The 108,067-nt window shown below is 43.4% G+C and overlaps 2 protein-coding genes across 4 annotated transcripts; both read right to left on the reverse strand.

Moving 5' to 3' along the window:
* Positions 1-35,358: 35,358 nt before the first annotated feature.
* On the reverse strand, positions 35,359-61,965 carry cyld (cylindromatosis (turban tumor syndrome)). Of its 3 annotated transcripts, XM_018749732.2 has the most exons (18): positions 61,840-61,861; positions 61,571-61,633; positions 57,541-58,189; positions 55,596-55,883; positions 51,641-51,746; positions 50,979-51,080; positions 47,098-47,214; positions 44,702-45,087; positions 42,843-43,008; positions 42,312-42,453; positions 41,477-41,599; positions 41,126-41,217; positions 40,957-41,023; positions 39,382-39,514; positions 39,173-39,281; positions 38,605-38,723; positions 37,671-37,887; positions 35,359-36,879 (listed from the first exon to the last, which is right to left on the reverse strand). In XM_018749732.2, exons 3-18 carry the CDS (start codon positions 58,030-58,032, stop codon positions 36,695-36,697), a joined length of 2,844 nt encoding a protein of 947 aa, XP_018605248.1. In that variant the 5' UTR covers positions 58,033-58,189; positions 61,571-61,633; positions 61,840-61,861; the 3' UTR covers positions 35,359-36,694. The 3 variants fall into 3 exon arrangements, with proteins under 3 accessions (XP_018605248.1, XP_018605247.1, XP_018605249.1); XM_018749731.2 differs by having other exon boundaries at positions 61,571-61,965; XM_018749733.2 differs by lacking the exon at positions 47,098-47,214 and having other exon boundaries at positions 61,571-61,961.
* A 5,326-nt stretch (positions 61,966-67,291) lies between these two features.
* On the reverse strand, positions 67,292-80,806 carry nod2 (nucleotide-binding oligomerization domain containing 2). The gene is made up of 10 exons (XM_018749670.2): positions 80,142-80,806; positions 79,185-79,308; positions 76,407-78,186; positions 75,132-75,215; positions 74,852-74,935; positions 74,663-74,746; positions 71,637-71,720; positions 70,329-70,412; positions 68,578-68,661; positions 67,292-67,761 (listed from the first exon to the last, which is right to left on the reverse strand). Exons 1-10 carry the CDS (start codon positions 80,628-80,630, stop codon positions 67,689-67,691), a joined length of 2,970 nt encoding a protein of 989 aa, XP_018605186.2. The 5' UTR covers positions 80,631-80,806; the 3' UTR covers positions 67,292-67,688.
* Positions 80,807-108,067: the final 27,261 nt, after the last annotated feature.

The raw sequence follows: 108,067 nt of genomic DNA on the forward strand, positions 1-108,067 counted from the left end.
ATGTGTGTATCCTATTAAGCGCTTAAAGTGCTTTTTGATAATTGTGCTTTGTACTTTTACTTCACTCCAGCCTATTCCCAGTTCAATTTCCTTCTTTATCCGATGCTTGAAATATCGATTTCTGACAGATAAAAGCAAACATTATAATCTCACTTGCGAATGGCGGAGCCATGCATTGGGGAGCCGCCACATTTGCCGGCTTCGTTGTTTTATTGCGTTTTCATCAACAGAATTTACTTACTGCTTTCAGGTATTTATGTAAAGGGCCTGCTTATTGATGAGGTGGTGATATGGGAAATTCCTGCCACCCACCCCCTACCTCACTTTGACACACACGCACCATGTTGTTTTTGAGAGGCGGTGCGGAGTCTCCCACGACGCTTCCAATGATTGCACTTGCTTAAACGGTTGTCAGGGCACTCGGAATAACTGTGATTTATTTCTCCGGCGGTTTACGGAAGTTTAGTGTTTTCTGTTAACCTGGGCACTCGAAAGTATCTGCGAGCCGCCTCGCCGTCACATTAACCTGAATCAATCACGTCTTGATTTTTCCATTAAAAAATAGCGTGCTGTAAATAACACCGCACTCCTGGCCCAGGAAGCGCATAAACGGCATCGTTGTCTTCGCCGCTCTCGCTCCATGTCACCTGCCTCAACGGTTCGAGCGTGGCGCTTCCAGCAGGACAGGAAAGACTGTTGACAAAAACAATAGAAGACCTCACTTCTCCCAGGGTTCAATATTTAGTGTTTCTGACTATGCTGAAAGCTAAACATTTTCTGGGACATTAACCATTTATAAAATGTCATTTGTAATTTGCAGGATGGAGCACTCCATTACTTAATTTATTAGTGCTATGAGAATCTCTAAAGCCTTGGGAAAGGCCTTTGTATATTAGTCAGTGGTGAAGAGCGCTGCAGACACTCGGGTTCGAGTTCCACTGTCGGTATGATGCATAAGCAGTTCACTAGGCGACCTGTCTCTCCTGACGGTGGAAGGGGCAACCAGAAGACATCTGACACCCAGAGCAGATCCATCGGCTGTGCTTTTCATTTCCTTCCTGCTTGTTTTTTGTTTTCTGCCATAGCTGTGTAGACACTATTTACGATTTACTGCAAACATTTGACCGCCCAGCCCACCCATATTGACTTGGTTTGACAAGTGTAATCCTTTTCTCTTTCCCAGTCACTTGTGTTCAGCGATCAATCAAAGCATCAATGACGGCAGACTGCTATGAAGTGAAGGGGAGGTGTTCGATCATCAATAAGAGACCCTGTGGGCTCTTGCTATAATATAGTGATTGATTCATCTTCAAAGAAATCTTAAGTGGCCGTATGCATTTTCCGTAATGTGCTTTTTTTGTTTTGTTGACCACAGCTTTTTCCTTCTGAATCAAGATACCATTTTTATAGCAGTGAAAATAAAGAATTACCTAGACATTCAGTGACTACATTTGTTTGTTTAATCTTCCAGTGAATTTTCCTTCTGGTCTGGGGAATTTTTGAGATTCAAAATAATACCATCTACCAGCAATCTTAAGAGTTGCAACATAAGTCACTGTCACTTTTATTATATTTTTACTATGTATTATTATGCAATGATCTTCAATATCTGACCTGTATGTTTTAATACACTGTATATTGGGATATTACCATGTTGGTGAAGGGAAAATAACTTGGCGAGAAGAAATAACTGATAATGACTTCGTGTATAGCAGTCATTTTGTGTTTAGTTGCTTTGTTCATGCTCAAAGTGACAAATTTGATCATTTTTTGCACTTGATCCACAAACTTTATATAGAAGCCCCAACAAAAATACACACGCACACACACACACACACACACACACACACACACTGACTGAAGGCGCTTGTCCAGAGTGGGGTCATGGCAAGCCGGAGCCTAACCCGGCAACACAGGGCGTGAGGCTGTAAGGGGAGGGGACACCAGTCCGTTACAAGGCACTCCAAGCGGGATCCAAACCCCAGACCCGCCAGAGAGCAGCATCCAGCCAAACCCGCTGCACCACTGCGCCCCCCTACCCAAAAATAACAGTTCCTTTATTGTAGATCATTACTATAGAATAATTCCAGAACTTCTTATTCTTCCATGCAGCAGGACAAAATCTCACACAGAAAGTCAAATATCCTTGTGCCACATAGACGCCTTCCCCAGTAAGATCAAGGACTCGACTATATGTATTTACTCATCAAATTCCTATGCTGTTGCAGCCTACAACTATTTTCCCTTGCTTATAACAAATAGGAAGCATATTATTAATTCTAACATGTTTTATACTTCCATTAATTATAATTAATGTATTTGACTATTATTTTCTGAAAACAGGCCACCTGCAGTCATTTAAAAGTTTATACAGCTTGGTAATCTCACTAGAGCAATTTTAGGAGAAACACCTTGGTCACCGTGTCTCCCTGTAAACTGTACTCGAAACCTGCAAATCAAACTGCAAAAATTTTAAGACATATTCAAAATACTTTTCATCTTCTTGTTCTGGGGGAAGGTATTTTTTAAGGAGCAGGTTGCATTAGGATTGTGCCACAATTTGAATTTTGGCTGAAGATCAGATTTGGTCTCATCTGACTACAAAACCTTTATCCAGATCATACCAGGATCACTCTCTTGCTTTCTGGCAAACTCCAGATTTTAAAATAATAAAATAAAATAATATTATTAACAATAATTCCAAGCAATGTGGGACAGGATGGCGCAGTGGGCTTGGTTGGGTCCTGCTCTCTGGTGGGTCTGGGGTTCAGATCCTGCTTGGGGTGGCTTGCAGCGGACTGGCGTCCTGTCCTGGGTGTATCCCCTCCCCCTCCAGCCTTGCGCCCTGTGTTGCCGGGTTGTGCTCTGGTTTGCCGTGACCCAGCTTGGGATGGGCAGTTTTGAACTGTGTGTGTGTGTAATACCGAGCACACGAGTCTGTTCCTACAGACAACCACAAAACAGCTGATCCATCTGAGTCGGGTTTGTGGTCAAGGGCAGAGCCTCTGTCTAAAGCAGACAACACTATCACTCTAGCGGGACCACAGTGTTACTGCTTTCCCAGTTCTTACTTACTTCTGCTGAACACAGGGGTCGCCCCCCTCGGCCCATGGAGGTGAGTTAGCCCAGTCAGAGGAAATAAATGGCCCACCATCACCTCCTTGTGTGAAAGTCTCTTCTCCTGCTACACAAAACAAGCAGCACCTTCCACAATAGCTATGCTCCCTGTACACCTGTAATGTGTAGAGGTGGATGGGTGGGGGGGGCAGGGGGGTGAGTGAAGAGGAAAGAGCCTTTAAAGATGTATTAAAGGAAGTAAAGTAATTATAGGATTGACAACATCAATGACCTCCACATTGCAATATCTTGTCTCCTTTGTTCATTGCTCTACCACCGTCTCAATGGGTAAAATTGCATCTTTTCACTTTAACTCTCTCAAGGACTCTTGTGCTATTGGAAGTCAGCGAGGTGTGATGTTTTTTCCCCCCTTTCCCCTCTTTCCTCTCTTGTATTGTGCTTTGGGGTCTCGTGTGAAAAGCAAGGTCCTCACAGAGTGGAGGTTGGCCAAAGAGGCGTTTCTTGGGTCATTGAATGACTTTCAGGTGTCTGTCTCCGTCAGTATTGACAGGTGCCAGGTGTCACCTGCTCATCTGCAAGTACTCCAGCATCACACAGTTCCGACACCTGTAAGTGGAGAACACAGGCATATAAAGCCGCGGTACAAAGCCAGTTGGGTGTGTTTAAAGACGTATACTAGAGGCAATATGCCACTCTCAGCTTTCTAGGACTCATGAGATGGTGGCCTAGTGTAGGGCATTTGGAGGGCTACTTAGTTTTTCATTAATACCTGGATTTCAATGCCGTTCTAGTGACCTTATTAAATGAATAGGAAAACAAGGATGCTGTCATTGGACAATATGTGTAATTCACACACATCGTCTGAACAGCTTATCCCATATGGGGTCGCAGGAGGCCGGAACCTAACCCAGCAGCGCAGGACATAAGGCCGGAGGGGGAGGGGACACACCCAGGACAGGATACCAGTCTGTCGCAAGGCACCCCAAGCAGCACTCGAACCCCAGACCCACTGGAGAGCAGGACCCAGTCCAACCCCCTGCGCCACCACGCCCCATATATGTGTAATTCACATATATGTTTAATTGAACAGATAAAAGTAATGAACATGTGATCCACTAGTATGTCACGCTTCCTTCTGCGGTTGAATCTTTGTGTCACAGCCCCACGTTTTATTGTGTCTAGTTCTGACTGTTATGGACGTCTGTACTGTTTTTTTTATAATACCTCCCATTCCCTTGGGGGAAGGTGGTCCGTGTGGATGAAAAGGTAAATCACCAGGTCTCCTGTGTATTGAACCCATCAAACACAGTCAAAATTGCAAATAAGCAGACCCAAATTCATCTGCAGATTTATTGCAATCTGTCGTTGCGTTTATTATCGACCCGCCCGTGTCCATGAATTGAGAGCGTCTGAGTTCTTCCCTGCACCTAACTGCCATTTGTTTAACATATGGCCCTGAAGTGTGCTTGCATGCCACCACCTTTGCATGCTAACTGACTTTGTTCATCTGTTTGGAATGGAAGCAGCGTTCAGACTGAGCGCCGGAGCTCTCGGAGCTGGGATAGCAGGGCAAGCAAAAAAAGATTCTGTGCACAGAGATACGCAGAGCACAAAGTGACACCACAACTTGGGCTTTAGCACCATATGTGACTGCATCTATCCGTCTGTTGGTCTTGAACAATCGAAGCAGCTCATCAACAGCTAAGGGTCACCACTTTACCATTGCAGTCACCCATTTTGCTCCTTCTTAATTGCCACTTCAAAGAAAAATGGAAGGATCTACAGGAAAGTCCAACCTCTTGTCCAGAGCGGGATCGCGGCAAGCCAGAGCCTACCCGGCAACACAAGGCTCAAGGCTGAAGGGACACACCCAGGATGGGACACTAATTCCTCACACGGCACCCAACGCAGGGGTCGAACCTCAGACCCAAGTAGCCGGTACTGCTTGAACCCACTGCACCACCAAGTCCCTCTACAGGAAAGTCCACGGACAAGCTTCATAAATAAAACTAATCATAGATTGTATGGACCATGATTTATAGCAAAGACTGCCTTTAACACAACCAGACCAAGAAAAAAAAATGCAATTTTTTTACTATTTAAAATGTATGTGTTTAGCAGTTACACGGAATGTAGGAGCATAGAGGCCTCACTTCTGTAGTTTCGCAGAGGCAGTGAATCACAAATTATTAGACAAAGTATTAAACCTATAGACTGTGCTTGGGGTTAAAGCTGTGGTCAGAGTCAGGGAATCAGCCTACGGTTTACAGCTATGGAACATGGGGGTGTAGAAAAAACATAGGCACAGAACGTAGTGTTTATAGTGTAAAAATGGCTATGTGGTTAGTAGAGTAAAAATAAGGGTTGATATGGTACGTATAGTGGACCCAGGAGGACATTTGGTGTTGTACTCATGGCCTTAATGCCTCCTATAATAAATCTCTAGTCAATGTGTCTTTTGAAACTTCTGATATCATTTTTACTTGACATATTGACATTTTCCAAGTTATTTATATTTCCCAAAGCTGGACAATAATGATCCTTCAGGAAACAGCTTCGCTGTTGCAATTCGCTAATGTTTTCTCCTTGTTTGTTTTCCCTGAAAGCTTCTGATGTTTATAGTAAGCCATTAAAAAACAACCAAAGCCATTGGAAAAGGTAATTTCAGGGTGGGGGAAATGCTTTCAATCAATGCTGTGGGACTGTGCTTATCTGGTCCGTCCTTCGGTAATGCAGCCCGTATCCCACAATGCTTTGTGACCCCCATTTTGCATCCAATGCAGCCAGATAGCGCTGCAGAGTGTCTGGGAGATACACAGTAATGATTGTAATTATGGCCATTGCCTGGGCTGTCCATGGTAAACAGCAATCACTGTTTTAAGCCACTGCGGGGGATGAGTGTATTACAGCACAGCTTGATATCACACCATGAGCAGCAGATCTGCCCATAACTGTTAAAGGCCGATCTAGTTTGTTTTTAAAAAGTACACAAATAAGTTAAATAAGGAGAAATGTGGGACACAACAGAGGATTCGGTGACCATTGCTGATGGTTCAGTGTAACGCACTTGAGTTAAAGTGTGATGCTTACAACGTTACTTCACCACCTCACCCACTGCACTTATAACCATTTTTACATACAGTATAGAACAAATACAAAATTAGATGTTTGAGACCTTTAAGTCCCCCCAAATGTGTTAATAAGATGAATGTAATTGCAGCTCCTGACAAAATGGTCATTTTCTGTCTCCCAGGGTGACCCACACTGCGCACACAGCACTTACAAAGGCTTTAACTTCTTAATAGAGTCTTTAGTAAAAAGTTATTAGAGCTACACCGAAATTGATGCTTTTGCTGTGTTCCAGCTATTTACTGCATTTTAAATAAGCTTCTTTGATTACTTTGACAAAACATGTGCAAGCCAGTGATTTCACCATGATTAGCATTGAATTATGTATACTGTTGTGCTGGACAGAGGAAACATTATGTAACAGCTGCCTCTGTAAAATAAAAACAATGCAGTTAGAAAAATAGCTTTAAGGCTTGACATATAAGTATAGTTAATTTGTGCATGACTGGAAGATGCTGGAATGGCCAAACGGCCCAGTGCATCGCAGTGTTATTTTTTTATAAATATATTTTACAAAAAAAAAAAAAAAACCTCAAAAAGAGGGTTGGTTAAAGTTAATAAAAATTGAAATTAAACCCAACTCACAGTATAAATGAGCGGTTTTTACGCATACAACTTTTTGTAAATAAAGAACTGAAAGCAATCCTTATATTCTTTGTAGCAGCCTCCTCCATCAAATCAAGGTCATCAGTGATTATTCTCTTTGGTGGTGGAATACCAGGAAAATAAAAAAATTGTTTAAAAAAATACCATTCATTTCAAGTGATTTGTACGAGTACAAGTCTAAATACACAATACAAAAATATTCTGGGAAAATATGTTACTATAGTTTGTTTAAGATTTCTTAAAGGAAAATATATATACATATAAAAAGATTACTATCATGTCAAGATGATTAAGAAAAAAATCACATATATCATACTACTAAAGAGGTGTCTCCCCACAGCTGCAGGGTTGTTCTATTTCCCTGTGAACCCGACCAGCTGAAGGAGCTGTGTGTGAACTTGGTGCTTTCCATTTGCATGGCAGGTGTGTTTTGCACACGTCTGCTGCCACGCCAGCGGCTGGGGGACTGGGTTGGGGGGGTGGAGGGGATGGCAGCTGAAGTCCTGGAGCAACAGCATCCATAAATAATGATAGTGCTAGACAACATAGGCCTGCTCTGTCCTTACTGGTCCGTGTGTCTCAGAGTGTCCCGTTTCTCCGGTTCTGCATCCGGTCCGCTGTGGCCCACTGTGGCCAGCGCGTGAAACAGGGAGGCAGGCGTGGATGCGGTACACTGGAGGACAGTGCCCCACAGTGGTCTAATCGGAGCCTCCCACCGTGCCCTAGGGCTTTGCCTCTTCCTTTGGATCTCCACCAATCACAGCCCTGCAGCGGTGAAGACCCCGCCCCCAAGATCCTCGCAAGTGTTTACAGTGCAATCCCAGTTGATGGATGCTCTGTTAATACAAATTTAACCCTGCATATTTTTATTGCCAAAGGACCAGGGAAAAGGTTCAATTGCAGAGCGGCCTCATTAATTCAAGACCTCGTTACATTAAAAGACGAGCGCGTTCAGGCTCTGGGTTGCAGATGTGCAAAGCACAAAAGCGGCAAATAGGGGTTCTAGCAGTAATCATCTACCAACAGTGAACAAGGGGAGCAGAGTACAGTGCTCACCATTTCCATTTGTGAGTTTTCAACTAAAGTGGACTAAGGTAGAATTTCCTGCCAAGTACAGAGGCTAAGGCCTTATGCACCTTCATATAGCCCTAAGTAAATTACAGGAAGGCGACTTAAAGACGAAGAGTGGGTGTCAGTAGGAATCCAACTGAACGACAGACTGATCTTGAAGAATCTGAGGTCTACGTGGTAGTGAGAACTTCTCAACAGGAAGCTAATCCTCTGTAAAGCAGGAGAACGATGTTACACTATTTGGTTGTAATATTACAATGATATTGTATTGTTTGTAGGGCGAGGGGGTGCGGTGGTGCAGTGGGTTGGACCACAGTCCTGCTCTTCGGTGGGTCTGGGGTTCAAGTCCCGCTTGGGGTGCCTTGCGATGGACTGGCGTCCCGTCCTGGGTGTGTCCCCTCCCCCTCCAGCCTTACGCTCTGAGTTGCCGGGTTGGGCTCCGTGACCCCGTATGGGACAAGCAGTTCTGAAAATGTGTGTGTGTGTGTATTGTTTGTATTCTTATGCATATATAGTGTCTAGATGCATTCTTAAGGAATGGGGCGCTAAATGAAATAGGGCTATATATTCATTTATTTCAAAATGTTCTGCAATTTTTAAAAAAATATGGTAATTACAATAAATTATACAAAGGATTAAAACAAAAGAGCGGCATAGCAAAACAGCACAAAAAGAAGAAGTTTTAACTGAGGTAGTGCTAAGTACTGTATATACCACACTAAATATATATATATATATATATATATATATATATATATATATATCTACACTATGTGTCTGGTTAACAACTACATATAAACCAACTCCCCTAGGCACTGAGGGGCCTATGTCATTGGTGTCACTGGCACGCTGGCCTGAACCCGAGAAAAGTACAGGGCTCTTAGAATGACGCTTCTATTGGACCTTTACCTCAGCCTGTCTCAGGTGCAGAGTAACAGGTGTGCCATGTTCGCCGTCCATTACATAAATCTGTGATGCCAGAAGCTGTGACGAGAACTAAGATCAGGAGTCCCAGGAGGGAACATGCTGGCGGTGATAACACAGAAAACCAGCAAAGTCGCCTAGGAATGGTATTTCAGATGCGTATCCAGACAAAAGGACTTCCCGGCTACAGAACATCAGGGGGCTGTCATGAAACATGCCCAAAGCACGCAGTTTGTCGGCCCGACCACTGTGTGTAGAATTGCTCTGCAGGGGCATCTCAAGGGACGACCAGGACAGCTCTGGGTCTGTTACCCATCACACTATACCTACCACTGCACCGCTTTATACATCTACTTAGCCTGAACACACTCATAAAGGCTCTTTGCAGCATTACTGACTGGGGCTCATCACTGTCAGATTTTGGCCAAACACACAGACAGGGCCTTCCTCCTAGCCTGTTTGCATGGCTGGGCATGGGAACAAGGGCAGGGCCACCCCACTCTGGCCTCCAGCTGTGCCTGTCAGAAGAGAAAAACTCGCCAGCGGAGCTACAATTAGCTCCAGCGCAGGGCCAGGCCTAGGTGGGCATGGGCCCTCTGAAGAGAAGCACAGCCCAAGTTCTTATTGTTGCATATCCATCTGGGGGTAAAATTATTAATGAAATTGGAGGTGTTCCCTGAAATGTATAAATGGATTTGCAAATCATTATTATTATTATTATTATTATTATTATTATTATTATGCTGTGAAAACTACACTGCTGTATAAATGGGCAAATCATTGCAAGTTGTAAGCTTCTATATCATTGTAAGCTGCTTTAGGAGAAAAGTGTCTGGTATACAGAAACATTATATTATATTATATTATATTATATTATACAGCAGCTTTCAGAGTCTCTCCAGGGACAGATGAGGATCTACTGTATTTTTCTTTGCTTTTTAAATGCTTATCATCCTGGGACAGGACCAAAAATGAAATATTGGCCAGTCAGTTTATCATGTATTCTACATAATCATCTTAAAAAGTTTTTCAAATGCCTCACATTTTTTGGCCATTCCGTGTATAATCCACTGAGGTGAATATCTGCTGGTTGGGGGTCTTTTTAATGAGTTTTGGCTGCTCTTGTGTGGCTGGGGGGAGTGTCTCTCTAATGAGATTCTGCTGATCTTGCTTTGGGAAGCTGTTTAAATGACCAGTGTGGTTTTTTTTTCCTTATTTTATATGAAAGGAATGTCAGATACAGTATTATTTTATCAGTACTGATAAACTGGTTTGTTGCTTTGATCAGTATTTTTTATAAGCGTTTTATTCAGTTCTAAAAGTCCTACTATTACAGCTATCTGGGGATTTAAGTCCAAGCAGGGGGAAGAAGTGTGTCTGTGCTCTGTTTGGACAAAAATGAAGGGTGCCATTGTGGTTAAATCCATGGAAAATCAAAGAATATCTTATCAGACTAAATAAAATGGGGAAATGTGTTCATCAAAGTACCCTGAGCTCCATTCCCGTAAACACAAGTTTTTAACAGAATGTGTCATGAATCATCCACTGAGTCACTAAAACTGCAGCTAAACAAATATGTATTGTTTCTCTAACGTGAACACATTGGTCCAGTACAGTCTTTTTCCATATTTGGTCTTAGAGGACAACTTTTGTCTTTCCCTTTACTCAGGACTTGGACAATAAGGTCCATTTCAGCTGGAGTGTTGCATTTTAAAATTTAAATATTAATATTTAAGATCTAAATTAAATGTTTCCCATTTGTGTACTATGCATGTGCAGCAATGCATTTAGTTGCTAAGCAATTATTGAAATAATTCTCAGCCCCCCCTGCGGTCCACAATGTGCAAATTGAACCGTGGTACTTGACAAGGATGTTACTGTGTTACAAATAATGCAGGAGGTTGCAGTACCACCTAAAAATGGATGAGTGAATAAGGTGTGTGGGCTGATAACACTATATAGAGTCTGTTGGAAGTTGCTTTGGAGAAAAGCGTCTGCTAAATAAATAAATGTAAAATATTCTACATTAATCACATAGACTTTTTGTAGATGATATTATTTTTAACCAACACTGACTGATTTATTTTGTAAGCTAACATATGTACACCCGACACTATATAAATCACAATCATCTAAATGAAGTGAGAAAAAGTTTGTAAACTCCTTGGACACTCTCCTTTTTTATCCAGTGTTTTAGAGTCTGCTCCCTATTGATCCTCAGTATATTTTAGTTTTAATGTAAGTTGTTTGGGTGCAACATTCATTTGCAGTCCTTACATCTTTAAATCCTGAAGCAGTACATGGGAGAGACGCTTCGCTCTTTGTGATTTCACCGAATAACCAGCCAGAATATCTTGGCATAAGTACATATCCCTGCCTATCTCTTACCAGCAAAATACCAGTACTCTTTCTCCTTAGCACCACAAAAGAGCTTATTCCAGAAACTGAGGTGCCTACAAAACCTAAAGAAAATATTAACCCCCCCACCCCGGGACTTGCCTGTGTTTTATTGCTTTTCAGGACTACATCACAGTACACCAGTTGGTCCATTGCAGACTCAAGAGTTTTGAGTTTTATATTTGTAATTAATTCAAAATTGATTTGTCAAAATGTGCTTTCACTCTCAAGTTGAAAACTTTCTGTTGAAGTGTCAGCAAAGAATCATTTGCACACATTAATTCATTTGCTGACACTTTTCTCCAAAGCGACTTACAATTATTTACCTACTCATATTGCAAGGTAATTAACTCCATTGTGTTGCAAAGGTGTAAAACAATAAAACATGAAAAGGTTTGGGGGGGATGAATACGTCTTATAGGTGCTGTAGATCCGTTTGGAATAAGAGGAGATCCAGGATACGTCTTCACAACAGAGATTTATAACCCTAAAGAAAGTACAATTAAATTTTGGATATTACTTTACAAGGTCTTATTGCGATCAATAACATCCTGATTTTTGGTGCACTTTCCAGGCATTTCTTTTTTGCCTTTGTTTGGATTTTTAAGTGTAAATAAAAATATGACCTGGAAAAAAAGTGAAATTATTACCAAGTTTTTTGTAAACTGTAGTTTCCAAGAAGGTATTCAAGTAAAGTTCCTTGGTCAAGGTTTATACTTGACTCAGTGATGTAGTACATTCTGGGGTATGGGCTATGAATTCACAGTAAAACTGTGCTGCCTCTACTGTCTGACAGTGATGTGAGTATTGAAATTGTGTCTGAAATCTCTGTGGTACACTGAGAATAACAGGTTAGTATCAGTGGCACAAAGCATAAAATTTTGGCATTTAAGAGCACAAAGGGTAAAATATGCATTTTTAATGAATACTCATATCTCCTAGCAGAGGCAGAAGATATGGGAAATGTGACTCGGTCGATACTATAATTGCCCAACTATTCAAAGATATATCAGTTCTATAAAATTCTCTGAATGCATTATTACTAAAATTAAAACGTTGAACCGCACCAACAGTGTAATATTTGAGAAATTGAATATGAAAGGATAACCACTGACATATGCATGTTCACATGTTGTTGTGCCCAAAAATATTATCACCCTTGCACTTTTTGTAGGTTAAAATAAACCAGAGTACCGTATTCAAACTTTCACGGTGAACTAGGGTTTTCTTAGCACTTCATACTCATATAGAACACACCTATACACAAAAACACAATTGCACAGCACTTTGGACACCATTAACATACAAAAACAGTGCATGTGTGTACACAGAAAGGGTGTTAGCTTTGAGTGTGTTAAAGCAACTGTTTCCCTGGGCTGGCTACGCTTGAGTACTTCATTTGCACATGCAGGGAAGGATTTGGATGTGTCTTCAGCCTCACGGGGGCGAGCTGGGGGTATGCACGACCAGGTGCCACCCCAATCCTCCGAAACATCCGCCCAGCTCCCATGCCCCAGGGCTGCAATACTGGCTGGATGATAGAGGGGTACATGGGAACCCGGTGATCCCAGACACAGGCCTAAGGGTACTGATTCGCACTATTGATCTTCCCACCAAAGTGTCCCTCCTCGCCAGGCAGCTCAAAGCCTCTGGGTTCGCTACATCTACAGGTACTTCCCAGCAGAACGCCCTGCAACGTTCCCACTCGTGCTCTGTGATTAATGGTGGGAGACCCAACGGTTCAGGCTCCCCAGTGAAAGTCAGATGGATTAGCTCTAACACAATTATGACTGATGTTATCTAATTAGAGCTGGCACATCAGGACCGGTCTTGTTGGAGCCGCGGGTGGGGACACACAGCTGTTCACTGCTCCTCCTAGGAGGAGGTAACAGTGGTTAGAGCTGTTGATCTTGTGATTGAAAGACCCAGGTTCGAATCCCACCTCATCCTCTACTGCCTTTAATCAAGGTATTTACCATGAATTGATACAGTAAAAAATTACCCAGCTGTGTACATGGATAAATCACTGTAAGTAGTTTACACTATGAGTTGCTGAAGAAGATCGTTAGTTAAATGAATAAAGAAATAACAAATAAATCAAGTGTTTCTGGGGGGGGGGCAGGTGGTGAAGTTTAGGAACTGTAGCTGTAACAAGGCAGGTGATTCCAGATGCTCAGTAAGCAGACTTGCTGTACTACCCTTCAGAAAAGTACTTAACACAGATTTCTTTAGCGAAATATAGAAATATATATCGTCGGAAAAAAGATGAAAAAATAAAGGGTTTTAACCTTGACTGGATGAAAGCGTATGATATGCAGCTCAATAACAACTTCAATTAAAAGTAATCCGAAAATGCAAAATATGCTAATTTTGCCCATCCACTTTTGTCCCAAAAGAACAAAACCTCCCTGTTTCCAGCCAGAAATTAGTGGGGACCAAGTGACAATGTGTATTAAAAGCTGAAAAGATGAGCCTTTCAACGGTTCCCCACACTGGAGAAGAAAATTGATAACAGCTGCTACAGCATGGCACCAAACTGACACCTCATGCATTGCGACGCATTTTTTACATTTCCCATATGATGCGGGTGATACTGCTGTGAGACATCGGCGTGTGTAAAAGTTCAAGTGATCATACTGGGTTTGTACCCCATAGTTTCTGATTTTGCCCACTGCTGCTTCATTCCCACACACTTTGTGCCATTCAGTGGATGTAATTACAAAACAAAGCATTTCACATCTAACACAAATTTCTTGCACACATTTATTGCTTGGCAAATATTTTGCATTTACACTCTCGCTTTGTGCTCACGCTCAAAGCTATTTCATTGCAAGATGCAAATATAATTATAATATAAAATATTATACATATAATATGATATATTACAGTTTTCTGCAAACTCCCAAAAAACTGCATTCTGTGAAAAACACTTAACCATAAGCACCGTGATCAAAGAAAACCAATTAGATTAATTAAAAATAGCTAAAAATATGACCTGAGTGCAAGAAAATAAGATTTTGTCAAGTGTTTTTTCAAAAGAGTTGTCAAAATTAAATGGATCGGATACACGGATCGGTGTTTCCCATAGAAATACTGCGGTTATGTATGTGATGCTTTAGCTCTGCCCTCTAATGCAAAATGCTGTTAAGTATTTACTCAGCGGCTTCCAGCTCGGTGATGCTCATGCTACTCTCAATCCATCTCTCTGTTTTATTGTGATGTGGCATGTGTTCCCTTTGTAATCCAATTACTCTAGGAAAAACGATAATACAATATATGCACTGTTTATTACAGCCAATTAGGGCAGCATCCCGCCCCAAGACACTGCAAAGGTTAAAAATGTCATGTTGTCATAAAAGGCATCCTTTATGTCACAAAAGGAAAGTTGTAGCATTTTCAGGGTTATGAGTCTGTGGGGAATTCACTTCGTTCACTGGTAGGAGTTGTGTCCCGTGAGTCTTAATTTATCCCGGCAAGCCTTTTAAAATCCATTTTCCCCTCTGATTAAATTAATTCTGTCGCCACTGCTGTACAGGTTGGACCTGTGTTCATTCATGTTTGGAGGAAAAATAAACTTGGTCCAAAAGCTGGCACCTGTTCAGCCGCAGTCCTGGTTTCCTTCTCCTGCATTTCGCCGGTGTATTATTTATTTATATTTTCATCTTATGTACTTAATTTGTGGCCTTTTCTCCACATGGAATGGAGCTTTCAGTGCAGTGCATGAATGGCACACGGATTGCAGAGTAATAATATGCGTAATAATATTTCCACCTTGAAATTAACTTTTCATAAAAAAGACCCACACACAATCCATGTATATCTGGGGTGTGGGACAAATCCTTGAAAATGACTTCCTACCCCCTCCCCTGTGCTATATTGGACCAACCTTCTCTGCTGCCCAGTGTGATTGCTGTAATAACAATGGTACATTAAATTGGGCATAGCAAGGTAGGGTTCCTGTCCAAAATGGAGATGCATAGGGAGCACCAAAAGCTGGATATGCTGACTGTGCAGTAGGACAAACTACAGAATGCCATCGGTTTTTAACCACAGGAAACAGATCCATTCAAACACACTGCATCGGAGTACGTTACAGGCAGTCCCCTGATTACGAACGAGTTCCGTTCCTCAGTCTGTCTTCAAGTTGGGTTTGTACGTAAATTGGAATAGTTAGATATGGTGAGTATCTAATGTCAGGTTGTCAAATGTTTGTCTTAGTATATAATATATCGTGTAGCTTTCTACTGATAAAAACATTAACAAAGCACTTCCAGATACACTAAAACATGTTTAATATAACAATACAGTAATCACAATGCAATGTAACTATGCAATAATAATAATAATAATAATAATAATAATAAATTGTAACTACAGTATTTATAATAGAGAGAGATATAGAAAGAGATAATAATAAATGTTAACTACTCTCATGGTGAACAGAGGACACGGAGGAGGCTGGACCCAAGTGCAAGATCCTTTATTCAGCTCAAAGGACTAGACGTGTTCGCGTGGTCGGGGACAAGCGAATGGTCGATTTGTCAATCGGCGAACTGAACAGAGACGAGGATCCGAAATCGTGGTCGACGGACAAGGCGGGTGATTGTTATCAAAGAGACGTGGAACGGGACTGGGGAAGCATGAGGGACAGGACTTGGAAGAGCAAAGCGAGGTACTAGGTTTAAGAATGCAGAGAAGGAGTTGTCGAGTGAGATTCCGCAACTGGGAAAAGGTTGAGAAGTGTATGCGTGTGACCGTGCAAAACATTAAAGAAACTCTGTTTTCTTTTCCAATGTTTGCTGGCGTTTCGCCTTTCACTTCATTATTGACACTTCAGTTTCAGTCGTGATCATTTCCCTTTCATGCATCACCCTCGCGTGTTTTACCTCTCTCAGACAACGGCGTCTGAGTTGGAATGAACTGAAAAGTAATAAGGAGACCAGACGCAAGTTAGCGTGTAAACGGTTCCGGCGGTGACTTTTATTTCTTTAACTTTTGACCCTTGCCAGAACCAGGGGTTCTTTATCACTGCTACCACCGTCTACAGGATATACCCTGTTGAACAGCATTCACATATTACTCAGTTAGGAACTTTTCTGTAACAACCGAACAAAACACACACACACACATCCCAAGCAGGGCTCCAGCAAGCCACAGCTTAACCCAGCAGCACAGCACATGGGGCTCAGGGGGGGACACAACCAGGGCAGGACACCAGTCCACTGCAGGGCACCCCAAGCAGGACTTGAACCCCAGATGCACCAGAGAGCAGGCACAGGTGAAATCCACTGCACCACCACACCCCCCACACAGAGTGAAACCATTTGCCCCAAGCAGGGTGACAGCAAACCAGAGCCTAACCCAGCAACACAGGGCATAAGGCTGGAGGGAGAGGGGACACACACAGGATGGGATGCCAGTCCATCACAAGGCACCCCAAGTAGGACTTGAACCACAGACCTGCAAGAGGCCAGGACCCAGTCAAATTCACTGCACCACCACATACCTCCCAACCAGAACAAACAAGAAAATGATTTTGGGTGCCCTCTCTTTCTTCTTATATATCCAGTTGTGAGCCCACCACACATGCATTACATTTACATTTTGGTACCATGGCTAGGAGTGTAAAAATAAAATAAGTAAAGCCAAATACAGTAACACACAAGACACTTAACAGCAATGTGGTCCAATTGAAAAGAAGGAAGTCTGTCTTACCTCGGGCTCACGCGCCCGGCCCACAAGCTGACAAACCACTATAGACGTGCAATGTTTTGATGCTCGGCACAAAGTAGATCCCGTTTGTTATTACGAACTATTGTATGTACAGTAACTCAAAATTTTAATATAATAGGCTTAATTATGAAGTTCTCATTTGACTTACTTAAGGGTGACAAAAAATTAACTTGCGATCAGTGAGAGGGTGGTTCGTAACTATGGGCTGTACATAAGTCAGATGTTCATAACCCGGAGACTGCCTGTACATCCTCTACATCTTAACACTGACTGCCCATCTTATTTTTCAGCAGGTAACTGTAACACCTTCACACTTTAAGTTATAGAGAATGTTAGAGGAATTCTCCTAAGAAAAAAAGGGTAGATAGTATAAGTGCAGTGAAGTCGAATTTAACTCATGTCAACTGCTCGAGTAGCTTTCAGGTTAAGGAAAAGTATGGACGTGGTTCAACAGTGCCTGCTCCCTTGCATGTCTTTGGAATCTGAGCATGGTGTTAATTATGTAAATTTTGCACACCCTGAGCTGGATTCAAGTCTATGTCCAAACAGCTCAGGAGCTGTGATTCATAAACTTTACCTACTTTAGCACCACGATGCTTTTAGGGGACTTAAGATCTGTAGACTTTTTGGCTCCTTGACTGTTACCTACTTGCCCTTCTGCAATAATGTGGAACTTACAATAATAATATGGATCAAACCCATCAGCCATTCTTCATCGCTGCCTGCTGCAGTAAAATGGCAAAGTCCAGTCGTTCTTTGCTCAGACAAGTATGAGCCTCAATGCTTGGCCTAATACCAAAAGTCACCCTATCCTCTTCACTCCACTGACTAAGCCCCTGGCTTGTTTCCTGGCAAAGCCTCTTCTGATAGAGAAAGCAGGGAAGTTTGTTGGTCCTCTTCTACTGTAGCTTGAATTCATAGGTCATTTGCTGTGCTGCACTCAGAGGGAATGATTATGGTTGTATCCATCCCCTTCAGCAACCTTTTGGGTTCAACAGCTCAACACCAGGTCTCCTCAGTAAAGTACTATCTGCAGTTCAGGAAGAACACAAGTAGCAGGCCACAAGCCTAGGGTTAGGGTTAGCATGGGTGCAGTAATCAGTGTGTCCCCCCGCTGGGACTCTCTGGCCTCATTGTGACTCATTCTTCCCTCTCTTTTCAACCCTCCCATATGGAAAAGATTTTGAATGAGGGCAAAAAAGCAAATGCTGGAGCATCAGACATCCAGGAAGCATGACAAAGAGCAGCCCTGAGCTCTTGCTTTTGTTCACACTTTTTTCGGAGTTTATTGAAAACATCATTCAAGGGTTTCTGCTATGAAAATCTGGTTGTCTAAGCAAGTTTATAGTGACATTAGGTTGAATGAAATGGCAGAAACTTTCTTTTCCTGATTTAGCCTGCAAAATCTCAACATGTCAGTGGATAAGATGGCTGCACCATTAGTTGCATAGGTAAAACACAAATTGAACTATCTCTCTTAGTTTCTTCTGGAGCAGTTTCAGTTTTAGGCCGTTTCCTATGGAGCAATGTATCTCTAAAGCTGACGCAGTGTGAATAATCGAACGATGTGAGTTCACAGAAGTTAATAAGGTCCAGCTTTGAAGCACACGGTGCTTACAGTGACAAACGGACTGCATTTACCCACTGCTGTGTCGCTTATTATCAGCAACATTGAATATAAATATGCAAATATCCTGCTTGAACTTTGCAGTCTTTAGCCAGGGCTATTTATCTCTTCAGTGCATTCATTTACCTTAGCAAAGAATCCATACATCATTGTATGCCATTTTAAAACAAATATTATACAAATAACTGGGGGTGCGGTGGCGCAGTGGGTTGGACCGCAGTCCTGCTGTCTGGTGGGTCTGGGGTTCGAGTCCCGCTTGGGGTACCTTGCGGCGGACTGGCGTCCCGTCCTGGGTGTGTCCCCTTCCCCCTCAGGCCTTACGCCCTGTGTTGCCGGGTAGGCTCCGGTTCCCCGTGACCCCGTACGGGACAAGCGGTTCTGAAAATGTGTGTGTGTGTGTATTATACAAATATCAATTTTTGGGGGGTACATTGACCTGTAAGATACTTATTATAACAAGTACTTTGTACTTAGTCAGCCAGAATTAATCTATGTCTCCGTCTCATGAAGACGTCACATGATAACTCAGGTGTGGCTTGTGGGTTTATCAAATCCAACTCATAGGGCCTTATCACTGAAGAACACAAGCACACTCTCCTCATATATCTGCACTGTGGATAACACATGAAGCATGTTTCCATACCCCTAGAACCTTAAGAAGTGCAGTCCTATACTGGTAAACAGTTGAAATGTAGTGTACCCCATTCTGGTAAAATGAAGAAGATCAGCCCAATACTGGTATAACTTTTAAGTGTAGCATAGCTCCCATTCACGGAGAACCTTGAAAAGAAGATCAGCCCAGGACTGGTATAGCCTTGAAGTGTAGTGTTGCCCCATTTCTGTGTCAAAAAAGAAGCACAGTCCCATACTGGTAGAAGCTTCAGAAGAAGCAGTCTCATACTAGTATAACACTGAGAAGTACAGTCCATTAGCAGCATAACTTTCAGAAGAAACTCAGTCCCATAGCAGTATACTCTTGAGAAGAAGCTCAGTCCCATAGTGGTATACTCTCGAGAAGAAGCTCAGTCCCACACTGGTAAAACACTGAGAAGAAGTTCAATCCCATAGTGGTACAACTTTGAGAAGAAGCTCAATCCCATAGTGGTATATTCTCAAGAAGAAGCTCAGTCCCAGACTACTAAATTGGTGAGAAGAGCCTCAGTCCCATAGTGGTATACTCTTGAGAAGAAGCTCAGTCCCACACTAGTAAAACACTGAGAAGAAGTTCAATCCCATAGTGGTACAACTTTGAGAAGAAGCTCTGTCCCATAGTGGTATATTCTCGAGAAGAAACTCAGTCCTACACTAGTAAAACATTCAGAAGAAGCTCAGTCCTACAGTAGTATGATTCTGGGAAGAATCTCAGTCCCATACTAGAGAAACCTTGAGAAGAAGCTTGGTCACTTCATGGTACACCCTTGACAAGAGGTGCCTAAAACTACTTTTCCTTTTTGTGGAGTGGTTGACAGAGAAAAATAACAGAAAAATATATTTTACTGAGAACACAGCACTGAACACAAATGTCTGCAGTATACCTGTTACAAAGATCAGGACATCACGTTATACTTTACATTTCTCATGGTGTTATTCATCGTAAAATTGTTGCTTCAGTCAATTATGCCAAGTGAATTAAAAAAAAATTAAAAGCTAATTGCTCATTAATATCACTATGTCAGTGCAGAAGATATTCTAAGTATCCCAGGAACAGTACAAGTTACTTTTTTGAAGTTTCTTGGATTATTTTCGATTTAAGAGACCAAAGAGGTGAAGAGAGTAGTCGTTTTGTGAATTGATTAATTGTGATTGGGAGCGGCACTAAGCTGTATGTGCTGTGGAAGTACTATTTGACCACAGTGCACAAACATACCATTGAATATAAGTCAAATGTGCACTGTGAAGCAGGTGAGGAGGGTGACTAAGGGCACCATTGTTACCTGCTCGTGTCTGATCTTGCCATGACTCACCGTTCCTCAATGTGGGGCATTGACAGCAGCTTGCATCACAGCCAAGGCCTTCATGCAGCACATTAGCATGTTCCACTGGGCTCCAATGGAGGACGGCAAGCCCACTTACTGCCATGCTTAACAGTCCCGCATCCCTCCTGCAGAGGAATGAAGAAAAGTTGCTTCCTGTTAGTTTTTGCAGCCTTTCATCCCAAAGTGACTGCTGACTATTCTCTCCTCTGAATGGTACAACATATCTCCTTTTTAACAGAGATGTCACCACAGTACGAATGGAGCTAATGATCACCTTTATTCATCAAAAAAAGTTTGTCCTTGTTTAAACACAATAATTACATTCCCCTGGACAATAAGTCGAATTCTTATTCGGCTTAATGTAAAACTTTGATAGGATTTTAATGTGACCTCATTAACCCTCGGGTAGTGTTCTGGTCAAATTTGACCCATTTACAACTTTTATTCATCATAAATAGTGCTTTTTTTTTAGTAGGGAGTGCGGTGGCGCAGTGGGCTTGGCCAGGTCCTAATCTCTGGCGGGTCTGGGGTTTGAGTCCTGCCTGGGGTGCCTTACAGTGGACTGGTGTCCTCTCCTGGGTGTGTCCCCACCCCCTTCAGCTTTGCACCTTGTGTTGATGGGTTAGGCTCTGGTTTGCCACGGGACAAGTGGTTTCAGACAGTGTTTATGTTTCTTTCACCTGGTTGCCATGAGGTTTCATGACACCCTCCACGCCAGGTTTCTGAACACATGAAGTGCATGATCAACAGTTTCATCAAATTTTCTGTCTTACTCACATTTTGTACATCTGTGGTTTGTGGTCACTTCTGGTCACTGCAGGAGATGAATGGGTGAGACTATAATATAGAGCAGAGAGTATTAGATACCAGATTCAGGATTTTACCCCTATACACAGCGGTATCATTTCAGGTAAAGTCCTGTAGGCCAACCCGCCCACAACAGAGACGAAGCAAAATATGAAACACAGCCTGGAAATAACACATCATACCAGTGTTCTGCTGAAACTCTCACTGCAAACAAACTGAAAAGGGGCAGTTCACCCAATGAATGGCGAATGCAGAACTCAGAACCCAAGCGGTGACGAAGGCACTGGCGATGAGTCCAGCGAGCAGGCGACTGTTGAGACGCGGAGCCACAGTCACACACAGGCAGCCCCGTTTTGATTGGCCTGTCAGATTTAAGAGCACGTCTGAGCAGCTCGGCCGCGCTTTATTAGTGGCGGCCGCCGCTCGCCTGTCACGTCTGTCAGACCCGCGAGAGGATCGCTTTATCATCGTTTGTCTGCAGGGCAGACAGCACTACGCCGAGCTGCGCAGGCCTGGTCTCTCGAGGGCTCCGGCTGTCATACTGTACACCCCCCAAGTCTGGGAAACTGAACAAGAAGGCGTACTCAGCTCAAGCATTGTGCAAGGTGTCCTTTCTTCAGGAGGTGTGGTCACACTTTTCTGGTAGCCTTGTTAAGAATGCATCAACAGTCCTTTGGGTCACATATCGTGGATCCAACGGCACACAAGTGCTAGGTGGGGAGAGGTTCCTTCATTAAATGGGGGGTTTACATGTTTCCCCTTCTTCTCACCCCATTCCATATTCATGGAAAAACCAGCAAATGTTGACTTCCTGCTCATACTGTAAGCAAGGTTATGTAGACTTTAGGGGGAAATGGGTGGTTACCCAAGGACCAAACCCTAGAGATCATACTTCTTCATGCTGGGGATGTACCACTGGCCAAGATCACCAAGATGTGATAGCTAAGCAAGCCACAGAAGACAATGACCACTATTTGGCTTTCACACACAACCAGTGACACACTCTTCCCCGGTTGTGTCTGAGGTGTCTTTCTAGTTTTGGTGTTACCTTCTGAATCAGTGGCCCATTATAGTAATTTGTAAAGTATTACCAGAAGATAGGCAGTGAATGATCATAAGTTCTACACTTATTTTTCGAATCTGTGGACTATAGACCTCATTTACCTGAAATGAGTCCACTTGTGTGTGTGTGTGTGTGTGTGTGAACTCCCGAATGAACTGAACTCTTTGATACTCTATTACAGCCTCACACACTCATTTCCTACAGTGACCAGATGTGACCACACTCTCCACAGATGTACGAATGTGAACATAAAATTCAAAGAAAACAGCTGATCATTAATTTTATGTGTTCAGATGCCTGGTGCGGAGGATCTCGTCAAAAATAATGGTGATCAGATGAAAGAAACCATATTTGTGATACGTAAAAGTTATAAATGAGTCAAATTCGGAAGGAACGCAACGGGAGAGTTAGGGCAGTGAAATCCCAGCCGATTCTCTGGCTCCCTCAGACGACCGACAGCCACGTGAAACGCGAGGACGTGGAACATCACGGCTACGCAGAAGACATTTTCACGAGATGCCTCTCACATTCGCGCTTCCGAATGCCAGGCGCTACTGTATTTGACGTGAAGGAACAATAAACGGCAGTGGTATCCGCAGCGAGCTGGGGGGCGGGGGGCGCAAAGGTCAAGCATGCAATATCTGAGGAACATCACACTTGGTTACAGCAAACAATAGCACCCAGGAGAAGCGGGCGTCCAGTCCTTTCAACATCAACCAAGCATTTCCTTTGTTAATTATAGTCATATCGCCGTGTCGGGGTCTGGTGTCCCCAAACATATTCTTCTTTATTTTGAGCCCTTTTTCTCCAGTAATGGAATGTCAGCTCTGCGAGATGCCGGCGCGTTGCCTGAGCCGCCAAAAGTGACCTCCGCGTTCCCTGAACCCGCAAATCAATAGGCGCAGCCGGGGGTGCCTGACAGACAGCGGAACAACATGTAATAAATGACAATCACGGATCAGGGTGGCAGGCAAATATGTGACGACTGCTGTTCCCGGCAGTCATTTTCGCACAATGCCGCCTGTTATGTCCCAAGTAGGATTCATTTGTCCGTTTTCCAACACAGGCGGCGATATTACTTTGTTAAAGAAATGCTTCATCTCCCGGTAATAAATTCTCGCAACGCCTGTTGTGCCCAACTGGAGATGGAGGGGACCGTGCTACAGGTGTAGTTTTTATTGTTGCTGTCTCTCAAAGTGACGTTCTATAGAAAGCAATCTTCCTTTTAAGGCCCGAAACTGTTTGTGGGAAATTGTAACTGCCACCCCCTGTATTCCCCTTTGTGCAAACAATTGGACGAGTGTTAATGATAGCAGTGAGGAATAAAAGAATTTCATATGTTGCTGTTGTTTATTTATTTATTTAATTTTATTAATTTTTTTTTTTTTTTTTTTTTTTTTTTTAAGCACAGCACTTATGGAAATGTGCGTTGTGAAAAACGGGTGTGAAATTTCTCGCACTCCGGATGTAAATGGCGGATGTCTGTCAGGGGAGAGGAGTGGGAGTGTAATGAAGCTTGTGGGCTTCGAGGGAGGGGGCAGCAAAGGGAGGGGTGAAGGGAGAGCAGGGTGGGGGGTGTCTGCCTTCTCTCCACTGGCAGAATGGTCCGCGAACTCGGCGGTGGTCTTGCTCAACTCCTGCCTCGTGGGGTTTCTGCTTTTCGAGTGCTGTGAGGGATCAAGAGATTTCACCTTCACGTTTACATTTATTCATTCCACTCAGCAGTTCTGAGGGATAGTGGGGGCTCATTCCAGCACATTGGAGTCAGAATTGAGACCCTTTGGATTTTTCGATTTTGATCCACTTGTGTGTGGGATCACCAAGCAGCCTGAGGGGGAGGAGTACAGCAGTATTCCTAGGGCATAGTGAGCGATCGGATCCTTTAGGTTTCAAGGAGTAGATCCATTAACCGTCATGAACAGAGCTGAATTTGACACAGGCAGCTTATAGGAAGGTGACGGAGAGAGACAACGACAGGATTTTACCTTAACATTTACATTTATTAATTTCGCTGAAACTTTTCTCCAAAGCAATGTTCAACTCAGAGTGAATAAAAGTGCGTTTCACACACAAAGAGATACAGATAGAGACACGGGGTATTCAAAGTACAGTCAGTTTGTCCAATATTACCATTTTTGCTGGAGCACATGACACCATTAATTCCATACAGAACTGATAGGAAATACAGAGGTGATGATGATGGATGATGTCATGCAAGTTTAAGGAGTGGAAATCAGGAGTGAATGGGTCTGAAAGCTAAAAGGGATTCAGCACCTTTGAGGTACACAAGGAGCTTATTGAAGCCATATTGGAGCCAAAGCTGGAGCCAAAAACTTGCCATTCACCAACAAGCCTCCCAGATGTCCAGAAAGTAAGGAAAAGAAGGGTTTGTTTTTAACAGTAGGCTGGTTATCTCCCTGTCAGTGCAAAATGGAAAGTTCACACCACTTCACAGGGTGTGAGCACCTTCAGGCAGCTGGCAATATCCTTTCCATCTCTCTTTTCAAATAGCAAAACAGTACAAATATGTTTTTCTCTGATCGTTATGCATTTCACAAAAGGGTTTACCTTTGCTTTGAGGTTATGTTGACACAACTGCAAACACAAGTCATGCGCAGGTGGCTCTATCCAGGCCAAGGGTACAACAGGAGGCCCCTCTCCATTACCGGGAATGGAAATCCTCCCAGTGGCACCAACAGCTGTGCAACGAAAATTCCTTCTGTGGCAGTCAGACTCTGATGGTAGCGTATTCACAGCTGTCCACGAGCGGGTCTGTGCACCTGAACTGTCACCTATTCCTGGCTGAAGGTCCATGCTCGGAGCAGACAGGCAGGCCCTGAAAGACTGCAGCTCTTCCCCGTGACCGCAGCTAATTGGCTTTGCCGTGACATTTTGCATATCATTCGACGCGCCGTGAATTCCGAGCGTCCCGCTGACATAGGCCATGGACAGACGTGTTTGTTTTGGTGTCGTTGCAGCCTCATCCTTTAGCGATATTGTTTTCTTGAACATTACATTGATTCCGCTCAACTCCAATCAATTTCAAATGGTTCTGACATTCAGATATGACCTTAAAGCAAGGCAATTCCCGGGCTATGATTAGGATTAAACCCTTCCTAATTAGCTAATTTTTCTTCCGCTGGGGGCATCCGGAAAGACCTAACCGGAGCGGTCGGTAAAAATTAGATCAATTATAGTAAATTATACAGGTTTAACTTGATTACCTAGCACGCGCTAATTTGTGTAATTAATAACCTTCTTTGCACAGGAGAAGCAGTTTATTAATAACAATCTATAGCAGCAGTCCGTGCCCCGTTCGTAATGAAATGGCAAGGGTGGGTCATCAGTTAGGCAGGTAATGTCATAATCAATGGTGCCAAACACACATGTTAATTAAAGCGGTTATTAATTGTTACAGTTATACTTGAAAGCTACATGCTGTCTCCTTGCCCGTCCCATTACTTACAGCAGTCTGCAGATTTAAAATGGCAAATCTAATTAGTCATGCAGCGTGTAAACGGGGAATCACAATGAGGCAGCTGGCACCCAGAGGACCGGCACAATGTGCATGGAACAAAACCAGCTTTATCCGCAACACACAATGCATGTATCACTAACTAATAAAGGAATCTGGGGTGCCGGCCTGCCACGTCAGACAATGCGCTGATGAAACGGTGCTTCTCCGTGTCGCTAATCGTGCGGCGAGCCCCTGTTCGAGCATCTCGGCGTGAACGTTTGCACCTGCTTTCGGCGAGCATTTACAGCGTTCAGGGAGGCAGGTCGCATGATCACACTTCTGCCACCACGATGAATTCCGCAACGCTCGGAGAGCACGGACACGGAATTAGCACCTTCCCTTTCGAAAAGGCACTTCAGGCGTGTACTGAAGTGAGCTACTTACTATGAAGTAATATGAATTTCTGCACGAAGCCATACGCAGTGGAAACCTTAGCAAAGTATACTCCATTTTTAACACGCTTTATACTAGGGAAAAAGGAACTTAGGTTAAATTCGGAGTGTGGCAAGGTGGTAGCAGGAAAAGGTGTTAGGGCTGTTGCACTGGGGTCAAATCTAACCTCCTGGTGTCGTACCCTTGAGCAAGGTACTTACTCTGAACTGACAAAATAAAAATATCCAGTTGTAAAAATCAGTGCATTGCAAGCCGTTTTGGGGAAAAGTATCAGCCACATAAATAAACATATTAAAATGGTCCAGATTAGCAATGGGAGACGCAGACACGCACACACACATTGGCTGAAACTGCTTGTCCCAAGTGGGGTCGCGGCAAGCCAGAGCCTAATCTGGCAACACAGGGCACAGGACTGGAGGGGGGAGGGGACACACCCAGGACGAGACTCGAACCCCAGATCAGCCAGAGAGCAGGATCCGGCCAAGCCTGCCACGCCCCCCAATGGGAGACAGAAAAGTTATTTCACTCAAGAAAATTGTGTGACTTTTTGTCATGGAAACCGTAGATCTATCACACCTGCAGCCATTCGGCATGGAGCTCAAACCAGCCTCCTCATTTTATCCTTATCTCAGGGCTGGAATAACCATCCTGCCACTGGTATTCAGTTTCTTGTAAATGAAAGGTGAAGTGGGCTGCATCTCCAAATAATATCCAGGAGTACCTAAATAACCGCTACAGCCACAGCGATTTAGTCTGCTTTTGATAGCACAGTTCTCACTTCTTATGGTGCTCAATGATTTTGACCTGTGAGGTACATCCTGGACGTGGCTCCACAGCACCTGAACTTTCAGCTAATCCTGTCCTCCGTCTGAGCTGCCTGTTGAACCTTGTTCCTTCTTTAGATGTGAAGAACACAACATACCACTGCCGTGCCAATACAACGCCCATTGTCCTGTGTGTGCGTGTGTATGTTGCAGCGTGCTCGGACCTCACGCTCCACTGCAATTTCTGATCACGGGAACCATTGTTCTGATGTGAATTGGCTATATTGAAGTAAGAGGATTTTTTTCCACCCTAATTAGTTCAGCTCGTGTTTATCCTTTAATGCCTGTTGTATTAATGCAAAAAAGGTCAATAATCTAGTTAATTCACTAATTAGAAATGAAAGGTCACCAATTACCTGACACTGTATTATACAACTTTGGAGCAACTAAGAAGAGGGTTAAAGTCTAATAATAATTTATGAAGTGCAGTCTAGCTGCACAACCACAAAGTACATTATAATAAATACATATACAGTATTTGATCAGTTATTTTTTGAAAAAATATATATAGTAGTTTCTAACATACTGCAGTACACTGAGACTCAGTCTGTACTGTTACGATCGCGAAGCTTTATTGCAACAATTTCCTTAGACTATTATTTATGGAAATTGATTAGCTTAAATTTCATTCTCTTTATAAACTGAGTTATAGAAAATATAAAAATATAATGGTGCTATTGATTTGCAGATCAGTGAAACTTTGTGTTTTGTATGATTATATTAACCGTAGGACCCTTCTCTTTTTTCAGTTTTTAAATTTTTTTTTTAGCCTAAAAATTGATCTTGTGCACACTTAGCCGTCATGGACAAAATAAATTCACAAAATAATTCCTTTCTGTAGATATCAAGCAAGTGCAGTTAACTTGGAAGTGGAAACCGTGATAACAATTGATTGTAGATTTATAGTCCCAAAAAATCCCCAAAGTGGTTATACTGGTAAACCATATTAAACTCACCATGCCTTGTAACATCTTTGTTAGGATTTCCTATTATGCCGCACTTACTGTCCAAAAGGACTACAGAACATTTCAGTCTTCTGTGCAGGTCAGCTCTAGGGCTTCTAAACAATAATAATAATAATTCTTCTTCTTCGTCTTATTATTATTATTATTATTATTATTATTATTATTATTATTATTATTCCTCTCTGAAAGACAGTCTTATGAGCCTTTTTTTTTGTTGTTTAATATTTATAATTACTTACACAGAAAATAAAGATGTTACTGTAAGGTATCAGGGTGCAGAGCATCAGTGATCATCAATCATCAAGTCTGCAGATCAAGATTTCCTTTATTTGCTGTGCTTTTCCACTTTCAAATCTCTCCATTCGATTTAAAAGCAGACCAAAAAACTCTTCAAAATAAACTAAGTTATCATAATAAAGATGGGCAAAGGATTTTGTCAACATGTGCATGTTTACTGTGGATTGCATTGACCATCCTTTTCTTTCAGAAGTGAAAAAAAACAGTTGGAAACCAGCGCTTGTGACGCAGGGACGCTGTGCTCACGGTGCAATTGGTGGTTCTACAGCCCCCTCTAGTGGACATGCGGTAAAATGTGCGCTTCTAATTTTCACTCACGGCAAGAAACTAATACTGTAATGCTGATTTAACCATTTGTACGATGAACCACAGCTATTGTGTCATTCGTTTAATTAAACACTGATGTACTTTCCCATAAAACCCTCACTTTACAGCAAACTATGTCATTGCTGGTAAACAGACAAAAAAAATGTATGTGGGAATTAACCTGGAGCCACATGTCTGAGTGATTTTCCTTCCAACAACAGCAATGATGGATGCTAATATTTCAAGACAGAAATTAATAAGCAAATATTGAGAATTTTAAACATGATTTTTTCAATATTATTTATGTAAAAAAAAAAAAAAAATTATTTATATAATATGTAAGGGGGCTCTGCGGCGCAGCAGGTTTGGCCTGTGCCTGCTCTCTGGTGTGTCTGGGGGTTCGATTCCCATTTGGGGTGCCTTGCAGTGGACTGGCGTCCTGTCCTGGATGTGTCCCCTCCCCCTTCAGCCTTACGTCCTGTTTTGCCGCGACCCTGCTCGGGACAAGCAGTTTTAGTCACTGTGTGTGTATATGATATATATTATAGGTATTACATATAGAGACAGGGGCACAGTGGCACAGCGGGTTTGGCTGGGTCCTGCTCTCTGGTGGATCTGGGGTTTGAGACCCGCTTGGGGTGCCTTGCGACAGACTGGTATCCTGTCCTGGGTGTGTCCCCTCCCCCTCCAGCCTTGTGTCCTGCATTGCCAGGTTAGGCTCTGGTTCACTGTGACCCTGCTCAATACAAGTGGTTTCAGCCTGTGTGTGTGTGTGTGTGTGTGTGTGATATATAGAGATATACATGTATAATACGTATTATACTGTATATATTATATACATATAATGCAAATGTAAATACACGCAGCATAAAGACACAGACTGCCACAGATAATTTAAGGAGCCAATATATTTTGCATGTCCTGCCCTTATACCTTGAAATTTTTTTTGATCATAAATATTTATAATGGTAATGCATTTGTGTGATTCATACAGCTGTCACACTGGATTTATATAATGTGTTTTATTAATATATACATGAAGATTACTTCATTCTTCAGTCACCCTATATTTTGAGAATGAATCAAAAGACTTGTTTTGCAAAGAACACAGGCTGTTGGTCACAGGCATAAAACACATCAGCAAGAGTATGGTGTCCCCCAGTATTTCTGTATAACTATATCATATAACTGAAGAGCTCTTGAAACCCACAAGTGACTTGAATCCATGGATGTTGTGGGACAAAACTGTCGTTTATAGGTATAGCATGTCTCAAAACTGTGACTTCAGCTGCAGAAAGCACGGTTGTTATAATATTCTGAGTTGATGTAAAATCCTGAGACCCTGTAACTGAGTGGATGTGCCAGATGTGAACATGGTGAACATGGTAAACATAGTGTGGGCGCAATGGGAGACTGGAGCACGTTGGGCAGGTACTGCAGCATCCCACCTGTAAATCATGTGGCGTTAAAGGTGTCAGTCAAGACCAGGAGGCTGGTGGTGGGGGGTGGGGGGTGGGGGTTGCAGGTGTGCAGTCTACACCCCGGTCCCACACACACTTTCCGCATCACACCTTCATCCGCTATGCTTTAGTAGAAGCCTTAAGTGGAGCCTGGGCCTGCTACTATCAAAGCAAGGCGGGTGACGAGCAGTAAAATCGCCCTATTCACACCCTAAGTGAGAGATACGCCTCTAAATATTACACACACACCTTGCGCATACAGCTTCACAACACCTGGCTCTTAAGAGGACCAACATCTGCTGGCAGCTGTTCCAGGAGCAATTAATTCTCGCCGGTTGTGACTTGCATCCGGCCGTCGAGCGCCACGCAGAGCGTGCTGCCTGCCTGCCAATGAAGGCCCTCGCCTGGAGGGGAGGGTAGGTCTGGGACGCACAGTAGGTAGCGTGGTAAAGACATCACCTTTCCATGGCCAATTGTTAACGCAGCCTCTTTTACAATCAGCAAATAACGCCAACAAATTCAGCACCGTTAAAACGGCACGTGTAATGTAAAACCGTGATATTATGATGTAGGCATATGCAAATTATTTCGCTTTGATACTGTGAGGGGTTATATGATGTCATTACACCCTTGTTGTTTATGGGACGTTGCTTGCTGTAAAACAAAGAAAAAGCCGGTAAACTGGGTAAGTCATATTTTAGCTATCAACTGATACCCAAAATGAGCGGTAAAGAGCCAGTGAATTACCTTGATTAGCACGACGTGCATTGTTCTAATTCCAAACCACGCGATTGGTGGAGAAGCGAATGATAGAAACATTTTTAAGAAGCGTCTAAAAATTCTGGAATAATGTTTTTGAAATGTGCATTAAAGTTCCATCTCACAATTGCATTTTTCCCCCTTATTCTTCCGAACCTCTTCAACTTTCACCCTCTTTAACGCACTGCCAGCCTCGCTCCCTCACCTCACCAGCCAACTCGGCGCACTTCAATTTCTTCCTCTCAAAGGCATCTTCCAATGAGTCTTCGAAGGGTATCGTTAATTCAACGAAGTACGCTATCCGTGCACCCTCGGAGTACAGCGCAATATCGGGTCTCGACGCCGTGATCGCAATGCACTGTATTACAAATTACTTACAAATTACTAACTCTGTTCTTTCTTCTTGTCGAGCATTGTCTCGCTACATAAGACTTGAGGAGGCCGGCCGGTGGCGACGGACGAATCCCATGCTGACTGAAGATGATGACCAACTGCCGTGATGGACGAGACATATTATGCTGAGCTGGGGATTCAAGATACCATATAGCAACAATATCATTATTGCTTGAAAACTGGCTTGCAATTGTTACTTAATCTAGAACACCCAGGAGGGGTGGGCAGCTACTGGCCCTTGGACCCCCAGAGGTTTTTTTCTCCCTCGATTTTCAGTTGGGAGTTTTTTGTTCCTCTCCTCCGTGGCCAGTAGGCGTACTTATAGCTCTATAAAAGTATTATATTATGATATTCCATAGTCAACTGTCTTTGTTTCTTATCTGATGTATTTGTTTTTCTTGCCTTACGCCGGTGTTAAAGTGCTCTGTGTCACCGCATGAGAAGAGCGCTCTATAAAAATAAATTGAATTGAATTGAATTCATGTAATGTAACAGGAGTTTAGCATTAAATGCCTGTCGCTGGAGAGTGGGAGCGCGGTGATGGCTCCAGGTGGGACATGTAGGGTGTTTCTCTCGCTGATGTCTCCCAGAAGCCTGCGAGTACGGCGCCAACAACAGCAGAGCAAACGACAGGGTGTTTATTAGAATTTGTCCACGAGGCCTGGCGCGATGTCATGCAGATGAGCTACTTTGAGGACCATTGAGGACCACGGTAATACCTGTTGCATCACTGGGTTACGCTCACATTAACGTGTGCGTGTTCTCCAAAATGACACACAACTCAGAGCAAAGAAAGTGCATTTCACAACAGGAAAACTTCTTCAGATATTGACAGTCGATCGCTGAAGCACAGTCGGTGTGTCATACCACTGTTTTGGACATTTGGACAGTGAATATACTAGCTGCATATAGAACTGATAGGGAATAGAGAGGTGATGGGGACAGGAGGTGTGATGAAGCTTTATGAAGCAGTTATGATATCAAGAAAGAAGCAGGTCTGAAAGAGATGGGTTTTGAGACCCTTCTTGAAAGTTGAAAAGGATTCAGCAGCTCTGAGGGACAGAGGGAGTTCCCTCTACCGCATCAGGTCCAGAACAGAGAACCTTCAGACTTTTCAAATTAGGACCTCTTGTGAGTGGAACCACCAGGTTGCCAGAGGTGGATGGGCACAGCTCTCTTGCTGACGTGTAGGCAGTGACCAGAACCTGCAGGTATCGGGGTGCAGATGTGCTGATGGTCTTGTAGGCTGTAACCAGAGTGTTGAATTTGATGCAGGCAGCTACAGAGAGCCAGCGAAGAGAGACAAGGACGGGAGATGCATGGGAACACCGAAGGAGGCCAAACAACTCCTGCAGCAGCATGCTGGAGCTGCTGGATTCTGGATCAGTAGAGTTTTGATGGCAAAGGCTAAAAGACCACACAGGAGGGAGATCACAATGGCCTGGACCTGCAGCTGAATACTTTGCTGTGAGATATAGGTGGATCCTGCAGATGTTGTACTGGAGGAGCTGACAGGACCTGTTCACGGCTCCAACGTGCTCCGAGAAGCGGAGACTTCAGGTGATTGTTACTTGAATATTAACTGAGGCCAAAACACACCTAAAGTAGGACTCACAAAGTGTTTTGTTAATATAAACTAGCAACGTCGAATCGGATTCATTCTAGAGGGTTACGCAGTGTTTACACCCCGTCTGGTGTTCCCGCGGGGTCCATAACAAGACGACAAACACCACAAATTTTTATGGGATAAATAAGTATTTTTACGCTCACTAATTTTGAAGTAGACTTGACTTTGTTAAAAAAAAAAATTAAAGATTAAAAAGATTAAATTGTTCAGGATGTATATTTCCTGGATAGGCTCCAGACCACAGGAACCCTGCATAGGATTAGGTTGATAAACACAAAATAAAAATACCTCACTATACTTTAATACATTACAGCATTTTTTTTTAAATAAGCTTGAATAACCAAGTGACCAAGTAGTTTCTCCAGTCATCCTTATTTCCTCCAATTATTGTCATATAACTATGTATATACATTATACATATATATATATATAGAGAGAGAGATTTATGTCTGTGTACGGCTGTTCCACCAAGGTTTCCACACAACCCTATGGACGAAACACATTCCTGTCGTATCATTACTATTGTGTTCACATTACATAAAAGCGTGTGTGTAGTACGGTGTGTGCTGGCCTTATAACACTTTGTCAGTAATGCAGCGGTTAAATTTACAAGCAGTCGAGTTCTAAACAATTTTTCTTGCGTACCCAGTGTTCTGTATACTGTATTTCATTTAGGAACAGGACACGTAAAAGATATTACAAAATTAACATAGTGTTTTGAAAGGATGCCTATTGTGGAGACGTTTCACTGCAGGTTTCCAGGACCCAGGAAAAGCCATCCAGCCTAGTGAGAGCAGGAGCGGGATCCCCACCGGTGCACCCAGGTCAGCCCTGAAGAGAGGCAAGCAGCCACCGGTGCAAGAGCACTAGCTGTTTAGCACGAGCACAGCCCAGCAGTCCCCAGCAGTCCATCTGCCTTGATTTTATTTAGTGGTTCCCCGGGGGATCAGAGCTGGAGTGAGAATAACAATACTTAGACCCATCTGCTCCTCCAGCTCTGGCACGGGCTAAATTATCGCATGCGACGAGCGTCTGGCATATGTTGTGACATAAAGCTACAAGAGGGCATTGTGTGCCAGCTGCTGTGTTGACAAATACTTATCTGGCAGTTACGAAGTTCGCTTCCCAACTTCAACTTTCCCCGAAAGCGAATGGAGGTGCCTTCTGCAAGGTCAACAAGGGCTTTTCCCAACACATGTTCATCGATATGTTTCATACTTGGGGGGGGCGCTGGCAGGAGAGCGGTGAAAAGGGGCTGTATAGTGTTCTTAAGACACTTAAGAGCTGGGATGAGAGGAACAGCTGGACAGGTTCGACCACACGCTCTTCACTGTGCCTTTCCTGAGCCACACTGGAGATGGGCCTGTTCCCTCACACCCATCTGGAGGAGTAACAAGTGAGATGAAAAATGCACAGGTGGTCCTCAACTTAAGGGGCTTCATTCCGACGTCCCCACTCTAAGTCGACTTCATCAAAAAAGTCAAACGCCATCGAAAAAGCCTTTTGCTGTATTATACGAACCATAGCCCCCCTTTTAAACCAAATAAGCAAAATTCCTGACTTCTTTAAACACAAAACGTATAACTCAAAGTCCACAAGACCTCAGCTACACTGCAAAGCTTTAAATCCATGTTCGAAATTGCTTACGCATAACACACCTGTATGCTCCCCTTTCTGTCTCATCATTTATTTTACTACTACTTTCCCTTCCTGTGTCATTTTGTTGTTTCTGGACAGCAGAGTGGCACAGCGGGTTGCACTGGTGCCTCAAAGCTTCCGACACTGTAGAATTTGCACGTTCTCTCCATATTCTTGAGTTTCCTCTCACAGCCCAAAAACATCTTCAGGTGAACTGGTAACACTGCATTGCCCTTGGTGTGGGACTGTCCTGTGATGGACGAGGCTATGCTCATGCACCCATTTACACAACTGGATCATTTTTACTTTATTAATTCATGGTAAGTATCTTGAATTGGGATTTGAACCCGAATCAACCATCACGCAAAAATGTATCGCTTTTCATGACCTCCTTGCTCCATTGGACTTCAGTCTATAGGAGACATATTCCATATACTATAAGTAATAATTATTTATTACTTATTAATTTTAACATCTACAGAGGGTCCATGTATAATCAGTGACTCGGTTCATGTGAACCTCCACATGACACATCCACTGTTCCAAAGGTGGGAGCAAGGAAACTGCAGCCTGGGTTGCATTTTGGGCTCAAGGAAGACATGTATCCCTCACTGCGCTCTGACCCGGTAAACAGACACACCGAGCCCCTGTCTTTCACACAGGTACGGTCAGTCCCCATGGTTACAAACAAAACCACTGGTCCCGCCCCAGACAACACAGCACAGAACAACACAATGCAAACACGGGCACTCTTTCAAAATAGGGTTTGTTTTAATTTAGTTAACATTGTCTTTATATAATTAACATAGAGAGGAACAGCACTGAAAGGCGTAGTAATTAACATTGAGCGTCCAGCTTGTCTTGTTCTTGCAGCTGTACAAGTCGTTCCTTGGTTCTGGTTCAGAAGCTTTAAGGCTACCACAGAGTGCATCCAGTTTCGAATCCACCGAGTCCATGAGCAATGCACTTGGCGCTACGAGAGTTAGCAACCACAGCGGTATCCCCTGGAGAAGCAACCCAGGGCGGAAAGCGAGGGGCAGGAGCAAGGGGGCTGCTTACCTGTACTCAGCACGCACACATCTTTATACACACACCACCTTCAGGACCTTCTACCTCAGTATGTGTACAGCACATACCACCAGAGTCTGTCTTTAAGAGGAGTGACCTTGTTCGCCCCGACAACATCCAGGGTATGGTCTGAGCAAAAGAATGAGGAGACACAGCCAGGACTACAGCATGGTCCAGAGGAGACAGTAAAGGCTGCACTCTCTTACTTTAAAGCAATGCTGTACTCAGGTGAAATGCTGCTACCCTTAATTATCCTGCCATTAATACTTAGCAGAAATACTTTAGCATTTTAGCAAAGACAGACCTGCAAAATAAAAGCTAAAGGTTTGTTAAATGGTAACATGACTCATTCGGTTTGAATGTGTAGGGCTGAAATTTGGATTCGCTCTGATTTCCATGTCCTGCTGAGGCTGACACTGAAGACACTACATGGCTTCTCCAAAAGCAGCCTTACAAACGTACTGGACATTTTTCGTTCATTAGCCTTAGGCCAAGTAAGAGTTCATGCAAGGTTTTATAAAAGGCGGTCGTGGGATTATGGGCTTCAAACTGTCACAGGAAGAGCTGCAGAACAGTCTAGCCTATTTGTGATTCCTTAAAAATAAAAATAAAAAAAAAAAATTAAAAAAAAATTGAAAGAAAAATTAAATTTATAGTTTTTTGGTGTCAATTACACAATAATGTTATGGCTGAAGGACTATTTACAAGCAGACTTTTCTAAACACTTGAAACGCCCCCATCCCCCTGCCCCCTGGCTCTCTTCTGTAGGCCAGGGGGTTTGAGGAGGTAAATGATGGGGCTGCGTGCTGCTCTGGGCATCAGGGGCCAGGGGGTGCCAGCGCAGGGCTGGCAGGGAGAACCTACACAACACTGTCCCCTTCAGCACTGGGAGAGACGCGAGTTCACAACACATGGACGAATGCACAGTGCATTAGGGCTGTCTGCCCCCACCACCTCCTCCTCTCTGAGCTGCATGGAGACACAGCACAAGCAGCGACTCGCACCCCTTTGCTACCTTTCCTTTCCGCCTGCCCGCCTACTTGTACAGGCTCATGGTGGGGCTCTGGTACATGCACATGTAGGCATCGCACAGCAGTCGCCGTGCGAAGCCCTGAATGCTCTTGGGGTCAAGTGCATGCAGCTCCTCGGGGGTCATCTTCAGGTAGGCGCCCACCTCGGGGCACGGCGACACCTGGGGAATGTTGAAGCCATTCTGACCACCTGAGGAACGGCAGTACAGGAAACACACAATCAGGACAAAAATCTTGCAACTCATGTCTGTTCACACATTCTTGTTAAATTAAACTTGTGAAAATATCCATAAAAGTACCGCACAGAATCACTTAAATGGAGCATTCACCCCTTGTCACATTATTTGGAGTCCCCCCATCAAAAATGTTCATTTCCCAAATGACCTAAAGGGCACTAAAAACAGAAAAATGTAAAGCTCAATTAACATTTAATATTAAACATTATCTAACATCGGTAATGAAGTTCCAAATGTTTGTTCAGAAAGTGAAGAGAGAAAAATGAGATACTTTTTTCTTGCCAGCACAAAGTTTTAAATACCATCTTCAGTACAGAAAGAAATGGATAGAGCACACCCCACAAAAAGAGAAGTTTCCTATTGACTGTGGTAGTGGGTTCAATAAGAACAGTAAATAATTCTAACAGAAAAAATAAAAAAGGAAGAAAAAAAAAGATTAACACTGAATGCAATAAAATTCATGTCTTTGATTGTACCCAGATTTCACAACGAACTGACCTTTTTCCTGTATATTTTCGGTGGTAGCTCAAGCTCATTAAATTGTTTATTCTGTCCGCAATGAATTAAGGATCATCTGAAGTACTGATACATACTCAGGTAAGTGTTAAAAAAATTATTTTGTGTTTTATCATTTTTATATGTTCTGTACATTGAGCAATGGAGGCAAGAAGTGAAATGGACATCTGGTCATTTGAAACAGTGGACAGAAGCACGTGCAAAGTGACAGCATTTCCGTAAATTTTACCGTCTCGGTCTGCCATGCTGTCAAAGAAGAGCCAGGCGGACTCGGCCGCACCGTACTTGACGAAGGCCACGTAATGACTGGTCTCGATGCACAGCACTGCAAACAGCTGCATGCGCTGTCGGGGAAAAGTGCCCTGCCTCCATATACCTTCCTGCAGCTCTCGTGGTACCGACAGTTTGCCGTGCTTATGGGCCTTCCTCCGAGGATGGAGGTGGACCTGCACGCACACACACGCATACACAGCTGAAACACCTTAAAGGGATATCCTGTTGTTTGTATCCACACAGTTAATTTAAGAATTTTAGAAGCAACTTCCTTCCAGTCTGTGAGTGTGTATGAAAATAAAAAGAACGCGGTATGGGCGGCACAGTGGAACAGCGAGTAGTGCTGCTGTCTCACAGCGCCTGGGTGGTGCTAGAGAATTTGGGTTCGATCCCTGCTCAGTCTGTGTGGAGTCTGCATGTTCTCCCCGTATCTGTGTGGGTTTCCTCCGGGTGCTCCGGTTTCCTCCCACAGTTCAAAGACATGCTGTTCAGGTTCCCTCATAGTGTGTGAGTGACACAGAGAGAGAGTGTGTGTTTCGCTGATGTATGGGTAAGTGACGCAGTGTAAGTCACCTTGGTGAATAAGGTGTGTGGGCTAGTAACACTACATAGTATCCATGATTGTAAGTCGCTTTGGAGAAAAGCGTCTGCTAAGTGAATAAACAAACGTAAAAATACCTACATTTAGAAATGTATTAATAGCATACCATATCATTTATGGTTTGTCACAGAAACAGGCAAATTATACATAAATGGTAACTTTGGCAATCAGCCTTTGGGATGAACAGAAACAGCTGCATCCCTTGTAAGCAGTCTCCCCCAAGTGGAGAGGAGTGACACCGCATGTGTGTTTAGCGTGGTTCAGAGAACAAGCATGCTACCAGTCGTACCTGCGTGTTGCACGTCTCGCAGAACTGCTTGATCTTCCCGGCCGTAATGTCACTGTCCTCATAGCACTCGCGACACTCAAAGAAGGCCAGTCCCCCACAGATACGACACTCTCTAGGAGCTGAGGAGCAAAGACACACAGACACGCGCTGTATCAAGAAGTTCTGTGCATATGCATACCAATCTCACACACATAAACCTACGCCAGTGTGACCCTGTGGGCTACTGTCCCTGAACATAAGGGACATGCAGGACAGAGTGACAGCTAGTTTTCAAGTGTGATTTAAACTGTTGGCAGCCCCATCAGTGAGTGAGAGCTTACTGAATGTGTCAAGTTCCACCACGGACCTGTCAAAATATACAGTAAATATGTCCCGCTAAGGACACAAAAAAACCAACTGGACAGCCAAGCTCAGCCCCTGATCAGCTATGAAGAGTCCAAATGTGGACACCTCTGTTGTGTACAACGTGCCTGCTAGTGCCCTTTGACCAACTGCGCGACTGTGTCCCACTCCTCGAACTCAGACAGACTCCCGTGCACTGATCTGTGCCGCCTCCTCCTGCACTCACTGTCTTCCAGTAAGTCGGTGATGTCCAGCTCCAGGGATGGGAAGATCTTGTTGAACATCTTAAAGTCCTTGCCAAAGCGAGGCATCTGGATGATAAGGCAGGAGGGAGCCTGTGCACAGAGGAGAGCAGGATTCACAAACACTCCCCATGTGTGGGAGGGCAACTGGGAATTATTGTCTGTGTAGAGACCCTGGTCATGGCCTCAGTACCTCTGCAAACTTGAGGTCGCTATTGATGAAGGACCACTCCAGGAGTTGTTGGCTTGTGGGGACGCCCACCTTCTCCTTTTTGTCCATGAAGATCTGGTAGAAGTAACAGTCCTGGACCTTTTGTCCTGCAGATCTACACAAACCATTGTGGATACCATTTTAGATATGTATGCATGAGGCCGACTGGGAATGTTCACATAAATTTACTCTTAATCTGTTCACAACACAGCGCGCGTCTCATTAACTGGTCATGATTCACTCCTGAAAACAAACCACATATTGGGAAACTGGATGATGACATTGTACTTATTCAATTATTTTTTAATATGGAAAAATTTCAATGCACTCCAATCCCATTCCAAGTTCAATCCAAAATCACCTTAAATGATACTTAATATCATAAGGAAAAAGGAGTGCAACCTTCACATTTTTGTTTTACTTTTTTCCTGGTTTTTTTTTTTTTACTTGTCTCCTGTTTGACATTTTCCATGGTTTGTTCCATGATCGCAAGTGCCTTGCGACGGACTGGCGTCCCGTCCTGGGTGTGTCCCCTCCCCCTCCGGCCCTGCGTTGCCAGGTAGGTTCCGGTTCCCCGCGACCCCGTATGGGACAAGCGGTTCTGAGAACGTGTGTGTGTGTGTGTGTTCCATGATCCCTCCCGTATCTGTGAAGCTTTTTTGAATTGTATGTGTGGCTGTAATAGCAGACAGGGCTGTATATAAAAAGCTTCCTCACCATTCTATATTTGAGTCTTTTTAACTCCATATTTCGAACTATGAATATTTTTTTTTGTTTCCCCTATATTTTAACTTTTTTGTTCTAAGTCATAAATGCAGAAATAAATTAAACATTTGTTATTTATAGGTGCTATTTTTTTTTTTTTTTTGGGTCTATAGGGTAATGGTGAGGTAACCGCCCCTGATAAGCATGAATGTATGAGCACTAATGTATGTAAAATAAAATTTAAAAAGATCTAATGTATACAAAATAAATTTTTAAAAAAGATTTCATTAATTAAACTTACTGTAACACACTGTTTTTGGACTGTCTTTTGGCAGGCTATGGCTATATATCACATTTAAATAAATTAATAATTAGAAAAATAAAAGCACAATGGTGCAAAACACAGCATGCAAACGCAAACATGAGTCTGCAAGCAAGACCAAAGAGTGCTAGAACAACAGAGCATTGGTACACACTTCCTACAATGCAGGGTGTCTCAATCTCTCTAACACAGCTGCCTGGCCCAGTTTTCAAAAGCAGTTCCAGTTTATTGCGCTTCACAGAACGTGGCCCATCGGACACATGAAAATCCAGACAATTAGCAATAAGTAGTATTAATTTCGGATCAGATAAGTGAAAGACTAACGGGGATGAGTTTCATGTTGGTGTGGAGCCATGATATCTTTTGCAGCAGTATTTACTGCTCATCAACAATGAAATAAGCTAAGTATAAAAGTGCTACAGTTTAGAATTACAGCAAATGTTGTAATGAACTGCATGATAAAAGCCTTGGAGAAGAACATTTTTTCTGACAAGCTACACTGTTCACAGTCATTACATGGAGATGCTCACCTCAGTTTGAGTAGGGGGTCCACCCTCAGAATGTGGTGGAACAGGATGTTAAGGAACTCCTCGGGGTCTGAAGTCCAGGATACAAACACAGAGAAGGTGCTGAGAAATGCTGAAGAATAGCAGCCAACATCTTATACAGCCCGCTGATGCCCCACAGCATCATGCCTACCTTTCTCCTCAGACGTGAAGCCGGACGCGGCCTCCACCTTCTCCAGGATCCTTCTCAGCTTCATCACTTTCGTGGCACACACATACCCATGTCTGAGGGAAAAGATCAGTGCGGGATGGACAGACCAACGTTAAAGTTTGGAGACAACCATTTAGATGCACTAAAGCTCTGGACGGACTAAAACAAACTGAACGCCACCTCTGTTATATCTCCAACTCACTACAATGCATCCCAGTGAGTGTATCATATTGAATGTAGTTAATCTTTGGTATTAGTGGGTGTGGCATCATGTGGATTCTTCCTGTATGGGAAGGCATGGGGACTCTGAGGAGGCGGTACGGCGAAACTCACATGCGCAGCGGATTAACAATCTCGGTGCGCAGGAGCTCTTGTGTTTCTCTGTAGTACTCCACGTCTGTCTTCGCCCGTGGACGCAGCAGAACTGTGTCCAAAACTGAGCTGAAGGCGAAGAGACTGCAAACAGAGAGGTACACATGGCTACCATGCAGCCAAAAACACCTGTGTGCTGTTTTTAAGACTGAAAGGTGCTTTTCACAAATATTAATGTGAGGTCTCACATATAAAGCTCACATTTATGCCATGAACTATTGACTAGCTTTTACTTGACAGCCAAGGTAACTTACAGTGCTAGATAATGCTGAATTCCCTACGGTTCTACATATAAAGCAGATAATGTAACACACGCACATACACACACTAAGGACAAGTTAGTCACCAACCCAACCAAAACAGATCTTTGGACTATGGGAGGAAACCATAATACCTGAAACCTACACAACCATGGGAGATCAAGCAAACTCCAGAAACACCTACAAGGAACCAGTGCTACCCAGTGAGCCACCATGTAGTTTCTGCATGAGCAATGCATGCGAATCCCTCAGTCCTTCACCCTGTATCCCCCGGTGGTTTGCAGCTACCAAGATTCATTTCAAAGCTATCTGTTCTGCATTGAATATTCCACTTTTTTGGCCCACAGAACAAACACCCCTATCAGAACTTTGGAATTTATTCATCGGCCAATTCATTATGGGCTTAAATGGGTCAAAAACAAACACACACACAGAGCTCCACCAAAGACTTGGGTTGAAAGCTCATTCAGCTTTACAGAAACACATATAGCTTCACTCCAACCTGTTCTCAGGTTGTGAATTCAGCATGTTCTCACCAAAAGAGGGTGGAGTCCAGGTAGCAGGAGTTGTAGTGTCCCTGAATGCCTTTCTTTTTGCCCACCATGATGTCGAGTCCGTCGTTCTCTGTACGTGGAGGAGTGTTTTCATGTACCACCTCGCTCAGGTAAGGCCCGAACGCTTCGGACAAACAAGAAATAAGAGTTTAAAAGCAAATGCGATAAAGAGAGTAAACCTCCCAACATAGACATGACAGCAGCAGTCAGAGTGCGCCATACAGACGTACTTGGGAACCTTCAGAAATCCCTTCAGAGCCCTATCTATTTGTACACTGAAGTTCCGAGTTTTGGAGCGTTCATTTTCTTTCCAAGAACTAGGATTCATTAAGCAAAAATAACACAATCCAAAAACACAAACCTGCAAACATCAATGAACAAACCTACGCAAATGTAGACAAACTGCCTAAACATTTTTAACAGCAGGTGGTAGTGAAACAACATCTGAGACGAATTTCATGGGCTCCTCGGTTACTAGCAGCCTCCTGTAGGCACGGTGCGCTTGGCCCTCACCTATGGAGTTGCATCGCTCAATGGGGTTCGGGGCGTGGTGCAGTGATGGGAAGCGCGAGTCTGGACGACAGCAGCGCAGCTTGACAAAGAGTGCCTTCTTTGGTGGGCAGGTGAAATAACGGGTTCCCTTGAAGGTGCCATCAGTGCAGCCCACACACTCCTCCTCCTGAGGATACAAGAACAGGAACTGCATAGTCCACATCACTACCATGGCCACAGATTCTTAACAGCATCATGTTAAGTTCAGAAAGATCAGTTCTTGCCCTGATGTCCAGTTTTGTGTTCTTGTCATAGCTTTGTGATCATATTATTTATTGGTACTGAACTGATCAATCCCAACCATGCCAACCGGAAAGGGAGGAGGACTTTTAATTTGGTCGGCACAATGGCACAGTGAGTTGCGCTGCCGCCTCACAGAACCTGAGTGGAGCTGGAGGACATGGGTTTGATCCCCGCTCAGTCTGCGTGGCGTTTGCATGTTCTCCCTCTGTCTGCATGCGCTTCCTCTGGGTGCTCTAGTTTCCTCCCACAGTCCAAAGACATGCTGTTCAGGTTCACCCATAGCATGTGAGTGACAGAGAGAGAGTGTGTGTGTGTTCCACTGATCTATGGATGAGTGATCCATTGTAAGTACCGTATGTAGCAGTGTAAGTCACCTTGGTCAATGAGGTGTGTGGGCTGATAACACAACATAGAGTTCATTGGAAGTCGCTTTTGAGAAAAGTGTCTGCTAAATAAATGTAATTCATTTATATGCTATTTATATAAAATGCTATTTGCACCTCATTGTTTGACATGAAACAGAATCAAGTACTGTTTAGTGTAAATTTAATCAAAGCCTAAGCATCACATAGTGTGAATGGTAATCACAGACTAAACATGGCAAATTTTTGAATTTTCTCTTCAAAGCAAAACACACACACACATTTTCAGAACCGCTTGTCCCACACGGGGTCACGGGGAACCGGAGCCTACCCGGGAACACAGGGGCGTAAGGCCGGAGGGGGAGGGAACACACCCAGGACGGGACGCCAGTCCATCACAAGGCACCCCAAGCGGGACTTGAACCCCAGACCCACCGGACAGCAGGACTGTGGTCCAACCCACTGCGCCACCGCACCCCCCAATCAAAGCAAAACAACCAAATATATTTATATAGTGAAATTATCTGATGATTCATTCTGTACTTTATGATTTATATTGCAGTAATCTGTGACTAATATAAATTATAGTGAATTGTGTCATTATTTGAGTGCTCACCCCAGTGACATGCTGCGTTACACAAGATGTACAAATTTAGTTGAAATAAAAGCCAGCAGGGGGGTGTGGTGGCACAGTGGGTTTGACCAGGTCCTGCTGTCTGGCAGGTCTGGGGTTTGAGTCCTGCTTGGGGGGCTTTGCGGCGGACTGGCATCCTGTCCTGGGTGTGCCCCTCCCCCTCTAGCCCTGCACCCTGTGTCGCCGTGTTAGGCTCTGGTTCACCACAACCCCGCTCGGGACAAGCGGTTGTAGACATTGTGTGTGTGTTGTAAAAGCCAGCATTATGTAAACATTAACTTATCCAGACTCTGGTAACAAACTAATCCTTCCAGTGTAAGGACTCAGTGCCAGAATGTCCAGACTTTTGTTTGCAGCTGCACTAAATATGGGTGAAATATTTTTGACCATACAAACCCAGTGAGTCAGGGATTAAATCGGTAACTAGTTGCAGTGGATGAACACAAAGTAGAAAACACAACTGTGCATTTCAGTCCCTCTGTACTGCTTGGGGTGTTATTTGTGCTGGTCAGTTTAGGTGTAAAACGCACTGTTGTAAATTAATGTAAAGTTGCGTACAATGATCTGAGTGAGCCACTCACCAGCTCCAGCCCTGCCAGTGGCTCTGTCAGTCCAGGGGGCTGGCCCACCCAGCGAATGACCCCACACAGGGGTGGGCTCTCCTTTACCTCCACCAGAGAGCCCACCTCCAGGCCATACTGATTGCGAGGCGGCGCAGGGGGCACAGGCTGGGGGCTGGGTTGGGGGCCAGACTCGTGCTGGTCTCCAATGACGGACTGCACTAACAGGGATGGTGGGCTGCTGGTCATGCCACCGTTGGGCCCGACCTTCCTGCTCAGGCTGAAGGGCAGCGAATGGAACTTGTTGTCACTGGACAGAGAACCCGTGGGTGTAGCCCGAGTCGGCGGGGACGTCTGGCCGAAGTCTGATGGTGTGTCCGTGAGGGATTTGGCAGGGTCTTCCCCAACTGAGGAGAACAGTAAAACTCCAATTACAATTACACAAAGCACAAGGTGACACCATATTCACCATGAGGAAGGCATGCATAGACAGAAATCAAATTCCACTCCATGCATGCATGCACGCACACATGCATAACATCTAAAATGTACTGAGCAACCCCACAGGACTTTAATTATGGTTTCTGATTGAAATCAACAGTGAAACCAATTAATGTACCCTGTCAATCAACTTGCTGAAATCAACAGTGCAGCCCTTTGCTACATAGCCCACTACCTTGCCGATCTTGAAGGAAGGAAACCCAACAGACAGCAAAATGACCAAAACTTAATGAACCCACCTAGGATGATGGGTGAGCGTCGGATGATTGCTCTCACAAAGATCACGCAGGCAATGGGAGACCCCCCTGTTACCATACACCGTTACCAGTCTCCAAGGGCAACTGGCCAAGCACCAAAACAGGACTCGTGGCAAACACAGAGTAAGTAGATGGCTCACTGAAATAAGAACTGCAGCCTAGCAGAGAGCACTTTTCTAGTTTGGCCATGTATTGAAGCCTTTTACTAACGCGCACAGCCTGCCCCACGTAGCCTAATACCGATATTGCCCGTATACTTATGTTGGAATTTTTTTTTTAAGTTCAATGAAAACGTGAAATGTATCATTTAATGCATGAGCAGGTTTTTGCAAATGTTTTTTTTTAATTCAAATATGTTCAAACTTTTTTAAAACTGTTTTCTAATATAGAATTGCTTTAAAGCATCTAATTCTTCAACAGAGACTTCTAAATCAGCTTTGTAACACCACTCTTAAACCAACAAATTGCTGCTGCGTTAAAAGAATTTTCTCATTTTACATATTGCTTAAAAACTAGACTTCAATCATAGATTTCCAAGATACAGGCCAAATAAATAACTAAATATATGCATAAAACACTGGTAAAGCACAGAAATTCCCAACAGCTATCATGCAGGGGTATCCTGAAGTGATTTAGCATGATCAATTTTGTGTCCATTACTGTTTATGCATCAACACAATTTTCCAATAAACTGCCTTTTCTGCTCTATTTAGAGAAAGTAGCACTAAAAGAACAACACAAGTAAAATCCATCAGAATTTAATGTGCCTATTAATGAATAATATATTACGCTCCAGTCATTGTCTATGATGGTCTACATCTCTTTGCTGCTTTTAAGGTGGGGAATCCATCTCAGGCATAGCGTATTAGGACATCTACAAATAATTACAGCCAGCCTCAACTGCTTTAGAAAATCAGACAAAGATAAAAAGCAAAAAAGTGTCAACTAAGCAGCTTGTTACATGCAAGCACATCTAGGAAAACAGCAAATATCCTTGAGTGAACAGAAATCTGTCGATGTGTCACTTCAACAGTGCTGGTCTTTGGTGAGCTTCAGAGCACCGAATCTACAGCACAGGAAAAATGGCATTCATTTCACTTCCAAACATGTTTAAAAACATAAAATATTAACTGTACCCTCCAGCTTCCTGTCACACACTGCTGTATTTGAGGGGCGTAAGCAGGAATGGAGTTAAAGGACAGTCCTGTTCTCCTGGGCTCTGACTGTCCGCTCACGCTCCACCTGGTCTCAGACAAAGGAGCGTTCAGATGACACCATCAAGGGAAGCAGAGTGTCTGGAGTGCATTGCTAAAAGCTTTCCGTTGATCTATAGAAGGATCGCGCCATGCACTCATGCACAGGAAGCCGCATTTTGACCGCAACAGTGCTCAACAGAGACGGTCTTGATGGCAAGCCTCGGTGTCCAATCAATTAAAAGTATTAAAACAGCACTACGGGTTGGCCTCCAGTCTACTGACCCTAAATGTCTGAAAAGACAAATATAAGCCAAACTTTTTATAAAAAAAAAAAAAAAAAAGATTAAAAATGAAATTTTTGAAATGGCAAGAACAATATTAAATTATACAGCAGCAACCACGTGAAGCTCTGCCATCAAGCTGCCTTCTGGTCGAGCCTCTCAGTTCCTACCCAGGGCATTACCTTCATCAATGTACCATGTGCTTTTGGATTTGGCCTGTGGTGGGTGATCGACAGAGCTGCCATTTAAAGTGTAATAAAACTCAGACTTGCTTCTATTCCCACTCTGCAGACCCAATCCTGTAAGCAGGTTCAGCACAGAAGGGGGGAGAGAGAAAGACAGAGAGAAAGAGAGTGAACCAGACTTGTGCGCATTTATCACATCCATCAGCAGGGCCCTCTCAGCAAACTCGTCCATTGGGGTGTAAATTCAAATGCTGGCAATAGTCCACCCTCCACTATACTCCTTGTCATGACGGGTCTATTTTTTTGTTCATAGGAAGATCCTGTCTCAACTGTAGTACTGTTTCCTAAGTACTAATGTACTGTAACAATCCTGGTGCTGTACATCACAGCACAAAGGAGTCATCTTAAAAACAAAGGAGGGCAGGATGGTACTTTATTAATCCCAGCAGGGAGATTCACAAATAATTTAATTTATATTAAAATTACTTTCAATAACTCAATTGGCATGTTAAACTACAGTGAAAAAAAAAATCCTCAGAAGAAACACTGGAAATAGCCAAAGATACAAGAAACAACAAACAATGCATGAATAAGAAGAGACTAATAAGGCGAAGTGCGAGTCTTTGACTTCACAAGAGCTTCAGTTTCTACTTGGAATCAAACAAGTGCTGAAATGTTCATCGTAGGACAACGGAACCATTTGTAGAAAGGCAGAACCTCCAGGTACTGGAGAAAACAAGGCCGTGCACATCTGCTTTGCATTCAGTGCTTCGAAACTTCCCTTAAAGGCTCAACAATGATTAGACAGGGTGACTGCTGAAGCCATTTGAGGTACTGGAGTTTACTGGGGTACTCCTAAAATCGCAGTGTGTCTGGAGGTATTTGGAATTTTGGAATATGGGAAGATCTCCGATGGATCTTAATACTCCTCGATCACTGTGTGACCACAGCAAACAAATGTCGATGGCTCCCCCGAGACAGCTTCCCATAATGTGACCAATCCAACATCACTTTAACAGCTGTTAAGACATTGTGGGTCGAAAGCAACCTTTGGCTTTTCTCAAAGCACCACTAATCTTGACACAGGAAGAAAGTACAAAATGACTCATGAGATAATTTCAGTGCTCCAGGTTTTGTGCTCATTACTATCTAGGTTATGTTATTCTTGCATTTTGGATTTTCCAACTCCTTTTATTAAAAGAGAGAGAATGAGAAGAATACCACTATTACTTGGTTAACAAGGGTTAGTGACCAAAAACCACACAACAGGGAGACAAGGCCAATCTTATACCTTGTCTCCTTGGGAAATGTCAATATAGTGTATAGTTATTTTAGTACAAATTTGTTGAGATAACCCATTACGTTAAAAATAAGCACCAAAGTTTCAGAATGAATTGAAAAAGACAAAGATTTTTAAATTGTGTAATAATTTCTCTTTTTTTTTGTCCATGATGTCATATAATAAGGAACACACAGTAATACACATAATAAAATGCATTCTTTAGGTATTTATTTGCAAACTAATAAATATTGATATTTACTTGCTGTAAACCTGTAAGCAATGCATGTGTGGGAACTGCCAGATGCAACAAAAGTGACCATTAACTAACATGGTCCAAAATCAACACAGGTGTGAAAGGGCACATATGGCATATACTGCACATTGACCATAGTGGTTTTTGGTGATGAAAGCTAGTGGTGTTTTTTATGGTGAACTGACAGTGATTAAAGATCTTTGAACATTCTGGTTGTCTGTGTGTTTGAGGCTTTTCAGCTGCCTTTTTTTTTTTCACCCAGCATGGCATCTCCTTTCTTATACAACGTACTGACGTGCCTTTTGTTTGGTCTTTGTGGAAGTGCACTCATCGTCTCCTTGAGCTTGGTCACTTCAAAGACCAGACACGCTGCCCCACATTGCTTCACAAACTCTCATACTGAAAATCCAATTTTACAAATGACAACTGGGACAGCTGGTGACATTGTGGTTAGAGCCAATGCCTTTGGAACAAAAGGTCAAAGGTTCAAATCCTACCTCTAGTTGTAGTACCCTTAAGCAAGGTACTTACTCAAGTCAATTGCTCAAGTAAAATTAACCAGCTGTATAAATCTGTAAGAATAATTGTAAGTGGCTTAACATCACAAATTGCTCTGGAGAAACCTGTTGTTATAACAAGGACTGAGTGCATCTCGGGTTCTGGTACAGTCCAATACTGTTGAGGATCAGTGTACTCAAGGAATATGTTTTTCAAACACTTTTAAAATTAGTTTTTCAGTTTGAAGCCTTACTTGGGGTTTTAAAACTGTAACTCGGTTCCTTGGGGCCATACAGGGGACTGAAGTCCATCAGACAACAAACACTAAAGCACAGGGGGAGGAACAAGGGTGAGATGGAGAGAGGTAAAGAATATGAAAGGAGAGACTACCATCCGCTAAGGGTGATCTATAGCAAGGATCTACAAGCAAGAATCTTTCTGTTCAGGCAGCTGAAAGATACCCTGTGACGGAACAAGCTTCTCCCTGGACAGATACAGCCGGGTTTCTGTATATCCTCAACACATTCCTCACTAATGCATCAGCAGGGCATTGGTTTCACAACTGAAGGGGCTTTGCTCTCCTTTGCTCTCTTCCTAGAGACTATACCGCCATAATCCTTTGGACAGTAAAACATCTTACCAGGTGGTTGTTGGACTTGAGGACAGGGATGTATCACTCCTAGAATAAAACATTTCTTTTTCCTTTTTATCTAACAAGAACCCAGTGCTGCAGGCTTTCATTCTACTGATTTTCATTCTAAATTCAGGAAAATTTGTTGCTCTAAACTGCGCATAGTGTGCACGCTCTGGTGTATAGATGGGCAAATGACTGTAGGGAGATTATAACAGTGTATTTGCCACTGTAAGTCACCTTAGACAAAGGTGTTAGCTAAATACTACACATTATACGTTGCTTTGGAGAAAAGCAACTGCTAACTTAAATGTAATTCCCTGGATTCGGGCTAATATTCCACAGATTCAAGCCAAATCCACCACTAGATGTCACTAAAAAATGGCCTTTATCTGGATTTTTTTCTATCTTCTACTATCAAGAGCTGCAAAGAGAGTTGCATTTATAAACAAAAAGCTGAAATACATGTACCTGTGACACACATCTACATTATCATGGCAGCACACAATTACATTTGTGTATGTGTGTAACATAGTCATTGTTAAGTCATTGTTATGGGTCATCTCTGCCCACTGCAGTGCAGGTAAGTGGACCAAAGCACGACAGATTCAGTAAGAGCACAAATGAGATGTTCAGCCAATAAATCAGTACTTCACAGTTGTTCCAAGTATGAAACCCTGTTGCTTTATGAATGTAATAAATATTACCTGCACCTGACCTCAAAAGCTCGATTCATCCATACTCTCATTTGGAAAAACAAGTTCAGCGCCCAGCAGCAAAGATTTCTTAGGCTTTTACGTTAATAAGACGACTTTGGAAAGCTACTTCCTTGCATAAAATCAGAAAGAATACTTAAAGTATGTCTGCTGACATTTTTTTCCCCACTCCATACCATCTGAGGTTCTGCTGTACAACCTCTTACTTGTTTCCCTAACAATGAAGCACCTAAGACCACTATCTCAGCTACGAGGAAGAAACACAAAGGGGTTGCTGCTCCGACAAAAATATAACTCCTTGGGTCCTATGATGAAAAGCAATGTTGACAAAACACCCATGGTGCATCATGTGTTTTGAAGAGATAAACAAAAACCAGACATATTATAGTTGTACAGTCATATAGTTACCATGTTATTCCTCTGTGTGTAACATAACTATTAAAATAAACATGCTATTTGTCATGTAGTATAAGTGATATCTGACAGCAAAACCAGTACCTTTGTTCTTTGGTTTGTTCTGTGAGGACAAGGGCTTATCACTGCCACTTCCTCTGGACGCAAAGTTCGGTTTCTGATGCCGGGGGTCCTGCATTGAGAATTCTGAAAAAGGGAGGGGGGGGGGAGAGAGACTGAATATCAAAAGTACTCAAACTCCGAGAGGCAGATTCAGCCAGACAGTCTAATGGTCTGTAAAACACAACAGATGCCAAAAACAGACAATATTACACTTAAATACTTCAACTAACTGCAAGGTCTCAACAAAGGACCGAAAAAAAAATGCGACTGAGTGACATGTGGAATAAACATTATTTCCACTACTTTATCAGCAGCCACAGTCATGTAGTTAAAACCTCTTCAGAAGCTGTGATAACACACAGAAGGAACAAAGGGTTATAAACAAATTAAAAACAAATTTACAGCTGTGCATCATCACAGTCGTAAATTAGTGGAAAAGCAACACACACCTTGATAAACAATCACATTAAACAAAATAACGAAGACACGTTCTCTACTCTAATTTCAAAAACAAGCCACACAACAAAAGCGCTTCTGTTGCAACTGCCAGTGAAACCCCCAACAAACACGGCTTTGTGCTGCTCGGGTTCCAAACAGAAAACAGTCTGAACAATGAGAGTATCGATGGCGAGAGCAGGCCGTACCTGGCATTACGTCGCAGATCGGGACAAGACGGGTGTGTTCTATGCTGGCGAAATTACACAGCAGCTTGCCATCAAAAAAGCCGTCCCAGTCACCGATGGGATTGTCCTGGAAGAGTGCAAGACGTCACCTTGTTACTCAGCGTCGAAAACCTGCATTTATGCGACACTGAAGTCATTTCCACAGCTGACCTCTGCCCACTCCACCCACTGATGTCAATTTCCATTCTGCACTTCATTCCAGTAGCAGAGCAAGGGGGTCGTCTGTACTGGCGGCACCCAAGGCAAATGGCTTAAGACCAGGCCAAAGGAGGAGGGTTATGGGTTCGGACCATCCACACAATGACATCACTCCACAATCGAGGCTGGAGGAGGAGAGTAGTGATGACGGGAACCTTGATCCTGGTCAAACAACTTCCGCACCTTCCGGCCCAGTAACGCCACCCCCCGTAGGCCCAGGGCACAACACAGCCAGATCCACAACGCTTTTGTACGAATTTACTCAGTTAAATTAATTTATTTCAACATGTTCAAATTTGTAAATATCTTGGAAGTATGACAATTTAAAAAGGAAAAATTTTTCAGGTGTTTCCTTACATAATTTCAAAGCCATGTTGGTGAATTGTGTTTGCGCTCTTTACATAGGCATCCTGTTTGTGGCTTCTTTAAAAAAATAAATCATAGCAGTCTGCTTAAACTATTTTCAGTTCAGAGTAACAGTACATCTACTCTGCAGGCTTCCTGGGCAAGAAAATTTCTCAGACATTAAGTGGCTTGAAGGATAAGTGAAAGCCACACACTGACAAGTTGTAATTAATTCTAACGAGTGAATTCAAACAATTAAAAGATTCACTATAAACAGTTTCCCCCCAGACAAGTCTATAGATAAGCAGTGAATATTAAAGTAAGAGAAAATAAATTATGTAGGGGGGCAGTAGGTGGTGTAGTGGTTAGAGGTGCTAGCTTCCACTCAAAGAATCCAGGTTTCAATCCCATCTCTTGCTGTAGTACTGAGATCCTGAAGTGATACACTAAAAATTAACCAGCTGTATAAATGAATAAATCATTGCAAACAGACCAACAGTGCAAGTTGCTTTGGAGAAAAACCTAATCACATAAATCCCATAAATTTAAAAAGAGGGGGGGGGGGGGGGAAAAAAAAAAAAAAAAAAAAAAAAAAAAAACTACATACAGTGAATATATACTACTGACCTGCACAATTGTTAATCCTTCAATGTAAATTATCACCAGGTATACTAAAATAAACTGACTACATTAAATAATGAAAAATAGAACACAGAATACTTTAAACTCCTATTTTGAATTTACATTTATTCATTTACCAGATGCTATGCTTCAAAGCGACCTCTAACAAACTCTATGTAGTGTTATCAGCACACATGCAGAACACGCAAACTCCACACAGAGTGAGCGGGGATCGAACGCACATCCTCTCAAACCACCCAGGCGCTGAGAGACAGTAGCACTACTCCCTGTGCCACTATGCCAAAGGTTAAAGGTTACAAAGGTTACTCTCTGGTCCTAAAACCCCAAAGAACTAACAAGTACAAAGTCACTTCAGTGCATACTTTGACGATTATCATGACAATTTAACATGACAGGTCTCTCATTGTAAGCATCTGTATCAGAGGAAAAGCACATGCCAAACATTTCATTAAAAAATTAAAAGTATGAAACGTTAATGTCTCACTTGGGGTTAGGTTTGCGGGAACATGTAAAAACTGCAATGAGAAAGATACGCATGGTATTTCGAACGCTGCTTAAAGATAATTCCTGCCCATCATGAAGGAATGTAGTTCAGGCCCATTTAAAAGTTTTTTCCCCACTTTCACATTTCTGAAAGACAGCAGGAAAACTAATGTACAAAATGTACAATCAGAATGACAAATAAAACTCTTCTTACACTTTACACGACCATATCTTTTATATATATTGTGTCCAGCTACAACACTTTCAAACATTACGAAAGCTCAAGTTAAAAGAAGGTTACTAGTAAATTCTTGCAAAATAATGCAGTTTGTCTTTTTCATTTAAAATGTGACACACTTTGTGTTTATGAAGCATAAGAAAACAACTTATTTTACATAATTTGTAAAACTATGTAAAACAATGCAGGTTTGGCCTGTGCCTGCTCTCTGGGGGATCTGGGGTTTGAGTCTTGCTTGGGGTGCCTTGCGGCGGACTGGCATCCCATCCTGGGTGTGTCCCCTCCCCCTCCAGCCCTGCGCCCTGTGTTGCCGGGTTAGGCTCCGGCTCGCCACGACCCCGCTCAGGACAAGCGGTTTCTGACAATGTTTGTGTGTGCGTGTTATTTATGAGAATCAAGTTAAGAAGATACCGTTGTCATATTATTTTCACTTAACCAGCAGTACCACCTCTTCTTGAAGAAAGTATATGCTCAGGAACTGAATTCTCTAAAACAAACTAAATGGGAAACTATGTGTTCTTGAGCCACAAAACATCTCCCTTTTTAAACCAAACATGCAAAATTCTTGCTTTTTCCTTTAAACACAGACAACTAATTCAAAACCCAAAAGTCCAGAATATCCTAACTACACTGAAAAGCTTTAAATCCATGTTCAAAATTGCTTATATATAACACACCTGTATCCTCCCTCTTCTGTCTGATTTATTTTGCTACTACTTTCCCTTTCTGTGTCGTTTTGTTGTTTCTGGACAGCAGAGTGGTGCAGCAGGTTACACTGGTGCCTCAAAGCTTCTGACACTGTGTGGAATTTGCACATTCTCTCCATATTCTTGAGAGTTTCCTCTCACAGCCCAAAAAACAACTTCAGGTGAACTGGTAACACTGCATTGCCCTTGGTGTGCAACTGTCTCGTGATGAACAGGGTTACGCTCATTTACCCATTTATACAGCTGAGCAATTTTCACCAGAGCAAATATGGGTAAGCACACTGCTCATGGATACTATAGCACGAGGAAGGATTCAAACTTAGGTCCTTCAAAGCCAAAAGGTGGGGGCTATAACCACTACACCATCTGCTGAAGTAATACGAGCAGATTGCTCATTATACAAATTTGCGGGTACAAAATACATTTGCTCATAAGTCTGAAACCTCGTAAAAGGAGGGAAGCCTCAATATCTGTAGAACAGGTTACCCGCTGCTGCTTGCTAGACACTGCATAACAGTTACAGATTCTCTCTCGACGCAAATTCAAAGCCAACTCCGTGCAAACAAAGGAAAATTAATGAAAAATTAAGAACAAAATCAAATTTCACACATCCTTCCCAAATTCACACAGAAAGCAACTTGAAGTTTATTTTTGGATGTAAAGGTTTTTACATATTTGAAATAAAAAGCAAAAAAAAAAAAAAAAAAAAAAAAAAAAAAAAATCACTAAATGCAGCTTGATATCATCTCATTGTGCACTTAACTCAAAAGAAAACTGTACATTTTTTTTTTTTTTTTTTTTTAAACCCCAACCTTGATCAGAATTGACAGCTACAAGTCTAATATAAAATCTGCGTTTTCCTTCGCTGGCGTTAATGTGATGATTAAATCTGCATCTGTAAACTGGCCTGGACCGGATACCTGCTGTGACAGTTCCTTTTAATGGTGTGGTGAGGTGGTAACAATGAAAATGATTGACTTAATACTAGTGCATTATTTACCTGTTGCTTGAGAGTGACAAATGCCTTATTCCACTTGTACAGTGATTAATAGTGTTTTTGAAAAAAGAGGGAGGAGAAAAAAAAAAAAACGCTGCTGTGAATGAACCTGATGTTATGTATTCTAGCTAAAGAGCAAACAATATACTAAAAATGTATACAAGAGAACTGAATTTTTTAACAGCTTAATTTTATTCATGTTGTATTTCTATTGCTGTTCAATCAGTGTGCATCCTTTTTGTACACAGAAAGTCAAGGAATGTGCCAATACTGATTCTAGACCGGAGACAGTCCGGATCTGCTCACCATGTCCACTCCCACGTAGTAGCCCAGGCTCTCGTTGCCAGGCAACAGGTCGCAGAAGATGATGGTTCCATACTCTGGGCCATCCCTGGTCTGTACCACAACACGTGAATTGATTTCCAGCGACAAGTCACAATCCCGTGGGTCAGGAGGGTCGCTCAGCACCTCTTCTTCATCCTCCCACAGCTCAAGTTTGTCCAGCGCCACAAACACGCCACATTCGTCCTCACAGCGGAACAGCTGCTGGCCCTGGTAGGACCCATCTGTGAAGCCCTGGCCCCGGCCCTGCTCCTGAGAAGTGGTAGGTAAAGTCACACAATTAGGTACACTGATAACTACACCCACACTTATGACCATACTAACAGTTGCACTGAACACAGATACAACCAGTTTTAATAACACTTAGTGTGTCTATCGGTTTTAGTTTCATAAATTGTTTTTCCACAGTGGTTCTCCACCCAGGTTATGCTGCCATACTGCACCGTAATGGTTTCTGTTTGCTGATCTTTTAATCAATTAGGATTAAGAAATGCTGCTAACACAGTTGCTGCAAAGATGTTATCTTGCTCTGGTTAGCTTTTGTCTCCTTTCAGAAAAGCACATTATGAAACATGTTGAAATATAATGATGTAAAGGTGGTGATGGAAAAGGAAAAAAATCAGTCATTTAATCAGTTTTAGTTTTTAAAGCAAATGTTTCAAGCTTCAGTTTGGTTTCTGTTTAAAAAAAAAAACCATTGAATGCTTAGTTTGAAAAATTTTTATTTTCACCACAACCATACTGATACTGACAGCAACTGAAATGTAAAACATGAAACCAACTAAAGGCTCTCTATGTTGCTGTTTATTACAGAAAACTAGCTTGTTGGGTAGTAAAAATGTTCCTTATCCTAATGACTGCAACAAAAGACAAGACAGATTGAGAGAAAACAGCCCAATTCCATTTTAAAATCTGTCCAGCTGAGGAACACAAAGGGTTAACTAAAGGTACAAGTACTCATGTTGTACTTCGCTGAAGTTTAGGAGAATGTCAAGTTCACAGGCAGGGTGATGATGGAAGAAAGTTCCACCTCAGATGCCTAACTACCAGGATGTGTTTAATTGTGATTTATGGGCGTTTAATATGTAAAGTAAATGTAAAGCATGTGACGATCTCAGAAAGCCTTATGAGGAAAAAAAATATATATAGTTTCAGTTGACATTTTTTTTTTTTACCACCAGCAAGAGAAACTGGCGCACTTGAAAAATTAATTTCCAATCAAGACATTTTCACCTCTACAAAAACATCCACAACCACACCCAAATTCTGTTAAAGCCAACATAATGTTACCACCACCCACACACACACACGCCCACAACCAGCATGCCCACAATCCCACACATACTGACTCACTCAAGTGAGAAATACACATAAACATGGCAATGTATGCTAGGAAGAGATATGCCAGAAGCAGAGGAAGACTGGACAGGTCCAGAATGTTCCAAATACCAGCATTCTTTGGCATCTGAGCTCTGCAACATCACAGAGTTGGAAACTTCCCACACAGAACTGAAAGACGACATCGTTACACCAATCACTACTTTCAGTGAAATATAATTCAAACATGAACAGTGAGCAACACAACCAAAGTGTAGGAGTGAAATGCACTGGAAGTCCTTAGTCCACAAGTCATTACAGATGTCATCAGTGCTGAGCTAATGCTGTCAGTGCAACAAAGACATAAAGCAACCACTTCATATCAAGACTTGTGCTCATGAAGTAAGCATTCCAACAAACGAGGGACACATCTAAACCCTGACTCTACAAGAAAATTTTTTCAGTGTTTCTTAGAGTGCTGTAATTGGAAAAGAAATGAAAGACCTTTCATTCAAAACTGCTGCAGAACATTTTCAATACAGTCTAAGAAGAGCAATTTCTGATGCAATGCCAACATGCTGGAGGGACTCACCAGCAGCTCCACTCCAAACCACACCCCAGAGAGCGCCCTCTCGGGGATGAGCGGCCCTTTGAAACGCACCACCCCAGGTAGTGGCTCGTCACCCGAGCGCAGCTGCACCTGCACCTTGGAGCCACAGTCGATGGCGCGGGCACGCTCCAGACGCGGTTTGTTGCACAAAAGCCCATAGCGCTCCTCACAGTTGTTGACGGGAAAGAGCAACTCAGCCAGCTTCTCATCCAGCTCCAGCACGTCCTTCTCATCCAGGCCCAACACAACATTGGCCTGGTCTAAGATGCGCAGGCTTTTCTTGCCCTTACTGGGTGGCAAGGGGCGGCCCAAACTGTTGCGCTCTAGGCAGGCTTGGCCAATGCTTCCGCGAAGCACCTTCAGGGTCTTCTGTGGGGGCTTCTCCACCATGCATTCCTTCATCACCATGTAATAGCGCGAGTCCTCCCGGAAGCCCCCACTCGGCTTCTCCTGGCTCCACAGGGCAGAGCTCATAGCTGCCACAGCCTCATAGCAGTGAGGAATGCAGGGTTACAGCAACCAGGCAAGTGATGGTAGATGGGTGGGTCATGGGATCCCAGCATGTAGGTCCCATATGTCCTCTCTGTAGGACAGTTGCATCATTTCAACTCGACTCCACGCCCATGTGGACCTGCCCATAAAGAAGAGAATCTTCAGGGTTGAGTTATTACACATATGGAAAGTTAAGCAGATTAAATTCCACCATTCTGAAATCAGAAATTAATCATACAAACAAAATAATTAAACAGTATTATGAAAGAAGCATGCAGCTCCTGGTTATATGGTATATGGAAACAAAAGTCTAGTAATTAAAACAGTTTAGTGAAAGCGCCTACTGAAAGAATGCTATTCTGCAAGCACTAAAATTTCTATTGCTCAACCTGCTGACCATGTTTGGTGTTCATACCTTTAATAAAAATGAGAAAGGTCGGCTCAGATTTAAACATAAGAGCATTCTGACAGCTGCATTGAAGGCCGAACTAATTATCCCCCTGAATCTTTTTTAGGCAGCCTAAAGTACAGGTTTTATACAAAGACTTCTAACAAGGGTGATTAAAGTTGGACACAATTACAGGTTTGCACAAGGAAACATATTCCAACAGAGAGAAAAAAGATGAAAGGACAGAGACCCAGATACATGAGCAAAAGTACTGTGAGGCAGCCGGCTGTGGTACTCATGAAGAGGTCAAACTAACCAGGGTAGGTCCTGATGTGTGAAACCCCAAGCCCAGCTCACTACATTTATTCTTGCATATTTCCAGTATCCTCTCACTTACTGCACACTCTTCAACTCACTCTGTCCTTCGTGTGTTTCTGTCTGCGTCTCTCAAAGAGCCGCAACTTTGTCCTTGGTGCACCAACCTTACACCCTGCGTTCACTAGGAAGAGCACTAAACTGTGAGTCTGGTTCAGAGATTACTGTAAAAAGCTTCAAGGGGCAGCTGGCAGACTAGTAGTTAGAGTTGCTGTCTTTGGACAGAAAGGTCACAGGTTTGAATCCCCCCTCCAGCTGTACCACCTTTCAGCAAAGTACTTACCCTACAATTGCTCCAGCAAAATTACTCAACTGTGTAATGGGTAAATAATTGTAAATAGCTAAACATGTAAGTTGCTTTAGAGAAAAGTGCCAGCTAACTGAATAAATTAGATAAATCATAAAGTATGATGTGTCAGTCACTTTTGATAAACTAAAACAATAACAAAAATTATCCATTTTAAGTAATAAGAGCCAATTCAGACTGCTGGTGGTCCAGAGCCAATCCACAGCAACAAAAGGTGTGAGAAAGTATGCACCCTAGACACGACACCAGACCACTGCAAGGCAATCTTACAGTCATACACCATGAGAAATTTACAGCTACCAATTTACTTGAAACACAATTGCAGACTGTGGGAAGAAACTTAGGCATGAGAACTCCATAGGGACCAAGTTAGGAGCCATGAGGCACTAGTTGCACCACCCAAGAAAAACAGAATAAAACAAAACAAAAAAGAAAAAGGTGTATAAGCAATTTCAACATGTGGCGCTTAAGCCTGTATTTAAAGGTGTCTATAGCAATTATATTCAAGACTCACTTTTCAATTAAAGAAAACACAGATGAACAAGGGGAGAACATGCAAACTCTGGAGTACTGGGGCCAGATTTGAACTGTTACCCAAACCCAGTAGTCCCAGCATGCTGCCCACTATGATCTTACCAGTAACCTTTGTCTAAAGTAAGTAGCCCTGGTAAGTACACTATGTCCACAGTAGGTAACCACAAACTATAATTAATAAGTTATAACTGGCATAGTTCTGGGCTGGTGAAGGTACCCCCAGCAGTGGAAGAACAATGGAATATAATGACTAACCAAAATAAGTCAAAGTCAACTTTATTATCATGTGCCAAAAGTGGTAGTGCAAAAAGTGAGTTTTTGTGCAATAATTGTTTGGAAAAGAGGGTTGGTGTGACATAATGTACAGTAAGTTGATGTGGAATGCACTACAATAGAGCAGCTATATTTTCGGATTTAAGTGAGGTTTCAGCACAGACTGTCAGTGACCTGAGGACAGTCTCTGCAGATTGTACTAAAGTGGGTGGTGTGCCTCTGGATAGAGGGGGTTGATTCTGTTGGTCAGGTCAGGATTCTGTTATGTATTAGGTGGTTATGGGTGGTACAGAGAGTTCAAGATCCTGACAGCTTGAGTGAGAAAGCTGTTGCACAGTCTGGTGGAGCCAGCTCGTATGCTCCTGTATCTCTTGCCAGACCGCAGGAGGCTGAAGAGGCAGCGGGAGGGGCGTTTGGAGTCGCCCACAATTTTGGAGGCTTTTTCGGGCCTCCAGAATAATTTAATACTGTTAGAGTAAGCCCACAGCAATTCGTAAACATTTGCTGGCATACAAATATCCATAAAGTGAGCACCTGTGAGCCAGTGGGCAACCTAGTGGTTAGAGCTGCTGCCTTTCATCTCAGACTCACAATCCCACCTCCTGATGTAGTAGTACCTTGCACAAGGTACTTACCATGAAATGCTCCAGCAAAAATTACCCGGCTGTATAAGTGGGTAAACAACTGTAGGGAGCTTGTCACTGTAACTTACAAGTTGTTTTGGATAAAACCAGATAAACATACATGCACACGCACTGTGGTCTTCACCCTAGTGCACCAGCTTGCCCTGAGAACTGTACACACTCCTACAGTTCTGCAGGAACATGTCAAAAACAAACACCACACCCTGACAAAGCACAGTCAGTGGCACAGTGGTGGCAGACAGAGCTCACACCCTGCCAGCTCCAGGGGGGCAGTCTTACATAAACAGCTCCGTGTTTACCACGCAGCAGGTGGGAGGCCGCTCATGGACCCTTGCACACGAGTGCACAGCCACTCCTCAGAAGCAGCACTGCACCGGTGAGGAACTGACAGTTTGCAGCTGAACTAACTCTGAGAAGAAGGGGGGGGAAAAAGAAAAAAAAAGAAAAAAAAAAAAAACACTCCACGCAAAGAGAAGCAAAAAAAGGCCAAAAACAACGAGCTGCTAGGTGTGTAAATACTTATACGCGGCAGTTTTAGGTTAAAAGACATAAGCAGTGGGACGCAAATACGTGCTGGAAGGGAGCAAGTCTGAAGTTACACGTTAGAGAAGGCGATGCACGTACAGACGGACGGAACACGACGCACGTGCGTTCGCGCGCCTGCCGCCCTCGCGCGAGCCAGCAGCGCTGCTGTGCCTGTCTCGAGCCGCCTCCGGTTCCATCAGAATGACGTCACCGGGAAAACGGACCACGGCTCTCGTCTCGGGCCTCGAGCTCGTACAGTAAAAGTACAGTACACGGTACCGACACGACATGCCATGGCCCGGCGTTTCCAACAGACACGACCGTGACGTTTCGCTGTCGTGTAGACCAAGAAGACCGGCGACGCAGATTTTTCCTCAGCGGCTGCTGGCTAAAGCTAACGGCACGAAAAAGCAACCTCTCTCCTACTCACACGCTGCTGACACACGAAGAGACATAAATCGCCCGTGTTCTTACCTCAGCTTCAGTGCCTTCTTCACCTGGCTGTTCAAGCTTCATCGAACACGGCTACATCCGTAGCTGCAAAAAACAGACAGAGTACTGCAACCAAGCGTATAGCCAGGGAAGGCAGGTAGCTAAGCGGGCGTCTGTCTGCCCTCTTCTTGTTTGTGCTCCGCAGTTCAGTGGTGTTACTACTGCAAAAGGATAATCGCGGGGTATAAAAGAAAAACCATAACAGACCTCTATATTCTGCCAAATTTAAAATTGTAATAACAGGAACCTACTCAACCAACGACACCTGGCCACGAGGGTCTGGTACGTTAATCTCATTGGTCAGTACATCCGTCATATAAGGTGGTTATTGGACAAACGAGGCATCAGTTTCTTCAGTCCCGCCTACCGGGGGTTTTCCGATAGTTCGGTTGATAGGCAAAGGGGGCGTGGTCAATTTGTGATTGACGGGACCGATGATAGTGGGTAGGAAACCAAAATGCTGTGACAGTTTTTCTCTAAATTGCCCGGTGTGTGTGTGTGTGTGTGTGTGTGTGTGTGTGTGTGATTGCCCTGTGATGGACTGCCTGTCCAGTCTAGGGTGCACCTTGCCTCTTGCCCGGTGTGTCCGGGATAGGCTCCGGACCACCGCCACCCTGCTAATGATAAGCCACACACACACACACACACACATTTTCAGAACCGCTTGTCCCTTACGGGGTCACGGGGAACCGGAGCCTACCCGGCAACACAGGGCGTAAGGCCAGAGGGGGAGGGGACACACCCAGGACGGGACGCCAGTCCGCCGCAAGGCACCCCAAGCGGGACTCGAACCCCAGACCCACCGGAGAGCAGGACTGTGGTCCAACCCACTGCGCCACCGCACCCCTTAATGATAAGCCATTGACATTGAAAATGGGGGAAGATGGAAATGGTCACACCTCAGCAGTGTTAATAAAGTGCTCTGTTTTCTGTATTTTTTAATATATTCTTTTATATACCTAATCACCACGTTAGCCATGAAAGTAACTTTGAATAGTAGCTTTAACTAAGTGAATAAAAAATACAATGTTTAACAACATGTTTGATTAGTAATATGACATGTTAAATATTAAGTCTCAAAATGTATGACAAGACAAGGTCTTCTTTCTCGTTATCCGTGTTGAGGGCCTGCTCTTAAAAGCTGCTCTCGATTTCGCCTCACTGTGCAACCACTTCAACCCCATTTCCTCTTTCATGCGTCTCACTCTCTTCCTGCTCTCACGTGTCTTATTTCTGATTCTCTGCAGCCATTCCATTCTGAGCACCTCCGAGCTGTTTCTTGTACCAAAGACTGGAGTTGTGTCTGCTGAATCTGCTCAATACTGAAATTACATAACATCATGTTCAATACAGAAATGACATAGTACATTGTGCTGAATATAGAAGTGACGGTATCAGTTTGAATATAGAAATGGAATAATACATCATATCGATACAGTGGTGAAAACATGCACTTCTCTTATTTCTGTCTTTTTTTTTTGGAAGTCCAGAAATCCAGAAACATTAATTTCAGCTCACAGTTAGTCTGTTTCACCCCTTCTGCGTTCCCAGTCAGTTAAACTTTCCACATGAGCAAGAGAAGGAGAATGATGAACATTTAGAGAACATCAGACTGTCTGTAACTCTGGTTTCCTTCCTTCATTGATGTTGGTACATTCTTTGGATATCTGTATTACTTTATTTCATTTTATTCTGTTTTATGACATTGTTTGTTAAGTATATTGTGAGCTTCCATTGTCAAATACTCCAGAAGTGGATGAGGTATGAGAAAACATTCCCATGATGCATCAGGAGTTTTTGCATTCTAGCAAATACCTTTTTGAAAATTCCTGCAGTTGTTTTTAGTATCTCTGCGGGACCGTAAGTAGTACTGGGATACAATGTGACATTTATATTGTATATTTACAGGAACTTAGTTCATAATTATACTGTGCACGGATATACATAGAATGCACTTCATTCAACATCGCTTTGTTAGGGTCAGGGAGGGCATAGTAGTTAGAGCCATTGCTTTGCACTCAAAGGTGCACTCCAGTGAGATAGATTCTGTGAATGAATTTGAAGTTTTGCTTCTGGATGCCAAGGGAAAACTTTAGCACATATAGATGACAGACCAACCAACTCAATCTTGGTGACTAAAAGACATGTCAAGGTACTGTTCTCAAGTCTCCCTCAGTGCATCAAAAGAGCCAGTACCAGCGCTTCATACAATAGTATATAATGGAGACATTATGGCCCTGGAGTTTTTTATTGAGCTGTTTCTTAAATTTTGTTAATTCTGTCTGTAATCTGTTCTCCTTTTTTAGGGCAGCAGTACAGTGACAGAGTTGTAGATACTGTATTTATAGAAGTTTGTATGGTTAAAATTATTTCTTAGAAGGTTGATGCTCACCAGTGATTGATCTCCAGATAAAAATGAAATATCCAACACCCCATTAGACATCAATTTCTGGAGCCCAGTTTGGCAAATAGTTGGGAGGAAGATTTGGGTTCAGAGCAATAGGAGACCATAATGCCATATTAAACAATGGAGACTGGACCATAAACTGTTCAGGATCCCCAGATGTTTCTTAACATCTTTTCAAACAAGAAGAGTTTTAAATATGACAAAATGTTTGGATAAAGATGGGATCTTATGAAATTTTTAAATGAAAGGCAAAGATCTTGGGTGGCATAAAGCAGACTCCATACTGACCTACAGGGACTGTGGGCCAACCTGGAACCAATTAGTCATTTGTTTATTCTGTGTAGCCCAATAGTAAAATCTCATATTCAGTACAGAAGCCCCACCCTTATCTTTTGGTTGATAAAGTTTCTCTTTCTAACTCTCTCAGCCATTTGGAAAGTGTTAATTCTCCCAAACATTGAAATACGTAGAAGTCCGAGAAGGTAGGTCCTCTTTAATCTTCTTATTTAGCGGCGAGTACTTGGTGTCTAGAAGGTGACTGAGATTGAGAGTGACAAAAATAAATAAACATCTAAAACTAGAGTTTGCCAATTTAAAAAGAAAACACCAAGTAGAATTTAGAGTCTTTCATAGTGGGATATCACTTTTAGTATTACTGGGACTGATGTTTCAGGGTGACTCACATATAACAGTACATCATCAGCATACAGAGAAATCCTCTTCATTTACCCTAGTACCAGATATCTTAATTGCTCCTAATAGCTTCCACTTTTAGATAGCTAAGGGTTCGATCATAAGAGTGAATAATAAGTGGGAGAGGGGGTGGTTTTGTTGGCATCCCCTTCCAACTGAAAAACTCTCTGACGGAAAGCCATTTGCGTTAACTTGCCCCTAAGGATTTGAGTATGAGAGCTTGATTAGGTTTGTAAAGTTACCCATTTTAAGTCTGTCGAGGACAGCAAATAAGAAACTCAATTTTACTCTGTCAAATGCCTTTTCGGCATCAACAGAGATGATTGGACCCGTTTCTTGCTTTCCAGAGATGAAGTTTACAATATTTAAGGCATGACATACTGTATTAGAGCCGAATGTGTACAAGAGTTCCATTTTGATTAGGTTTAATGATGTCTGGGAGGACAGACTGAAGCCTATATATACCAACGTCTTGCTTACAGTTTTCAGATCCACATTCAGCAAACTAACTGGATGAATGGAGGAACATTCTAATGGATTTTTGTCTTTCCTTAAAATTAGACAAATAGAAGCTGAATTCTGAGAGAGGGCAAATGACTCCCTCTGAGCATATTACTTATTATTGACATAAATAAAGGGCATAATTCAGTCCAGAATTTCTTATAGAAATCAACATGAAACCATATGGGCCTGGTACTGTACCAGAAAATATTGACTGAATAGTGTTCCAGACCTCTTCATTGCTAAATGGTGAGTTTAGAAGAGAGCTGTCCTCTTCGGAGATGCTAGGTAGTGCCTACAAGTTTAGCTTTAACTGCGAATGGCTTAAAGCTTGCCCTATGTTGCTGAAGATTTTTGAAGTTTTTGATTATACGATAAATAAATAACTGTCAATGTATGGTTGTATTCATCCATTGAACCTTACCCCTGGGGGAGTAGAGGGACCTGTAATATTCTTTAAAAGTCTTATTAATCACTTATTATTGTCATGCCCCCGGGAACAAGCAGAGCGGCCACACCTGCAGCTAATTGATAAGACCTGGGATAAAAGGAGCTCCATGTCTGCACGACGATGCGGATTCTTGCAAATGCCCTTTTGGATTTGCAGTTTCAGCGTCTTCGTCTTGTTCTTTGCAGCTTGCTTTGTTCTCTTGTTCCTGGTTTTCGACCCTCGCCTGTTTTCCTTGACCACTGAGTTTTGGCTTGCCTGTGTTGTGACGTCTATGCCTGGAAGACCTTCGCCTGTCCCTGACCTTGATTGTGTCCTGTCCTACGAACCTCATGGAAAGAATAAAACCAACCCGCAATTGGGTCCACTATACTTACCTCCTGTCTCTAGTCAACCTGTGTGACAATTATTAGTCATATGTAAGTAGACCTGACGGTGTACACATGGCTTTAACCAACCTCTCATTCTGTTGTGATTTTAGTTGATTATCCAGAGGACGATTAGGTTTATTTATAGTAAGCAGAAGAAAAACAAAGCAAATGGAAAAAAACTCAAACCCCATAGATCAAAAAATTACCCTCTTAATGAGCCAGGGGCAACTTTGCTCTGTGTCCCACCACACCCTATACCACCATCACCTCACTTCAGTCCACTCCTCCTTCTCTTACATTTAAACATGTTCAAATATATTTGCCTATTCATTCCCCTGTTAACTTGTTTATGTACTTAATTCACTTGCTAACTTATTTTTCCACTTATTTAAATCTTTGGTTACTTTACATAGTATATTTACTCATTTAGCTGATGGTTTTCTCCAAAGCAACTTACAATATTAAGGTTACAGTTATTTACCCATTTATACAGCTGGGTGATTTTACTGGAGCAATTTAGGGTAAGTACCTTGCTCAAGGGTACTACAGTTGGAGGTGAGGCTCCACTCTGCAACCTTTGGGTCCAAAGGCAGTTGCTTTAACCCCTATACTACCAGCTGTCTATTGTCTATGTATACCTATATACATACTATATATGTTGTGTGTATGTAAATGTATGTATGTTGTATGCTGTTGTGACAAAAGTGAATTTGCCTTTGGGATTAATAGTTTCCATCCATCCATCCATCCATCCATCCATCCATCCTTGCCTTATGCCTGTGTTAAAGCGCTCTGTGTCACTGCATGAGAAGAGCGCTCTATGAAAATAAATTAAATTGAATTGAATTGAATGCACCCATCCATCGTCCAGCCAGCCAGCCAATATAGAGTATTTTCTGTACCGTGAAGCTGTATAATTTTAATGCACATGTCTCACCAGGCTCCTCGCCCTGCAGTACACCAAATTGTACCAGCCAGGAGAGGACTGATGTATGTGTTGTCCAGTGACTACTGATGTGACCTTCTCCCATATCTTCTTTTACACTGCAGAGCAAGGACATTGTAGAGCAGGTATGCCTTTGTATGGCTTTCATACTTTTTGCCAGTTTTATTCACCAAATGAAATTAAAATACAGAATGCTGTTAGAAAAAGCAACCATCTTAGGGGTTTACACAACCAGCCCACAATTTACACAATATCAAATATACAGTTTCAAAATATCGTATAAAAATAGTAAGTTCCTTAAAGCAAAGTGTGCAAAAGCAAATACTGTGTCTGTGTTTATAAATGAAAATGAACTAGATAACATTATAAAAGATTTCTAAAGAGAGTTATGTACTGTGATCTTATAGGATCCTATGCATTAATTTTGACTGTGAAAAAAAGGATAGGCAAGTACTGCATGGCACTGCAATGACAGTTCAGTGTCCAGTAATCGCCACACACTTTTTTCGCAAAAGGAAATGAAAACCGTTAAAAGGAGAAATATTGAATTATAACAGCAGTCCAATTGCAGAACTATGCCATTGTTGATATTTCCTCAATCTGGGAAAACTGCATGAACACTTAACGGAAAGTTAAGAACAATTCTTAAAACCACGTAAACAGTGCTTGGGGCTCAAGGGTAACTTGTCAAGGGGACGCTGGGTGTGAGGGGTCACCTTTGACCCCAGTTACACTCAGAAAATCAGCCGATTGTCTCTCCGCTTAAGTTCCTCCACATCCTCTGGACTCAGTCTGTTGCCTCCCAGCCTTCGTCAGAGGAGAGAAATGTTAACCAGGCATGTTTTAGGACGTGTGTAATATGAAGCAATTTATTTCAATATGACAGTAAGTAATAATGACAAAGACAGGAGCCTCCTATCAAAGTAGTGCATGTGCAGTAAATGGTAAAAATCTGACAAAAGTAATCATCATCATCATCATCCATCAGCGTTACTAAGGCATAAAAAACCTCTGCTTACTGCCACACCTTCCATAAGTGAGTGCGATCACAAATTGAAGAATTATGATCATTAATCATGGATGAGTGTGTGGGCTGGATACTGTCAGGTTGCCCGAGCCTAGACAGGAGACTGGACTTTGTCTGGCCTCTACCCTTTGACCTTCCAGGTATGATTGGATCTGCAGGTCCGAAAGGACCAACCTGTATAGCTCATTAGGTCACGGAGACGCACAAGCCATCACACCACGCCAAGGTGCAGTCTCATTGTGATGGGACAAAAGTAACGTAAATATCAAATGTGAAAAAAATCACATATCTCGGCTGAGTCACGTTAGTAACTATATCTTAAGACACAGAAAGGAGGTCTGTAAAATCAGCCAGAGAGAAGAGTTCCACCCATGCACTTTTTTGTACATCACTTTTGAGAAAAGTGTGTGTCAAATTAGTAAATGGAATCTAAAACTTCGTATCTCTTTTATTTCCCTTATTCCCTTATTCCTCCACCTGATTTCTATGAGTGTCTTTATATAGGAGAGAGCAGACTGAAAAACCAGTCTATGCAGAGATTTACGATGGTTCTTTACAGTTAAATTCTAGGTATGTACTCCAACAGGAAGGCTTACCATATAGACTTCAAACTGCTGTTTACCTCCAGGGCCTGAAGCAGGTACTCCACGCCCTCTCTCGTTATGCAGTTTTTAGTTAACCTGGAAGAGACACAATACATGGCTGAAAAAACTGTGTGATTGTACTTCGGGGCAGCACAGTTTGTCCGACTTATAAGTTTTCACATAACAAACTATTCACCGATATAAACTTTGAGAAGTACACACACACACACACACACACACATTTTCAGAACCACTTGTCCCAGACGGGGTCGCGGGGAACCAGAGCCTACCCGGCAACACAGGGCATAAGGCCGGAGGGGGAGGGGACACACCCAGGACGGGATGCCAGTCCACCGCAAGGCACCCCGAGCAGGACTCGAACCCCAGACCCACTGGAGAACAGGACCCGGTCCAACCCACTGCACCACCGCGCCACCACGCCCCTCCTACTTTGAGAAGTATTCTGTTTCTATTTTTTCATAAAGAGAGCTAGCATACTAATTCAGATCACATGACAAAGCTTCATCTAATGCGCCAACAGAAAGCTATCACAAATAGCAAGTGTTGCCTTTAGTTTTCCACAAGAGTAGAGAAGGTGTGAAAGAAGCAAAGAGAAGGTGAGATGGCTGTAGATGATCCTATGCTTTTGACATCTACCAGTTTTGAGTCAGCTGTCAGTGAAGTGCTTTCAATCCGTCACCTTACACCTTAATTCCTCGGGCACCAAGGTGACATGCAGGTGTTGTCAGCACTTCGAGGTGGTTACACAAGTTTTTATATTTCTTATAATCGTCTTTTTTCTCAGTATTATAACTGTATTGGGTATTGGCAAATTTCATGTAATGTCTGTGGTAAAAAATGGAATCGCAGAGGTCGGGTTGTTAATTTCACATTCTTATGAACAATGTGTTGTAAATACTCCTGCCAGGTCTCCCAAAAAATGCCAGGCATGTGCACGAGGCATCCCGGCTAACCAGATGGAGAGTGGTCCGCACCCCCCCGTCCATGTTCAGTGGGACAGAGACACAGTGACAGTGTGGAAAAACCCCACTGTTGCCTCACAATCTGAGGAGTTGACGTTGACATTTATTTATTCAGATGACACTACCTCCAAAGCAAAGGACAACTCAGTAAACAAAAGTGTGTTTCACCAACAGAGGCTGAGAGATACGGGTGCAGACATGCAGTTCTCAAAGTACAGTCAATTATTCCAGTAGCTGCATATAGAACTGATAGCAATTCCATCATATGCTCTTTGTCACATTCAAGTAATGAAGCAGCTCTTGGGTTCAGTTTGTAACTCAGGGACTCACTGTATATGAATCACACACACACACTTTCAGAACCACTTGTCCCATACGGGGTCGCAGGGAACCGGAGCCTACCCAGTAACAAAGGGCGTAAGGGGACACACCCAGGACGGGACACCAGTCCATCGCAAGGCACCCCAAGCGGGACTCGAACCCCAGACCCACTGGAGAGCAGGACTGTGGTCCAACCCACTGCACCCCCCGTATATGAATCACTCTCTTTTAATTAATCCAAAATACGATGGTTTTGTCTTGATTTAGTAGCTGGCTCCTTGTCTTGGAGCGCCGCTTGTCTCTTTGATTTATACAACAGTTAGTTTTTTGTTTGGTATCAAGCATAGTACTAGTGATGGACTTTCTAGTTGTTCAGATTTTCCATCTGCACACTAAGTACCACTTATTTTTCAACGCATGCACATGTCGAGGTATTCAAGGGCCCATCGTCACACTCACCACAGGTCTTCCAGAGTGTGGCTGCTCCTGATGAGGTCAGCCAGAGCTCGTGCTCCGGCGCTGCCCACGCCGTTGTCCACCAGGCTTAAAAAGAGCAGCGAACAATAGTTCAACACACCGCTGTGTCATTCAGTATGTAGCAGTGTGGTAAAGCAGCCCAGAAGGCACTCTTGTTAATATTGTAGTGTTCAAGATGTAAATGTTTACAGTTTGATGTTGTCTTTATCAACAGTGAGAGCACCTGGTGTCAAGATGACAAAATAAGTTTGTTAAATACTACGGTTACGGTCATGCAATATTTCAGTGTTGAGCACCGTAGCCCTAAAGCAGTCTGGTTGCAAAGGGTCATGGGAATATTAAAAGTTCAGAGTAAATGTTTCAGTCTCGTTGCCTATATTGCCTATTATATGTATTCGATCATTGGTCATCAGCAACAACCTGTCCCACGAAGGGTTAACTGTTCACACTCTATCCCAGAAACATAGGGAGCAAGGCACTGTACACCAAAGACATGACAACGGTTCACCAGGCAATCACACACACAAACACACACACACAAAGACCAGTTCAGAGTCACCAACAGAGACCAGGCTGTTCTTCTTCTCTTAGCAGAACAGGCTGAATTTTAATTTAGTTATTAAGAGTAAGGCACCATTTGGTTTTAACTGAGTTATAAATTCTTTTCTTTACTGTAAGCAGAAGGGATCTAAATTTAATTTAATTTTAATTTTATTCCAAGAGCTCTTATATAATATTATACTTATTTTTATAATTTAACTTCCAAGAGAGCTTATATAAACATACAGTAAATGTTCTTGTGTACATCTGTAAATAGATTTGATGATCATAAAGACTACTGTATTGGACACAAAGATTCACTTTCTGGTACTCACTCTCACATACTGGGAACTTTATTAAAAGTATAAGTTTGTCACTGTAAGTTTTAACACACTACAGTGATACTTTTAACATGATAATTTAACACTCAGATGACCAGGGTAGCGGGGGTGCGGTGGCGCAGCAGGTTTGACTGGGTCCTGCTCTTGGGTGGGTCTGGGGTTTGAGTCCCGCTTGGGGTGCCTTGCGATGGACTGGTGTCCCGTCCTGGGTGTGTCCCCTTGTGCCCCGTGTTGCCGGGTTAGGCTCTGGCTCACCGCGACCCCCGTTCAGCACACCACAAAGCAGACTCATCACACATACAGCACCTACTGGAGTGCAAGGCCACTATTCAGACATATGACTGCCCCTCAGCTACTACTGTTCTAGTCAGAAGAGAATAAGTTGGTCTGAGAGAGACCCTACAGTTACCTGAGCCACACCAGGCTGTGGCTGCTCTCCAGGGCCTTGGACAGTGCCTGCACACCATTATCTCCTATTTTGTTGCCCCACAGCCTAGGAAGCAGAAGACAACCACAACAACAAAAATAATAATAATAATAATAATAATAATAATAATAATAATAATGTTACAGACCATCTTTAAAAGGTGCTTTAAAGAAGCTTCAAAAGCTTATCTTTACAGTAGGCAGAAGGATGTAAAGGGCACAGTAATAAAACAACAAGAACAAATTCACAATGAAAGTCTGCATAAAGTTATGCCAAAAAATCAATACAGTTACAAAAATTACCACACTGAGATGAGACAAAAATGGTCAAACAAATGAGAGGGGAGAAAAGGAACAGAAAGAAAGCAGACAAATGTGTCAGTTGAAACAATGAGAGAACCCACAACAGGGTATTCCCATGGTCAGACCTTTGGAAGAACTACTACATGTTTTAATCAAAGGGGTTTGCAAATTTATTGATCCATCCATCATCAATAATGCAGGGGTACCATGGTTCAGAAACTATCATGGAAACGTAGAACATGGAGCAGGATACACCCCAGACAGGACATCAGTCCATCACAGAGCAGTGACACACTAGGGGCAATTTAGCATGTCTTCTGACTGTGGGAGGAAACCAGAGTAACCACACAATCATCCTGCAACCAAGGTTTCAGAAAAGAATTTTATAACTCTGTATGTTTAACCAAGTGGGTCTTTTTTACCTTTGGCCAATGTACAAAGGAGAACACAGATGTCAAAGTTACGATGGAAAGAACTACAACAGGAAGATAATTATGGACTGCGCAAAACTATAATTTTGTTACCATCATATGGTTTATCAGACACTGATGAATATTTCACATCCATTTCAAGTTATCAAATAATAAAACATCAGTGGTGCCACTGACTGCACATCTGAGCTCTTTCCCATGTTGCTCCGGGTTCTGTAAACATGCACTTCCTCCAGTGACAAGTGTGTTAATGTTCAACTTATTTATGATTTTAAAGACCATCTACTGAACATGATCGCTAGTGGATCGAACACAAAGGTTTAGTTTTCTTCACATCTGTTTGTTTACAGCGGAAGATGTTTAAGTAAAAGGGGCCGAAACAGAGGAAAGTCAGTGAAGAAAGGCAGACGAATGTTACGTCATGGCCACGTAAATCACAGATGACTCACTGGGTGGTAACCTGGTAAAGAAGCTCACCAGCTTATTTTTGCACCATGTAAGGACATTCTGGTTAATGCTGTTCAACCTGGCCAGAGTCACACAGATCATGAAGGGCTTGGACTTCCCAGAGTTATTTGCAGGCTCTATTTCGTCTATGGTATTATCATGCCAGAATGGCAAATCCAGCCGAATTGTCAGTTGTTCACAACGCATATTCTTTTTCCATCAGAGTCCACAGCATTATTTATTATGATGGCACTATTTTATATAAATATTTAGTAGACTTCACACAACAAAGTGAACACATTTTGCACAACGGAAGTCTTCCATACACTAGATGGTCCTACACGTGAGCTTTGTTACAGAATTTAGTGTTTACGCTAGCATCATATCAAAATAAGTACATCCCCTGGAAAACTCCATTTTTTTTTTTATATATTAAATCATGCAGAAAGGGGGATGCGGTGGCGCAGCGGGTTTGGCTGGGTCCCGCTCTCTGGTGGGTGTAGGGTTTGAGTCCCGCTTGGGGTGCCTTGTGACAGTCTGGCATCCCGTCCTGGGTGTTTCCCCTCCCCCCTCCAGCCTTACACCCTCTGTTGCCGGGTTGGGTTCCAGCTCGCCGCGACCCTGCTCGGGACAAGCAGCTTCAGCCAGTGTGTGTGTGTGTGTGTGTGTGTGTGTGTGTGTGTGTTCGTGTGTCATGCGTTAGCCTTGTCCTCATTTAAACGCTATCAGAAGGTTAGAGCAATCACAATTACCAAATAAACTCAGAGATTTTTTACTTTGAATTTAACTGGTTATTATTTGCCTTCAGTGTACCAAAAAGCGGGAAATTATTTTGTAGTTAAAAAATAGCATCTTAAACACACTCAGTCAGAGGGAATGTGTCATGGTCAAGTGAGCTGTCAGAGGACCTACAAAGAATGACTGCCGATGGCCACATGTCTGGGAAAGAATGCACACTCATTTCTGGGAGTTTGCAAGTCCATTGTTGCACTGCATGGAAAGTAATTCGCAAACGGCGAAATTTCACATCACCGACAATTTGCGTGGAGCATCTTCAGGTGGCGTCATGAAGAATGAAGCAAATGCTCTCAAATGACAACATAAAGCTTGTCTGAGGTTTGTGGCAAATCACCTAGGACCGGAACAATGTGCCACATTTGTGTTGGTGTGATAAGGAGCCAGTGTATTTCCACTTTACCCTGGTAGCATGGTACTTACCCTGAATTGCCCCAGTAAAATTACCCAGCTGCATAAATGGGTAAATAACTGTAGATAGCTGAACATTGTAAGTCACTCTGGAGAAAAGTGTCAGGTAATGGCGGCATGGTGGCACAGCAAGTAGAGGTGATGTCTCAGTGTTTGGGTGGTGTGAGAGGATGTGGGTTTAATTCCCGCTCAGTCTGTGTGGAGTTTGCATGTCCTGTCTGTGTGGGTTTCCTCCAGGTGCTCTGGTTTCCTCCCACAGTCCAAAGACATGCTGTTCAGGTTCACCCATAGTGCGTGAGTGACAGAGAGAGTGTGTTCCACTGACGTATGGATGAGTGACCCAGTATAAGTAGTGTATCTAGCAGTGTAAGTACCACGGTGAACAAGGTGTGTGGGCTGATAACACTACATAGAGTTCATTGCAAGTTGCTTTGGAGAAAAGTGTCTGCTAAATAAATAAATGTAATGTCAATGTACACTGAAAGTCCCCAGGTTAGTGAAACGGCATGGCAAACAAGACTGCAGTCTGCATAAGTTTCTTCTTAATTCACTCAAAAAAATTCAGTCATATTACTAAGGGATGTATATGATGCCGTTTTTCCCCACAATTGGCAGCGCTCACCCCAGAAACTGCAGCGAACGGTGTCCTCTCAATCCTTCAGCCAGGAGCTCGGCCCCCACAGCCGTGATATAATTGTTTCCCAACCTGTAACACGATTCCCACCAATCAGGCGAAAGGAACACAGGTAACAGTAACCAGCAGGTAAGAATCATATTTCTAACCTCTATCAATTTCAATGAAACTGCTTGCCTTAAGGCGATAAAATTCTGCTTGGCTTTCAGAAGTTGAGCAAAGTATGGCATGCAGGCATCAGTCAGCTTGTTATTGAAGAGCCTGCAAAGGTCATACAGCCACTGTGTATACAACCAAAAAAAAAATCCATTTATACTATATTATCTGTTTATTCTGCTTGAGCTTCAGCAGAAGGTTGACTTCTCCTGTTGGTCTAAATTCAGCTTACACCAGCCTGTAAATATTCTTAATAATAACAGTGATTAAAGCTTGACCATAGATCACGGGCAATACTCACGCAATCTTCAGGAAATTCTCAAACTGTACAACCTTCTCGGTTAGTTTACGGACCCCCTCATCCGTCACATTGTTGTTTCTGAGACTAAAGGAACAAAAGGAATATAAAATGCAGTTTCCACATGCCTCGCATATTACACGGAACACGAAGTACAGGTGAACGGTTTTTATCATTTACATGATGGTCAAGGCAGCAGACCACCCATGGTTAAGGAACTGATCTAAAGGTTGTGACTTCCGTTCGACTGGGGGTCTGTGGTTTTACCCTTAACTAAGGTGCGCTATAGCGGCTGATAGTAATTCTTACCAGTAAAAACAAGAACCGCAGCAATATCAGTAATACTGAAAATAATGGTGACCATTACAATAACCGAAGTGTTTATCAATGAAAAAAGAAGGAAGTGCCAAAAAATATCAGACTTCATGAGCAGTTTCTTAAATTTTTTTGAAGGGTTCATTATACATAGGATTCCAGGCTCTGAGCTGGCAGGAGACAACGCAGAGTCTGACCACGTGAACGTCACATTGCAACAAATGTGATGCAAGAAAGAACACAACTTTTACAGTTATAGTGTCATTATTTATAAAAATAATGCAAAGATATGCATATTTGAATTTAATTTGAATATCTTCCTAATTTTAAGTTATAACCTTTCTTGCGGTTGCAGAACAAAGGGGAAAATATTAGACTGAAGACTATGGCTCACAAGGGCACCTGGTAGTGTAGTAAATAAAGTTACTACCTTTAGACCCAAGGGTTACTGGTTCAAATCCCCCCCTCCAGCTGTAGTACCCTTTAGCAAGGTACTTACTCTAAATCTCTCTAGTAAAATTTCCCAGCTGTGTACATGGGTGAATAGGTGTATGTAAGTTGCTTTGGAGAAAAGTGTCAGCTAAATGAGTAAGTGTGAGTTATTACATTATTTACATAAAACAAAGAACATCCAGAAAGTAAGGGCTTTATACACAACGAAAGTTTCTAAAGTCACTCGCCATGAAATCAATTCTGTGGTGTCAAATTCATGGCTAGTGGCCCTGGTCCTGTTCACTTCAACGTAATTTATCTTCGGTTTTTTTTGGCTTGTTATAGCGCTACTGAGTCAGATTTAGCGGAGATGCTCCCTGATGTAAGCACGTATTTTATACATGGGTGTTTAGATGTTTACATTCTAGCGAGACTCAAGATTGTGCATGTGCATTATACATGCATTATATCTGAGACTTTATGATCATAAGCAGCTTTGTTGTTCAGGAAACATGAGGCCACCGCTCTTACTGAAGTGAGCTGCACATATGGAGACAGGGCAGCAGCTGCTCCACCCCAACATCTCCCACCGAGTTGTAGTCCAGCTGCAGTCCGACGGGCGAGCGCAGGTGCTGTAACACGTAGGCCAGGGCGCTGCACTCCACCGGCCCGATGTTGCAGTAGGTGAGCTTCAGGTGCTCAACCCGCAGCTTGGCCACGGCCGCCCGCGCCATCGATGCATCCTGAGTCTCATAGATGCACTTAATAAGCCAGACAAACTCCGGCATGGCATGCATGCTCTTCTTCTCTCCTTCAACAGGGCGTGGGATGGAGCGGAAGTGCTTCTTCAGGCCCTGGGACAAGGCTCTCGCCACCTCCCGGAACCGCTTATTGATGGCAGCGGCAGGGCAGGACTGCAGGAGGAGGCCGCGATGCCGATGGGACAGTAGTCCCGATACAAAGGTGGCGGTTATTTGCAGATTGGTCTTTTCGGCTTTGGCGGTATGACCTTTGGGTTCGCCCTCCTGCCCACAGTAAGAGGACAAGCAGGGACCGAGGCAGCCGCGGGAGACGAGCACCTGCCGTTTCTGAATGTTGAAGAGTTCTGGAATGGCTGAGTGTTCCGAGTCATTGTCGTCGAGGACAACAAATAGAGCTGCGAAGAAGCACTGCAAGGTAACATGCAGAAACTCGTAGTGTTTTCCATCTGAGCCGGGGGAACCCTCACTGTGGACAAGGAATCCCGTGCCGATGTCATCCTCTGTCATGCTGCATCTCAGCAGCTCCATGTTGGAGAAAACATAGCGGGCAGACTTGAGGCCCCACAAAGCCAGGCGACCAAGGCGTAGAGCCACATCCGCATAACTCGTTTCCCAGCTCGACCCCAGAGTGCGTTGTTGTGGGCAACGGTGCTGAAAGAAGTGCTGCAGGATCATGAGGTAGACATCAGTGAAGGTGCGGGGGCGGTCACCCCTGCTGCCCAGAAGCTCCTTGTAGCACTTGGACACAATCCAGCAGAGGACAGGGATGTGGCACAGGCCAAAAAGAGCCGAGTTGTTGCGCAGCATGTCGAGGACGTGCGCACTCACTCCAGGGTCACGGTGATGGTTCTGCACGAAGTGGCTGATGCCCTCTGGCGAGAAGCCCTTGAGTTGGACTTCTTTGCGGATGTACAAACGCAGAGGAGTGCCCATGGCTTGGGGACGGCTGGTGACCACTTTGCAGACACCTTGCATCAGTGAGCCTTGTAGCAGACTGAAGAGCAGCGTGGACACAGGGGCTGGCTGCGTGGGGCAACAGAGCCTGCGCTCATCCGAGAAAGAGTGCCGGAACTCATCCAGGCCATCAAAAGTGAACAGCAGATGGTGTGGGTGATCCAAGATGTATCGGAAGATTAACTCCTGGTCGCCATCAGGCCAGCAGCAGTGCAAGAACAGCAGCTCCCGGAGGGACGCCTCCCGTTCCTCCGAGCTCAAGCGCCGGCAACTGAATGCAAAGAGCAGTAGCCGGTCCTCGAAGGCCTCCCCCCTGGCCCAGACCAGGTGGATCCGCTGCAGCAAGGTGCTCTTCCCACTGCCTGCCTCCCCAGAGAGCAGCACTGTGTCAGCCTCCTCATTCAGCGTACCCACCTGACCAAATATGTCCTCCAAACCCAGAGGTCGCGGGACCTCTCCACTGCCCTGCGCCACCTCCAGTAGTCCCTCTGTGTACACGTCATCCAGGGATAGGCTGCCCGTGCCACCATAGGTGCTGAGGAAGAGTGACTGTGCCAACACAGAGCTGCGCAGCTTTTTGTGGTACTGCAAGACCTCTGCAGGGGGAAGACACGACATGAGACATGGCTCATCTGATACACACCATATACAATATTACTGCTGCAGGTGTGATACACCTGAGTGATTTTTAAAATCAGATTACTGTTCATCCACACACGGGGGGCAGTGGGTTGAACCGGGTCCTGCTCTCCGGTGGGTCTGGGGTTCGAGTCCCGCTTGGGGTGCCTTGCGACGGACTGGTGTCCCGTCCTGGGTGTGTCCCCTCCCCCTCCGGCATTACGCCCTGAGTTGCTGGCTTAGGCTCCGGCTCCCCGTGACCCCGTATGGGACGAGCGGTTCAGAAACTGTGTGTGTGTGTTCATCCACACAAGACCAGGCACACATTACCACATACTGAAATAGCCGCATTTAAAAAATGGCATAGAAGAGTTGGTTAATGAAAGCGAAATGCAATCAGAATTGTTGAAAAGTGGTGATTTAAATATTTAAAATGATTTTCAAAAATACGGCTCTCATACATAATATAAAACTGAAATGCAGAACTGGATGGAATCGGTGCGTTCTTCACCCTCTCATTAAGACCATCAGTCACTCATGTCCCTAGTGGTGGGATAGTAGGTAAAATGAAATGTGATGTGTTAAAAAATAAGTTAATTGCAATATTTGAAGTGATTTACAAGCATACAACTGAATACAGAAGACAAAAGAATATTTTATTAAAATTAGTTAAAATAATGTATTTTATTTGCATTAGGTGCTGAGGAAAAGCGACCGCGCCAACACTGAGCTGCGCACCTTATTGTGGTACTGCAGGAGCTCAGCAAGGGGGATCATTTGTCTCATCGGAATGAGTTTTGAAAATCTGTATATGACACATTGGAATTGCCAGTCAAGCACGTAACCGCGGATAAATTTGGTCATGCCTGGATGAAGTGTACAAATAAAGAATTTCCTGCATAATACCTTTTTCAGTTTCAAAAATTTAAGAAAAATAGCTGCAGATGACTTCATTACAAGGGTGGCTGCGGCGTACCTGCAGGAAGGGCAGTCTCACCGTCCTCTGACATAGACGAGTTCTCCATCTGCTGCAACAGCCGCAGCAGGGTCTTAGCTGCGCAGTCACCTTTCGACTGCACCAGGTCCAGAAGCCGCCTCGCCTAAATGTGACAACAGGTAATTTATTTGCCTCCTTCTGTACTTCTGAAGCATGATATTTCTCACACACACACACACACACACACACACACACACACACACACACACACACACACACACACACACACACACACACACACACACACACACACACACACACACACACACACACACACACACACACACACACACACACACACACTGGTTGAAACCACTTGACTCAAGCTGGGTTGCGGCAACCTGGGCCCTAACCCAGCAACACAGGGTGCAGGGCTGGAAGGGGAGAGGACACCACCCAGAATGGGATGCCAGTCCATCACAGGGCACCCCAAGCAGGACTCGAGCCCCAAACCCACCAGAGAGTAGGACCCGGCCAAGCCCACTGCACCACCATGCCCTCCCATACTAATTCACACACACACATTTTCAGAACCGCTTGTCCCTTACGGGGTCACGGGGAACCGGAGCCTAACCCGGCAACTCAGGGCGTAAGCCTGGAGGGGGAAGGGACACACCCAGGACGGGACGCCAGTCCGCCGCAAGGCACCCCAAGCGGGACTTGAACCCCAGACCCACCGGAGAGCAGGACTGCGGTCCAACCCACTGCGCCACCGCACCCTCTCCCATACTAATTCAGCCAATTAAAAATTCCATGAGTGCAAATTCAATGCTCAATATGGAACTTGGAAAAGGAAGCCGCATGTCACAAATGGGAACTGGCAGCAAGGGAGAGGAGAGGAGAGAAGAGGAGAGGAGAGGAGAGTGGTCTGGGTGACCTCTGGGTCATTTGTGTCTATATGCAGAGCGATTCAGGTAACTCTACCAGCACACTTGCCTGCTGTGAAGGGGTGTGTATCGGAAGCTGCACCTCATCACACTCATAGGCTGTGAGATCGCCAGACTTCACCAGAGACTGGAGAATTGCAGCAATGCGGCCACGTAGCCTCCGCACCAGGCGGGGGCGCTCCATCTGCAGCATCTGACAAGCGGTGGCAGGCAGAGGCCACGGCACCCCCTGGCCTCCGCCGCCTCCAGCTCCGAAGGACAGGCTTGCCTTCTGCGCCTTGTCGAGGACCTGGTTCAGAGCAGCCAGCAGCAGTCCACAGGCTACCTCACCCTTGCTGCCCACCAGGTCCAGCAGCTCCCTGGCACTGTGGCAGAGGGGCCGCTCAGGTGGGCGCACGCTCTGGTACTCCTCCCACTGCAGAACATCCCAGGCCAGCAGCAGGTCCAGTACACTCTCCAGCATCTCAGCCACACCCCCGCAGCATAGCGCCCGCAGCAGCCCCTCCCTCTGCACGTGGAGCAACCGCTCGGCGCTCATCCCTCATCTGCGGGGCGGCGGAATCGAGACACGGCACCAGGCTCCCACGCAGCTATCCACTTGAGTTCACACAGCATCGCGGCCCGTTACCATGGCACCTTGGGGAGGCACAAATCCAGCAAATCACTGAGTTACTGTTTTAACACCCTGTTTTTTATTTCAGTGGGTCATACAGCAGCAAAAGAGACTAATTTATTACAAACAATAATACTTCTGTCTGTCCTACATAGCTGTTTTTGTACTGACCTTGCTTCATGTATGTTTCTTTGGACAGAGCACTAACTAAACTAAAGAAATGTAAATGGATCACCAGGGGGCATAGTGGTTAGAGCTGAGAAGCTACAGAGAGGCCAGGCGCAACACTGACGACACTGTTGCAGAGCTCTTAAGCTGAAATGGGAGAAACTATGCAGAAATACACAATCTCTTCAGCGCTTCACATGCTGATTCTGCCTTTTTGAGAGACTGGTTAGATGGAAGCCAGTTCTGAGAAAGGCCAACATTAAGTCACACCTGGTAACCTGAAACCTAACAGAAGAAAATGTTGTGGTCTGAGGAGACTAAAGTTCAGCTTTTTTGCCTGAAAGCAAATCATAATGTTAGTTGCAAATCAAATTCAGCCCAGCACCCACGTAACTCCATCCCTACTATCAAGTAAGGTGGTGGCAGAATCATGCTCTGGGTTTGCTTTGGAGGAACTGGAAAGCTTGTTGCCACCAAGGATTACATACACACACACAGAGTAAGAAACTGCTTATCCCAAGCAGGGTCAGGGCAAACTGGAGCCTAACCTGGCAACACAGGGCACAAGACTGGAGGGGGAGGGGACACATCCAGGACGGAACATCAGTCCATCACAAGCCACCCCAAGCAGGACTCGAACCCCAGACCCACCAGAGAGCAGGACTCGGCCAAGCCTGCTACACCACTATCCCACCCTCTCTAAGGATAACATAGATGGAGCCAAATATATACAAACTATTAAAGAGCACCTGATTCAGTCAACCAAAGATCTGCTTTAAGGGTGATTCAATTTCTAGGAGGACAATGACCTAAAGCAGATGTCAGAAACGGTTTGTAAAAACGTTAATATTCTGGAAAGGCCCTACTAGGGCCCATACTTGAATCCAGTTGAACATCTGAGGTATGACTTGAAAATTGCTGTCCACTGATGCTCTCCATCTAATTTGCCAGCATTTAAGCCAATTTGCATTGATGAAAGGGCAAAAATTCCAAAATCCAAATGTGCAAAGCTCATACAGACATACCCGAGAAGGCTCGCGGCTGCAATTGCTGCTAAAGGACTACGTGCAAAGTGTTGAATCAAGGTCAAATACTCTTGTAAATGAGGAATTGAAGCCTTTCATTCTGGAAAAATAAAAATGTCTTGAATAAAAAAGGGCTTTTATATAGATACACTGAATCAACTGTGTTAGTGATGGGAAGATAATTTATTTCAATGTGTTAGCAGGTGTAACAGGATTAAGTTCATGGGGGTTGAACATTTTCTGAAGATACTGCATACGTGCTGTAAAGAAACGGTTGAATGAATCAGGTAAAATAACGACGTGGATGAATAAAAATTCAAGGGGGGATGAATTTTACCTGTAATTCTGAACGGTTCGAAAACGTTCACTTGCGAACTCTGGTTAGTATACAGCTCTATGGCTCCACATGCAATCTTTCTGAAATGTCACTCTTATCTACGTCTTACATTTGAATCGCAAAGTTACTGATACACCCCTTTGAAGTATTATTCATGTAAACTAAATATTCCCCATTGGAACGAGACCAACCACACACACACACACACACACATATCTTCAGAGCCGCTTGTCCCATACGGGGTCACGGGGAACCGGAGCCTAACCCGGCAACACAGGGCGTAAGGCTGGAGGGGACACACCCAGGACGGGACGCCAGTCCGCCATAAGGCACCCCTAGCGGGACTCGAACCCCAGACCCACCCGAGAGCAGGACTGCGGTCCAACCCACTGCGCCACCGCACCCCCTTTTAAATTGGCGCTTACTGCGCATCATCGCGCGCTCACCAGGGAGCCTCGGACCCAGGAGCTGCCGCAGTCGCTCGCCCTGTGTGCTGCATAGATGCTGTACATACACGGTACCCACTGTAAATGGACAGTACCTACTGTAAGCTCGCGATCTCTGTCCGCAGGTTGATAGATAGAAGCCATGCCGCGCTCCCGCCACGGCACGTGGCTCATCTCGGCTTCGGCTGGAACGCTTTTTTGTGCGCGTCGCAATCGCGGCAACGCAGCGGCGCTTTCAGTTTCGCTTCGGAACACTTTATTTATTTATTTAGTTATTAGGAGGCGCGGTGGCGCAGTGGGGTTGGCCCGGATCTTGCTCTTCGGTGGCTCTGGGGTTCGAGTCCCGCTTGGGGTGCCTTGCGACGGACTGGCGTCCCGTCCTGGGTGTGTCCCCTCCCCCTCCGACCTTATGCCCTGAGTTGCCGGGTAAGGCTCCGGTTCCCCGCGACCCCGTATGGGACAGGCGATTCAGAAAATGTGTGTGTATTTATTTATTTAAATACAATACAAAGCCAAATGTCAAGGGTCTGGAATTTACACAAAACGCTTCAAAAAACAACACAGGGATTTTAGGGTGATTATTATTATTATTATTATTATTATTATTATTATTATTATTATTATTATTATTTCTTAAAAATACCAGTTACAAATCTAGAATTCCCAGGAGGGGTGAGCAGCCACTGGCACTTGGACCCCAGAGGTTTTTTTTTTTCCCCTTAACTTTCCGTTGGAAGTTTTTTGTTTCTTTCCTCCATGGCCAGTAGGTATACTTATAACTTGATAAATGCACCGATGATGTTTTACGCCAGTCTGTACTCAGCTGTCTTCTTTGTTGTATTTCTTTGCCTTATCCCTTTGTTCAAGTGCTCTATCACTGCATGAGAAGGGCGCTTTATAAAAATATAGGCAGCCCCCGGATTACGAACGTCCGACTTACGTACAACCCGTAGCTACGAACCACCCCCGTAAAGCCTACTGTATTAAAAATTCAAGTTAAATATAATGGTTGCTAATAACAAACAGGCATTCCTTTGTGACACGCATCAAAACATTGCGTGTCTCCAGTGGTTTGTTGGCTCATGGGCGCGTGAGCCCGAGATAGGGCAAAAACTTTGTTCTTTTCAGTTGGACTGTCACACCCACGACCTCACCCTGAACATCCGCACCTGCCCGAAATCAGAGCACCGGGGTATAAAGAAGCTACACCTGCACGTCCTGGTTTTGGAATCTCATTTCAGAAACCTGTCTCTCCAGTGCTCTCAAGCGAACCCACGAGAAACCTACCTGTCCTTCCAAGTCCCTCATTCTCCTCATTCCCTTGTTCCCGCTCCTGATGTCCACAGCTCCCGACACTTGCATCGCCTTCTTGATTATGACATCGGATTCTCCCCAAGACCTACTTTTGCGCATCAACCAACCAGCGCCTGTCCTCGACCACAAATCTCACTTGCTCCCTTGTGTACCAACAATAAAGATCCTGTGATTGAGTCCGCACACCTGTCCCTGTCTCCTGTCTGTTCATTATGACACAGACCACATTGCTGTTAACAGTGTCTCGTGTGTTACTGTATTTGGCTTTAATTTTTTTTGTTTTTACTCTCGTAATCATGGCACCAAAGCGTAAATGTGATGCAATTGAGGGTGATGCATTAAAGAAAAGGAAAACGATCATGACTGAAACTAAAGTGGAAATAATAAAGCAATCGGGAAAAGGTGAAACGCCAACGAACATTGGATAAGCAAACATTAAAGTTTATTTAATGTTTTTTATACCTACACACACATTCTCTCTCCTCCTCCTCCCGTATCTCTATTATAATACTGTAGTTATATTCATCATTATTATTACATCATTACATCATACTGCGTGTGATAGGTGGTAACATAATGGTTAGAGCTACTACCTTTGGACTTGCAGGTTTGAGCCACCCTTGAGCAAGGTACTTACCCTAAATTGCTCTGGTAAAATTACCCAGCTGTATAAATGGGTAAATAATTCTAACCTCAACACTGTAAGTTGCTTTGGAGAAAAGTGGCAGATAAATGTATACTATTACTGCATTGTTATATAACAGATGTTTCAGTATATCCAGAAGTGTTTCTTCAATGTTTTTTATACATAGAAAGGTACACGATATACTAAGACAAACATTTGACTGACGTTAGACACGAAGGGTACCTAGCTGTTCCGACTTGTGTACAAATCCAACTTAAAGACAGACTTAGGAATGGAACTTATTCGTAATCTGGGGACTGCCTGTAAATTGAATTGAACTGAAGAGGTTAAGATGACATTTATACGCTGCTGAATTTACTGATAAGCCTGTGAAGTTTTGCCGCTAAGAAGAGAGTCAAATACTACTCGTCTTCTTCCCCCTTATGGATGCCATAGAAACCAAGCAGCGACTCTTTAAATAGCAAAGATAAATTATAGCACTTACAAATGGTGGTTGATTAATATATGCAGGTCTTTCCAGAACGTTTGGGGTACAAGCAGTTACGGAAGAGATGTGGAGCAGTTTCTGAGCCGCATTTCAAACACCCCTGATAGGCTCTGCGTGTGTTATATCTTCAAGAGACACTGGTGGTTAGGGGTTCCTCTTACATCCATAACCAAGATACTTCTTACCACAACATTTACATTGTGACTGACACTTTTTTCCAAAATGACTTACAATGTTAAGGTTACACGCACACACACACACACACAGTATAAAACTGCTTGACCCAGGTGGGATTGCGGCGAGCTAGAGCCTAGCCTGGCAACACAGAGCGCCGTGCTGAGGGTGGAGGGGACGCCAGTCCATCGCAAGGCATGACTACACATTATCATAATACAATGTTTTTACAGAGCTGTAGGTATGCCTGCTGGCCATGGAGAAAAGGAACAAAAACTCCCAACTGAAAGCTGAGGGAGAAAAAGCCTCTGGGGGTCCAAGTGCCAGTGGCTGCCCATCCCTCTTGGGCATTCTAGACTTCTAACTCAATTTACAGGTAACAACAGCATTGTTGCTATATGGTACCTTTATTTTCCAGTTTAGTTACTACAAGCTTATGATTATTTACCCAGTTATACAGCACAGTAATTTTCAGATAAGTACCCAGCTCAAGGACGCAGCCAGGGGATCAAACCTGCAACCTTTGGACCCACAGGACATAGCCGTAACCACTACACTATCTATTGTCACATTAGGGAAAGTACTTTGAACAAGGGTACAAGGGGGGGGGCAGGGACTTGAAACTTGGCTCCTTGACAGAAAGGTGGAAGCTTTAACCACTCAGCTACCTACTGGCTGTAACCAAAACCTCACTAGAACATGATCGCATCCCTCTCAGGATATCCCCCTTTCTTATTCCACATGGTTGCAGTACAGTCGTTTTAAAGGGCCCTGATTTAACAGACGAAATTATACAGTTCATATATTGGTACTTCCCCATTATCTTCTGAATGATCGGTCTGTACTACAGTACTTCCCTGTAATTCTTTGCTCGATGCGCAGAAGAGGAGCAAAGAAATTCCTCTTCCTGAGCACGCTACTGTAGTAACTACATAATGTTTACTTTTAATTGTTAAAAGAGGGCAAGAAATGTATTATCTTTACCATTTTAAAACACACGATACAAATATATTCCATGTAAACACGGGTGTCACTGTGCTTTCACTCACACACACACACACACAGTCTGCAACCGCTTGTCCAAGCAGGGTCGCAGCAAAGCCTAACCCGGCAAGGCAGCAAGTGAGGCTGGAGGAGGAGGGGACAGACCCAGAACGGGATGCTAGTCGGTACAGGGTACTCTATGCAGAGATCAAACCCCAGACCAACCCCACAGCAGGCCTGGCTAAAATCACAGCTCCACCAATACTCAAATGGATGTTATACATGTTTATTGTTTAACTGACTTTCTCTATATGCACTTTTTAATAGTCATTCTGTTACATCAGACACTCCCCTTGGGCTGTTAAATCAAGAACCAACCTATATTTTTCTCAAGGACCTGCACACCAAGCCACCCTTCCCAACCTGCTTAGTACCCTGAAATACGGTCACTCCTTTATTTTGCCTGTAATTTCCCCCAGTGGTTGCACACTTTATTCATATTTCCCATAATACAACTCTTTACAGGAAACGGATTTCCCGCTCAAACTCGCGATGATATGGGTTGTTACAATATTTACGTTTAGCTGATGCTTTTCTCCAAAACAACTTAGAACATTAAGCGACTTTACGATAATTCACCCATTTATAATCTTACCGCAGCTGAGGGGAAGTACCTTGCTCAGGGGTACTGAACTGGTGATCTCGTGGTCAAGGCAGCAGCACGAACTACTCTACCAACTGTCCCATTTTTATACAAAGCCCAATCCCCCTTTCCAGAGGTTTTATTGCGCCGTTTCATCCCAAAGGGGCGATTCCCCCATCTCAAGGAGCTTGACGTGTTGAGACAAAAAGAAAATTAAAAATAAAGAGTTTTTGGGGCGGGTAAATCCCCAGACCACTTTCGGTGAGGCCACTTCCTCTCATAAAACTCCCGTTCTCTCCCTGTTCCTCTCTCTGTCCGCCATTTTCCGTCTTTCCAGAAGACATGATGTCCTCCGTTCAGCCCCTTTAACTGGTATTTTAAAAGGAATTTCGAGCATTCCGGTTATTGAACCTTATGAAACCTCAGCCACCGCCTCTCTTCGCTCTTACTGTAGCTCAAGTATGAAACCCAAACTGCTGAAACTGTTTACTAAATCGTTGGAGGGAAACAACACAGTGCAGTTTAACTCAAACAAGTGGTTTTTTTTACCCTGGCTTTCCAGCAACACTTATTCAAAACAACTGAAATTACTGTGTAAGAAACTAAATGTACAAGTCAGAGCGACACCACATTTGGTATGTAGTGGAATATTGTGAGCTGCGGCGCTGGAGTGCTGCCACGAGAGGGCGCTGTTGCCACTAATATCAATCACATTTTCCAACATGAGTGAGTTTCATGATCATCTTTGAGTTAGAAGAAATTATACATATTCTGAGATGTAGAAACTGGATTCCATCCAGTTTCAATAACTGCTTGTCCTGTGCAGGGTTGCGGTGATCCAGAGTCTATCCTGGAAGCATGTGGCGAAAGGGAGTCTCTCCCTTTATCCATAATGTAGAAAAGTTGAGGTCTGCCTTGGCAATATTTCACAACATTTTGGTTTTGCAGTCTGTGAACCTCAAATCAACTATTTTGAAAGAAAGGAACTTTGTTTATCTTTTCTCCCAAGATTGCAAATAGAGAACCTGTGCTGTCCAATATCTTTATGGAGGGAAACGGGCTGCAGTGTTTTTGAAAGATCTGGCCATTAAAAAGCCCGTGTGCCTGGATTTGTGTTTGGCCTAGATCAGATCTTCTAAACATGGGCCCCATGAGATTCTAAAGTTTAAAACCTCACCTTGTTGCTATAATTATGTGCACTGGTTCATCAACTTACGAGCAGAACTCAATTTTTTGTAAATCCAGTCAAGTCAGGTCAAAGTGGCTTTATTGTCATTTCAACCATATACAGCTGGTTCAGTACACAGCGAAATGAAACAACATTTTTTCAGGACCATGGTGCTATATAGAAACAACTCAGAGCCACCAACACAATAAACAATAAATTTCTTTATTTAAGCAATAATAAACACACACACACACACACACACACACACACACACACACACACATTCAGAACCGCTGGTCCCTCACGGGGTCACGGGGAACCAGAGCCTACCCAGCAACACAGGGTGTAAGGCCAGAGGGGGAAGGGGACACACCCAGGACGGGACGCCAGTCTGCCGCAAGGCACCCCAAGCGGGACTTGAACCCCAGACCCACCGGAGAGCAGAACTGCGGTCCAACCCACTGCGCCACCGCACCCCCGGTCAATAATAAACATAAACAATAAATATACAATAAATGCTATAAATATAAACATATCAGTTAGGTGTTTTAGCAGCAATTTAAGAAAGAAGAGTGGAAAAAAATTGCCAAAACAGTGGAACGGTGTTCATTTGAGTGAGTGAGTGTGTGTGTGTGTGCGTGAGAGAGTCCAGACCCTGGAGGATTCTGATGATTTGAGGGAAGAAACAGTTACACAGTGGCCGCGAGGGCATGAATGCTTCGGTACCTTTTACCAGATGGCAGGAGGGTGAAGAGTTTGTGTGGGGGTGCATGGGGTCATCCACAATGGTGTAAATGTCTGTGATGGAGAGGAGAGAGACCCTGGTGATCTTCTCAGCTGTCCTCACTATCCGCTGCAGGGTCTTGCAATCCAAAACGGTGCAATTTCCAAACCATCCAAAGTCACTTTTACCGCTAAATCAAAATCAATAAAAGATTAGCAATACGGATATTCCTGGATTTATCTGCAGGTTGTTTTCTGTAGAAACAGATAGTCTTTTCCTTGGTCACCACTCCTTGTTTGGGTCTCTACTTTACCCTGTATTCCCATTCACAATCAGTCCCTGCCATAAAGCTTGAGAACTGAAGGATAGTCCTTGCTGAGTTTTGCACTGACCCACAGCTGAGACTTCAAGACTCAGTTTTAGTATGCCATTAGTGGTATGTTGGCTTGGTGGCACAGCGAATAGCGGTGTTGTCTCACAGCGCGTGGGTGGTCCGAGATTCCCCACTCAGCCTGTGCGGAGTTTGTGTGCTCTCCCTGTGTCTGTGTGGGTTTCCTCCCATAGTCCAAAGATATGCTGTTCAGGTTCACCCAGAGTGTGTGAGTGACAAAGAAAGTGTGTTCCACTGATGTTTGGATGAGTGACCCATTGGAAGTAGTGTATCTAGCAGTGTAAGTCACCACGGTGAATAAGGTGTGTGGGCTGATAACACTGCATGGAGTTCATTAGAAGTCACTTTAGAGAAAAGCTTCTGCTAAATATAATGTCATACATTTGACGTGTAATTGCTTTACACTAATAAACCACAACACTTGGATTCACTAACCTGCCTTTGTCAGTGTCGTTACACAGACAAAGTTATAATAAATGAAACAATTACCTGTAAATTTGCTTTATTTTCAACTTCAAACATTACAATTAATGTTGTTACTAAAAATTTGTTAAAAGTCATTTACTCTTGAGCAAGGCACTTATCCTGAAGTGCCCAGTAAAAAATTACCCAGCTGTATAAATGGGGAAATAATTGTAACCTTGACACTGTAACTTGCTTTGGAGAAAAATGCCAGCTAAACTAATAAATGTAATCCCAACAGAACTAATGCATTCCATAAGCATGTGTTTGTCAGCTTCCAACCACTTTCAGCTTCTTAACTTTTGAAATGATTGAAAATGAAAATATGTTCTCTCAGAATTCATCCCATACGCATGTGCAATGTTCCTCATTTTACTGATTAGCCAACAAGAAACAAGCTGTAATCACCTGTGTAACAGAGTTGAAAATGTTAGCCCTACAGTCCTATTCTGTTTTGGTGTGTTTAAGTGCTACTTGATGGCAGGTCAGTTTTGCCCTGCAGGAGAAAGAAATGTTAAACTGATAAATGAAGAAAATGCAATTAAAAATAAATGAAAATGCATGCAGGAATACCAGAGTGTATTTTGATTGGTCTACCAATTTCATTAGTCAGCACAGCCTGAAAATGTGATTGGCCTCTCCAGCTAACAGAGATACTAAATGTGATTGGCCAGCACAGCTGCCTGGTTCATGTATCCTGAATTGTGATTGGCCAGTACAGCTATCAGGCTCACATAGCCAGAGCTGTAACTGGCCGACACGGTTTTCTTGTCCGTGAAACCCGGTGCCTGAAGCTCCGAACAGATTACATCACACAACATATGACAGATCTCACAGCGCAAGAGATTCAGGACTGTTTGAAGTTTCCCATCTTCAAAATCATTTCTCTTTGGCTACATATGTTCCGTAAAGATATGTGCAGAGATGTTTGGATTTGGAGGAAATGCGTTTATCCTGGCATCCACAGAGATGACATTAATGGTGCTGTGAGGAAGCAGGATTTGTTGATGTTTATGATGTCAGAAGAACTCAAAATAACTGGACTCCACCGAATCTCCAAATGTAATCCTCACTTCTTTTGGACTCACTTCTCCCGTGATCTCCTAAGCGCTCAGTAAACATGTGCTATGTTATCTGTTTAATAATTTGAAAAGAGACTTATATGGAGCTACTCATGCAACGTATACTGGTTTATGTGGTGGTGTGAGACTCCTTTTCCAGCTGCTGTATACCTCGTATTGCCATCCTTGTATACAGAATGCACCCCCCACACCCTTGTAGCTACTAGTGACAGAGTTCTAGGAAGATGATTTTATTGACTACGTACATGTCTTTTCAACAGCAGTTTTCAGAAAGACAGTATAAGACAGTCCCCAAACACTGGAAAGTTCCCCCAGGTCACTCTAAGCCCCCTACTCCACATAGTAGTTAGGGGGTCATCCCTCGAACCCCCCAGAATTCCCTCGTGGCAAACCAAGCATAAGCAATGTAACAGCCGATCAGAAGGGAACACAGAACTATGTACAAGAATACAAGACACTAACAGCAACTATTTACATTAATCTACATCAGCCCCAGGGGCATGGTGGCATGGTGGCGCAGCGGGTTTGGCTGGATCCCGCTCTTTGGTGGGTCTGGGGTTTGAGTCTTTTTTGGGGTGCCTTGTGACAGACTGGCGTCCCATCTAGGATGTATCCCCTCTCCCTCCAGCCTTGTGCCCTATGTTGCCGGGTTAGGCTCTGGCTCGGCACAATCCCACTAGGGACAAGAAGTTTTGGACAGTGTGTGTACATCAGCCCCCCAGCGCCATTACACTGTAATTCTGCTTGAACACAGTGTTATGTGAAATTTATTCTTCTAACATAATTCTACAATTTAACCTGTTCACAACTCAGGGTACATAAAAGTGCCTTTAACAAGAGGCAAGGATCTTTAGAAACAGACACTTGATTATCAAAGCACTGTATTACTTTGATAACACAGGTTTTTACCAGCACACATTATTTGAATAGCTGCCTACACTTTTGAGAGTCAGCTATGAAACATAAAGGGAATCGCGACCAATGATGTGTTGCAAATTTATGTAGCCGACAAGCACTTGAGGAGGGAAATAGGTCTGAAACAAATTGGTTTTGAGACTCTTCTTGAACACAGATGTACCATACTATCTACCCTAACTTGTTCCTGAAAATGGATTGGAAAAGGAAAAGGAAGATAGCGGAAGCCCATTTCCCATTATTCCACACTGGGAAAATTATAGCTGGTTCTCTGCCCATCCCAAAAATCCCAGCTAACTTTGATAAATGTTTGTAAAAATTACATAAAACATTTAAAATAATAATAGGTTAAAATAACCATAATAATAAAGCAACATGGTATACTGTACGATATTTAGCAGCCCAGAAATATTGTTACAACCCACCCTGACTGTGGTGTCAGAGGTGTTACTGAAAGACAGCTCAGGAAACAGAAGTGTTGAAACACAAGCCCTTGCATCATCTCTCTCACTCACACTCACACTCACACTCACACTCACACTCACACTCACACTCACACTCACACTCACACACACACACACACACACACACACACACACATAGCCAAAAGCTGTTGAACACCAGGATGACACAGGAATCATTAATCCCACATAATTCCCCACAACGGTTTCCCAACAAGTAGCTACATCCAAAGCAGCAGTAGTGCATTATGGGAGAACTATTGCTCCTGTCACTGTCACTGCAGTATGTTTTGCTGCATTGTTTGTCAGTTTGAGTAAGAAAATATCAGAAAATGTATTGTTAGAGGCTAATTTTTATTATATTTCTCAGAGACACAGACAAAAATGTGTTATAGCAGAAGGGGTCAGGGTGGATAGTGAAGAAGGGTATTAATTTTCAAGAGGCATTGTAGTAAAAACAGTGATACCGGGAAGGCAGATAGCTGGATACTTCTGTACATAAAGGGATTCAGTCACTCTGAGGGAAATTGGAAATTCATTTCACGACATCAGAATCAAACTGGGAATGTACAGGCTATTGTACACACCCATACTCAACTGAAACCATTCCACTCCCTTGGCAATTTTTTGCACTCTTCTTTCTTAAATTGCTGTTAAAACCTAACTAGTATGTTTACATTTACAGCATTTATTGTATGTATATATATATATATATATATAAATAGTTTATATTTATTTTTTATTGTGTAGGTTGCTCTGAGTTGTTTCTATATAGCACCATGGTCCTAGAGGAACATTGCTTCATTTCACTGTATACTGGAACAGCTGTATATGGTTTAAATGACAATTAAGCCACTTTGACTTTGATTTTGAACGTCTCACGTATGTAACCAGCAAGCAGCCAGAGGCAGATGAGCTCAGCTTTCTTACTGGGGTGTAGGGAGCGATCAGGTCTGGTAGGCATCAGGGTGTAGATCCTTTGACTGTCCTGTACACTGTAATGTGTGTTGAGCTTGCTACAGGCAGCGACAAGAAGTCAATGGAGAGACAAGACAGAGAAATACATGGAGCAGTATGTTCTGTTACATAAACAGGTCTAATATGACTGAGGGAGAATTATGAATTGTGAGCTCAAGCACATGAAGCATTGAGCTGGTTATCTGGTATTGGTACAGGTGCCAATGGCTAAGAGTCTGGGAGTGATTATTGATTCAAGTCTATCTTTCTCTCAGCGCATCGATGCCACAACCCAGACCTGCAGATACATCCTGCATAACATTTGCAGAATCCGTCCTTACCTCACAACCAGCTCTGTCTAGCTACTTGTCCAGGCCATGGTGACATCTCGTCTGGACTACTGCAATTCTCTCGTCTGGTCTTCCAGCTACTGCCATAAAACCTCTACAGCTGATACAGAATGCTGCTGCACAAGTTGTGTTTGACTTGCCAAAGCATTCCCATGTATCTCCTCTACTCGTTTCACCGCACTGGCTTCCTATAGCTGCCCGGATCAAACTTAAGACCCTGCTTATTGCCTACAAATGCATCAATAGAACTACTCCCAGCTATCTACAAGACTTGATCATTTGCTACATGCCAACCAGACTGCTACGCTCTTCAACATCTGCCCACTTGGTGGTCCCACGCACGAAAGATAAAGCACGGAGGTTCCCAGTTCTGGCTTCATTGTGGTGGAACAACCTCCCCCTCTCGCTCAGAACTGCTGAGAAAAAGTGTTTTATATACAGTGCAGAGCCGTTGAGGTCACACGTCCACTCATCTTTTGTCCTTCACCTTGCGCTTGAGGACTGAGGAGCATGCGTACTGCATGTTGTAGCATCAGTCTGCTTCTTCCACAGGGGAGGCACACACATCACACAGACTTCACTGGGAATCACACACCTCAAAGAAGAGACTCCCTGCTGCAGTGTGCCTCTCTCAAGTATACCATCTCCCAGCAGCAACCACTGTCCTCCTTAGTGACCCGATCCCAGAACCGTTGATTAACACCAGGCGGGTCCACAATTAGTAGCAGCCATATGCCGTTTAACTTCAGATGAAAGTTGAGAAGATCATAGCCATGCTGCCCATGGTGCCTCTTTCCTTATTATCATCAGTATGACTGATCCCTCCCCTACCTCTGTTTTGGCATCCATCACAAGCATCAGAGAAACATCAACTACAAAAAACATCTGGACACTTTCTGCTTTGCGCTGAGATCATAACAATGTTTAATACTAGCAGTTTATGAAAAATGAGAAGACTTGATATAGCCAGCCATATGTGATCAGATAATAACAAAACCTATACCATAAATCATTAGCCATTGTCTGAAAAATCTTCCCTTTATGACTCTTAGGTTTTTATGTATTCAGTCATCCCTCAGGTAGTCATCCAAATGAGGAGAATTCAACTTTATGAGTAGTTTAATTTAAAATCCCTGTTTTGAGGTATTTCTTCCCATTTACTAGGACCTAATTTGGATTTTGTGAAGCTGCAACCAGGGTGACTTTCCCCATGGTGATAAATAAAGTATGATTATTAATCCCCTCTGTACAGTGATAATAAAGTATAATTAATAATACAGCTGCACAATGTAATAGACATACACACATACACTGTAGGCAGTTTAGGGTTACCAGTCCTGCTCTGGAACCTGTATTGGAAACACAGGGTCTAAGAAATGGTACACCATGGATGGGATGTCAAAGGGCAATCACACATACACACCTTGCAGCATATCGCATTGTATGGTGGCAGGGTCAGACAATTTTTGGCTGCATGTGTAGTGTCAGCACCAAAGCAATGCAAGATACACATGTTTGCACACTACTGGTAATTTTGGGTCATCAATCCACCTGAAACACATTTGGACTGTGAGGGAAGTCAGGGCATCCAGAGGAAACTTACGCTATGTTCAGCATGATACATAACCATTATGACAGAGCTGACAGCCTGTTAAACAGTTTAGTACTAGACACACACACACACACACACACACACACAGTCTGAAACCACTTGTCCCGAGCGGGGTCGCGGTGAACCGGAGCCTAACCCAGCAACACAGGGTGCAAGGCTGGAGGGGGAGGGGACACACCTAGTTTGAACCCAAGCAGGTTTCAAACCCCAGACCCGCCAGAGAGCGGGACCTGGCCAAGCCTGCCGCGCCACCGTGCCCCCTTAAATAGTATTACAGAGTAATTAATCAAGTAAAACTGCCTAGTTATGCTGTGCAACAGTAGTGAATGTTAACTATTGAAGTAACTGTGTCCATTCTAATGAAAGATGCTGATGTAGCAACAATGCTCTAGGGTGCCCCTAGGAATAAGACTTGGAACGGAACAATAAATATTTGTGTAATGTAATAATTTACATATCCAAGTTGTCCAGCTCTGGGGGCTGTGTATGATGGTGCTGGGGTGAATAACGTCCATGTGGCTTGTCAGGCTGCATGGAGGTCTTGACCCTGTTGGTGGAGGTCATGGATCAAGACTATGGCATATTCTTCCAAACTGTAATCTCTAGCTGCCTTTCTGCTCCAATAAAAGCCATGTACAGACACCTCTCAATTTACACAAATAGACCGTTCTTCAACCCCTTACGTAAGTCAAAAGTTATGTATGTTGGATTCCCCTCCTCCCTCAAAATTAAACATAACATTAATAATTTTTTCCATCTCAGTTATTGCACCATGATGTTTCTTTGTTATTGTTGTTTTCAAGCTAGCTGTTCTTCTCACGTGCTCCTTTATTTGTTCAACATCCTTCACTGTTGTATTTATAATCGATACGGCTAAACCTGGTTCCCATGCTATAGACGATCATTTTTGTCCATCTTCGTACTTCCTCATTATTTTCAATTTCATCTCCAAATCGATTGCTGTACGCTTGTGAGACGGTTCTCGTTTTCCTTCAAGTGCACGTTTACCACCAGGCATTGTGAATAATGAAAAGGGTAGAAAATATGTGAAAAAAGCATACACCAATGAGAGGAGATGTGTTCATGGCTGAAAACACGTAAGAACTGGGAAGATGCAGCTTCCTGCCTTGTCTGATTACGCCGACTTGCACTTAACGTATTTCAGATGTTTTGTGTAAAATAAAAGCGCTCTCCATAAATAAGTGTATGCCAGGAATTTTTTACGTAAATCCGGATTATGAAAGTAGAGGGGTGTCTGTAATGGCAACCACTCTGGTATCTTCATATATCCTACAGCCAAACTCCATCCATCCATCCATCCATCTTCCTCCGCTTACACCAAACTCGAAACAGTAATTTCATTTTGGAGTGGTGAGAAGTCACCTTAAAAAAAGGTTTTCAAGAACATATTACCTTTGTAAGGTGTGGGAGGACTGTACCCAAGTAAGTGGTGATAATGGCCCATGGGACCGAACGTACAACACAGAGGTCTTTCAACTTAGCGCTTTGGAAAAACATTAATTTTCGGTTTACGGTTGACACGCACAGTACAGAACACAGCATCTAGTCACAGTCAAAAAGAGACATTGCTTTGTCATGAATCATATTTCATGCGTCTGCATGAAATGTTGAAAACAACGTTTCGAAGCTGGGCCACCTAGGAAAGTCCTTAACTAGACATGGCTAGAATGTGTTTCAGGTGGGCGTACCCTAAGCACTTGTGTGTGTGTGTGTGTGGGGCACTCAGGAGGTGGCGTCAATCCGCTTTTAATTGACAAGAAGATTAAAGCTCACATCGATAGCCCTCCACAAGCCAGAGTGTTGATTTAGTCTCCGGCGGCCGGGAACGGAGCCTCGTGTCGGGCAGTTGCGCCAGGTTTGGGAGTGGTCTTCAAGGTTAGGACGAACTCTTCCCGCTGAGAAGGGCTGTTAAGAACAGGGCTGCCTACTTGCTGGACATTCATTATCAAACTCGGTCTTCGCCTTTCATCTCCGGTCCTCTCCAGCACTCGTCGTAAACTACAGAGGCACCTTGCAGCTTGACATCTCTCCATTCATGCTGTACCTTAAACAGCACGCTGCCACATCAAAGGGGGAGCGCTTCCTTTGATCTCGCTAAAAAGAACCCCATGATTTACTAAAACCAATGCAACTTTTTTTTTTTTGGTTGTCTCCATTTCTCTTCTTTTTGGGGAAAAAAAAAAATCTTTTTCTTTCATTCACCTCGCCTTGCCTTTCCCCACAGCCCTGGCAATGTTTTCTACCTGCTGTTGTTTACCGAGAGTAGGAAACGCACACACACCGTGGCTTAGTCTTGTGGCAGAGCATGTGGAAGTTCAGTGCTCACACAAGACTAGAGCCATCCATGCTTTCTGTGGGCCCAGGTGGAAGGGGTATTTCTCCAAATGGTGGAATGGAGAGGAACGCAGAGAAAGACGTGGAATTCATTACTCATAAACCATTAGAAAGGTCAAAAATTTGCTAACTGCACCGGACTATTTCCTACATGGAGCTCAGCCCAGCAAGGAAGTGTGTCAACAGTGACCCACGCTACTTCCTGTGCCTCAGTTCCATCGTCTTGACCCCCTACCGTGGCTTTTTGCATCGCCAGTTCGTACACAGAACATTATCACATAAGAGAAGGACATGAAATATTGGGTATTAGCAATTAAATAAATTGCATCACTCCTCATCCATGTAAGTACAGGTACGCGCTGCTTAACGACGAGGATACATTCTGTGAAACCAGTCGCAGTGCGACTTCGTCGTTGAGCGAACACAGTAGAGCGTACTTAGACAAATAACGCCGCTTAACGACGTTTCAATTAACAACTGACCCCATATACAACGGTGGTCCCATTATAATGGAGCTGAAAAGCGTAGCGCAACATGTTGCTCACATGTTCGTGATGGTGCAGCTGGTGTAAACAAACAAAGTTTACTGTAAAACAGATTATGCTGTGTTACGCTGGCAGCAGGGTTATAAATCTTGTTTACCGCATCTTTTGACTGCATCAAGTATATACCATCTAGGTTTGTATAAGAACACTTTTTATGTTTGCACAACGATGAAATCGTCTAATGACACATTTCTCAGAACATATCCTCGTCGTTAAGTGACGCATGCATTTTTATGGGACCGCCGTCGTATATGCGGTCCGTTGCTGCCCGAAACGTTGTAAAGCGGCACATACCTATAGTCATGCATCGGTTAACATCAGGGATGCGTTCTGTCAAATAGGACATTAGGCGATTTCGATGTTGTGCGAACCCATCATCTACATCATATACTATACAAGCCTATTATGGTATACTGTACCTATATTGTACTTTTACTGACTAAATAGACAAAGTTCTGTACTGTATTTCAACTAACTAACACAGTACAGATGCTCCTCGACTTAGGATGGTTAGACTTGCGATTTTTCAACTTTACGATGGTGAGCTGGCGATAGACATTCAGTGGAAACCGTACTTCGAATTTTGAATTTAGTTTTTTTCCCGGGCAAGCGATATGTGGTGCGATACTCTCTCGAGATGCTGGGCAGCGGCAGAAATCCACATCTTCCAGTCTGTACACAGTTGCGATACAAATACCCGCCCTGTATCTACGTTGTGTTTTGTGCTTCCACAATGTCAAGAAATGCCAATCTGTGTCTCGTGCTACTGCTGGGAAAGAGAAGAGGGAGGAAATTACTCTTGAGGAAAAACTCAAGATTATTGCCCACCATGAAAGCGACAAACCCATAATGGCCATCACACATATGCTAGGATATGACATTCGGTATAGGTTAGTTGTATTAAATGCATTTTCAACTTGTAATATTTTCGACTTATGATGGGTTTCGCAGAACCTAACCCCATCATAAATTGGGGACCACCTTTACTGTACTACTGTATACGTGATTGTCGAGTGGGACATGCCTAACTTGCGAGCAATAACGTTCACTCCTTTTCCACCTTTGTGTTGTTTAATCACCTTTAATTTCATTTCCAAATCAATAATCCCCCTTTGCTTCTTGTTGCCATCACTACGATTGGTCTTGGTACATTTGGGGGCCCTGATGCACTTTGTTTCATGAGATGAAGGTTAACCGAGAGATGATGCACTCAGTTAGACGCGGGATACGCAAGACTGAGATGCTGCTGCCTACGGGATGAAACAATGTGTTACATGGTAAACTTTTTATTTCTAAGTAAGGAGAGTTTACATTAAAATACTGATAAAAAGGACAGTGCAATAAATACATAAGCCAGTAACACAGATGTTTAATATCATTATTGAGCATTATGTATAGATATGTACTGTACCGGGGCACAGTGGAGCAGCAGGTTTGGCCAGGTCCTGCTCTCTGGTGGGTCTGGGGTTTGAGTCCCGCTTGGGGTGCCTTGCGACGGACTGGCATCCCATCCTGGGTGTGTCCCCTCCCCTTCCAGCTTTACGCCCCGTGTTGCCGGTTTAGGCTCCGGCTCACCACGACCCTGCTTGGGACAAGCGGTTTCAGCAAATGTGTGCATGTGTATGTACTGTACCATTATACGCCTGGCAGCGCAGTCGCTTTGTTTACATGTTTTGCAGAAAGATGCACTGTGGTCGTTTACATTTGCTCTGTCCCGTTAGCCGATCGAGAATTTTCAACTTTGTTATAACCTTATGGAACCTCGGACATACCGTGTATGCAGTCCTGTAGATGCAATACTTCAATGTGTGAAGTTCAACCCAACAGCTGAAATAGAACTGAAACAGTTTTTCTTCTAAGAATGACAAAAATTCACTTACCTTTAACCACTTTCCAGGGTCATGGTGGTCCAGAGCTTATCCCGGAATCACAGGGAGCAAGGTTAATCAAGGTATGCCCTGGCTGAAATGCAAGTCCTTTACTTTAACCATGCACTCACATGCAGAAATGTTCATTTTATGTAGATATGGTAGTACATTCATCACGCGGTTAGTGGACGTTCACCTTATGGGAATTCCTTACTGAGCCAATCTCTACCCGTTTCTCCGCTTGGTGAAGAGCTCCCATCATAGTGCACAAAGTTATCCGGAATTTCTCTGCATATTGGTGTTCTTCCACTCCGCAGCAGTCATGTTTTCTATTAAGTGCGGGTGTAGAAATAGAGTCCCATCATTGAACATAACAGCAACGTGACATCCAAATTTCATAACATTAATGATAGTGCTGAACTGTCATCAATGTAAATGATGACTGGAAGGTTGTATTTCAATTCTCAATTGTATGTTTTGTTCTTATGAGAATAAAGAGGAACTGTTTGTTATTGTCAATACTTAAGCACACACAGTCCAAAACTGCATGTCCCAAGCAGGGATCGCAGTGAACCAGAGCCTAACCTGGCAACACAGGGCACAAGTCTGGAGGGGGAGGGGACACACCCAGGACAGGATATCAGTCCATCACAAGGCACTCCAAGCAGGACTTGAACCCCAGACCCACCACAGCACAAGCTCTGGCCAAACCCACTGCACCACCACTTAGTACTTAAGTCTTTTGTTCATTATATACTTTACACATTTTTACACAGTTTATCACCTTGTACTTATTCCTGCACTTATTTTTGGGGGAATGAGGGGTGAGGGAATGGATTATATTTTCCCCTAATATTGGAAAAGTCTTTGCTGTCTAACAGGACTTGACCACCATTATCAGTAATTGTCCCAGGTGAAGGTTACGGTGGTCTGGAGCCTACTCTGGAAACAGTGGGCCTAAGCCAGCCCATCACAGACTAACAGACACACACACTCAAACACAAAGCACAATTTAGAGTCATCTGAATCATGTTTCTGGACTGTGGGAGTAAAGCAGAGCACCCGGAGGAAACCCATCCAAACGTGAGAAAAAAATGCAGACTATACAGAGTGAGAGCGGATTAAACCCATGTCTGGACCCGCTTGAGCTGCAGTAGCAGTACCCATGTCTCATCAACCTGCAGAAACACACCGTGCAAACAGGAACCAGCTACGCCTGCTAACCAGTGGAAGAGTGTGTATTATTTTGCCCAGTACATTGTTCTCTTTGAATTATTTACATAAAACAGTCATGTTCGTATGCAGGTTCATAAGAACCATCAGATACAGAACACAGGACTAAAAAAACTGAAGTAGAAGGGCTCTGCAGATGACCTCATGGCCCACTGCTATAGGCTTTTTGACCTCTCAGTGTTTTTCCTGCAGCGTACTGCATTTTTTGAAAGTTTAAGATACTGTGAGAAAATAACCCACTTTACTACACTACTACCACTACTACCAGACAACGTTCAAAGCTCCGATTCAGGAACAGATGTACATTATCAATTAACCATCTATTTCCGGGTTCTTTTCCACTCGCAATAACATCTGTTAAATCCAGATTTTCCCTGAACAGTTGGCATCTGCCCACTGCAGAATAATAATCCCTCATGGACTGAGTGCACACTTTACAGCGTTCACCTCCCTGAGAGCCAGAGCAAGTCAAACACACCACCATGATGCTTTTGGTGGCAAAATAAGATTTTTTTATACCATTTAAAAAAAAAAAAGACCAGATATCATGTGACATGGAATACCATGCATGTGTCAAGACTTTTGCCTGTTTCTGCAGAAATTAATACTAGCTGTGATACAGCTGATAGCACAGTGGTTTAGATCTCACTAGTGTAATACCCTGGAGCAAGGTACTTACCCAAAATTGTCCCAGTAAAATTACCCAGCTCTATGAATATGAATGAGTAAGTAATTGTAAGTAACTTAACACCGTAAGTCACTTTGGAAAAATGCATAAATTAATGCATAAATTGTACTTTTGCTGAGATGTATGTTGCTTTGGACAAAAGCATCTGCTAAATGAATAAATGTAAATGTAAATGTAAAAAAAGCTTCAGCTAAATTGATCATTGTAAATGTAGTAATGTACATTAATAAATGGAATGTAATACGCTCTATGATGCACGCACTTGCAGCCGTCTTACCTCGCTGTGTCCCACACCTGTTTCCGTGGAGTCGCTGCTACTTACAGCTTTTGTCTGGATTGACTGCCATTGTACAGATCTTTACAGGCCTGTCCTGTGTTTGAAAGAGCTTGCTGGAAATGTAATAACTTTTCCCACCCTCCCCAGTTTCAAGGGTTACACATTACCCTTAGTTGTGCTTCAGATGGCCATGTAAATTGGAAATGACCAAGCTCAACTGCAAACATAAATCAAGTAAATCAAACTTCACAGCAATATTTAGATATATATTAGTAATCAAGGTAAATAAATTTGCATATTGTGAAAAAACAGGACTTCAAGGCATTTCATTTACACAATTCATCCAAAAGAGGGCATTTGTTCGTGGGCTCTGGTATTTGAAGGAAAGAGCAAAAGGAGGCGAAAATCTGTCTGAAGTGCTTTGAGAACAAGTGCAGCTACATATCCATCCATAAGATCTGCATTCCTGTTTACGCTGGAATTTCCAACTGCAGAGGTCATGTGTTATTTACTCTAAGTAAGTGTGCCATTACTTCGTGGAGGACTAATGTGTGGTGCTGCTGTCATAAGCAGAATGCTGCTGTTTTCAGAACAGACATCGTGGAACATTCACTTTTTGGCACAGAAGTGGTAACAGACTGTTGAATTGCATAACACTTATTTATTTGACACATTTCTCCAAAGCAGCTTAGGCTGACTTACAGTAAGGCAATTTTTTACAGTATCAATTCAGGGTAGGTACATTGATCAAAGGTACTACAGCAAGAGGGGGATCCAAACCTGGGTTTGTCAAGTGCAATTTGGTAGCAAAGTTACATATTTAACACTGAAGCAGTTCCTTGCAGAAATGTGCACCACTGAGACATCAACGAGTTTGGCGTTATTTGAGGTGCACCTAGTTGATTTTATTGAGGTGGATGACTTCAGGAAAGAAGCTGTGGAGATGGTGTGAATTCGGAGTCGTGATGGACATTCACTGCCTCTCAAATGGCAGTTTGGTGTGGAGATGACTGCTGAAATGGATAGGATCCCAAGCAGTCTTTTCAGCTGTCTTCTCCACCCTGGTGGTTAACAGGTTTATTATTGATGGTAGCTGACAACCAATGATCTCAGCAGAGCAGACTCACTCGCTGCAGCTTGGTCTTGGAGAAGGTGGAGGCAGGGGGGAAAGAGGTGGTGATGGAGGTAGTCAAAACAGTCTCAATGAAGGTTGTGCAAAAGTTCAGCATGCATTGTGACATACTGAGCTTCCTCGAATGGCATAGGAAGATCAGTCAGAACGGGACTTTACCGATGATGGAGGTGAAGTGCTTGTCCCATTTCAAGGTGTCGGTAATGGTGGTCCCTAGATATTTAAATTACTCGACCACAGATACAGCCTGGCCATTGATTTCCAAAAGGGGGGCAGGCAGGAGGTTGACTGCTGAAGTTGATCAGCATCTTCATTTATTAATTTAGCTGACACTTTTTTCCAAAGCAACTCACAGTGTTAAGGTACTTACAAATATTTACCAATTTAAACAGCAGTGTAAGGTTACTGGAGCACACACACACACACACACACACACACACACACACACACACACACACACATCTTCTGAACCACCTGTCCCATACAGGGTCACAGAGCCTACCCAGCAACACAGGGCAGAAGGCCAGAGGGGGAGGGGACACACCCAGGATGGGACACCAGCCCATCACAGGGCACCCCAAGTGGGACTCAAACCCCAGACCCACCAGAGAGCAGGACTATGGTCCAACCCACTGCGCCACCACACCCCCCTCCGTTACTGGAGCAGTTTTGGGTAAATACCTTACTCAAGCATACTACAGTTGGAGGTGGGGATCAAACACACAACCTTTAGGGCCAAAGGCAGCAGCTCTAACTACTACTCTACCAACTGCTCCACCAGCAATGGCTTGATAGCATTGAGCTCAAAGTTGTGGTGAGTACACCACAACACAAGACTGTCCACTTATTCACAATAGCAGTAGCAACAAATGTAGTTTGAAAGGTGGGAAGGTGGTCTTCTGTGGAACACTGAATAAGTCTAACAGGCATAGTGAATTCCTGGTTTACCTGTATTCTGTAACACTGGGACATATGAAGTGGGATGGCAAGTGTTTGACGATATCATGAGTCCATATATTACAGGCACATGCAGAGCGGTGATGGGTTCTCATGGACTTCTTTCCAAATGCCCCTTCCAGCCACATACGCATCTGCAGCATACCTGTGGTCAATCTTTATTATTTTACTTTACACACGTGTCACAGCAGAAACAAATTCTTGATTGCAGTTTTCATCTACCACACCATGGTCATAGGTCACAGATACATACAGTATATGTACTAGAACCACACAAGTAGGGACATAATAAATACTTGGTCCTCATCCTCCTAGATCTGTCTGCAGCATTTTGCACTGTCAACCCACCGGATTCTACTCTCTCTTGGTCAGCTTAGCATCAAAGGAACAGCACTAAAATGGTCTGAATCCTACCCTTCAGTCAAATCCTACTAAGTGGGCTGGCAGGCTCCTGTTCATCTCTTCAGCCTCTCTCAACTGGTGTCTCACAGGACTTGGTGCTGGGCCCCTTACTCTTCTCAATCTACACCTTCCCTCGTCCCTGTCATCACTTCTCAGATTTAACTACCATTGATACTTCCTCTCATTTCCACCTAGCACAACAGACATTTCCTCGCACATTGCTGCTTGCCTATCGGGCATCTCTGTCTGGATGTCTGATCAGCACTTACAACTCAGCCTCTCCAAAACAGAGATCCCTCACCTCCCAGATGGCCTGTCTTCTTATCACAAACTCTATCAAACTGGCGAACTCAGTGATTTTGCCTACCTCACCAGCTAAGAGTTCAGGAGTAATAATTGACTCAAGTCTGTCGTTTTGTCAGCACATCAAAGCCACAATTCGTACCTGCAGATACATCTTGTATAATATCCGCATTTAACAACAGACTCTGCACAACTACTTGTCCAGGCCATGGTGATGTCCCACTTGGTGGTCCCACACACAAAAGGTTCAAAAGCAAAAGCACAAAAGTTTTTGGTTCTGGCTCGGCTATGGCGGAATAACCTCTCACTCAGAACTGCTGAATCTTTTCCACATTTAAAAAGCATTTTAAAACTCACCTCTTCCAGACTCACTTCGCCCATGATCTTTTAAGTTGATGTAATGTGTAAATGTTCACGCTCCATAACTTTGAGATCATAACTGTTGAATAACGAATAAACTTTCAAGGAGATACTCATGGAATGCAAGTGTTTAATTAAAGAAAAATAGGAATGTGATTAGGAATTGATGAATTGGATAAACCTTTATGTAGCTACTTGTGTGATGTATATTGGTTGATATGATGGAAAGTAAACTGCTTTAGAATCATGTGTCTGCATCTAAGTCTTTCTTTTTGCACTCACTGTATTCTGTGTTCTGAGTGCCTCAGGAATGAAACAGTTCCTGTGCCTTGGACACACAACATGCCCATGGAACTCGATGTGAGGGTGTTCCATCCTGCAGTTGCTGCAGGAGGTCAACGTTCCAGGATTCTGCAGTATCTTGATAGACAACTGCAGACCTGTAGAGTCAGCAAAAGCATCTAGAAAGAGGTCGTTGGCAATTTATCACCATGGCGACAGACAACTACAAGCTGATGGTGAATGGAAGAGCAGATCACTCCAGAGAAAAGATGGGGAGGAGAGAGCGAAAAAAGTCCCTTGAGCAAATCATATTGCCTAAAACTAATCCCAACAAAAGAAATCAAAATTAAATTCTCTGCCTGCCTCTACTTGCATGTTTCATGCCACCGTTAGAGGCACTTAGCAGGTAGCTGAGCTTTGGAGGATCTGTGGGATTGACATGATCACAAATCCTGATGGTTTATGCCCTTTCCTGGTGTTCACACACTACACATTAGTAGAGGACATGTCAAAGGAATGAACCACATGAACTGACAGTTTGTTCACCTGCCCAGATCTATGCAACAACTGATGTTTGATTGACAGCAGGCAGAAAAGCAACTGAAGGAACAAGATTTGCAACAACAACATGGTCACAGGTAGTATCATTGAGTACTGACATGGACTGGAGACGACTGAAAAAAAATAGCGTGATTCACTTTGGATGCAAGTCTTCAGCAAGCTGGAACTAACTGTCCAGCTCTCTTCCTGTGCAAAAAGTCATGTGTTGCTCAGTGACACTAGTTTTTTTAAAAAATATCAAAGGAGGGAAATACAGAAACTGGCAGCATTCAAACAGTCACTACACACTGAGGTCTCCTCCTGCTTGGGAGAAAAGGATGAGAAAAAACAAAAGCAAATCAGACAACTTACGTGGAACTAGTTAAAATTTTATTGAAGGAGGGTTTCTTTTGGCACAGTTCTGCTATTAAATAAATAAAGAATTTAACCAAACCTGTCTAAATATACTAAATAAAACTGAATAAACGTAATGGTAACACATTAACAAAAAAATACACCGTAGTTATGAGTAAAAAAAAAAAAATGTGCGGCAAGTTTCCCATTCACAATATGCACTAAGACATGTTTAAATAGGAGTTCTATCCTTCCTGCCACTGCCTGACAAAGGTGGAAGAGTGACACTCACATACTAGATATGCAAATGAGACTTGCACATTGTTCATATAAATAAGCTTATTTCCTTCTAGAAGATAACTTTCTGCTGTCCATAAAATATTTACAATTTCTTTAAAAAAATGCACCTTTTGTAAATATAATTTAATGAGGGCATACAAGACAGAGTAGCATGTCACTTTAAATACTGAAAATCAAGGTACAGAGCAGTATAGTACATTAAATACACAAGTACTGACATTTTCCCTTTAAAGATTATAGAATCTGAAGTGGTATTTGCCTATCTTAGTCCCCACATTGTGCTGCCAATGCACACTATTGTCTGCACTTAGTCTAAAAAGGAGTGTTTTGACATAAATGAAGGACTGTGTAATCAACTGTCATTCAAACTGAGCCTCTTCTTACCAGATAAATACCATAGTGGATTCTGTGACTGCATCGGGAGTGTGAAGCAGGATGTGATATACGAACATGGAAATGCCCTGGTAATCATGCACCATGTACTCAATAGTTTACAATTCACGTTAAGAAGGATCTCCAACTTCTAAAAGGAAACTGAACAAATGACAAGTGTAACTGAGCAAATGGAGAGGTATGAGAGGATTTTCAGCTGTCTGCCATGATAAATAATAGATTGGAGTTAGTGTCACTGGAATGGCCTGTATTTGGGGTGTGAGGAGGTGGCATATGATGAAAGGAAGCCTACTGACGGTTCTGTATCAGAGCAACTACTCGTGACGCACAGCCCATTTTGGGAGATACATGGTATGCAGGGCATCCAAAGCAACTCTACTGAAAGAACCAGGGTACATTAAAACAAAACTTGCACATAAAGATTACATGTTTTGTGGCGGCATGCTACTGGTGGCCGATTTGGAAATAACAGGAGACAGGTAACTGTGCCAAGAAGCACTCTTAATATGCTCACAATGCACAGAGGACCACTCAAACTCTCTACAAATGACTGATGGCTCACATGCCAAAGTGAGCCATCGAACTTTGGGAGACAGAAGGTTTGGGCAGATTAGATTCAGATTTAGATTCAGATGGCCCAGCAGGAAAGAAGACAGCTGAGGTTGTCTACCTAGCCATCCAATGAAGTGTGAAGCAGACCTGGTCACATTAGACATATGTCAGCACGGGGAGTGCAGCACTAACTGTTGAGGCCTAGGAGATGGAAGGGAATCCCCAAGTGCTACATTGCCCATAAGATATCAGAAACCTTGGATGCCTCAAGTTTCCACTTGATTTTGATAACTAAAAAGAATAACACCACAGGTACAGGGTAGCAGAACTGCATTATTAACTGTGCCTGTGGTTACATTACACTTGAGATGTATACAAAAAATAAACTGAAGGGTGCCTTATAATATAGTCAGATTATGCATATGTTATGTGGGCACAAAGAAGCGCAATGCATTCAGTGTCTATGATTTCCACA

This window comes from Scleropages formosus, chromosome 5 (assembly GCF_900964775.1).
Source record: "Scleropages formosus chromosome 5, fSclFor1.1, whole genome shotgun sequence".
Taxonomy (NCBI): domain Eukaryota; kingdom Metazoa; phylum Chordata; class Actinopteri; order Osteoglossiformes; family Osteoglossidae; genus Scleropages; species Scleropages formosus.

What these genes read in the sequence shown, in the direction of transcription:
- cyld (XM_018749731.2), bottom strand. Translation starts at nt 58,032, where the DNA reads ATGAGCTCTGCCCTGTGGAGCCAGGAGAAGCCGAGTGGGGGCTTCCGG. An exon ending in GGTTTGGAGTGGAGCTGCTG is followed by an intron (nt 55,884 to 57,540) that starts GTGAGTCCCTCC and finishes ACCACTTCTCAG; the next exon opens with GAGCAGGGCCGGGGCCAGGG. An exon ending in GAACAAACCAAAGAACAAAG is followed by an intron (nt 47,215 to 50,978) that starts GTACTGGTTTTG and finishes ACCTGCTTACAG; the next exon opens with GATTGGGTCTGCAGAGTGGG.
- nod2 (XM_018749670.2), bottom strand. Translation starts at nt 80,630, where the DNA reads ATGAGCGCCGAGCGGTTGCTCCACGTGCAGAGGGAGGGGCTGCTGCGG. An exon ending in CACACTCTGGAAGACCTGTG is followed by an intron (nt 68,662 to 70,328) that starts GTGAGTGTGACG and finishes TGTCTCTTCCAG; the next exon opens with GTTAACTAAAAACTGCATAA. An exon ending in AGCAGTTTGAAGTCTATATG is followed by an intron (nt 67,762 to 68,577) that starts GTAAGCCTTCCT and finishes CCTCTGACGAAG; the next exon opens with GCTGGGAGGCAACAGACTGA.